General features: G+C 49.5%; 1 protein-coding gene across 4 annotated transcripts; it reads right to left on the bottom strand.

Moving 5' to 3' along the window:
• Positions 1–51,681: 51,681 nt before the first annotated feature.
• NRP2 (neuropilin 2) lies at positions 51,682–138,650 on the bottom strand. 4 transcript variants are annotated; one of them, XM_075710591.1, is made up of 17 exons: positions 138,578–138,650; positions 126,509–126,686; positions 109,394–109,575; positions 104,877–105,107; positions 104,152–104,307; positions 102,100–102,269; positions 100,900–101,055; positions 92,437–92,581; positions 91,837–92,186; positions 90,574–90,718; positions 86,705–86,821; positions 83,989–84,141; positions 73,903–74,165; positions 71,864–71,960; positions 69,344–69,382; positions 52,608–52,676; positions 51,682–51,986 (listed from the first exon to the last, which is right to left on the bottom strand). In XM_075710591.1, exons 1-17 carry the CDS (start codon positions 138,648–138,650, stop codon positions 51,682–51,684), a joined length of 2,829 nt encoding a protein of 942 aa, XP_075566706.1. The 4 variants fall into 4 exon arrangements, with proteins under 4 accessions (XP_075566706.1, XP_075566708.1, XP_075566709.1 ...); XM_075710593.1 differs by having other exon boundaries at positions 69,362–69,382; XM_075710594.1 differs by having other exon boundaries at positions 51,682–51,935; positions 69,362–69,382.
• Between the last annotated feature and the right edge of the window lie 2,055 nt (positions 138,651–140,705).

Genomic DNA, 140,705 nt, shown 5'->3' with positions numbered 1-140,705 from the left:
TAATTCATTGAACAGCAAGGGGATCAGTTGACTGGTTGCCCAGAATCTGAAGGCTGATATGAAGTTAGCCCAGGGAAAAAAAGACAGACAGAAGAATTGAAATAGATCATGGATTAGTGAAGATTCCTGTACAGAAATTCCCTCCCTTGCTGAATTACTGTGGCCTTGTAGCATTGATGATTTGCCTTTTCAAGTGTGGCGTTGTCCAGAACTCCTTGTCTGACAGGCTGACAGGTATTTCCCAGCTGAAACTGGAAGAATTTGGTTGGTATTCTGCCCATCCACACAAGTCTAGGTCAGACCCTTTGGTAAGTTTTAAATGGATGCATTTCTCCAAGTATGTCTAGCTACTGAGACTTTCTTGGATAGTTTTCCCCCCCTGGGAGCCATATAGTTTTTCTGACACTTGTAGGGTTTGATGCCCTGTATGAGAAGCTGAATGTATGTAAGGAACTAGCAGGTACCTATCAGCAGCCATGGCTAACCAAAAAAGAAATCGCTAAAGCAAAATAGAGAGATAAGAATTCCTTCTGTCTGCAGGACAGTTTTGCTTTTGCTGCCTACCTGCTAAAGATAGTATTCAGACTCTTTGGTCGTAATTTCAGTTCTTAAAGAAAGGAGTCTACTAGCTTTTAGATTTTTGGTTTTTTAATTTTATTTAATGTTTTTTAATCCAAGAGATAACAGCAGCAGAAATTCTGAGGTGTTTACTTGCATCTCTTTATCAGGAAGGGAAAAAGGGAATTTGTTGTTACTTTATAGGGCTCAAACTTGCTACTGTACTCTGACTTTGACTGTAAAAGTAGCTCCTACTCAATATAACAAGTCTCTACTCTTCTTGATTTGTTTTTGAGATGCGGATGAGAGAGAACAGAAAATCCCACATTTTAATCCCTTACTATAGAAAACGGATTTCATTCTACCTTACAGTAAAATGTCCTACCTGCACGTATTCCAGTCTAATTAAGAGATACCAAGCACATGTAATACGGAGGCCTAATAAATTGTTTGAGCAAGGGATCATTGAACGAAGTTTAGTTGCTATAAAAATTAATTTTGTTAGCAGTCAGGCCCACACCAAAATCTCTGACCCAAACCTCTCCTTCCATCTTGCTAAGGAACAGAATTTAAACGGGACAGGTCTTGTGTCTTCTTACTATGGTAGCAATCATACTATCCCTCTTTTCTTGAAAGATTTGTTCTCCTTAAATATAAAGGAGTATGGATGATGCATATGTCCTTTTCTGAAATTGCAAGTGTATGTGGGTGGAGGAAACAAAAATTATTTTCATGCTTCTGTTGTTATGAAGTCCTTATTTCATACTTGGTAAAATAGATCTTAATAATATAAGCCGAATATTTTTAAGTGGTGATTTAAATATGTTTGTAACATTTAAATGTTTTTAAATCATGTAAAAAGTTGAATTGAAGCCTATGAAATCCTGCTTGTGATTGTCCTGCTGATTGAGGAATGCCCAGTGGTGTTGTGAAATGAGGCAAATCTGACAAGGCATTTATTTATTTTTGTATTATGTTCCCCATACTTTGTTGAGGAGACAACTGTTTGATTTGCAAATGATTTTTGTTGTGTCCATATACCTTCTTCAATGTGTTTGGATGGCTGGCTGAAAAAGAGTGGAGAACTAGTATACCAAAAGGTTAATTCTTTAATCTGCTTGTGTATTCATGTCATTTTAGAGGATGTTAATTTCTATAAACTGGTTTCAGGACTTTGGTCTTGAAATCATTCTTGTGCCCGTCAGACTCTAATGAAGCTGCAGCTAGTGCAGAGTATATTTGCCCCACATCACATTTCTCTTTCTTAGCAAATGCTGGCGGGGAAGGGAGGAGAGGAACTGACAGCCAAGTTCTGCTTGCTCACGTTGGTATAAATTACAGAAGAGCTCTTTGGTCTAAGGTCACTGTGACTTTGTACTGGTCTAACTCGGAACAGAACCCAGCTCCTAATCTGAGCATTGATTTAGACAGGGAATTTCAAAAGCTGTCAAAGCTAAGCAGGTCCGTAATTCCCATCTGAAATCAATGGCCCTTATGTACCTGCTGCATTCCTTTAAGGCAGCCTAGGATATCAACTCTCTTCCCGCACTTAGACTTCAATTTTTGTATATCCCTTGATGACTCTTCCCTGAAAGGTGACTACATAACATTTTTCAATAAGCAAACCAAGTTTGCAATAAAGCTGCACTTTTAAAAATAACGTTTGGTTTGTATACATTTGAAATAGGAATCTTTCTGTCCTGTCTGACACAGAGTTCTGAAATGGGCCACCACTCTTGCCTTTTCCTGGTTCACCTCCCGTTTTTTCACTGCTGCCAATTTCATGGTTAGCCTACCAAGCAGTTACGGGTCTTGATCTTAGCTTTACAGGGTGGACCATTCCAGGTGGGCTTCTACACCCACACAACCTGTTGACTTCAGTGAATCAGTGTCTTACTGTTGAATATGATACATCCAGTCTGAGAGGTATGTGCAGCCAGAGATGTTTCGCATCTCTTCCTCTGTGAAATACTGCAGGTCTGGTTAAGGTAGTCCTCGAGGCTCTTATTTATGTGGTTCCTGAGTAGAATCCGTGCTCTCTTGCAAAGGTTTTTGAGTATCATCTCCTTGTATAGCAATTAGCACTCTAATCGCCCTTTCACCAAAGAGCCATTGTAGCAATTTCAGCCCATTGATTTGAGATGGTCGATACCTGTCGTGCCCTTTACGTGTTAACAAATGGAATAAAGCTAGTTGAACCTAAAAGTTAATTTCTTTACATAAGATTTGAGTTTTAAAGAATTGAAAAAAAATTAGACTTAGAATAAAATACCAGTAACATCGTTTTTGGTAATAATAGCACCTCAATTAGTCTTTGTACAAAAGTACTTAACACAAGATGAACTTTGACAGTGTACAGAGGGCTCATCAGGGGCAGCCTCATGCTGGCCTGGTGTGCAAGGCATTCTGTAAGACATGCTTCGACGTTTTCTTTCACTTAGGAAGACTTTACGCCAACTTTGAGGGGAGCTATATGCACTTAGATACTTCAGATTTGATTTATTCTTTGGCCTTGTAATTACTATGATACAAGAAGATGTATATATGATGCAAGAAGATGGAAAAGATGCATTATTTTGTCTCCTCCTGCCTTCCAGTTCCTCCAGGTTCTTGCTCGGTTCCCTTCTTAGTAGCATGCTTCTCTCTATCGTTGGGCATAAAGGCTTTAAATTGATAACCGTGGGAGGTATTGGAAGTACAAATGCAAGAGAAAAGATGTCCAAGGAGAGTCATCCATAATAGCAAAGAGAAGCCAAAGGAAGTGGCTTTTTTTTTTTTTTTTTTTTTTTTTTTTTTTTTTTTTTTTTTTTTAGAGGGAGATGAGTATTAGTTGAAAAATCGGGAAGTTCTGTTGTGAGCTGTTAGACACAGTGTGGTGCCACTGGCTTCAGGTGCATGGCCAAGGCAAAGGGCCTAGGATTGAATCTGCAAACCGGTAGCCAATATACACATCTAAATACAGTCTGGGATTGAATCTGCTTGCCAGGAAAGAAGAGTCTTATGAAGAAGTACAATAATCAGTGGACAGGTGTCTTCCCTGAGAAGCTGGCCCTGGTGGTTACATACACATGTTGTTGGTCTGCCTCTGAATTCCAGCTCCTCCCTGAGCTCCTGCAGCATTGTGGCTGCTGCGTTTCCCTGTAGGCATCAGCAAGGTGCCAGGGGTGTTTCTCCCCATCTTTGTGCTGCAACAAGCTGAATCCACTGTTGAATTCTCCAACAGTATGAGCCTTCGGGCAGGGAGGAGAGAAAAATTTTTAGAGGAGCCAGCTACCTGCAGTTGAATCTTTCAAGACTTGTAGGGTGCGGGGATGGTGGCAGGAGGTGCTTTCAGCAGGCAAACAATAGAAAAGTTACCTGCAGTGATACTCTGCAGTGAGGCATTTGTGTGGATGTTTCCTTTTGCTTTTGTATTTTTACCATTACTTGCCTGTTGCAATGTCCGGTAGTGGTGGAAATATTAACTGAAGGAATAGTTTCGCGCTAATGTGCTGACTAGGTCTTTCTGATCTTCTGGTCATGAGGTCTTTCTGATTTCTTGGGTTACATTTAATGATGGGGTGTGGTGTTGCGCACTGCTTCTTGTACCTCCTGTATTTCCTTTCTCTATATTCATCATTCTTTCTTTTATTCTCCCATTCTCAGATACTTCTCCAGTGTAAGTAATGCCAACCAGTAAGTCTTCCGTGGTCCTGAGCGAATCTGACTGTAAAACGAAAAGGAGGAGAGATTCCTGCAATTCATAACATATATTTTGGATGCTAGAATGACAGTACAATAGATCAAAGTATTTCTCAGATCAGTTAGTAAGATGACGTTTCACAGCACGGTAATATGTCATGAACTAGATGCGGAGGGTACAACATTGATTGTGGGAGTGCACACACTAGCAGTGAATGTGCAGGCGTTTTTAGCAAGGGTTTACCTTCTCACAGGTTCCTCTGCTTTTGAGAAGTGCATCAGTAGAAAGTCACAAAAATTTAAATTATTATTTTTTAATACCCACAAGCACAAATAAAAGTAAGGAGGGTTGGTGGAAAAAATCTACATTTGTGTTTACTAAACTTAAACTTGGACTTTAGGAGAGGTCTGGTCATGAGAGACCTTAGCTCAACCAGGTGAAGTTTTGGTTTTGTCTTTAAAACTAGACAAAACCACTGTTGTTGGGAGAGAAAAGCGTGGTGGAGGAGAAGGAGTTAGAAAAGAAGTGTCTTGGAACAATTTTCTCACTCATGTCTTCAGCCATTTTTAAAAAAAAAAACCAACAGTGACTGTTTTGAGACCTTGTCCCTTTGCTGTTCTGCTAATTCTCATGGTTGTTGGGTTCTTTGCTTTCCCCTGTTTTATTCTGCTTTCACATACTCCTCTGGTTACTATGGAATAAGGTAGTGGAAGCATGAAAGGAGAAAGTGGGCTTGGCTGTAGATTGACAGCAGTAGTTGGAGAAGGCTTTCTTTTTCTGTCTCCTTGAAGTAAGTGTTGGGCACCTTTTCAGTCTACTCGGGCTCATAGAATTCAGTTTGGAAGTGAACAGGATGAAACTTGGGCTTTTGACCTTAGAACTGTACTTACTCAATGTAGAAAAATGCATTCTTTCTACTCCTTCCCCTTGCTAGTCCCCCAAACACACACACACAGTGAGGTGTCCAGAATACCAGTGTATCGACCGCATACGCATGTTGAACTTGGTCCAGTAATGCTAATGTTTTACCTGCTTTCTGTTGTCGTCAGCCAGTGCCCACAGAGGTGAACTCTGGACAGGTAACATTCCCAGATATCCTCTGGAAAACTTTAACTTCGGTGCAGATTGCTCTGACGTAGCTAACTGCGATGGCGTTGGCTTCTACCTTGGAGTGGACTGATTTACCCTGAAATGACTCTCTCTAACCTGCGTCTTAAACAGTGTAGTTAGTTCCGGTGCAAATAGATTCATTCTGAAATGACAGTTTGATTCTCATGCAAAATAGCTACATCCTACCAGAAGGGGTTGAACCAGTTTCTCTGAACAGTGATGACCTTCACTGTACAGTTTTGGGTATGTCTCAGGGATTCCTTGTGGAAATAAGGGCAGTTAACAAAAAAAAAAAGTAAATAGTTTTAAAAGTAAATAATAATTTAAGATAGAGCGTCACCTAAGTGAGAGCGCAAGAAGGAGAAATCTTTGTTTGGTTTTATAGTCCACAGTGTCTGGCTTAGGGACTCTTTCTCTTCTCGGGGCTCTCATCTCAAGTTCAACATACAAAATCTTTTTCATCACGCTCAGCTTTAAACTTTTTATTTAAAGATACCCTTCCCCAATGAGCTTTCAGAATACTTATTGTAGATTTTAAGAGAAATGGTATATTAATTTATGCTATTAACATCACCTCATAAATTATAAGTTTTATACTAAAGCTGTATTGAGTGTAATGAATTATGTTGCATATGTGTTTTTAATAGCTATAAAATTATATACAAGCTTTTTTGGAAAAACAAACTAGTGAAGCACCTTTTTACACTGGATCTTTGCCGTGTCAAGGTGTACAGCTATTCTTTGCTACCTTGCAGATATCTATATCTATATATAGATATATATATATAAATAAAATAAAATGGTATCCTGTATCAACAAAGCATAGAACTCTTTTTAACCCTTATATTACTGTTCCTATAACTCTTTTTAAATTTTATGTTGAGTGTTACATTCTGCAATAATTTATCTGTGGTTTGTACCTATGATTAGAAATTTAGTTACAGGGTAAATAGATCAAATTAAAAAAAATCCAACTACTGTAGCTGGAAGTTGTGAACCAAGTTTGTAAGACCTTTTCTTTTTTTTAATGTATTTATTTCCAGTTAGCTCTGTGAGTTGGAATTTGAAAAGTCAGAACATTAGGAATCTACAGTGTCTTATTCAGGAATTTTTCCCCTCCTTTCCTCACAAAGGAATTCCCACTGTGACTTATAAATAGAATTAGACTGCTTGTGTGCATGTATGTATTATATATACACACAAAAAATATGCATTGGGGGGGGATGTATGTGCGATACGAATGTGTATATTGTATGTAGGTCATAGTTTTGTAAAGAGAAAAGTAGTTGAGAGGTGATGGAATGTATTGTAGAAATGTGATTATTTAGCAGGGGGTTGTTATGTCCTCACTGTTGTATAAATAACTGAAACTCTCTACTACATAATCTTCTGTTATAAGGCTAACTCTGATATCATGTCAATTTTACTGTTTTTTAAATGAGTTGCATTGAGCCCTGTTTAAAATGCCATGAAAATACCAAGCTCCCAAAGACAGCCTTTAAATAAAACAAACGGGGGCGGAGGGATGGGAGAAATGAGTGATGTTTTTCAGGAGAAATTGAAATGGGAAGGTCTGCATTCGGTGGGATGGGGAGGCATGGGAATTGCTGTATCTTTGCAAATTAATACCTGAATCTCCTATGGTCTGACTTGGAAAGTGTTGTCAATCAGTTCAAATTAGGTTGTAAGGGGCACTGTTTGTGGGGTGATCTCCATTCTGTAAAAGGATCTTGTCTTCAAAGTAGATTCTTTTCTCTCCTGAGGGTCTTGGCATGTATTAATTTTGCCCCAAAATTGCTGTTGTGGGATTGCAGCACAAAATACAGTTTCAATCCAGGGAGTTTCACTTGTGCTGTGAAATTCTGAATTTAATTATGGCCACTTAACTTTTTTTTTTTTTCATAATTGGAGAAGGAAGATTTCTTTATGGGAGTTCTCACTTGAAACTGTGAGAAGTCAGAAACATTCTTACAGATTGGCTTACCCTTCATACTGTTCTATTTAGGCTGGAGAAAGTAACCTAATTGTTATTTATTCATACAGTATCACTTTTAATGATGATGAACCTGGTGACTTTAAAAATCTGTTTAGAAAAATAGAGCTTCCAGTATTGCGCAGACATTTGAATTTTTGAAGGCTTTTTTTTAAGCAGTTGCAAATCAAATCTTAATTTTTTTTTTTTTTTTTTTTTTTAAATATCCCCCTCCCTATCAGTATGTTGATACTCCCCAGGCATCCGTCCCCCTCTCCCCCTCCCTGCAATTCGTTTCTAGCACATACACATACAAGTGAAAGGGCAGGGAGGTGGAAGTTGTCAGAGGCCTTTCCTTCTGCTTATTTGGTGGTTATGGGAGTTAGCAGCATAAATTTTTATGCCTTTATGGGGAAGAATAGACCCATTTTTTGTGTATACCTGTACAGAGAGATATATCTGTATATGAGATGTTGGTAGCACTTTGCTGAATGTGGACTTGCCCTCATGATGTACAATAAATACATATGAATGCAATCAATCTAAATCTATATATATACATGCATACAGATGTATAGATGGAATATATGTTGTATCACACACATGTACATTAGTTGTAACATGAGTAAGTGTGTGAGCTAAAGAGAGAGACTATCCACGTAACATATGTCTAACAGGTAAGCACTTGTGCCAAACAAGGTTGTTTTAATTATTCTGAGGGATTTGGATGACATCAGTGACTGATCTGAGCTTGGTCACCATTGGTTTGTGTTACCTCAGTCCTTACAGTGGAGTTTCCTTGGTACATTTCTGCTTTTGTTTATTCTATATTAATACTCATTGAGGCCTCTTGCAATGCCAACCTCTTCTGCTTCTCTGCTCCATTGCCTCCATTCCAGCTCCTCCTTGTCCCCACATTTCTACAATTTCTCTTGCTAGCAGCAATCAGCTTTAATGGCCCAATCCAGCTCTGCTTACGCTTTAGGGAAATTCTCTTGGTGACTGTAGTGGCAGCTGAATTGGGCCCTGAGCACTTGCTTGAACTTACGCAGAATTTCCCAGCTATTCAATTGTGCTTGACTATGACTGCGACTGATTTGCAGATGAACACAAACTTTTTGTAGAACCTGATGCAAAGCTTCCTAGCATATTAAAAGGTTAACCCAGCATCGTATTTTAGAGGTAAATGTTCAGAATGAGAAAAATGCACCCACTGAAAATGGTCGTCAGTTTTCAGCCCCAGGGAGAAAAAAGGAGTTTGGTTTGTGTTTCCTGTAATGGAGGCAGTAAGCAGAAGGCAGCCCTGTGCTCTGTTCTGAGCAGTGGGGTTGTCATCAAGCATAGCAAGAGAAACACAGCTCGTTACATTTTACCATTAAACAGATTTTAAAATGAGCTGCAGAGTTGACCACTAACATGCTAGCACTTTGCATCTAGTTGTGTATTGAATGATCTTCCTTATGCAAGTAAATTGTGGTTTTAAGTATTTTATTTTCTGTTTTCTGGCTAAATGGAGCTTCTATATCCTTTTAGCAGAAAGCAGCTGTCAGAAACCTGCTCAGTCACATTTAAGCACTGTTGAAAATCGTGGCTAACTTAGGCTTCGGTTTCAATGGAGAATGCCGCTCCATTTCTGTCATCGAGCTATACTGCATTCCACGTTTTCAGTATGGATATGGCACGATTTTTCTTGGCCACAATTCAGCCATGGAAATTTGTCTTCCTTGCATTTCTATTAGAAAAAGGTAACCGGTGTACTGTTCCATCTGAGCTTTCATGCAATCATACACGGCAATTTCTATAATACATATGTTCGGGCGTGTGTATGGGTATGTCTGTGTACTGTGTGTGTATAATACATATTTATACGCACACATATATTACGCTATTTCAGTTTATGTATGGGGAGAGCGTACCTGTTGGCTCTCTCCTGATATATACTCATGCATACGTATATTAAATATGTATATAGAGTGTAGATGTCCTGCATATACATGTGTATATGTTATGAATCTTGGTTGGCAATTTTTTTCCCACTTTTTGCAAATTGCTGTCCCTTACGACGTATTTTCACTGAAGCTGCATTATGTAGAAGAAATGGAGAAATGTGTTATCAAAGTTTTATTTTAAAAAGGAGACTCTTAATTATCTAAAGCCATTTGTAATTGTCTTTTGAATTTTTACTAGAAGGGTTGTTATTTTAAAAAAGAAAAAAAAAGAAAAAAAGAGAAAACAAAAAACTAAAAGCAAGCAGACAAGCCCTTATTCCCACTGTCAGTTAGATGGATATAAGAAAGAAATGGAAACACAAGTTTCTAAGTATTTATTTCCTTCAGGGGTTTCTGAGGCATACTGTAATCGCATTCTGCCCCATCCTCCCTTTTGTCCAATTAATGATTCATGGTTTCTTTTACACAGCTTTTTCCCTCATTACTTTACTTTCGTAAATCATTGTTCACCTCCTACATTCAATAGTACTGATATCACTAAGGAGATTTCATGTCCTTTTGTCCTTTTCAGGAGAAATACCAGTGCATCACTATTGTGTTACATTTAAACATACTTTGTGGAGGATGGATGTTTTTATTGAAGATGTCTGTAACAAGTCTTTAACTTATTTAATGTGAGAAGCCTTCATTGGAATCTATCGTTTGTGTGTTTCCCACAAGTTTCTGCAACTGTTTTTTCACCAACATATTAAGTAGTTCCTTTCTTGATGCCTGAGGTTTTACGGTTTGGGTTTATTGTTGTGGGTTTGTTTTTTGGGGGTTTTTCCCTCCAATTCCCCAAAACGTTTATCTGCAAGTGGAGCAAAACAGATGTCAGAATCTCAACCAATATCCTTTCTGCAGTTAAGGGTAAATATCTTTATCCTAGATTGAATAAAAGAGACATTGGCAAATGGACAATCCAAAGTGCTTAGAGAGAATACTCACTCTTTTAAGGCTGTCTCAGAGAAGTTTGTGTTTGGTGTCATTTTAAAGGTAGCTTGATCACGCTTTGATATCAGAAACAGCCTTGTAACAAAGAGCCTCGTACAGTTGTTTGGCCACTAGAGTTTAAAATGTAAACAAGTTGCAGTGGGAAAGCAAAGGTGAGGCAGTGTATTTTGAACCAGTGAATTGTAGCTTGCAAACGTACCTGATTTTGAAGTAACTGCATGGTAGCAAGGATTAGCAGTCTCTTACACCCCTTCCTTCTTCCCTCTCATCCCCGACACGTGTTCAGCATACCGTACATTGGGAAAAATAAACAATTTACTCCAGCAAAGCTAAATCCACTTAATGACTGCTTAAAGGGAACATACAAACTTGCATTGCCACATCCTGTCTGATGGTATTAGCTGGAAGACTAGCTAATACGCACAAAAAGCCCAGTCCAGATTGCTTCTGCGGATGTGTCGCTTTCGGAGAGTGTGGTGCGTGGGGATGCCCGAGAAGAAGGGTCCCTTCCTACAGGGTCCCTGGCAGCGATAACAACTCACACCACTGCTTCTAGTGCTGGAGGCTCATGGACAGCATTCCAGGGACAGGTAGGAAAGCTCGTGTTTGTACTTTCCCTTTAAATAGGAAAGGTTGGCTCACATGTTCCTCATACTTCTCAATGAATGTACTGTATTACCATTTAAAAAAAAAAAAATCAATGAAATGATAATAGATTGGTCTCCTTTTGTTATCTGGTCCTTGTTTAATTTGTTTAAGGGTTTTTGTATACAAAAGTTTACATTTTTATGTATATTTTTCTTGTGTAAAAACTGATGTAATATGTGTATAAAACACTGTATGTATTATCTGTATATAGTGTGACAAAATGATTTTCTTTCTTTCTTTTGGATGTATTAATAAATCTTGCTGTGAAGTAGCCGTGTTTACTATGATGAAACCCTCTTCTCCAAGCCATTTTGCTAAGTCTGAGAGGTATGAATATCGCCTGGGCTGAAATCTAATCCATAAAGTGATTTCTTTTTTCTTTTAAAACATATCCTAAGTACGGTTATTGAGCTGTCCTTTGCTTAGATAGCTGTAGAGTCTGATTCTGCTCTTGCTTATTCTCTATTGCTTTCTAATGACATTAGCTAATTAGTTTTGCAAACAAACTGGGGTCTTCAATCTCAGTCCTGATTCTAATTATAGTGCTTTCTAGCTCTGGATCACTGGCCTGGAGACCAGATCCTCTTCATCTTGTTTTCTGGTTTGAGCTTGCAGAACTGTACTTGAAATATAATTTAAGGGCTATAGAACAGAGTTTTGGCTTATATGTTGTTACGTTTTCTGAGATTTAAAAAATACATACCTGCTTCATCACCGAAACTGGTAAGCTGGAGTTTGGCATTATTTTGAGGATTAGCATGCGGATGAAAAATGGTGGTTGCTGAGGTGCTGTGGGGCCCTGCTCAGCTTTCGGGCAGGATTGCGGGGCCACGTGCCTGTGGCGACTGCCTGGATCGGTAAGACACTGGGAATCGCTACTGCCTTGTTCGGCCACAGACAGCTGCGCACTGGGGAAAAACGCCTTGGACACTCAGCTGTAAGTAGATGGTTGCTGCATCTTCCTCTCAGCATTTGTTTTGTGAAGTCTTCCCCTTTGCTTTCAAAGCAAACTGTGTTTGCTTTGCTAGTCTCCATCTCCAACGTGTTTGAGGTTGTGACTTGCAAGGGAAAAGCAGTCATGTCCTAGGCGAGGCCGTCTTCCAGGTTCTGTTTTTCATAAGCAGTCTCACTTAATGCTGCCCTGATCATGAGAATAACTATCAGCAGAGATTGATGAGAAGGGGATTTGGTAATTTGACTTTTTAATGAACAGTGGCCCAGCCATTCTAGACAGTGTAATTAGAGCTGCATTTCAGTGCCTGGTGGTACTTCAGGCCGAGGGATAAGCGGTGGCAGCGAATAATGAAGTCTTCCGTGCTAACACATGCTGCAAAGGTTTTGGGGAAAAGGATGGAACAAGTTTGTGCTTTAGTATCTTGCCTTCCTGGGAGATTGGAGTACACTGAAAGTGCCATATCCAGACATTTGTCAAGACAGAGCAATGGCGGAAAAGATCAGATGCTTAAACTAAACAAAAAGGGAGTCCAGCGGCGTAAGTTCGATCCAATGTGGCTGGAGAAAATATACCTTGATCTTCTCCATTCTAGGGAATTTTCAAGGTTATGGGCCTGAGGCATCTGGACACTATATGGGTAATAGCGACAAGGCAGTTCTGGGCTGTTACTGATGCAATTTGACTGTGTATGTGGATGTCATAAAGTTGATCCTAGAAAGTGCTTCTGTCTCAAGTAGCACTCAAAGTCAAAATGGTGAGAAGTGGAAGAATTGACTGTTATGGACAAACTAGTTGTTAAAAATCTGCTTTTAACAGAACAGCAAAAGTAAGTTGCTATTTGGTGTAAGATTTGAAGCCGTGATGAGGAGTAAGAGGTGCAAGTTAGGAAAATGTGGGCTCTTCCCTGGGGATAACTCCCTGGCAGAAGCAGAGTTGCCTGGTCTGGTCCCAGGCTGGGCTTGGTGAGAGATGGGCTGAGACTCCTCTGCTGACTAAGGCAGAGACCACCTGGGGTTTTTTTCCAGCATTTCCACGAGCAACAAAGAAGTACTGCTCTTAGAGAATGATTGCATGGCGCTCAGCCTGTAACTTTACAAAACAACCGGTCATTGTTCTAGTGCCACATTTCAAAACACAAACAGGTTTTGTTTGAAGTATCAATTCAGGAAGAATGTGGTACATCTTTCTTTGTATTTTGACAGTCCTCTCAAGCTCCAACAGTAGCCTTTTAATAGCTGGAAATTGTTTTCTCAGGAAAGCTCATTTAGTTTCTACTTGAAAAGGAGGTAAAATTTTGTTATAAGAGCAAGTGTGGCTCCCGTATTTGGTGAAGGAATTGGAAGGAGAAACCTGTATTAAATTTGGGAGCTGGTCTCCTGCAGAGGTGAAGACAACCTCTCTCTCTCTGCATAGTCATGGGCAATTGTCCATGGAGGGGCCATCTTCACACTCCCCCCTGGAGCCTACACACCAAGCGCAGGGCTGGTACTCTGCAGCTGTCAGGTCTGAATTGGACATACAAGATGCTTGTTTCAAGGGCCTCAGAGGTAGTTGTTGTGTTTACTGGCATGAGACTCAGCCCAGGAATGGCTGCCTTGGTTTGCTGCTATTGCTAATTTATGACTTGTGGAAGGTGCCAATGAAGAGTCTTGGTACTACTGAATCTAGTAAGAAAATTGAAGTGGTGTGCTAAAAATATCCCTGAAAGCAAGGTAGCTTTCATATTCAGATGTATTCTTGTGCTTCTGTAGGGGAACAGTGATACAAACTTTCTGTGCCCGCATCCAGGAACTCCTTTGACAGGTGTCCTTAGGACCAAGAGGCTTGCATGTCTGGTTCACCCCTCACATCTCCCCTGTGATAGCTGCCATAGCCACCAGTGTGGAGGGGAGTCCTGTAACGTGAACTCAGTCTGGCTCTGCTGCCTGTTTCTGCTCACCTTGTGCACCAGCTTCAGGTTCTTGATTGTTAAAATTGAAAATTTAAAGGCTTTGCTTTAATGCTGTGCAACTCTTGGTGGAACAAACCCCTTGTAACCAGCCTGCAGCTGTCCTAGGGGGGTCTTGCGAATCTGATCTGTGGGGCCCTCCGTACTGTGGTGCCAACTAGAAAGCTGACGTGGGTTAGGCTGCTGATACAGATGTAAATGCTTTCACGCTGGTCAATATTTTCTCACAGCTCCCTTGTGTTATGCAAGCCCACAGTTCCTGGGAGGGTGTCATGGACTCCAGCCACATCCAGCTTCCCCACTGTGGCCGTGTTGGATGCAATGGCCTTCACAGCAGGAGAGTGCGCTTTGGTGAGAGGGAGGGGAGAGGGTCTTCTGAGCTGCAGGCCGGTGCTGTGAGCCTGCACTGTGACCCTAGGGAGGGCAGTAAGGCTTGTGAGGAGCACAACTGGCATCTGACATGGCACCTTCTCTGTCTCTGTAGTCCTTCACCAGAGCATCTCTGTCGTACCTGGTAAAACAGGGTATGGCTCATGCTAAAAAGAAGTTCACAGATGAAAAAAAAATCTTGATTTCTCTTGGTTTCTAAGTGTGTTAGAGCATCTCTCTTCAGGCTGTGGCTTTCTTGCACTGAGGCTTTGCATGTGCCGAGAGCAGCAATGCTCATGAAGAAATGCATTGGGCCCAAACTCCAGCTGAAGGGGTAGCATCAACCTTGCCTCACCCAGCTGGTGCAAAAGCATCAGCAAGAATAAAGAGCCTGATTAATGCCAGATTTGGGCCAGTACTCTGCCAAAGTTTGATTTCGAGCTGTGAGTCTCTTGTTGCAACACTGCCACATTGGCAGAGTTGGTCCATGTTTGTGCCAGTGGAATTTGTGCAGAACTGGACCCTGGAAGTATTCACAAATATTTCCCAAAGTGACTATTGTCACCATTTCTACACTGGGCACATGGTACCCAGTTACAGCTTCCCTGTGTCTCTCCATGGCCAGCTTGGCGGTGGTGGTCCCTTCCAGCACTGGGAGAACTGGCTGAGTCCGAGGACCTTGAAGCTGTTACCAGTTTTAGGCAGGTCTTCAAAATAATGCCTTTGTCAGATTTTGTTTTCCATTTGCTAATGAAAAATGTTCTTTGCCATCACCCCATTAGGATGAACTCAACTGGGATGGGCAAAGATGTTTGAGGAGTGATTCTGTAAGTACCTAGAAGCATACAAATGGGTTAAATCATCCAAGACACATGAGGCATCTGGGGTTCTTCTCTGCACATTCCTGCTGCCTGTTGGTGCAGACATTTGAACTTGCTGCCTGAATTGAGAGACACGTATTAGCATCAGTAGAGGATATCTCCCTAAGTGTGTAGTCTTCTATAATTTGTGCTCTCAGCAATTTGCATGCATTTGCTACGGCTGCTTTAGTAAAGAGCTTTTCTAGTCCAGCTGAGTGTTCAAAGTCAGTAAGGCCACTTGACTTATATCTGAGAGCACTTGGTTGTTGGGGGCTTTTTTTGCCCCAACCAGTTTAATGCCTTGTTTAATCCTGCAGAATTTAATTTTTCTGTTAACCAGCATTTGCTCAGTGGAGCCAGCCAATTTCCTCTGTTATTAATCTCATTTTTTCTGCTCTCCCTTGGGTCCTACTGTTTAATATAGCTTTTGGGGTTTTTTTCCCTCTTCTTTTTTTTGCCCAGTGTTTTGCCCATTCCATACAATGTTTTTGTCTTGTCTTCTCCATCTCCTTTCCCCTCAGACTGCAACTAAAATTGTTGCTGAAGAGATTCTGGTAAGCAAAATTAGATTCCTAGAACGCACAATTGTTCCTTGTCAGACTTTATCCTCTTCACTTGGCTCCTTTATCTCTACCAGCTCTGCCCAGCTACAAGGCCTTGCTCAGCAGAGCTACTCCTAATTCCCCTAATTAAGAAATTAGAATCAGTCAAGGTCTCGTACAAATACATATGTCGTCTGAGGTAGGCCCTTTCAAAGATGATGGAGATGAGGCTCTTGACAAATAATCTCTCTCAGAAAGATTCAGCAAAGCTGCTGCGATATTTTGCATGCCTTGCAAAGCTGGCTGCCTGTAGCAAATTTCCTGTGATGACACGCCAAAAAGATGATGCCTTTATCAGACACTGTTTCCTATTAAAAATGCTTAAAAAGCTAGCGGTCCTGCTCGTATTGGTTCCCAGTTTGCTGTGATGTTGGCTGCTTTCACACAGCCCTGTGCTATGGGAGCAGAGTGTTTCACAAAGACCGTGCTGTGCCTCTTTGAGTATGTCCCTGCTTTTGGGCAGACTTTGCCCACAGGCAGCACTGCTGCCATCTGCCTTTGCCAGGTGACAGAGAGCAGGGCTGGTGGGTGGCAGCTTAACTCTTACTCAATTAATTGAATACTTGCAGGCACCCCTTTCCTTGATTTCCGCCCAGTAACACGGGATATTTATCCGCAAGCTTTCTACCTGTCTCTTCCTGCTTGTTCCTGGATTTTATGACTGGTGCTCTTAACCAATGCCAGAATCTGTATCTGGCTGCTCTAAGCGGAGTCTGTAATGCATGGATCTTCTAGTGGCTCTAACTGTAATCTAAACTGTACAGAAAATGATGGAGGATACCAGCAGAAAAGATCAAGTGACTCAATGTGACTGAATCTGTGCAGCATCAGTGGGTGACACAAAAAGGCACTGTCCTTCTCTTTCAGTTCTGGTGCCTGCATGCATTTTGGAAGCTCATCTCACAGGCTGTCCATTGTCCCATGCACCTCACCATCCCTGTGGCACCTGGCAGCACAGCTGGCTTCACCATCACCTTGCATACTCTTCACTCCACATCTTCCTCCTTGACTATGTGCTGCCCAGTGGCTGTCTCCTCCGGTGGACACCCTGCAGATGTTGCTGTCTTACACTGCAACCTACTCCAGTGGATCCAAGCTCTCACTAGCAGATCTCTCTGGTCTGCTTCCAACTCCTGTCCAAAGCTCCAGTTTGCAGTCTATGGAGCTATGACAGACAGTATTTTTTCATCCCCTTGCTGCCTTACCAGCCCCCTCAGCCCACATTGCTCACCCTGTCCTATATAGGCAGCCATCCAGGTGTGAGACCCCCTGGCTGGAAAACTGGTGGTTTTTAAATATCACGTCCCCTCCATGTTACTCTCTGGTCCTGTCATGGAAACGCAGCCTGTGGTGCATAATCCTTAAATAAATCAAAACTATAAAAGAAAATCCTTTTTTTACTTTGGTCATCTCCAATGCCATAAAAATAAATCCACTCATTCATATAATTCAGCCTTGTTTTCCCTCTGCCTCCTGTTTTTCCACCAACTGCTTGGGACTTGGTTTGCAGTGGAAGGTGGTGTTTGATGGGAGGGATACACTGATGAGAGCAAACAGCTTCAACATCTTGCACTTGGAGTATTGAGTTTTATGGCTTTCCCAGTGCTATAAACTCAGCACATCCTATTTTATTTTTCATTTTGGACATCATTCTGTTTATTTTTCTTGCAAGGTTTTATACCAAGATAAGCATGCTCAGAGGTTTTTGTTTACTCTGGGAAAATGGCTTGGCAAAGGAAACTATTACTGTACAAGGTTTGCATTATGAAATGGGTTTATGGCTGAAATTTTTACGTGAAAGATGCCAGACTCTTAACAATTGAGAATTAAGCTTCCTACTTCTATTTTCAAACAGGTAATTTGATAATTATTTATCTAGGGATTATTCCTTGCTATTGGCCTATCTGAGTCCGTGTCATACTTAAAATAATCCTGCTGTCATGACCTATGCAGGAGAGAAACGCTGTTCCCAGGGTAGAATTGGAGAAGAAAAGCAGCGGTGAGAGGAGGGCAGCAGTCCAAGAGCTGCCCTGTTCTCCCCTGCAGTCACCCCGGCTGCCTCGCTGGTGGATGCGTACAGCATGCGATGGTCAGCAGAGACCCATTTTTTCACGGGACGTAAGCTAGTGTTAACACTGTTAATTGCAAAGGTCTCTTTGCCCCAGCTGCAGAGCAGGACTGGGTGGATGCCTGCCGGGTTGCTGTCCGGCTGAAAGCAGCCTGCTTGTGCCCACACAAATGTGCAATGGTAGAAGAGCATCGTCATCACAGATTCAAGTATGGCTAAGGCGGGACTGTAGTATATTCTTGCTTGAGATTCAGGCTATTTTCTGCAACCCAAGAATGGGACCTGAAAGCCATGTTTTTGAATTGTTTTAACTTTATGGCTGTAGTCTGTGTTGAGTCTCAGACAGCACCACAACACAACAGCCGCCTGTCAAACTCACTCCCCCATGGTGAGACCTCTCTGTTGGATTGGAAAGCTTCAAATCAAAAGGTTTGAATTTTCTTTTTTCTTCACCGATGGGAACTTCCTGGCAGTGTGGCACAGCTCACTTTTGTAGTCCCCCCAGGTCTGAACTACACCCAAACAGAGCCATGTCCTCCAGACCAGCACTGGTGTTGACACTCCTCCCCACCTGTGCCAGGCTGGCAGGGCTGTTTGAAGGGACCTCGGTCAGAAGTGTGGTCCCCAGCAAGCGTGTGGGAACTGCTAAACACGGTGTCAGGCCCTGGGAAGGAGCAAGCCGTGAGAACCCAGGCAGACGGCCAAGGGCAGGGCAAAGATGCTGCAGCTTGCCGCACAGGGAGGCTTGACCTACCTGGTCCATCAGCTTTAGTTTTGCATTCCTGGTTTTATTTCATTGCTCAAACTCTGCAAGGAGCAGCAGGCCATTGTAAGAGGCTTTTGTAATATAAGTATTGCCTGAGTTTTTAATAATCAACCTAAAGTCGTTCCTGACCTGTGCTGGGTTTATTCCCGAGCAGCCGTGCTGGGGCTGCCGGCGAGCACCCGGCAGAAACAACAGCGACAACGTGTGAGCTGCGGGGCTGGGGCTGTGCAGGGGATGCTGAGGAGCAGGACGGGGCCCTCAGTTCCAATTGTTCTTTTCAAACTCAGAAATTACATCTTGCAATATGTGGTATAATCTGTGCAGAGGCTCACATGTGCAGAACCGATGCTCCCCAAGCTGCGTGAGATAAGGGAAAGCGTGGGGAAGTGGAATATCTTTATTACTTTTTTCAAGGGGAGATTCTCTTTCACTTTTCATTTCCTCTAGCGTTTCCTTTCTGTATTTGTGCTTTAACATTAGGTTTGATTCTGTCTTGATAGCATTCAAGTGAAGGCTTACATATTTCATCAGGATTGTCTCTTTTGTTTTCAGGGCTGAAAGTCCCAAACAATATGAAGCAGTCGCAGCCACATACACATCTGGAGTCCTTTCATCTGCTCCAAACAGGCACTTTCCTTTATTCCTATTCACCCTCATTACTTAATTTCCTAAAGAGGCTGCAGCTCTTTAATGCCTGAGTGACGTATGTCAAAATGTCTCGCTAGGCTCTTCCACTACGTGGTAATTCAGTATATCCTGTTTCCAGAGCTGAGGAAACACATTTCCTTCACTTTAGCTCATTACTCTTTAGGAAATTGCTTTTCTTCAATTATCCTGACAACCTGGATTTTGACAGCTCCAGACTTGCTGGGTGAAGCTCCTGCAGTCTCTGCAAACACTTTTTTTCCTTGAGACTTCTCTGTCTGTCATCTGCCCTTTCCTTCCTAGAGAAGACCTTTTATTTGGGACTTTTCTTACCTCTGCTGATGGAGGCTGGGTGTCAGGACACAATTTACAATGCTGATCCTGAAGGTTTACAAAAAAGCTGGTTTACCATCCCCTCTCCAACAAAGTAATGCATTGCTTTGCAGGCTCACAGAGATCTCCATAGGTGAACTTGTATTACCCATTCCTGTGCTAATGCAACTTTTATGGCCCAGTTTTATAAAAAAAGCCATCACTTGCATTGTCTGGAGCAGTATCTTAAAGAAAGCATTAGCAAAGATAAACTACAGGGAGCATTCCTCAGCACCTTCTAATCCAAAAGCCACTTAACCTATCCGGAGGAAAAACCACAGATTATCTTGTAGAGAGCTCTCTTGAGAACTTTCACTTATGACCAAATACAGACAAGCCCAAACTTCAGTGGTCTGAATGCTGCTCTCCTTCCTCCTCTGTGCTATTGCTTGTGCAGGTAGGAAGATGGCCTCGCCCTTTCCCACACCTTGTGGTCCCCAAGTGGCAGCCCTCGCTATGCTGGTTTGCTCAGTAACTCCAGCAACTTCTTGCTGGTCCTTTCCCAGCATTTTGTGGTGTGCTCTGATGTTGTCTTAGGAGGCTCAGAGGGAGGGTGGCCCCATGCTGAGACACCTGGTTATCTCATGGCTAAACCAGGAATGTCCTGTGCTCCTGCACATGCTTCTTGATCCTGTAGGCTGCTAATAGCACCCTTCTACCTCTCAGGGACATCTTGAAGAAAAAGTACGTGACTCTGAGAAGTTCCCATGCCATGCGAGGGAGGAGGCAGCACAGATGGAAATCTAGACCAGTTCGTAAGAAGAAAACACTACACGAACACGAGGAACTATTTATTCTTAATGGGAATCTTGCATTTGAATCCTAGACCTTAGTAAGCCCATTTTTTCTTCAAAACTGCTTCACTTCACCCACACGAGGGTCATGACTGCAAACTGCCCCATCTCTCCTGGGGGCTGTCCTGGCCCAGTCAGTCATCTGTCTGCTGCAGAAATCCCATTTGCAAGCAGAGTAATTCTCCTTGTTTTCAGTTTCCATCAGCTCTAGGTGACAAGTTGGGGAGCAGCAGTCCATGGCTCCCTGCCAACATCTCCTGGCTTTTTCACCATACTCCACCAAGAATTACATGTTTTATGGCAAAGTTTCCCCTTCTTTAACCAGTCCTCCTCCACTGGCAGCACTTGGGTAAGATGCATTTATTCGCTGGAGACCTGCAGACACATGTTGACGTTACTCCCTTCCTAACCGCTGCTCTGAACATGTATCTCATTTTCAGGTGTAATGAACCTCTCTAAGCTTCTCCTTGTCTCATCTTCGACTCTGAACATTTTTTGGCAGTTTCCTGTGACAGTCTGATGGGAAAGAAGCTTTGCTCGATGAGTGTACCGCTTGCTGATTGTTTTTTTCCTCTTTTGTGATGAAAAAGCTCCTGTTGGGTATTCATCACCTGGGCTCTTCTTCACAAGAGAAGACAGACTGGCCAGTGGCAGCTTCAGCATTAACAGGCTCTCAGGTAAGTGGATCTCATGGTCCTTTTAGGGACACAGCAACTGTGCCTGCCCAGCTCTGCAAGCGGTACCGACTGCTCTGTCCTGCTGGTGTGGCTCTTCTGCGGGCTTCACCAGCTTGCCTTAGTTTGGTCCTGGGTTTTGTAGCTGTTTTGTCACTGCTTTTAAGGCATCCTCAAACCCACAGGTGTGCTCTCCTGTTGACAACTCTTTCGCCTGCAGTTAAAACCAGACACCAAACTGTGGGGAAAATTAATGGCACCTGCAAATTACATGTGCTTAAATACTGAGCTGCTTCATTTGCAAGTACAATTAGGTATTTTGGTATCTGAGGCCTGTAGCCTCATGCATCTGCATATCTTAAGCATGTAAGCAGCTGGAATTTGCTCCACAGACCTGCTCACATTGGCAGGCAGGCGTGCTGGTGTGGCTGTGCACAGCACAGTGGAGACAGCTCCTCTGCACGCCCAGCGTTGTGCATGTGATGTTGGTGATCCCTGCCAAAAAAAGCAGTTCGTGCTCTTCCTCTCTTCTCCAGTGGCTTTGGGAACGGCTCTCTGTGGTTCGCTTCAGCGCACCTGATTGTTGCTGAGGACCCAAGGCTCACCTTGGATCTTGCACCAGGGTACCCTAGTCCAGCTGAGATCCTGCCCCACAGCCAGAAGGTGAGATTTAGGTCTGGGAGACCCACCAGGCCCTTGCTGAGCTCAGCATGGCCTTGGCCACTTACAGAGAGGACCCACATACCCTCAGCCAGGGGCGCAGTTTTCTGGAGCCCATCAGACTCTCTAGATTGCCTCAGCTCTGCAGAAGGGCAGCGTGTGCATGGTGTGCAAGCAGTTGAATTGAGCAGGGATGCATTGCTCTTCCTCTCTGTTGTTTCCCCCCAGCTAATCTCAAGTAATTTTGAAAGCTCCTATTTTGATCTTGCTGTATACAGCAAACATAACAGCTCTAAACCCTCATCCCGGCAGCACGTGGTAATGCCATTGCTGCACTTGCCATCAGTGTGCAAGGCTCTTTGCCATGCCCTGGGGCTTGAGGCAGTGGGCAGAGCTGGCTCGTGGTGCTCCCAGGCTGGTGAGGGGCTCAGACAACTCCAACACCCTTGCAGCCCATCCAGCAGGACCTTGCACTGGGGAATGCATGTGGAGGTTGCTCCCTGGCTCCATGCACCCCTCAGAGATGGGCAGTGACAACAGCTGCTTCCCTGAGGAGCGGAGAGACGGGAGCTTCAGCAGTGGGGCAGGGGAAGGGGGGTTGCATCACTGGCTGAGGCAGCAGCTTGGTGCAGGGGCGAGAGCCCACAGGGATTTCCTGGAGAAATGGAAACACTGTTCTTTGAATCCAAAATGAGGTTTTAGGCACTTAATTTGCTAGGTTGCTTTGTGGGTGGCTGGAAAGTCAAAGGCTCACAGCACCATTCTGTCCCCGGGTTCTCTGTTGCCCCGCCAGGAGCCCGAAGCCCCAGGGACACAGCTGTGCCCAGGGCTCGGTGCAGGGGCCAGCAGGGTGCAGGACCGACATTGCCTCTTCAGCGTTATGAACACGTAGAGCACAAAGCATGACAAATCCTAATTTTAATTCTAACATTTGGTTGCTAGAGCAGCTCAACCCCCGAGCCCCCCTGCCCTCCATCCCATAGGGGTATGGCTGAAGGGCTGCCTGTGTTTCCTCCTGCAGCTGAGGCTGGCAATGTTTCCCAGTCCCTGTGGGGCAGCTTTGATGCCCGGTGGTGAGCAGAGCAGCCCTGTGCTTGGCCAGGGGACAGCAGCTGCCCTCCTTCTCTTGCCCTGTCTTCCTCACATCTCAGAAAGGGCTGAGGCTGCTGTTTCCTCCATGGTCCAGTGTGGTCCGGCTGTGGGCAGCGCCGTGCAAGGCTGGCGTTCACAGCCTGGCCCTTGCACTGGATAAGAGGGAAACACGTTTCCGAAGCTGAATTGCTGAGAAAATGCTGCGCTGAGCATGCAGGTGGGACGGGCAGAGCAAGCTGCCATGGAGGCAGCTGCCCTGCAGGACAGATGGACGATGTGAAATCATTAGGCAGGAGAGCGAGCCATGATCAAACGGAGCAGAATTACCTGCAAATGCAAAAAATCAAAGCATGTCGGGGAAAGCGGGAACACAGAAGGGATAAAGAGCTCAGCATTAGCCTCCTCTTGGGAAGAGCGTCAGGGCAATAATAACTTGCCAGGGCTTTGATTTCTGGTGAATGCCTACGACGTGAGTGATTTGTTCACTGCTGGCGGAAGATTTTGTTGGGGGTGAGGAGACCAGGGGGAGCAGCCCACGCTCGCTGGCTCTCTCCAGATAAGGAACCGTTTGATGTTGCAGCACCTCTGCTGTCGGAGCGGGGAGAGCTGATGGGCTGCTCTGCACGGGCACTTCAGTCCAGCTGGCAGCACACAGCGTCCTTTATTACCGTTTCTTCTTATTATTGTAATTGTTGTTATTATTATTATTACTACTATTATTTGTTATTACAGACACCTGCCAAGACACACAGGCCATTTTTTCTGCCTTCCTAAATGCCAGCACCTCTTTTGTTAGCAGTGAATCTGTGGGCACGTATCTGGGCAAGCCACAGCCTACCCTGCCTGCGTGCCGATGTGGGGTATTCACAGGGGCTCCTTGGCGTGAACTGAGCCAGGCGTGTGGGGGGGTGTGTGCACATCCATAAGACTGACTGTCATTTCTTTACCTTCTTGCTCTTTCCTCCACACTGCCATGCTCAGACCAGGCAAAATCCAGTTGCAGTATGTGGAGAAATGTGTTTCTCTGTACCGTTTTGGATGCCCAAACCTTGGTGTCTCACAGGGCTGCAGGCTGGGTTTGTTTGTGTCAAGTTTCTGATGCATCTGAGGAAAGTCAGAGATAAAAGACTTTAAAGTGGTGATGTTTTCAGGTGCAGAAAAACTGACTAAGACCATTTGGCATCCTCTGCATGGGACTCCTGCTGGTGCAGCACCCTGCCAGCTCAGCCAATCAGCCCTCCTTTGGCCCTTTTGAGGTGCAGGCGCAGCACGTGGCACCAGTTCTGAAACACTCCACATGCAGCAGCAGGAGCACTGCGAGACCACGGGAAAGTCTGGGTTGCTGATGAGGCTGTTAGCACTCTTTCAGTCGTCTTAATGTACAAGTCCTTATGAGAAGACTCTGGCTTAATCTCAGCTCAACTGGAAAAATGCCGATGACTGGAAATGTCATCAGCTGCCTGTGGGCCAGGCTGGCCCTGAGCTGATAAGGAGCAATGCAGAATAAAAATGTCAACACAAAACTGGAGAAACACAGAGGCTGGTTGCATCTCTCCTCCATCCTGCAGGAAGCAGGGCCCCTCTGCTGCCAGTCCTTCCAGCAGCTAGACTGTCCCTCAAGTCTCAGCAAGAAACTCTGCTCTCTCTCAGAAAGGAGAAAAGTGGCTGATCTCATGGCTGCAGAGAAAAACTGAAGCTCTTGCCCCATAGGCTCGAACAAAGAGGGTAAGTAAACCCAGCTTTTGTTGCTTTAACTTTTTAAGGCGAATCTTGTGATGTTCTGGGTTAGAACCTTGTTTTCTGGAAGCTCTGGTTAGATGGTGGGGGAAGGAGACCCAACCAGAAAGAGAGCCGACCCACCTCCCTCATTGGCCACCTGGACTGCAGGCTTGGATCACCACCTCGGCAAGCGGTTTGAGCAGCAGCTCCTCTCGCCCGTTTGGGGTAAATGCAAAGCATGCACTCAGGACCCCGTAGGAACATCAGATATTGTGGCCCTTGGGCAAAGAGTAACGCCAGAAGTAACTATCTAATGTTCCCTCTCTGGAGGGAGGGACATGCTAATTTTCCATGAGGAACAGTGAATGGGGTGCAAAGCTCAAACCTTGCAATTTCCAGAGCAGAACAGTGTCTGAAAATGTCACCTAGGCCTTGAATCTGTCCGTGTCCCTTCTCCATGTTTACAGAGAAAATAAAATCTAAAGAAGTTTAGGGAACTATACTTGCACAGCCAGCAGATTATAAGTAACCTACGAACTCATGAAAGCGACCTGTGAACATTTCCATCTGTGTTTTAGTGAGGAATCTTTGAAAGAAAGATAGGAGCTGGGGAGAAGAGAGGCAGAGAGTGATTTACAAAGGCTGCAGTTGGCATCAATGCTGGCTTTCTGTCATGAGAGCACAGGAGTTTAGGATAAGCGCGTTCCTCACTCCCCCAGATTCCTTGGCCAAACTCTGACCCTGGCATTTGCCCACTCTGCCCAAGGCCTGAGAGCCACCCAGGTTGGTCTCTTGGCACCCTATCACACCAGCCCTGACGGCAGCTCTGCCCTGCGAGGCCCCGTGGGGTGCATTGTGCATCGCGCGTGTGTGTGCCCAGCGGGTAGCGTGATGTTTGTGGATGGTCTTTTAGAGGCTCTTGCTTCACTGGCCGGGTGTGTGGGGACAGTCCATTGCAGCTCAAACAAATCTGCCTGACAGAGTTCCCTCACCTCGCTTTTTGACAGCGTGGGCTCTCATGCCTGTATTTACAGGGTCATCTTCAAGATAGTGAGGTGGGTGTCGGTCTCTTCTCCCACGTAGTTAGCGATAGGATGACAGGAAATGGGCTTATGCTGCGCCAGGGGAGGTTTAGATTGGAAATTAGGAAAAATTTCTTTACAGAAAGGGTGGTCAAGCGTTGGAACAGGCTGCCCAGAGAGGTGGTGGAGTCACCGTCCCTGGAAGTGTTCAAAAAACGGGTAGATGTGGCACTTGGGGACATGGTTTAGTCTAGTCTACCCTTGATTGGTTTAGAGTGGACTTGGTAGTGTAGGTTAATGGTTGGACTGGATGCTCGTAAAGGTCTTTTCCAACCTAAACGATTCTATGATTCTATGAAACCCCCAACCTCTCTGCCTGGCTCCGGGCTCACCGTCACCGACACGGGCCCTGCGGGCGGCCGAGCGGCGGCCCCTGACTTACAGCGGTGTCGGGGAGACCCGGGTGAGGGCCGAGGGGCCCTGGCAGCAGGAAACCCCCATCGCCCCCGGGGCACTTTGCGGGGGGCGGCCCCCGCCCGCGCCGTGGGCTGGGCTGGGCTGGGCTGGGCTGGGCTGGGCTGGGCGCGGCGCGGCGCGCGGCCCGGCCCGGCCCCGCTAGGTGGAGCTCGGGGCTCGCGCAGCGGCCCGCCGCCAGCCGCCATCGCCCGGCGCCGCCTTCGCGCCCCGGCTCCCCCCGCCCCGCCGCCCCGGCCGTGCTGCGGCCCCCAGAGCGGGGCCGTGGGGGCGAGGGGGGCGAGGGGACCGTGGGGGCGAGGGGCCCGTGGGCAGCACCTGCCCCTCGCCCGCTGCGCGGCCCTGGGCGGGAGGACGGAGCCGGCGCGGGTGCTACCCCGGCCGGCGCGGCGGGGCTGCCGGGCGGGCGCTCGCCCCGGCGTCGGCCCGCTGACACCCCGGCTGCTGGCACCGGAGCCCGCGGGAGGCTGGGGATGGCGGTGGCCAGGCTGACCCCGTGGCCGGACGCGGCCGGGGCGGGCGGGCGCCTGCCAAGTTCAGGCTGCGACCCGAAATCTCCAGCGGAACTCAGATAAGCCCCGCTCTGAGGGGGCTAAAAATGGAAGTGCGGGGTTTGGGTGGCAGCCAGCGAGGAGCGGGCAGAAAACGGGTGTTGGGACAGCAGAGGGAAACGACGCGGTGGTGAAGGCTAGCGTGAAAAATGTCATCCTCGCCGTCAGCCGCTGCCGGGCGGATTTGAAGCGCTGTGGCGGAGACGAGTTTTACGGAGAGATGATAAGGTGCGCAGACAGGTGGCCTTGCAGGCACTGAACTCCCGATAGGTGGATGTAGGAGCCAAGAGAAAAGCTTTGCTAGAACTCTTGTTTTTTGAGTGGATAATTTAATCAGTGACATTAAGTCCTCCCGATTACTTCTTGCCACGGGTACTGCCTATTTATTAATTTACTTCACGTAAATCCGTCAAGCAGTTACCGCACAGCAAGTAAACAAAAGCACCCCAGAGTTTTGATGGGACCGCATAAAAGTAATCGAAGAGGTTAATTATCAGTGTTAATTACTTGCTTTGCAGACTCGGTTGCGCACAGCACCGGCTGGTGCCCTCGCTGCTTGGAAAGCGACGGGGCTGGGGTAATGGCAGGGGAAGCCCTGCCATTGACAGGACACCCATGGAGGGACCGGCGGTTGGGTGTCAGTATGTCCAGGCTGGGACAAGAAGGTTTTGTGGAGGCCTCTGGACACCAGTGGTGTGAGCAGAGTGTGTTTCCTTACCTACCGGCGTGATTTACTTAATCAGCCTTGACTTCCTGCTCAATCAGCCGGTGGCTGGAGGGGCTGCGAGGGGCTGCCAGGGGAAAGAAGAAGGTTCAGAGGCTGGAAAACTTTCCCTGGAGGGAGCCATGAAGGAAGTTTAAATCAATTTAGCATAACAAAGGAAAGGTTAAGAGGTGACTGGATCATCATCTCTAAGTACTTATTTAGGAATGAGACTTCTGGGAGCAGAGGCCTGTTTAATTTGGAGGACAAAGGCATAACAACATACAATGCCTGAAAGATGAAGGCAGGCAAAAAAAGGGGCGTATCCCCTGTTAATGCTTAAGGTTATCTACTAATGTACTCGGGGATGGTAGAGTTTCCATCCTTCAATATCTTTAAATCCAGATTGAAGATCTTTCTAAAAGACATGCCTGGGGGCAGACAGAAATTATGCACTTGTGATTCTGTGGCTTGTGTCTTGCAGGAGTTCATATTAAATGATTTTATCTGATCCTTTGGCCTTAAGATCTATACATCTCCTTGCAAGAGCTAACAGCTGCTGCAAACCTGCTAAATCCATCTGGTAGTTTGTAGATGACCATGATGTGATATGCTTTGTGTCTGCCTCGCCCCAAAACATGGTCCTGATGTACAGCCGGGACTGCTGTGCCATTGCAGACAGCAGGGCACCCCTTGAGCCCCCCCTTTTCCCTCAAATAGATTTCAGTGGTGCAGCATTTTCCCCACACTAGTTTTCTGTCCAGGGATGGCTGAAGACTTGCTGCTGCACGATTTGATGAAAGCATGTTTTGTGGTCTGGGCTCTGCTGTTTGCCGAGGACTACTGAGGTATATAACGTCGTCTGCAGAGGCCGTGTGGCTTTATTTCTGCTGAGCTCTGGCTACTCTGAACAGTGACTATCACTGAAATAGTGGGAACCAATACCTGCTTTGACAGAAAACTTTACAGTTTGGGAGAAGGAGTCCTCTCTTGCCCCCAGGAAATGTTCAGGTTTCTGTTGGCCAAGTCCAAATTTGCCTGATGGGGCCATGAACCTAAAGTTCTTGGCTGCCAAATCCTCCTGATGTAAGGCTGCTGCTTGGTTTGAATTTCTTCTCCTCAGAGTCCTTGAGCTGCTCAGCTGAGCGTTGTGTTAATGCTGGGCTTTGAATTTGCTATTCCTCCCTTGAATTGCTATGCTCTGTTGCCCAACCATGCGGTAGTTCCTCAGCTGATGTAAATCAGTTTAGCTCCGCTGCCTTCGCTCCTCTGTCACGTACCCTGGCTCACACCGTTTCCCCGCAGCCCGGCGCCCCGAGGCAGCCACTGCAGCAACCTCACTTGCCCCCACAGGCCCTGCGTTAGAAGGTGAGGTTTAGTTGGAGATGCCAATTAAAGCCCAGTCAGCTGGGGCAGAGCTACGGTGGAGCGGTGCTATTGTTATCTCAGTCCTGGGGCCGGGACTGGGCTCTTGTATCTCTTGCCCTTTAGATCAGGCAGGTGAAGTGTTGCTCTCTGTCAGCCCCCTCAGTGCTGGTGGCATGGAGGATTTGCCCTGGTGAACGTGGCCATGAGCAATATGTAAGAAGGCAGCATCCTTGTGCTCTAGGTCCTTGACTTCAGCAGGCTTCCTGGTGGATTCAGACTTCCAGCATGACTCAGGGTATTGCAGTGTATCCTTAAGATAACATCTTCTGCTTGCCAACATGTAGGCTGGCTGCCAACGGTGGGGGAGGAGATCTGTTGTGAGTCTTCTGTATGTGCTCATAGTAAATAGATACATGCCAAACTGATTGCACTTGCCTTTCTATTTCTCCACTAGGAATTGAAGGAAGGGAAGTAGTAGTCCCCTGTGGTCTGCCCCAAACCACTGCCCCACACTGTTTGGTTCCTTGGGTGCCTGCAGCTGCCCGCCACTGCTGCAGCCAGCACGCACCCCAGAAACAACGGCATCCAGTTTTTGCAGTGTGGTTTGAGATCCCTGACCCAGCAACCTGGATGCTCTCCCACTCTGCATCTGAACATACTGCTGGGTGAGAGACGTGCTGGTGTCCCTGGTTATGGGTGAGGGGAACCAGGGCACAGCCAGGAAAAGCGATGCGGGGCTTCTGCTGGCCGGGGTCAGAGCTGCCTGCAGCGGGGGCACCCTGCCCGGGGCAGCTCTCGTCCTGCAGAGCTGAGCAGTGTGCTTGGCCAGCTCAGTCCCATCTCATGCCCTTGGTCCTTGCCTACTCGCAGAACCCCAGGACAGCATCGTTTTTTGATCTACTGCCTCGTTGCCAAGCCATTACCTTTTCCAGTTTAAACACTTAATACAATGGCCTTATTTTGAAGACTGCCAGCTGAGCTGCCTCTGCTTAGGACTATCATTTCCAACTGTTCTCTGGCAACATGCTTTCTCAAATGATTTGAAAAAAAAATAATCAAAGTTGTAACCACATCTGTGGCTGCCTTTATCTCTGGGAGCAGGGAAAATTAGCTCGGAGGCCGTAGGTACTTTCTGAAATGGAAGTCTTCTCCTGCAGACGGCACAGCTCCTGGCAGTGGAAAGACCAGCCGCTAATGTGGCTCTCACTGCAATTTCTGGCACTGGTGTTCTGTGGCTGAGTGAAAAGAGCAGCCTAAAAGCCACCTGATTTAGGCTGTTATCCTAAATCAGCTGTGGGTTCTCTTTATGCACATCATCCAGCTGTGCTGATACATTGGCAGGCCGACCCGGTAAGGAGATCTATAGTGTTAGTGAGTGGTTTTACTTAAATGCTTCTCTTTTTCTATTAGTTCTTCCTAGGCTGCAATATTGGTCCTCCACCCTTTCCTAGCACAGCTGGCAGAGGAGGAAGCAACACAAATTTTTGCCTCAGTGGAAGAGAACGGCAAAGGTACAGAGCACATCTGGAGCCATCTCCTGTGTATTGCTCCTGAATTAGTGGGCCAAATTGTCTGCTGGTGCAAAAAACCCCACCTCAGTGGCATACGAATGAGGTTACGCTGGTTTACTGCAGCTGAGGCTCTGTCCCCGTCATCTCTAGGAAAAGTTGATTAGGTCCAGTGGATTGCTGACTTCTTTTATGAAGAAGCTGTAAAAAGTTCTTTTCTTCTGCTAGTGCTTCTCTCTGGGGAGTTGTTGGCAGAGAGAGGCGAGTCTCTCAGCAATAATACATTTCAAAGTTATTATGCCAGCAGAAAAGAAACACAAGGATTTGAACTTGGTAATATAAATTTTTTTATGACAGGCCAGAACACTAAAGGGACACCGCCCCCCACCATGCAGATCTCCCCAGGTCTGCAGGGCGCCTGGCTCGCTGCGCTGTGGGATGGTGGCGGCTGCGACTGGGACCCCATTTCAGGGCTAATCCCAGGGGGAGGTGATAAGTGTGGCTCTTGGTTTTGTCGGCTTGGTCCCACCACTGAACTGGCTCCTGCACTGGCTGGGAGGGACAGAAATTTGGACGGAGCCTGCCTGGCCTCTGGGCATGTCCCTTCTTCTGGCTGCGGACAGACGGGGTCATCTTTTCCCTCTACGCCACTGCTGTAATGAACCTATGGGTCATGGTGATGCATTCAGGTAGTGAATGGTGCAGCTGAGCCTGAATCTTTTGCTGCTCTGGTAATAATAGCGCTTTCACGTAGGAAATGAGTGAATTGTCAGCCAAGACCTCCTCTTTTTGTAATGATTAACCCTCCGCTAATGATTTGATATAATATTGGGCGACGTTGAGTGCTGCAATGTTGATGTTTAATGTGGTCCAAAGCAAGGGCTCAGGAAGCAATAAAGATTTACTCCAGCTAATGTGTGAGGGCTGCGTTGTCCCTGGGCCCCACGCTAGCCGATGGCCTGACGTGTTTGCTGTGGTGTGGCAGCCTCGCCTAACAGAAGCTGAATTTCTGGCTAATAATTTAATGAAGGCTTTGCTGTATTTCTAGTTACTGGAAAAAGCTATGATTCTTTTTTGCTACCTGTTATAAAATCAGCCCTTCCTACTCCATGGAGCCAGCGGAGAGCACCTCATCCCTCTCTTTGAGCTCCTAATCGGTCCTCCAGTAAAGCCTGCCCGCTCCGAAGCAACATGCCGGGGCTGTACACAGGTGCTGCCCACGGGGCCGGGAGCTGGCTGCCAAATGGAAGAGGGTAGCAGAGGCAGAGCACCGCACAGGGGCACCTTCCCAGCCCCAGCACCCTCCTTGCCCTGCACACAGCTGAGGTAGATGGAGCTGGCGCGCAGACTGGCACCACAAATAAGGTGGCATGGGAGGAAGAAGATTTGGAAGGACAAATTACCATGAGTATTGATTCCCCAGGCTGCTTGCAGAGGGATTTCATTTAGCGACTCTGCCAATGACATTATGTGCAGGATCTTGTCCATGGCCAGTTTGGTGGCATTAAGAGAATTACTTTGGCCTAATGAATAGGAATAAGAATATTTCAACCTCCTCCCTGGAAAGTAATGGTGGATCATCAAGTGTGCAGCCAAGTTCAGGTCTAGTCACTTGCCAAGTGAATGCAAGTGACAGGTTATTTTATTTAATGGAGACCATGGTGTGTTGGCCAAAACTGTTGTCTCTTTTCTGCGGATTTGTTCCCCCCTACTTCTAAATCAGACTTTGTCTCTGTTCCTGACTGGCTTTTTTTTTCAAAAAGAAGAGATTTTTGCTGACTCTTCAACTGAAATCTCTCTGTAGATTGCACCAAAACTCCTCCATCAGCTGTATTTTGTGCTGTGCTATGGGAGGAGGCAGGAGCTGGTGTGCTGGCGGCAGTCACCACCAGCCTGCAGTGGATCCGGAACTCCCTGTCTTCTTCCAGCTCAGAACCAGGGAGATGCTCCATCAATGTCACTGCTGCCCCATCCCACCAAGACAGAGGGGACATTGTGGAGCCCCACACCCTGGCATCGGGCCCTTTGCTGCTACGGTGGGGTGGGAGCACCTGGGCTGCGATGCACTTGGGTTTGGACAAACTGCTCACTCTTGCAGTGCACCAACACCTCTGCTGTTCAGCTGCCATGCAGCTGGGCGCCCGCCAGCTGCTCGCCTCCAAAGTCCATCCCTCCTCCGGCACAGCCCGTGGAAGTGCCGTTTCCCTGAGCCAATGCTGTTAACCAGAGGTTTGCAGGGCTAAAAGCCCCTGCGAGGGGCCAGCCCCTCGGCTGCTGTACACACACACAGCCCGAATGCCAGGCAGGTGCACTGGGCTGCAGGGTCTGGGCGGTGCAAAAGCAGGGCTGAACCCCCAGCCCAGCGCAGGGTCCAGCAAACCAGGGGTAGGGGGGTCCCATCTGATCAAAGCCTTAATTTGTGCTACATTTACACGGACTTATTAAACCCTTTGAACACAGGCCGTGCCTCACCACAGCTCACAAACTAGATCAGCATGAGACAAAATACTTACCGTCACGAACAAGCATTTTCAGATGGGCTGCAGCGTTTTGCTTCATATGACAGTGATGATTTGTAACAGTCATGGCTGAAGGTGGTATTTTTCCTCCTCTTCTTTTGTAAAAACCAGAAAGTGTTTACAAAGTAAACTCTGACATTTTGGCTACAGCCCAGTCACCTTTCAAATGAAACGTCTGTGACTGCTCACCGGCGGTTAATCCTTGCATGGAGATTTTTGCTTAAAGAGCTGGAGGGAGGTGGCAGTTTTGTTTATTTGTCAGAATGGGGGTTCTTTCCTAATTAATTTTTTAGATGACAGGGAGAACAGGTTTCTGCTTTGTTTCGCCAAGTGTTTTGATGTACGAGCAGAGATGTCATGCGGGATGTGTGTTTGCAAGAGGCTGATGAGAAAGATCAAAACTGATTTGTTACATTTGCAGAGGAAGAGCCTCCATATCCGCAAAACAGAGCAGGGAGTGACTGAAGGCCCCAGACACCAGCATTTTGGAGCGCAAATTGTGGCTGTAAGCTGGTGACCAAAGTCCTGTTGACCTTGCAGAAGCCATGATTTCATGCCAGGTGTCTATCACATCCCGGTCCCCACTCCCAGTCCCAATCTCTGACCTGCCCCAGACAACTTAACTCAGCACAGCTCTGGGCCCTTCTGCAGGATGAACCCAAGGTCTTCTCCTGCTCCAAGGCTGGGCAGAGCAGGGGCTGCGGGGCAGTTTGGGAATGAGCTGTGCTGGGAGAGATGATGCTAGACAGGTCTCCGACCATTTGCAAACAAGCTGCAAAATCAGGCTGACAATAGGCCTGCAAAGCCGCCTTTTGGCTGGAACCACGCCTGGAAAATGTATTTCCCAAGTGGGGACTTCAGCAGTTATGAATCCCTGACTGATGTGGTCAAAGGACATGGCAAACACATGACCCGTTACCATGATCCGCCAGGCTGGATCCTGCTAATGTGCTTGTTTAACCCTCTCTGACACCACCCAGAAGCTTCTGCCTTCGAGTGCTGCCAGCATCAGCCCTTCTTGGCGCAAAACCCCCCATCCCTGCAGACACGGGCAGATGGGAGCTCCCCGGAGGAGAGCTGGCTCATCTGCTGGGAAAGCAGCAGTGGAGAGCATGGGAACAGGCGAGGAGCTGGCTGTGCTGCTCCCATGGCGAGCCCGAGAGCGACTGCTCGGCGCGAAGGCTCACCAGGGTGGTGGCACCGATGCTCCTTGGGGTGGGGCAAGGGATTGTCACCTCTTTCTTGACACATGACTGCTTCTGAAGGCTGTCAGCCCCCCTGGCTCTTTTCTGCTGCCTAATCCTTCGCTTGCAGTCTTTGTCCTTTGTGGCAAACCACTGCCAGGGTGGGTGGGCTGTGGTGTGGGGTCTAAGCTGGGATGGATAGCAGTAGGATGGAGGTCCTGCTTGGGCTCCACAGCCAAAACCTGTGCTTTCTGGGCATGGCAGCATGCCTTTGGGGACCCTCAAGGGCATAAGCACCATGTGGGGAGCTCCCTGTCCCACCCCGCTGCTTGCTGAGGACGTTCACCTTCACGGGCAGGCAGCAGCAGTGAGCTGCTGTAGTCCTTCAGGAGGTGTCCTAAGTTGCCTCTAAAGGGTGTCTAGCAGCACAGCCCTCCTGGACTGATTGTCAGCCACAGCAACACCACGGCTGGGCCTGAGGTTGGTGCTGGCAGAGGCGCTTTGACTGAGGTGCACAGACATGGAGCTGGGTGCTCTTGCCTCTCCAAAGAGCCGTGGCACCGTGTCCTGGCATTGGCGTGAGCCGGCGCTGTGTGTGGTGAGTTCAGAGGATGTTTTTACACAATCAGGGCTGGGAAGGATTGAAGAGGTTTTCTTTTTCTTCCCCTTTTTAAACAATAAATAACGGCAAAATCCATCTCTTGCCTCTTTTAAAAACAGCTCCTTTTCTTGATGGATAGATAGATATAATGAGATTCTCAAAGTCGTAAATCTGCTGCGACTTTATTACCTGCATCTGTTGGAGATGATGTGAAGAGAACTTCATACAGAGAGGACTCTTGAAAGGTTACAAAGGGAACCAGCGGTCTTCAGAAAATCTTCATCTAGAGAAAACAGCCAAGAAAACCCACGTAGAAAAAAGCACTTGAGCTGGATGAATAGGTGTCAGGGCTGAATGCGAGTGACACCGGCAGCAGGGCACCTTGCTGTGCCAGCGAGCTGAAGCCAGTCCCCTGCGTGGGTAGCTCTGGTGCAGGAGCCGGCCTGTGGCTGCCGTGCACACCCCTCACCCCCAGCACTGGGTGTGCAAGGGGCTGGCCAGCACCCCTGCCCTCGCACACCCAAAGCCCCTGTGCTGGCGAGGGGGTGCCACAAACAGTGGCAGTGTTAAAGCAAAAAGCAGAGCTCAAATGCGCGGTCACTTTTTTATTTGCCCTCTAGTGAATGTGCCACCATTTCAGCCTGTGACTCGTGAGAGGCAGCTCTGGGGCTCAGACCCTGCTCCAGCCTGCGGGGTCCACCACTGTGGACAGCCCCATGGGTGGGATGATGGCGCATCATGGCCTCGCCACATCCCCACGCTGCCCTGCCTTCCCTCTCTCTCTCTCTCACGAGGTCACCAGTGGGTGTATGACACTGGAGTGGGGAGGGGTGCAGGAAATGGGCACAGAAAATAACTATTTTTTAAGCTGGTCAGTAGATGACTGGAGATCTGACCAGCTCTCAGGTGAGCTGGTGGCAGCTCTGTGCTTGGTGTGGAGTCCTGGGCCAGGGACTGGCAAAACCCTGGAAAGATCCCAGGGTGACTCCTGAGCAGGGTGGCCACTTCTCAGCTGGGGCAGCTACCTGCTTGATGCACTGTGGCCAAGAAAGCAGCAGGTAAATGAGGATGTCCAGCCCGTGCCTCACCCTGGGGCCAGTCCCAGTGCCATCAGGGGGCCATGATTGCCAGACGTGGTGAAAATGGGCTGGAGATGGTGCCAGAAAGTGCCGCCTCCTCCTGGAGCACAATGAGCTGTCATGCAAGGTCATGTCTGCAATGTGACCCAATGATGTCTTCATGATGTCATAATGCAAGCTGGCAGTTATTTTAGCGGCAGAGAGTGAGACTTAAACCTTCCTCTCTTCGTCGCAAGGGGGAAGATAAAATGAGAAACTTTGCTTACTGGCTTTCCTACCTGAAGTAGCCTCTGCTCTTGCTAACACCTCATCCTTGCTGAGCCAGGGAGGCAATCCAGAAAGCAAAGCTGCAAGCAGGGAGAGAGCAGATGACATCTTTAAGCTGTGATCATTAAAGAATATTAACCGATCTTGGGCTTTGTGACTGCCAGAAAGTGATGCTTGAGCAACGTGGCGCCAGGAATCCTGAAGTCACTTTTGTAGCCTTGGAAAATGCAGCTGCTTTGGGATTTCAGCCCAAGACGGCTGTTATTATCCACTGTGCAGAATGAAGCTTCTGTTGGGAGCTTTTACAAAGGCCATCAGTCTTCCCAAATAGTGGTTGTTTTTATCACCTGGCAGTAATGATACTCTCTGGTCCCTTTAATATCCGAGCGTGTTCCCAAAGTGAGACCGGGAAACTCATTTAGGGCTCGCACCCTCCGAGGGAAACAGCTTACAATTTTCTGCCAGGTAGCCCTTACCGTTGTGCGAATGGGCACGGCTCACCTAATAAAAACCTTGCTGACGGACACAACCTCCTGGAGGTTTATCTAAGTCGTTTGTTGCGGAGCAGAGCAACATATATCACAGCTGAAATACGTGCCAAGCAGCAATCCTAATGCACGCAGTGTCTCTGCTGTAATTGATTTGCAGGCAGGACAAATACGCAGCGGAGAGTGCGAAGGGCTCTGCGTACTCTCCCGGCTAAACTGATATAATGGTGTGTGAAATGGTATTGCTGAAGCCCGTGGCTAAAATCCAGCTTGTGGGCTGGCTGGCTGTAAAACCGCATCGCCCAAAATATGCCCGTCCCTGCATGCGTTGGCTGGGGCATCTGAGCTCCAGAAGGAAACGCATTAAAAACCAGATCAAAAAGCGATGACTTTTGCCAATAATGTGTGTGCAGCATCGCATGTGTATTGTCTTCCATTTTTTTAGTCAATGCTGAGATTTATTGTTCCTCCAGGTAAATGTTGAATGAGGAAAGGTCTTGTTCAGTTTCTTGTTTTGGTCAGTAAATGCAGTGGGTGGCCTGGGTGGGAGGCACTGCCGCCTGCCTTCTGGGACCCGCGTGTCCTGACCACCCCCTCCCAGAGATGGGGTGAGTGATGGGACCGACACCACTTAAAACCACAGGGAGTTGTGAATTTTAGGGATGGCTAAAGTCAACAGGGGCAGCTCAGTGTGGCACCATGGCTCCTCTCCCACCCTGGCTGTAAAACACTGGGTGGCTCTGGGCACACCCAAGTCCCCCGCACTAGGAAATAGCCTTAAATTTCATCGCTCATCTGGCATCTCGTACGCACAGGCAGGGACAGCTGTGGAACTGCCTCCCCGTCGCTCAGTGACTGGGGGACATGTGGCGCGGAGGTGCCTGGAGAGGTGTGAAACCTCGCTGGACATCCCTAAGCAGCCTCCCCAAAAATACGGGCTGGCTGGGGGAGCCAGGTGGGGAAAGGCTGCCGTCTCCCAATGAGCTGCTTAACTTCATCAGCTGCACAGGGCTGCTTTGTTATGTGTCCCCCCCGCACAGGATCAGGAGGTATTAGAGACTTGATCCTTGGGAGGTGCTGGGGGAAAAGTCTTATGGTGTGAAACTGGAGGAGCTCAGCCTGTTTAGCTTATTAAAAAGAAGATCAAGAGGTGACTTAATTGTGCTGTGTGAAGTACCTTCATGGGGAGAGAAAGGCAGGTATTAAAGGGCTGTTTAATCTAGAGGAGAAAGGCATCGCACGAGCCCACGCCTGGAAGCTGAAGCCAGACAAATTCAAATTGGGAATCAAACAGACCTTTTAGAAAGTGAGTGTTAATAAAGATTAAACTACCCAGGAGAGCGGCACATTCCCTCGCCTTTGATATATTTAGACCCAGACAGGATGCATTTCTGCGCCATACACTTTAGCCAAGCAGGAGCTATCTGGCTCGGTACAGGAGTAATTGGATGCCAGACTCGGCCCTGCCTCAGGGAGAGGTCAGGCGAGATGATCTAATGGTCTCTGCTGGCCGTCGGTCCTCCCGCGCCCAGCGGCTGTGATTTGTGTGCGCGTGGCCGGCCGGCCTGCCGACAGGGATGCAGCTCTACCAGGAAAAATCGGTGGGGAAATGCAAGGAATGTGGCACTGTGTCAGCAGGGACAAGAAGACGACAGGCGAAGACTGACAGGTGTATGGGGAAAGTAAAAATATTAGAAAAGAAAGGCTTTTAGCCAGAAAATGGCTTTTTATAAAAAACCCAGGTGAACTCTGTAGACACTAGCAGACATAAATTTTTTGTGCATAGCCACCCCTAATTTTTCTCATAATTGCTTAAAAATAAAACCATCTCTCAAGTTTTATATTGACCAGAAAAATCAAGGTTTTAATAGGAAAACCTCATTTGAGGAAAGAAAAAAATAAACCATATCCCAAGTTCATGTAAGAAGGGTATGGTGAAACGATACCTGAAAACCTCAGCGAGACCCAGGAGCGGCCCAGGACCCGCTGCTCGCTTGACAATGCTGAAGTACTTTGTGAACTTATTTTCCTCTTTATTTTTATGAGCCACTCCTGAGGGCTGGAGGGTGAGTATGGCTGCAGAGAGGAGCTGCCTTGGATTGCCCCTTGTAGTTTTTAACAACGCTGTGATTCAGCAGAACTCATCTCCCACTCGGTGCCCGGAGTCACTGCGCTGGCCCTGCGGGACGGTGTGCCGGGAGTGGGATTTCGAGATGCAGCACAAAAGCGTGGAGGGATGCACCAAGCCTTAGACGCCCCCGGGCTGAGCAGCAGGCTCCTTCAGCAAAGGACAGAGCCTGCAGAGTGCTGTTGCTGAGAAGTTGTTGTTCAAGGTGCTTTTCATAATATTTAAAAAATGTGTTTGCTTCCTCTTGCAAATGTTCAAACATCTTTAAAGTGTCTGTGGTGCCAAGCTGCTTCTCGCCCTGTTTTAAGAGAAAATAAGCTTTCTTTAAGGAAAAGGAGCCACAAAAAGCACAGCAAGCCCAAAGTTAACAGCGAGCAGACCGAAACTAAATTAACACCAGCAAGATTTCAGCTGCCCATCCAAAATATTGTGTCTCACGGCAAAGGGTCCAGGAAAAGATGGGAGAACAGATTGGTTTCGCACATCTTTGTGGTGTCTCTGTGGCACAGATGAAGCTCAGGCTGGGTCCCCTTCCCCTTGCCAAGCCTGCAGTGGGGACTCCCAGCCCCCAAAAATGGCCAGTTGGAGGCGCAGGCTTGGCAGTGCCATGAGCACCTGTGGGTCCAGTGCCGCGGGGGGATGTGACCTGGGATGCTGCAGCCAGACAGTTTGGAGAAGCAGCACCTGAAAAACCAGAGCACAAACCCAGAAAAGGATCCTAGTGGTGAGAAGGAGGGGAGGGTCAGGGAAGGAGAGCCTGGCCCTTCTCCACTGCCACGAAGGTGGAGGTGAGAGACTGGGAACGTTAGCCATCGGCCGTGGTGTCACAGCTCTGTGCGGATTACATTGGCTGGCTTCAGCAATGGAAATAGGCAGCTAACAGTGAGTTCCTCTTTGTAACAGATAATAGTCAAAACAGCTTGAAAACTATTCATAATGAGAGCTCTGAGAACAGCCAATGCTACACACACACACAGAGAATACTGTCATTAAGCGCTCTTTGGATGACAGTCTCAGCAGTTCATTATCCCCCATCACTGCTTGGGGAGGGTGGAGGAGGAGAGAGAGAGGGGTGAGGGTTTTTTTTAAATAATGCTTTTTTTTTTTTTTTTTCTAAATTAATCTCCACTGTAAAGCAGAGCAACAAAGGAGCAGTATAAAGACAGCACCCTGCCTCACCAGTGCCCTCCGAGGCTGGAGCATGGGGATATCTTGCAGGAACCAGTCAGGAAAATTGGGCACGGACTGGTAGGGAAAGGGGATGGCCTCATGGCGAGCAGGGCTGCAGCCTGCCTCACCGGGGCCGAGGGCCCTCTGCAGAGCGAGGTTACACGGGATTACACCCGGCACAGGGATCTGCTGTTGTGGATGTGAGCTAAAGGAAGGGCTGCAGGCTCTACAGTGGTGGTGTGTGGAGGGGAAAGGCCAGGTTTTGGGTTAGACATACGTGTGCGAGTCTGGCCCAGCTAACAGCAGCCCATGCACCTGTGTGGCAATTTGTCACACACGCTGCGTGGCTGCCGCGGCACGGCACGCGAGATGCTCTGGGCAGGCAGCCTGCTCGGCTCCGCTCCCATACCCCACGTCCACGTCCCAACCAGTTCAGCCTGTGTTGAGCTAGGTGTGCAGGAGTGCCAGCAGCATGTCAAAAAACCCACACAGGGGACCATGACGTTTCTGCTGCTGCCACACGTCCCCTTGGGGCGCGGAGCCGGCGGGGGGGCACCTGTCTGACCCATTTGCCAAATGCGCAGTCCATCGCGGAGTGCCCGCAGAGCCCCGCCGGCTGCGATGGCACCTGGCAGCTCCTGGGCTTTTATAGCACTGCAGGCTGTCCGCAGCCACTTGACACAGGGCACCTGGGGAGGGGCCAGGTCTCTGGCTCTTCCCTTCCCTTTTCTTGCACGGGTATTTTTTGTTCAGCCCGCAGCTGGCACTGCCATAGCTGATCACGCTCGTCCCTGCCAGCTGTGGAGGGAGAGCCCGTGCACATCCCTGGCAAAGGCTTTGCCTCTCAGTGCCACCAAAACACAATTCCAGCCTTGATTTTATTTGATTTATTTTGTTAATGAATTGTATTTCTCTCCATGTTTTCCTTCTTTTTTTTAAAGACATGGATTCTGGGTGCATTTTTTTCCTCTGGAAGTGCAAACAAAAGTTTACTTTTAAGGCCCTGGCTAACATTTCTGACCCACATTAGGCAGCAGCTCCAGCAGACATCAGCTCCAGCCCCACCACCCATTCACAGCAAATGATGCACCAAGTGCCAGGAGCCTCCTTTTCCGTGCGAGGACGCTCGCAGGCAGGTTGCGACTTCCTCACGTGGATGCAGGTGGGTGTCCTGGGCTGTGCCTCTGAAGCCCCTGCATGTGTTTTGGGTCCCCTCCACATGGGGACTGCGGGGCAGGGGTGCAGGCAGGAGGACCGGGGCTCCCAGCTCTTGTCCTGCAGTGGATCAAATCCCGTAGTTACCTGTGCTCAGGGAGGAGGCACAGGATGCTGAGCCTGGTGCGGGCATGGGGCTGGCAGCGCTGTCTGCATTTGTAGACCGAGCCAAAGTGTATCCTGTCTAGGCTCGATGTGGGCATCAAGAGATGGTGTTTTATAATTAGCCCCCTCGTTTGAAAAGGAAGCGTTTGTTTTTGTTAGGGACAGTGTTACAGTGCAGCTTGGGTGGCCTGACCAGAGGTTTTTAGGATGTGAAAATCCCCATATGCCCAGCTTGCCTGGTCAGAGGAGCCCGGCACCCTGCTGCTGCCATCCAAATTCATCAGGGCATCCCTTGGGCATCAGGAGGAACATGGCTGGGGCTTGTTAAAACCTGTGCAAATATTTTCCTAGCCTGCCAAGTCGCCTGGGCAGCTGCAGTGAGTCACTGTGGCTGCACTGTTGCTCTGTCCCTGCGCTTCATCAGCATTATCTCCCCTTCATCTCCAGTATCTGGGGGAATCATCGTCACTTATTCCCGAGTCAGGATGCTGAATCTCTTCAATTCCAGCAACATCACTGCGTTCGCAACCTTGTCATTATCCAGAGGCTGATAACCTCAGGCAGAGGGGTTCATTTTTTAAGTCATTGAGCAATGTCCTGTTTGTGACACTGCGGATATCCAGAAATACAAGATAGGGCAGCCCTTTCCATCCTCCCAAATCACCTGCTGAGCCCTCCATGGTTCTACCCAGCCTCACCGTCCTGCTTAGCCCTTGAAATAGATCCCGGTTTAGAGCAGCTCGGCTGCAGGTCACATTACAGCCCCCTCCTCACGTGCCGCGGTCTGGCATCGCGGCGCAGCAGGGCCTGCCAGGCACTGCCGATAGCTATTTTAATGGTTTTATCATGACACCCAAAACATTACACTGGCTTGTTCCCAAGCGTGGCACTGCTCCGTTTTAATGAGCTTTGGAGACTGCACTGGCGGCGCAGACCCGGCTGTTTGGTGGCGGTCAGCGGGGCTAATTAAAGTGGTGTGCGCCCAGAGCCCTGCACCTGCCTGCGGCCCCGGCGGGGGCAATGCCGATAGCACGGCTGGGCTGTGGCTGAGATGAAAACTCAGTGTGTGAAACTGAGTGTGAAACTGCCTTAGAAAGTGTGCTTAAAGGGGCCTGTTCTTACCCAGCTCTCCCCTTTAAGCTGAGGCAAACACTGTTTCTAATCTCAAAGTCTAACTTCTTTCCTTTGGGGAAAAAAAAAAAAAACAACCAACCAACCAATTTTTGCAACAGCGACGAAGTGGGACTCTGTGACTCGCTCCGTAACACCGCTGGGCCCAGATGAGGATGCCCCTTGCTGGCACCTGTGTCTGCCTCTGGCCTCCGCAGAGCTGGCAGGGCTGAGGTTGGGGCTCCCCATCCCAGGGAGATGGGCTAATGTGCTTTGCACCCCCCCGAACCCCTGAGGCACAAAGCCCCACGGGGGTGCCTGTGGGAAGGGTTAACAGCGCTGCTGCCTTTGGCCACTTCAGCATGGTTCGCTCCGTGTTTCCCCCAGCCCTTCGTTGCGCGCTGCTGCTGAAGCTGGAAGGAGCTGCTTGGACGGCGCTGAGGTGTTTGTGTATTTGAAGTTCAGAAAAGCGAGAGTTGCCGAGATGGCTTTTCCTCTCCAGGAGGAAAGCCAGAGCTGGGGCTGGGCTTTTCTTCCTCCTCCTTCCCCCTAAACCAAAACAAAACCAAGTTTTTAGCTGCTTCAGTTGACCACTGCCTGTGTGTCAGAAAGAGCCGTGGAAAACCCCCTTTTCTCCATAACACTGAGCAGACACATCCATCACCCTCCTCGACACAGCTGTCCTGCCGCGTGTTGGCAGGGAAGTGGCACCTTCCAGGCACTGGGATTTTCTTGCAGTGACAGCAATGGGCAGTGGTGACGGGGCAGCCCGCGGTGGGAGGCGGCAGGTCCCCATCCTCATCCCTGTCCGGGCCGTGAGGGGGGGGGTGGCCCCAGTGTGGTGCTTGGATCTGCCTCTGCAGAGGGCAGGAGGGGGTTGGGCAGGGCCCCCAGTACTTGGGGGAAGCCCCCCCAGCAGAGGGCCGGGCTCCCATCACCCCCCCTGTGTGGGTGCAGGACGGGTGCGTGCGAGCCTGCGGCTCTGGGTCACCCTGGTTGAAATGGCGTGTGTCTCCCATAGGACTGTTTTTCTGTGTGTTTGCAGGATCTGTCCCCATCCAGCAAAATAAATAAATCGATAAGTAAGAATTGCCAGGCGAGACGTGGTGGCAGGGTGCCAGTCCCAGCCCAGCCAATTCATTTGCAGTTCTCATTAATTTGGGCTGACCTTTGCTCACATTTCCACCACGAGCACATTCAAAACAAGGCAGACATCTAACTTTGTTTTGGGCAATGTTACCCTAATGTGGCTTATTTTCTGCATAGCTCTCTCTTTTATGGTAATCAAATGTACTGCCAACTTTTCTCTTGCTATGTACACCAGCGAAGGGAACCAGATGCTTCGTGTTTTCCTCCGAAATGTATCTGAATGTTGTTTTTTTGTTTAGTGTTTCAGAGGGAGGGCTGGCTTACAGACAGCATTTCGTAAATCCAGCCCTCGCTGCACCCTGTTTCCCAATTTACGGCGGGTCCTGGCTGTGGCTGCCGGCTGGATTTGCCGTCTCTGCTCAGCACAGTGTGCCAGCAGCCCCCGAAGTGCTGCGGGGCTGATCCCCGGCTGTCCCCGTCTCAGCGGGGCACTGCTGCCACTGAGGGAGACCCCACGGGAGGGGTCCCCAGTGATGTGGGGTGAAAGGTGTGGGGCTGGGCAGGTCCATCCCACTGACTTCTTGCACCACAGAGCGTCTGCAGCCTGGCCACGTCGTGCAACCGGCCCCGGCCCCGGGGGAAGCTCTGGGGTCAGCCCAGAGCCACGTCCCGGGGGAGCTGATACCCGGTTCAGGAGTGGGTTGTGCTGCTCATGGGGAGCAGCATGTGTGGCTTTGCCTGGCGAGTGCTGGTCTGCCTCTGGAAATGAAAGGGTTTTGCTCCAGCACGCCCGAAGACACTGCGGTTGTATGGGGCTCCCTGTGCCCACCCCTCCTTGCCCAGCAGTTTAAAGCTGGTGCTGTGCGTGGTAGGGGCTGCTCCATGCAGGGTCCAAGTTGTTGAAGCCCGCCCAACAAATTCTTGCTGCGCAAGACAAACAAGTAGTCTTGGGCAATATTGTCAAAAATACCTGTGCCACTGGGGCACTTCTGGCCATTTTTAATAATTTCTTTCCTCTTACCTGCATCTGTACTTCTGCTGCTATTTTTATAATCGCTTCTCGGCTTTCAACTCCTTATCTTCTTTAGCTTTCCCTCTCCTTTTCACTCTTTATGCCCTGAACTCTTTTCATCACCCTTTTTTTTTTTCCTTTTTGGGTCTGATTGGCCTTTATTTCTTCTCCTCTGCCAGATTTATGTCAGTTGTCAAGTCCAGCAGCCGTTTGTCTCTGTCTGATGACAGACTTGCCCCCCCACCCCAATCAGATTCATGGCTGTTCTTTAAGGCCCTTTAATATTTTAATGCTCCGACTATAAATTTCATTTTCTTTAAGCTTCAATCCTTCTGTGGGCCTTCCCGTGGCTGGGTTGGCGGCTGCCCCCCCCCCGTTCCCTGGCGTGATTTGCGGCGTGTCACAGGCGGCGTTTGGGGTGGCTTTGCTCCACGCACGGGAGCAGAGGGCAGGGGAGGGGAGCGTAGCAGGAATTCGCTTTTCCTTAAGCTCAGACAATTCTTCAAAAGTTGACGGGAATTGACATTTTTTTTGCTTCCAAGCCATGATTTGTTGTGGGCTTGTTGTGCTTTTTATTAAAATGCTCTCGTGGAGTGCTTAAAAAGGTTGGCTTTATGGAGCTCCAGCTTCCTTCTTTAATAAATGCAGCCTCGGCTTACAGTTTTTCCCTCTGATGTGTCAGCTGGGGGACTTGCTCTCCATCTCAAATGCACCCAGACTGCTTAAATCATCCTTATTTCTCTCAGAGGGAGAGAGACTTTTTGCTCTCTGAAACTTTTCACACCCTAAGTTAATAAAACTTCTCTGCTGAAAGGGATGGATGTGACACTGTGCTGAGGATTTCATGGCCGAGCGTTGGATTATTGCTGCAGTGTAAAGGGCTCCACAGCTCTGGTAAGCACATTGAATGTCTTCATAAAATATGAGGTTGACATTCATTTGGCAATGGCTGTCCCTGAAGGCTGCTGAAAGAGCTCCCCACCTTCGCCGGTGTGGCAGAGCAGGGCACCGCTGGGAAGCGCTTCCCAAGGGACAGCACAGCCTGGGGCTGCCTCTGGTCCGACACAGCCCATCGGTGAGGTGGTGGGGCAAGGCAAGAGCTGCCCTGTGCCTCTGCTGAAGGCCACTCCACTCAGAAGTGTGCTTCAAGGGCTGCAAAGCAGGCTGGGCTTGAGGCCAGGGCAGAGTTACTCTCTATAAACCCAAGAGACCAGGAGGGAAAAAATAGTGCTAGAAATTTTGACTGTGTTTGTAAACTCAGTCAACTCCATTATTAAGCATCAGATTGGCAGCTGATCTGAAGGGTGACAAAGCAGCCCTGCACCATGCCAGGAGGGACCTGATAGGAAATTATCAGCAACATCTGGGACAGCTATTTCCTCCAGGTTTGTAAACATTTAACTGAGGAAATGTTAGCAGTCTTTTGCAGCAAACAGTCCTGAGCCGCCAGCCCACGCTGGCTCATCCCACAGCCCTCCACCCACCGCAGCAGCACAAGGAAGCAGGGCTGTATTTCTTCCCTTGATTTTTGGCACCTGGGCCAAGGCGGGGGTAGAGCTGCTGAGTGTTTAATTCAGTGCTTTCCGTTTCGCTTATTAGTGGTGCAACTGAGTTATGATACAGGAGCGTAGAGAGGAGTCATTCCCTCTCAAAACATTAAGGGTTGGTTATTTTCCTATTAAACTGCTTTAGTCATGGTGAGTTTGTTGCCTTAAATGGGTCACTGTGTGTAACAGGCATTGATAGGAAAGCCTAATCCTACCTGATCGGTGCGAGTGACAATATGGACTATTGAATTCAATGCAAATTTTGCTATGAATGTGTATGGACCAAAACTCGGGGTCGCTACTGTATTTACAGCCACAGGGCTCTGCTGAGCACCCGCTGGAGCAGCCAAGGTAAGGCTGAGAGGACGTGGCGTGGGCACAGCAGCAGTGGCACCGGCTGCAGTGGGGTCCGCGGTTCTCAGCTCACCGGGAGCCAGGGCTTGGGGGTTCGTCATCGCCTCTCACATTCAGGCGGGTTTGGCCTATCTGGGGTGTAAAGTTGGGAGGTGTGAACTATGTCAGTGCAGCTACAGTGACGAGTGCAATCAAACTTCCCCAGGGAGGGGCAGCAGGGAGCTGCCCGGTGGAGAGAAGGTGCCTTTATGGGTGCCAGTCATCATGGTCTGAGCGTAGGGAGCTTGGCAGATACAGAGATGTAAAGGCAATGTGCTGCAACGGGCAGGCTCTCCATGGTCCCCGCAGGGAGGGGATGTGAGCACCAGCCTCCGTCCTGCCTGCCAAAGTCAGCATCCACGGCAAAGCCAGCCCCAGGTTTCACTCAATCCCCTTGGATGGCTGGAGATAGCGCCAGGCTCCAGGAGACAGAGGAGCTCTTCAGAGAGAGACAGAGGAGAGAGAGGCAGCGGGAGGCTCCACTTGCACCTGCCTGCAATTAATTAATTACGAATCCACTCATTAGCTCAGCCCCATGGCTCCCCCTCACTGCCAAGCCCCCAGCTGTCCAGAGAGCAAGTCATTATTTGAAAAGATTTCCCATTAAACCCAAAAGCAAAGGAATATTTCAAAGAAGAAGGGGTGAGAGAGACAGCGAGGGTGCGTGCACGATTGCAATCAGCGCTCGAGGACGTGCTGGAGCAGCTGGATCCCCATCTTGGAGCAGGTTGCGAATGGTGAAATCGATTTCATTAGCCCGCTCAGCCGCTGATTACTCTTGTGCCACACGAAGCACCCCTGCGGCCCCCCTGCCTCCAGCCTCCGCTGGTGGCAGGTACCCGCTTGTGTGTGGCAAATGCACACGGGCATCCCCCCTTGTTGCACCCCACCCTGCTGGCCGCAGAGCAGCCCACCCCAATGCAATCCCAGCTCATGCTAAAAACCCCTAAAGATTTCAATTTCCTGAAGTGGGTGCCTGCCTCCCCTTTGTGCCCAGGCGGCGGCTGCAGCCCAGCTATCAGGCTTTTAACCCAGGCGGTGCACACATCTGCTTCGCTGCCCATTTTCCTATTACCTGCTTTCTGCTCCTTGCTTTAGCGGAGGCGCCTCTTTAACCGCACTGATTTACAGGCGGTGTTACGGCAGGACAGGTCTGACACTGATTGAGTCGCTTATCTGCCGTCTCCGTCCTGCTCGCTGACAGCCTCTCCCCCAGGTATCAATCTGCACATCAGTTCTTTATTCTTGGGTGAGGCAAGAGCTGTCAAGGTTGCAGCTACACTGTCATCTTCATCTAAGCTGCCAGCTGCCCTTCATCACTTAAAGACCCTCTTTAACACACGCACGCTTTGGGAGGGGGGCCACCGTGTTGGTGGTAAGGAGACGGCAGCAAAATTTCATTTGCTCTGGAGGTGCCCAGGGCTTGATGGATTTGCTCTCGTTTGTCAGGGTACCCATAAATAAACAAGAGTTTCCACGCTGTAGGTTCAGCCAGCCCCACTGCTTCTCCAGCCGGCTCCCTGTAGCCCTGCACTGGCTCCCGGCTGGCCCGTGCAGGGAGAGCGGCAGGGTGCTGGGACCCCTGCGAGATACAAGGCTCACCCTGGGCCAGGGTGGTGGGACAAGGTGGAGAGAAGGGGACAGGCTTGGCTTTGGGGTTTGCCATGAGTCCCCGCTCCTGGATGCCTCTTGTGACACCCAAGGATGTGGCTGAAGCCAAACCACAGAGGACCTTCCTGGTCCGGTCACTGCTCTCCATCGCAGGGCCATGGGACCAGGACAGGGGTATGCTGCCACCCGGCACCTGCACTCCGGCGAGGTGGCAGAGCTGGGACAGTCCGGCCCCCTGCACGCCCCCGAGGCTGGCTGGAAGGAGGCAGAGAGGGTGCCGGTTGCTCCCTTTGTGGTGCCTGTGCTGCCGCCGCACTCGGAGTCACCCCCAGCCCCACGTGCAGGCAGGGTGTCCCCACAGTGTCCCCCCCAACCCTCACCCCCCTGGCTGGCCATTACCGCGCTAAGTGACTGCACTGCAAAGCCTTGACCGCACCTTTCTGCTCAGCACTGAGCTGTCTTAGTCCTAAATCATGTTTTTCTTAGCCTAAATCCACATGCCTCTCTGGGATTGCCGGCAGCGCGGGGTGGCAGCAAGGGACCTGTGTCCGCTTTTGGCTTTGTGCTCAGGTGCTGCTCTTGGGCCAGAGCAGCTTCCAGCCATCCCTGGCTCCGGGAGGAGAGGCCGTATCCGAGTGGGAGGACGTGTGTGTGCGTGTGTGTGTGTACGTGCAGGGTCTGCGTACAGCCCTGCGTCACCTCGGGGTGACAGGCAGCCCGGGGTAACCTCCCCAGGGGGACAGGCAGCACGCAGCGACGGAGGGCGGTGAGCACGGCCCCGCGCGCCTCCAGCCGTGCCTCGGTTTCCCTGGGGGTTTCTGGCTACCCAAAGCCCTCTCAGTTCGGTTTTCTTGTTGTTGCTCCTTCATAAATAAAAAAAGCCACTTAAAAATAATCTCTACCATAATGTTTATTAAATAGTAATTTTAAAAGGTTTTTATACAAATCATATAAACACAGTTTGATTTTTTTGTTGGTTTTTTTTGTGGGTTTTTTTTTAACACCGAAGAATCACAGTAAAAGCTCTTTAAGTCCATAAGTCCTGGCTCAGCCAGTGAACGGTCAAATACCTTGAACTGCAAACCCTGGAGAAGTTCCGTTTCTGCATATAATTTCTTAATGGTTTAATTCCCATGCTCACCCCGGCACCTTCCCACAAAATGAAATCACCCAGCACTACAGCCTGCCTGGTAGCAACATGTCCTCACCATGGGAAGGGTGTGGAGGCAACAGCCCATTTCAGCAATGGCATTAACACCAATTTCTTTTTTTTTTTTTTCTTCTTTTCTGAATTACACAGAGGGAATTGTGATCAGCAAACCTAATCTATTTGCAGAGGAGGATGCAATGAACTGAATGCACAGACGACTTTTTTTTTTTTTTTCCCTGTTGAAGTTACAATCAAACACAGTTTTCTGTAGAACAGTAAAGCACCCAGCAGAGGTAAGTGAGGTATCGGCTTTGCAGCATTATTGGCCTGCTCCCGCCCGGCAAACGCACGCGTGTGGGCCCTGCCCCGTCTGGAAGGGGCAAGTGGGACACGCAGGGCGGATGCTTTGCTGGGCCCGTGCGAAGTTAGTGCCAACATCAGCAGTACTCTCCTGCCCCAGATCAAGAGATATATTAACACGAGTCAGTCCCACGGAATAAGTCACATACACGATACATACAGAGAATTCACGTGCGTGTGCAAACACACTATTTCTGAATATATGTATATACGAACTCTTCTCTCTGTACGCCTACTAGACACCATAACGTCACCTTTTTAATTATATATTTTCACCTATTGTTTGCCTAAGTCGACTTTTCTACTGTATGGTCCTTTTCTATTCATCCTTCCCCTCACCTGTGATTTGAAGGGGATAAAATCATCGAGCAGCAGCAATCCAGCTTTGAAATGGTCTGGCACATTTCCTCTTACTGCCTCTGTTTCTTTTGTAAAGTAAAATAACACCCCTGGGGAATTTGTCCATGAAGAATGCCAAAAGAAATAAGGTGATTTGAAAGGAGAATCTGAGATACATTTACTGCCGTTTCTGTTGGGCGCACAGTGTGAATTAAAAAAAATGAAGGCCTTTGTGTGTGCGCGTCTCTGCATGTGCGTGTATGAACCGTGGATGTTTTGATGACACAGCTGCTGGTATCTGCTTCCCCAGTAACACATGCCTCTTTCTTACAGTGGAGAAGTTTTGGGGTTTTTTTTTTCCGAAAAACTTACTGTCTGATGGAGCTTTTCATGAAACACTAGACAAATGTTCCTATTCCCACCGCACCGAGGAGCAGCTGTGGCACTGTCCGTGCTCATCTACTCTCCAGATGTTGCTCGTCTCCCCAAACACCTGGCCTCCTGCAGGATGTATTTGCAGGGGCTGTGCAAACTGAGCTTCACAGCATGTCACACCTTTGGTGCTCTGCAGTTAGCGAGGGAAAAAAATCCATCCCCAACCCAAACTATTTGCTAGGCAAAATGTAAAATCAGGACATGTCAGGTATTTCCAAAGAGCCCCTGGAAAAGCAAACCCAATGTGTTGGAAAGGTTTCTCGCTTACATATGTGCAAGCTGATAGGGGAGATCTGTCTGTACTGGCTTGGAAATGAAGGCATTGGTTTGGGGCCCAGCATTTGAACTCTTTTTCTCCATTTAATTGTTTTCATAACACTCCTCTCCCACGGCACAGTGGTAAGTGGACAGGTATCGGCTGCCAAACAATGTAGCCAGACCACTTGAAAGTAGAAAGACCAGACTTCTTCAGCCAGGCTCTACCTGGTAGAGAACGGTGAAGAAGAACATTTTTCCGGGGAAGGATGAAGGCCTCACTTCTTGTTTGATACAGCACTGATCATCAGGTGGAGGAAAAATACTTCTTCTAAGGCACTTGTTCAAAGTAAAACAAAACACAGCTCATAAATAAAACTTCAGTTTTTTTTGCTGCTGGTCAGGAGCAGCGCAGCTTTGCTCCGAAGGGGATAGGACAGCAGCCGTTTGGTCCATCGGTGCTGACAGCGTCAGCTCACGCCCCCCAGCTCCAGGGAGAAGGGGAGCACCGCGAAAGCCAGGGGGGCCAGTGGGTGCCACGGCTGGGCTGCCAGGGCTGTGGGCACAGCTCCAACTTCCTTCCCTGTTCATTTTCCCTCCCTGGCACTTTGGAGAGGCCTTGGCACTGTGCCTCAAGTCAAACCCCGAGTGAAGCCCCCTTCCCAAAGCCGTTGCCTGAGCGCCGGGAGCTTGACAGGCTCTATCTTTTGTTTGCTGCAATTTTCTCATTATAGCAAAAAAAAGAAAAAAAGGAAAAAGGGCAGGATCAAGTCGTGTGGGAGATTCAAAGAAAGGCCTTCCTGATGAAGGCCTCAGCTGTTGCAATCCAAGATCTGGATTTAATAAATGGCTCTTATTCACAAATCACTTTAAGGCTCTTCAGCTTCTCTCAAAGAGGTGCTTCTACACATAGGGTTTCCTTTCTAGTTTATTTCTTAATGACTTCAGAAAGCACTGTTGTTACCATCGACAGTAAAGGTATCCCACCTTTCCCCACTACCAGGAGAAGGAAAGTTGAAGGTAACAACATGCTTCCATTTTCAGGACTGGAAACTGCAGCTTCCTGGACTTTGTGTGAAGTGCACAAGTCCCTACAGCCAAAAAGGTATCTGGACAGGGTCTAAAATGGACAGGGTCTCCGTGTGTGTTATTTCTAAATACAGGGTGGCTGAAGAAATCCCTCAGCCTTCTCAGCAACTCACCAGAGAAAGGAGGTGGGAAATAACGATCAACACTTAGTTTCTCACATCCAAAAGGTAAACCAGTCTCCCTCGCCACGTCCCAGCCACTCGCATCAGCAGAAAATGAAGATGAACCAACAAACAAGGGTCTTGGTCCCCCCTTGCCCGGCACAGTCCGGTTTGCAGGAACACCTCCTCGGTCCTGGCGGAGCGCAACCTGCCAGCGGGACCTGGTGGCAGGAGCAGCGCCTCCCCTCGCTCCTCCCGCACCCCTCATTCCCTGTTATGGCACTCAGTTCCCATAGAAAACAGCAAAAAAAGTAACGCCCTGCCAGCCCACCTCACTGGGTGCAACACCGAGGGTGATCCCCAGGGCACCCATCAGGCCTCTGAGCAGCACTTCTGGTGGTTCATCTTGACCTTGTGCTTGATGCCGTCATACAGCTCAAAGTTGTAGTTCTCCAGCGTGGTGGAGCTCCGTGAGGACAGCCCAGCATACGAGCACGTGCAGTAGAGGAGCAGACCAGCGCAGATGGCCCCGAGGAGGACACCGAGGGAGCTCATTGCTATGATGGTCACCAGGATGGGATCGAGGGTGTAGAGCCAGCTTTTTTCTTTGTCCAGCTTCGAGGTTCCTGGAGAGTTAGTAGAGAACAGTGTGTCGTTCCTATCCGATCCAAAGTAATCTGCAGTGGAATGGGCACTTATTATCCAGGTATCACTTTTTCCCCCACCATCTTTATGCATTTCTTACTTGGAGTTGTGACGGCCTTACAAGAGCATAAGCTCCCCCATAGGTATATCTCAGCAGTATTCTCTAACCCAGGTCTAGAAGTAATGTGAAGCACCAAACTACCAAGAAAGTTACGCACCCTAGTTCTTTTTTACATCTCAGGCTACGTAAATAGCATGCTAGCATTTTACACCCACTGAAACTCTGTCCCTTCAAGTGCCATCGGGTTCAAAACTATGGAAACAATCTGTCACAGTTCCCAGGCTTAATTTTCTCCATTTACAAGCCAAAATGCCATGCAAGCAGCAATTAATCCTTGAAAGATCAGTTCCACTTGTCCTAACACAAATACAATATATTGACTTTGCAAGGTTGCTTGCTGTTGAAAAAGGAAAACAAGAAAAGAAAACTAATGTCTTTGTCCAGGCACTGAGCCACCACTCGAGTGTATGTTCTCAAGTGTGTTCTAGCTCCTAACCCCCATTAAAGCTGAGGTTTGTGAGTAATTGTAGCATCTGATTCTGAAACACAAGCTCCCCTAGATAAATTGCCCATGTGGCATTTGGGTACCAACCTGGATCATCGTTGTCTTCAAAGTCTTGCTCAGAGATTGGAAAGTCATCCTCCATTCTTGGGAAGTTCACTAGAACAACAAAATGGGAAGCACTGTTTGTTTAAAGGGGCCTTTCGAGGGCATTATTGCCACTGGTCACTGGATTGCGAGACCGGCCACAAGAAAGCAATAGTTGAACTACTGCAAGGCTCTTTGTCATGGAAGGAGGAAGAACTCTTCCTCTTCTTCCTTTGGCCAAAGTCAATGAAGACACTTGCACACTCAAGAGAACAGGATCTGCCCACTACATCACATTTCATGACCACCAAATGACCAGCTTTTAAGAAGAGAGTGAGAGAAAAGCAGAGAAACCAGATAACTTGAATAGCACTAAAATATTGTCATTGGTGCCTGCATAATGGCCATAATTCACTATTAACATGCTCATGGGTATTATCCTTACAACTTTGAATAAGATCTTAGTGCCTATCATTACTTGCCACTAATGCTAGATCCATTTAGCACACTCTACTTTTCATCTTTTCCCATACATCTGACTGGACACAGAGCTTCAATGACCCAGTTTCTCTTTGGGTTTCAGATAAATTCACAGTAATTTGAGGAAGTCATGTATCATCATTATATATTTTAATGCAAAAACTGGTTGAAATGGGGAGAGCGGCAAATGGGTGTCCATATCTAGGCATTTATGTTAACATTTCTCTGATCCAAATTCCTTTTAGTGGTGACATTTCTTTTTATTGTTCAGCACAGATCAAGCACTAGTAACCAAATGCACATGCTGTAATCTGAGCAGAAGAAAGTTATTTTCCTGTGCAGTCTTCCTAGCATTATCTCTACATAGAGTTACCATGTTTTCAGATTTTCCAAAAGAAAATGCCCTTTCGTTTTGATCTGCTTAGATTTTTCAAAGCTGACTGTAACTTGGGGTGCTCAACTGAGAAGGCACCTCAAAATGATCAGGAATGCAGAAAATCAGGGACTATTAGAAAGCAGTAGAAGCCACACCTTTGAAATAGTTGTGGTTGAAACCAAGGCTACTTCACGTCTTGTGCAAAAATGGCAAGAAGAGTTTTAAGAGATTACTTAAAACTAACCAAAACCAAAGACTGTAACTTGTGCCTAAAAAACCACATGCAAACCTTATAAAAAAATATTTGTGCATATGAGCTGGAAAAGGCCTCCTGAGCTGCCAAGTCTACTTTTTTGCTATCCTACGCAATGGTATCAGGCAATCCCCGCCAACGACATTTCAAGGTTCACTTCCAGAGCAGGGGGCTCTGCCGAATGCCACACCACCCGAACACCACCTCACACCTGACTGCAGTGATCCTCTGTGCTGGTACTGGTGATACCTTTGCAAACACCCATTCTTTGGGCAGAGTTGTCTTTTGCCCTCTGCACTCAAAGGATTAAGGGATTTCTTTGAATTTTCAAGCAAACCTGGCAACAGGAAGACACAAAACCCAACACTTGCCCCTCCTAACAATGAGCTCTGCATCTAGTGACCCAGGTAATTAGGCTGAGTCGAGGCTGCTGGTAGCTTGTTGAAGAAACATAGGTGCACACCACCTTCTGTAAATCCTCACTTTAGCAGTGAGTTCACATGATTTCTCAACACTTCCAGAACTGACAGGCCCAGATGGCAACATCTTAGGGCTGGGAGAACTGCCTGAGGGCCTCTTGCAAACATTTAGAGCCAAACATGTGGAAAAATAACTTGCAAAGCAGTTCACACATGGAGATGTCTGCTTTGCTAGTCCTCCATCAGAAGACAAGCAGTGAAATTTGCCATCCATGTCACCCACACAACCCTACGGAAACTGTGGGTTGCTTGAACATGAGCAAAGGTGGAAATTGGACCATGGTCTGCCCAAGGAGCTCATGTGCGGGGAAAGGCCATTGGAAATCTTTTGCCTTTCCATATTGTAGCTCCTCTAAACTTTGTGTGAGAACAAGCTAGCAATTTGATGCTTTTTTATTTCCCAGGGTAGCCTTGAGGGAAAAGCCAGAAAAAACAAAGTATCGGTTAATCAACACTTTCAAAAGAACACCAGTTCTTTAGCCTGAAAGGAAGGAGCCCTGGGAAAACTTGAAAAGAGAGAACATTTATACAAAAAGCCCAGCCCAAAATCTATTTATTCTTCTAGCAATTTTCTCAGTTCCCCATGCTAATATGACTCCGAGTCCTGCTTAAATGATATCTTCCTCCTTGCCCATTCTCCTTCCTCCTCAGACCTGTGGTAGGCCCTTATTCTTCTGTTCCCTGCATGCCATTTCATTGCTATCAGATTGTATGTTGTCACGCAGGGCTCTATGCTGGCTTTGGGAAAATACAACTCGACGTTTCTTTTTCCATACTGGGGTTTCTTGAGTCATTAACAAAATCAGCTCTGGCTGTGTGGCTGTCTGTGGGAATTGAAGCTGGTGGTCTCAGTTCAGCTCCTAGTGGAGATGATTTCCCATCACAGAAACTAGCCTGCTATTTGTCATCAATTAGGCTCCTTTGTGACAAATCTGAGCAGTATTGTCACAAGTGGAGCAGGCCATGGAAAGTGACTCCCTTGGAAGGCAGTCCCCAGAAAAGCTCTGCAAGCTGCTGGGCAGAATGGGAGATATATGCATTGCCCTGTGCTGTGGAGAGCTGCTTCCTTAAAAGGCAGCTTTCAGGTGCAATTTCCTTTGCATTTTAAAAAGAAAAAATACATACTGGAGAAGGGTAGACAAGAAAGTTAGAGGGAATTGTACTTAAACAAGAGGAGCGCTTTTTCCTGACGGAAAGGCTCTTTTTAAAGCGCGTGTGCTGAATGATGGCTGTGAGCACCTAGCCGGTCACGCCCAAAAGATGATGTTAGTGATGCTGTTGGAAACGGCCGGATGCCGAGAAAAGGCTGTTATCTGTTGGATCTGAGAACACTGCCAGCTAAAAGGCTAATTTATGGGACCTGAAAAAAGAAAGATGAGATTCTAATCAAAGACAAGGAGCAACTTAAGTACCATGTTCATATGAACTCACCTGAAGGGAGAGCAGGAAAGAATTAGTATTTGCAGAGATTAAGGAGCTTTAATGTACATCTGGTTTAAAATAGTAGCAGGGGCAGGAAGGATTGGGACAGGGAGGGGGTTACTGGAAGGAGGGGGTGACGTGTGCTCGATATGCCTTGCCAGGGCGGACAGGGGAGGTACAAGAGCAGATGAGGTTCTCCAGTGTCCCACCACAGACATACATGTGTCTCCTGCAGGAAAGCTCTCCAGACCTGCCCAAGGCAGCTCACCCCGGCAAAGCTGAGGTCAGCGCACCATATGGGCTGGCATGTACCTCCCGCCACCGCACACGCTCGATGCCGGCCTGCCTGCACAGGCTTACCGGCAGCGCTCACCGCCTTAGGCAGAGACCTTTGCACCAAGCCAAGAGCTATTGCTTTGGAGACGACACCCAGTTCCAATTGCTGGAGCCTAGACACATTCCTCCAAAGCAAATGACCACCAAGAAAAGAATTTGCTGTTTCTTTCTAGACTGCCTTTGCCTGGTTTCAGTTTGGGCACCCAGCACTGCCTTCTGCCTGGTCCCTCCATCTCAGGCGGAGCTCTGTCTATCACCATGCATCTCTCTACATGCAGGCATTTGCAGATGGTGGCCATGGCGCCTCTTGGGCTCTTTCTAGATGAACAAAATGAGACTCTCAGCAGGAGGTGCCTTTCCCAAAGGACGTATCAAACTTGCAGCAATTTCCAGCCCTTTTTGTTGCCTGCTCGCAGCCTCTCTGGCGCAGGGGAGCCTGGCCTGGAGAGCCACCAGGATGCACTCCCACCATCCCAGTGCTCCTTCTCCCCACTTCCCGCAGGAGTCCGCAGGCTCTGGGGCTGTAGGGGATGCACCAGGTGATGGTGGCTTGTGGGGTCTGCTACCTACCGTCTTTCACTCCCCAGTAACGTCCATGGCTGTGCCTCCTGGTACAAAGGAGGGGTAGCCAACTGCCCTCTGGTCCTTTCCACAGTGGGGAAACAACTGTGTGCTGCTCACTTCCCCAAAACCAGCAAGTGCCCTCCTACGTGCTCACCCCTCTCTCCTGCTGCCACAACAGCCACCTCGGTTGGTGCTGTCCCGCCTGGCAAGGGGATCGTTGGAGGTGCACAGCTGCTCTGCTGCCAAACAGCACCCATGACGGCCTGAAACATTAAATCCAGCTAAGCCCAGGAAAATGGGGTCAGAAATTACCGCTCCCAAGCCTTGGCAGAGAGAGGCAGAGCTCCAGCTCCACTCTGATCCTCACTTTTCCCCCTTTGCTCTTTCCCAGCCTTTTTCTTTCTGCAGCAATAGCGTGACTCCAACACACATCATTTTGTTTTGACATAGCAGAGCAGCCGCTGCGGCCTCGCCTTGACACCGCTGCGTTTAGCGGTGGCGGCGCAGCACTTCTCCTCCGGCTGGGAGCCCCCGGGGCTGGGGGGGGAGGGGGTGTGACACCTCCCACCCTGGTGAACAGGGAAGTGCTTCTCAAAGCAGCAACACAGGCACCAGGCAGAAACACTCCCTCTGAATCCCCCAGTGCTCTATTTCCAGCTGAAAATCCACCTCACTTCTCTCTTCCCCACTCCTCCAGAAACACAGAACGATTTTTAGTTTACAAAAGGGCTAAATCCCTGCCAAATTTCAAATCAAAACAGTGCTTTGGCTACAGCTGAGCATTAAAGAAAGCAAACAAGCAGCCTCTCCCCTGGCCCAGCCGCCCTCCACATCACGGGAACGCCCGGACCTTAACCTCAGATTGCCTCAGGGCTGCCTTGGTGGCAGTGCACACTGCGGCACCATCTTCAAACCCGGTGGCACCAAGGAGCCTCTTGCATTCCTTGGGCTTCCCATATGCAGAGAAGATGAGGAAGCGTGGCTGGTCAGATGAAGACCCCCACCGAAAGCCCTCAGAGACGTGAAGCTGGGCTGGGTGCTTGGTGCGGAGGTGAACGCAAGCAGACAGCGATTTCCAGCCCCGGCACTGCCCTCTGATGCATGGCACCCTGCCCTCGCTGCACACATGGCAGACGGCCAAAGCGGCTGCCCAGATCAGGGACTCTGCCAAACCCTCCCCGCAGCAGCCACATCCCCTGTTGCAGGCTGACCCTTTCGCTGGCACCTCCCCGGCGCGTCCTGCTTTTGCACCTCTCATCAGGACCGGCACAAGGCCAGGGAAACAGTGGCAGCGGCGTGCATGTCTACAGCATACAGTGGCATGGTTTTCCTCTTCCTCTCTCTTAGCGCTGGACTACCCAGGTGAAGAGCTGCTGTTCAGGTTCGGTGCTCCATGCCAGAGCTCACCGGTCCCAAAGCAAGCAGCTCCTTGGTATGAGGGCAGCGCTGCCAGCCCACCGCCACCGCGCAAGGGCTCAGAGCCGGGGGAGAAGCCGGCAGCTCTGCGGCATCCTGATATGTTTATCACCCTCCCCGTTGTTGCTGTTTGTTTTTACAGAGGCAATGGCTAACAACGCTATTCTTCAAACTGGCAGTCACGCCTGCATTCGCTGCTAAGAGCCGCCAAAGCCACTGATGGAGGAGCTGTGGCAGAAAGCCAAGAGGCTGTCCAAGCTTGCCTCAGGGCCCTCGCCTGGTGTCTGCCTGCCAAGCTCTGCTGCCCTGACATGGGGTAAGCTGGGGCCGGCCCCGACAGTTAGCAGGTTTTCACAGGGTTTCTAGAGGGGCAAAAATCCCCACACAGCCCCATGCACGATCTGGTTTCTACCTCGTTCCCTTGCATTCCCAGCAGAGGCATTGCAACTTGTCCCTGCCCAGCAAAAAGCCAGCCTCACTCTTACAGCCCTGGGTTCCCTGCGCCAAGTGTCACCTTGCAGGCACGTGTCCCAGCCGGAGGCTAACCCGGCTGCATGTCGTCTCTGGGCTGGGTGAATGAGCACTGTGCTTTGCAGCCTGCTCCTGAGCCATCATCCATGTCGGGCACACTGACGTTGCCTGAGCAAGGCACAGCACAGCCCTTCCCAGGGCCCCCTTTGCTTTGCCAGGCCATCGCTCCCGCTCTCACACCCCTGTCTGTTTGCCACTGGCTTTGCCCCGTCGCTTACAGAGAGTGCCCTCTCCCACCAGACGCAAGGAGTTCTCTTTCCCTACAACACGGCAGCAACTGCAGAGATAAAAAGACCGACACCATCACCCCACATACAACTGGGGGACACACACTCAGACCCACCCATGGCACGCAGGAGACATCAGGCTTCCACCTCTAATGCCACTCCCTGAAATATGGAGCCCCTACTGCTACCCCAAAAAGTTTACCCCCTTTTTTTTAAGTAGACTCTTAAATGCCTTAAGTTACCTGCAGAGGAGGTTGTATCAAAAGTCACACTAAGATGTATTTATTTTCTTAAACAAAGCGTGCTAATTTTAGCTGCTTTCTTCCCTACGATGTGCTGCAGCCTGAGCAGCACCCAAGTCGCCGGTCAATCTGGCTGCGGCGCACATACAGAATAATTAAACCCTGAACGATTCCTCCCTTTTCATCTGTTTACTTAACAGAATTTTTTTCTTCCTCACTGGGAAGCCATCAGCCTGTCTCTCCCTCCCTGTTTTTCGCATGTGCATATTTGTTTTGAATTTTGCTTGGACAGTCACTGAAGTGTACAAAATGCAAATTACAAGTGTATGGGCTTTGCTGTACAATTACAGCAAAGAAAAAAAAAGAAAGAAAAAAAAAAAAAGGTGGCATGGGTCCTCAGCTTTGCTTGTGTTTGAACAGCCAAAGCAAGGGATCACATTTGAATTATTTTTTTGTTGATGGCCTGAATTCCTAGTAAAGCCAGGAAGTTTCATTGCAAAGCTGAGATGTATGCCAGGGTAAAGAGTATGATAGAAGGAAAATAAATGCAGGAGGGAAAGAAAAACCTCCTAAACTGGCAGCAATGAAATGCGATGCTGCTGACTCCTCTAAAGGGGTGAAAGGTGCACCTGAAGAAGATGGGAAAGACAAATGCTGCAGCAGAGGTCCCTGTAACATGCTGGGAGGACTCGAGTGGAGGAAAGGCAGGGGACACACACCTCTCCAAACCCTCGGTGCCGCGGCACCCGGGCTGCTCCCGCGCAGATCTCCTCCGCAGTCCTACATGCAGAGGCCCGGCAAGGATTTTACAGAATAGGAACGCATTGCCATTTTCATTATTAATTTTGGTAATGGCTTTCCTGGTTTTTGTTGTGCTTGGGGACAGAGCGCACGTCTCAGCTGAGCTGGCAGCCAAGCTGGCCCCCGGGGCCCCGGGAAGTCGGATGTCCTGTCTCCAGGGGCCCTGGCCGGAGAAATTCTGCATAATCACATCGAGCAATTTAGCACTTAAGCAACGTTAGCGAAATCCCCAAACAATCCTAAGTGTCAGTCCAGCCGCCCAAAACTCCCACTAAGGACTGGTACAAATGTAATGGATCTAAAAGCCGCTATTAATGGCCCGATCCTGAGTGCAGCGAGGCAGGGTGTGCACATCAGCTGCGCTGCCGGGAGCGGGGGGTTAGCTGCGGGTCTGTGTGCAGCAGGAACAGGAGCTTCACTTTCCTAAAGGATATAGCCCTGATGCTCCAAAAGGAAACATGGAGTTCTCAAACACCACTTTGCTTCAGCTGACAGCGTTCTTGTTAAAGAAAGAAGAAGGAAGAAAAACCCCAGATATTTGTATAAAAATATCATCATTTTATTACATTCCACACATTACATCTTCCAAGAGTTTCAAATTTCCACAAGATATTTTCACACACAGGCAACTGGGCAACGCTGGGGATGTCAGGGCTCAAGGAGCAGGGGAGAACTGGGAATAAAAATCTTGAAGTGACCTTCTGTTTTGTCTTTGGTGATTTTGGTTTGAAAGACAGGGTGCCACATTCTCCTCTCTGACACACCGATGCGCACTTGCTAAAGTCCATGGGGGTGAACCTGGTCAAAGGGGATCATCTGACCTAGGGAGATCTGACTCTGGAAACATGACGGTATCGTTTGCTGACATGGCTTGGGCTGACCCAAATATGCAGCAAGCGCATGCCGATATTTCACATCTGTTTTAATTTGCAGCTGGCTGAGGGGTGGGGGTGGGGATTTCACATCACAAACCATACGCGCTGCAACACCAGTGCTGCGTAATGAGGAGGCTCATGGAGAAAGCACCCCGGCCCTGGAAGCCTCTCTCCAGGGACCTCTGGGCAGCACCACCTGCAAAGTGACAGGAGCTGCTCCGGGTACCTTCCAGCTCTGCTGGGACAGGCACACCCCTGCAGCCCTCACAGTGGGGTGCTGCAAAGCTCGTGGGTGTCAGAGCCTGGGGGGATGCTGCCCCGAGCACCCACTACTCCTAACATGCTCGTGATGCCAAATCACTTTGGGTTTTTTCTGCACCCCCTGCGCATTTTAGACGCTTGCGGCTGCAGCTGAGGGGGTCCCGCTGAAATCTGCTAAAGAAAGGGCACAAGGGGCTGAAACAGGCTGCATGAATAAAGGCAGGGAGCGAGCGGAGTGCGACACCACCATCGACAGAGATCCCCTGGGGAGAGGGTTCCGCTGCAGTGGGGGCCAATACCACGTACGCACAGCACCATTTGTGTTTCCACCTTTTCCCCAGACCAAAAGGAAGCTCAAGACTGCAGGGAAGTTAACAGAGCTACTCGCCTTGATTCATTTTATGCAATATTCATGGGCAAAGGAGGGGTGGGGAGCACTAGCAAGTTTAGGAGGGGGCAGGGAATCTGATCACTCATCACAAATGAACACAAACAAGATGGAGAACCTTGCTCACTGGAGGTACTTTTTTTGCCTGCAAACAGATTAGAGTTAACGATTTAAACCACTTTTGCATGTCATCATTCAGTAATTTATATAAGGCATTTCCACTACAATATGCTGGGCCATTCAACAGTCGGAGGCGTGTTGGAGGCTCCATCTCGCCTCCCCGGTTAAAGCAGCAGCAATAGCTGGGGCCCCCAGGCGCGCCTGCTAGGCTTTGCTTGCTAGATGTTACTGACGCTTTAAGAAGCAGAACATTAGCAGACGCAAAACTAATTGACATTCTAGAAAGTCAACTGGCAGTTTCTATGATTCAGCAGCTATGAATTGGGCAGAGGAAAAAAAAAACAAACCCAAAACTCAGAAAGGGGAATTATACTTGTCCCTTGAACATTTCTAGCAGAAAGACAAGGAGGAGCCCTCTCCCCCTTCCCTGTGTAAAAGCAAAACCATCAGCACCCAGAGTGAGGATACTTACAAAATAAATAAACCTTCAATTCTCAAGAAACTACAGTATTTAGCATCCACCTTAGACCTGCTGAAGTCTATGTGTTACCCTAAGGCTGGCTTTAACAGATACAAACAAAACATTCATTATGGGCTTCTCTGATATAAGGCAACTTTAAATAGATTCACTTGCGGGGGGGGGGGGGAGAAGAGGAGGGTCCCCCCCCTTCCAAACAATGGCTGTGTTATCATGTTGGCTGCAGAAAGAATAAGATGGAGAGATCTTACTTTTTGGACGTCTATGAACCTCTCTGGATTCTTCTAGCCATCTGAGGTGGACATTCCTACTGTCCAGCCTGGCCTCTTCTTCTCATTTTGCACCCGAGACATTGACGTTATTAAACAAGAAACCCAGCCAAAGCTAGATAAGGCAACAAAAAAGCATTGCTCTCTTCCCCAAGTAAACAAATCAGGGTATTTACCATAAACGTGTCCCAGACCTTCCAGAGGGGAGGCGGGAAGGGGGGAAAACTAAAAAAAAAAAAAAAAAAAAAGCATTCCCTGTGCAAGTAGAAGCAACAACAAGCAAATTAAAAAGGGTCTGTTTCTAAATATACATTCAGTCAGACGCACGCGCTCCCATGCACGCTCGCATACACAGATTTATCACGCACACGCATGAGCCACACACACAAGCTTCCAGGCTCGCCATCAAGTTTCCTTGCAGGTTGCCTACGAGGAGGAGTAAAAAAACAAACCAAACAAGCCTACCAACAAAAAAATACTCCCCAAACTAACAAACACAACAAAACAAAACCCCCCACCCGACACCCCAAGAGTCCTCGAAAAGTAATCGAAAGGGAGCGTTCACTTCTGAAGTGAAGGGGCGGTGTGTCTCTTCTGGTGATCCAAGATGCAGCATTAGTTTAGAGTTTGTAAAAGATTCGGGGAGGGCTGGGGAGATGGAGAAGGGACGGAGATGTCTAAGAGTTCACACGTATGCTAGGTAAGGAAAAAAGTGCAAAACTGAGGCAACGTATTTGAAGTCTTAGTTTCTGTCTGTCTGTTTTGTGTTTTGTTTGCTCTCTCGTTCCTGTTCGGCTCTCAGCAGCGTGAGCTGGGGTCTTGCTCTAGTTTTATGGTTAGGGTGGGCTCCACGGCCACGGGGGCCCCGTTGGCATAGTGGGAGGTTTTGTAGGTGATGGAGTGATCGCTCTTCTTGGCCGCATAGCGGAACCGGTGGTAGTGGAGCACAAGGGCCAGCGCGACGGAGACCAGCACCACAACAGCACCTCCGGCGGCAATAACGTAATACCAGTAGGCTGGGATGGGCTGCACTGACACCGTGTCCACTGTGGGCTCGGTCCCTGGCAGGAGGGTTGCCCCTGGGGAGGAGACACAGAACAGGGTTGCTAGGTGGGAGGCATGCAGACGCACAAAAAGAAACACACATGCTTTCAAGAGTACAGCACGGAGTAACATGAGGTCCCGGGGCCGCCTCCGGATGTGGGGTGTGCTCCTGGCAGGGAAGCACAGCCTGGTGTTTGCTGAGCCCGCATATTCAAGTGCCTTTTTCTTCCCTTTTTATTAATCAGGCTGCCTGGATCGCAACACAAATTCCATATGCACACTATTATTACTGTTATTTCTGGCATCAACAAATGTTTTTTTCCCCTCTTTTTTTTGGCCTTCTCCAGATCAGCCGCCTGGTTTTGTCTCTACATGGCAGATGTTGTGAAGCAGTGACAAAACACATCACGTTCCTAATTGGAGGAAGAGCATAATCTCAGATGGCCAAGGAAGTTACCACAGGAGGCTGGGAAAGAAATTACAGGGAGAATTTGTCGTTCTTATGGAAAAGACAGAGAGAAGATCTCTGTCTGAAAGTGCTCTGCACACAGACCTGGTCTCACTAGGTGCCCCATTCACAGACTTACAGATTTCCTTATTATTTTTTAAAGCGAGAAAGGATGGTTACGATTATTTACATGGCACAGGCTGCGAAATTCAACCCAATGCTCACATAAGAAACTCATGCTCTCTGCAGCTTAAGCAAGCCAGGACTATGAATTCATGCCGGTAAAGCAAACACACTTAGGGAGGGCTGAAAAAGCACCTGCCTCCCTTGCATTCAAGGCCAGGCAGCGCCCAAGCTCAGCCCAGCGATGGTTAACCCTTCCTACTCTTGCAGCTGCAGCGTGTTGGGAGGCGGGGCACAGCTGCAAGGTGCTACTCCTGCTTCCCAGGTCATCCCAGGACAGCTCGGCGCACATCTGGTGATCAGACGCGTAGGACCTTACTGCCAGTCCACAGAAGCATGCACGCACACGCGCCTCCGGCAGGCACCGAGGAGAGGAGCGCCAGTGTCTGTGCTCACGCCCGCGGCCCAAGAGCGGGTCTGCACTGTTCCTCCTGCACACGCTGCTCCCACCCCCCCAGCTCCGCTCGTGGGGACGAGCTGTAAATAACTCGGGAGAGATGCGCTTTTGCACCACATTTATTTACTGGCTACTTCAAGGGGGACAAAGACCCTGGGGAAACTGTCCGAAGGGTTTGCTCTGCCGCTGGGCACATTGACTCCCCCCCACCACTCTGCTCGCCCTCTCCTCTTGCCCCCGGCCTGCTGGTGGGGGGCAGCCCACTGGGTGGGTGCCGGCAAGCAGAATTTTGGGGGCTCCTGCAGTTTGGTGTCAGCATATAACTCCAGCTTGCTTTCCTGAGCAGGCTTGGAGGATGCCAAGGGGAAAAACCAAAACAGTGCAGGATGCACCCGGCTTTGCTAGCAGCAAGGGCATCTCACAGCACAGCCTCTGCCCTCCCCTCCAAACACCGCCCTGCCAGCCGAGCCATCAGCTGGCAAAATTGGATGGCGATGGCTTTTCTGCTGCTGGTGGCACAGAATGTGTTAAAGTGATGGTTCCTCCACCAGTCACAAGGCTTTCCTGCCCTCCCCATCCCTCAAAACCCAGGTACAGGGAGTAAAAATAAGAATGAACACTGCACCCAGATGCATAGCTACAAAAAAACCCCCCTCAAAACCAAGAAAAAAACCCCACACAGGCAAGACAAATCCTGCTTTTACAGAGCAGGAGGCTGGGAACCACCCACATATTTGTCATTGTAGGCAAGAAATTTGGATGTCTCAGGAGAAGCCTACCTGCCACACAAGCTGCTCTTTCCCCATTTCACCCCAGCTGCCCCTTGCAGCCGGGAATGGGGGTGGCCCTGTCCCTCCTGCCCCCCGTCAGCGCCTGGGGAAGTGGGGGGTCCAGGCTGGTCTGTGTGTCGGGGGTGGCAAAGGCAGGGAGCAGGCAGCCTTCTGACCTCCCCTACCCCCACCGGCCACCCTGGCGCAGGGGAATGAAAGCAGTGCGTCCCTGTGCCTCCCCAAGCAGCTGCTGCCCCCCACCCAGCTGCATGGGGGGGTGGCAGTGTGGGACACCCCATGGGGGCCGCCACCAGCTCCCCACCGGGGTGAGCAAATTCAATACCTCCCTGAGCTCCACTGATAACCTGCCACTGTCTCCTACCACAGATCCATGGCCCCAGGCCCATACGCATCCCACCGCCATCCCCAAGGGATCAGCAACACCTCTCCTGTGCCTGACGGCATCGGGGCGCGGGGCCGACCCCCGGGAGGATCGTGGGGCTGCTCGCTATGCAGAGGCCACTCGTGTTTACACTCGGTGACAGTCTTTGCTTACATAGTGCCTTGCTCCAGCAAGAGGTTTACAGGCGAACAGCCTCTCACACCACCAGTATGCACTGGGCCCTGCTGGTGGAAACTGGGGTGGGGAAAGGGTGTCAGGGATGCTGACAGCTCCCAAGCCTGCAGGGGAGCAGCACTCCCCTCTGAAAAACAGAGGGGAGGAAGGTTTCCGTGGCCTCCTGATGGCTGTATGTTGCCCGGTGCCAGGCTGGGAGTACAAAGGGTGGGTCTGGCCATAGAGGAACACGTGCCATGGTGCCCAACCTGCACCCCTGCCCCTTCCCCACACATCTCTGCCTCTGCCTGCCTGGGGATGGAGGGAGGCAGCACGATGCGCCCCAGATGATCCCGCTTGTGGGAAGGATCCCTGAGGGATCTCGAGGTGGCTGTGGGTTCAGGACAACCTCTGCTTGGCTCTGACCCGCTCCAGATGTCTCCATGCAGCAGCCAGGGCTGCAAGAGTGAGGGGTGGTGCAGAGCCCTTCCTTGGCCCCTGTTTCCGCACCTTGTGGCCCTGCTGTGGAGATAGCAGAAGTCTGGAGAGTTCATTTAGCAACTGAAGTCATTAAGGAATCACACTCAGTTGTCTCTAAGCCCTAACGAAGCCAATTCCCAACATTAATGATTGTTCTTCCTTACACTGTCAGCCACTAAATATAGCTGCCCATCTACTCAGCACACAGTGCTGATGTTATCTGCTCTGTTTTTACTGGCTCTGATGCTCTCTGGAAGTTTTATATCAGTGGAAAAGTTCTCTGCTCAGGGAGATGGAAAAAAAAAATCCATCTTCTTAACTTAATAATTTTTCCACTCCCTTTTGCCTTCCACCACATACACACACTTGCCTTTCCTCATTTATTCATTAGCGTTCTCGTCTTAATAAAGAAATGCCTCCTGCTGTTGCTGTCAGTTTGTGGGTGCTGCGTTTATGCACTGCTTGGGACATTGGTCAGCAGAAACCCAGTTTAATCCCTACAGGGTCGATGATTTCATGTGGCTGTGCTGCTGTGCTCACACCTCCAACCTGGCCAGGTACAGCCCCCTCCTCTTCCCAACAGCGAAGACTCTACAGGGACCAGTTTTAGAGCTGTGTAGCAGAAATCGAAGCCCAAAAGAAGCACGAGCGAAAGTCATCTGGGGACAAAAAGGAGAAAATCCTTTCCAGAGAGCTTCCTAGAGGGTTGCCTGCCTTGCTCTGCCACTGCTGTGTCACAGCTTGTATTCCTCTCCAAAATCACTGACATTAACCACTGTGGACAAGCAACACAGCCGGATTTTTCACAGATGGCACAGATGAAAGCAAGTATTACACTCATCTAATCTGAATGCCACAAAAATCGGTGTCAGCCTCAACCCATTAATTGCTACCTGTCATTCCTCCAGGAAGATATCCCTGTCTTGATTTCAGGATACCCAGTGTGGGAGAATCCACCAGTCCCAAAGGCAAATTCTCCCTGTCGTTTGTCTACATGTTCTTTGGAATATACCTCTTATTTTTAGCCTGGTATTTATCTAACTACTTGCTTCCAGCCACTTGTTATACCTTTTCTTTATGGGTGAGATGCATCAACTCTCAAATGCAGCACAGTTTAAGCACACTTGACTGGTCTTGTAAGATCCCGACCCACTAGCTGAAAGATATTCCACCCACACAATTCTCTTCTTATTATTTGCCTTGTGATCCCGGAGCCTGTAAGGTGCATATTTTCAGCTTTGCTCCTAAGCCAGGAGAGGAAGGATTTGCTATTATTTTTAATGGCATCTGACTTTTTCAGCTCATCGTGTAATTGCAGGAGTGGGGGCTACAGAACATCTCAATACTCGCTGCACAGTCTTTCCTCTTGAACTCCCTTTTTTTCTCCAGCCAGGGACTTCTTCCCCTCCTTTTGCCCTTTCCTTCTGTTGGGCATCTCTGTCTTCCTCTCATTTTAATTGCTATCTTGCTTTCTCCAGTCTTCATCTTCCCTTCTTCATGTTTTCCCTTTGCATTTTGCTCCTCCCTTGGTCACTCCATCCCTCTGCCCCATCTATGCCTGCTGTCAGCCAGGGAAACCTTTTCAACCTTTTGCTGCAATTGCTCCCCTGTTGTGAGCAGTGCTAGGATGTCCTCCAGGGAGCTAGCGATGGGCAGGAGCCCACTGGCACAAGCTGGCGAGCTCCGGTGTGAAGGGGAAGTGTGCCTGCAACAGCATCTGCCTGTGGTGCTCAGGGACCTCACTGTGCTGGGCACAGCAAGTGCTGTCCCTACCCAGCCAGCGTGCCCTGGGGAATACGACAGGGAAATGGAGACATACAGGCAGCAGGGCATGGGGTGAAGGACAAAAGAAACAACATGACTTTCAGACAGACTCAATGTGAGAACCCAGAATGAAGTTCACACTGAATATGACATGCATGTTGTAAGACCCAAAAGACAAGGATGCTGTTTGCAAAATAGGTACCAGACCAGGCCCAGAAGAACATAGAGAGATGGTGTAAGTGAGGAAGGGTCATGAGGCTTCAACTATCAGCTGAGAATATTGCAGCAGCTTTTCCATAACACCACAAGCCTGAGTAGCAGATAAATAAGTAGTGTACAAACCAGCAAGCCCAAATTCCTAGTTGTTACACTATGGGTATGACTGTAAAATACGGCGTTACGCTCTGCGCATGTCCCTCCCGTTGGTAACGCTCCACAGCCTGCCTCACACCACAGGGACAGAGTCACACATGTGACTTCAGTCTCAATGTCTACTTTTCCTTTACTGCCACAGCTCCCACCACACATACCTGCCAGAGACAGCTTTGCCACCACACAGAAATGCAGCTGCTTCTAGGTCTACCCTAGAACAGCCCAGCCATATCTTACAGCCCACCAGCAGAGCAGACGATGGGAAGAGTACAGACATCATGTCCAAGTGAAAGCAAAGGGCGCATTGACTGAACTCGCAAAACAACTTTCAAAGTTAAGGGGAGCCCCGAGTTTGCTCTTCATCACAACACAACCCCCAGATGCATTCCTGAAGAGGCAGGCAGGAAAACAAAATCCAAAATCAAAACAGGGGAAAAAACCTCTCAAACAGACTAATCTGATCTTCCCCGCAAAAACAGATAGCTTTTCTCACCCCAGAGCAAAACAAACAGCATCCCTACTGACTGCTCAAAGAGCGAGGCAGTTTTTCTGAGTTCCTCACCTTTTGCCTTACTCTGTAGGTTTGATCAGAGAAATGTCGGGTTTTATCCTTCAGGCTAGTATTAAGCTATTAAATGCACCATTTCACCTTGTTTTCCTTTTATTGACTGTCACCTTCAGAGCTCCTCATGGCAGTTTGCTCTCCCACTTCTACCTCCTAACTTCCTTCCCCTTCCAAGCAGACCGGCCCCACACTCCTTCGCCAGCAGCTCAAACACCACCACTGCCAGAGCATCTATAAACTAAAGAACAACCTTCCCCCACACTAACATAAGTCACTGCCACTTCATTTCACCTTTAATTGGCTACTGGTTTTTCATTTAAGTCAGTTGATAACTACCCTTTACTCCTCAGACTTCCCATTTTGGGCTCACCTGCTCTTCAGGAGGCTGGGTGCCTCGTGATGGCAGGCTTCCTAGTGCTATTCAGCCCCAAGACAGTGCGACTTGTATGTTTGCTTGCTCCCTGTCACCTAGCAGGAGTCAGAGGGTGTCACCTCCTGCTGCTGCAGTGGGGGAGGTTTAGCACACGCTTGCCATTTCACTGCTCAGAACATTTGCTGTTTGTACAAGCACGCACATCGCTTTCCTTCAATGTAAAAGCCCATGCCAGCAGAAAGAAACCACAGAGAGAAGTGCAGTTTTACCTGGAAAGTAGTTCTCACCTGGGAATGCTGTGATGGGTTCTGCAAAGGAAAAAAAAAAAAACCCTAGTATTAGAGAGGGGAATATTACACACAAGGCCACAGTTCATGTTTTTGTTGATTTCCAGTTGCCAAGCGGAACAGGCTTGTGGCTGTGCCCCACAGAAGCCACTTGCTGGAAACAGCGCTGGGTGCTAACCAACCTCACCAGGATGGGGAGAAACCCTGTCTCAGCTGAGGAGTGACCAGATGCAGTAAGCTTCAACTCAGACACAGACTTCACAGAATAATATGTCTGAAGTTGAGGGTCACTTGGATTCAGCTGGCTGGCCTGAGTCATCCGAAGACAAAACCCCACCTGACCCAGTAATGAAACCCTGAAATCCCCTAAAATTTCTAAGAGCATTTTGGTTTCTGGCTCAACTCTGGCATCGTTATTCACATGGGAACTATGTTACTTCTGGGCATCGACGCCATACCCCTCTCCATCTCACAGTGCCAAGAAACAAAGGCAAGTGATTTTTTTCTTCTTTCAAGATACTTTGAAGTAATCTATTACAAATTACTGGATCTGAAAAGCAATAATCAGTACTTATTACTGATTACTTTCTCGCAGAAGGAATAGGCTTCTGATTATTTTTAGATTACTTCTGCATTATGCCTGTGAGTCACAGAAGCAGACTCTGGCTCTACTGAGTGCTATGAAATCATCACTCAAGTTCAGAATGTGAATGACACATCTGTCAAAGGAAAAAATTATTGTGACTTATTAGCATTCTTTCACGCTAAAAAGGAATCAGATTACCTCCCAGGATTACATCTGAAAAAATAGTATCCTGTGCTGGAGTCAGCTATTCTCGTGGCCCTGACAGAGAGAGAGCAGCACTGTATCTCTACCATTTCATTATTATTTCGGTGACATCGGAAATGACCCATGAGTTATGTTAAAGTTTGCAGTGGGAAGCCTTTGTTAGAAATTATCTGAAACAAACTATCCTTATTGGTTTTAAGATTCCCATTCAACTTCCTAGAATGGGACAAATAATTTTGTGTAGCAGTTTGGTGTTATTTTTAGGGCTGGCAACACTTGAAACTTCATAATTTATTAACACTTTTGTTTTGAAACATTAAGCTTTAGGTTCATGAAGCCTAAGATACAGTAACACTGGAGCTAGGTGAATTGCTGAGCTCAAAAGACGTTAGATAGGAAATGCTGTTAGTATTAATCATCAGTCTTGCTTCTCTTTAATGCCATAGAAGGCAAGAGATTATAACACCACCGCCAAGCCTTAAATACAGGGAATTTGACATATGGAGTATTAGCTCCTTTGGCAGATGGGAGACCAGCAGAGTTCAAAGCATCAAAGAAACTGGGACTGACGGTGCTCAAGAGCATCTCTGGGGCAGTCCCAGTACTCTGTTCTATTATTAACGCCAGTTCCTGCACCATCTTCACCATCGCGTGCCTGCACAGGGCAGCAAGTGACATGACCAGCCCTTCCCAGGCACAATTTGTCCCGTGCTTCCTCTGCTGACATACACCCCTCGGAAGAGAGCATCCGTCCCACGTGGGTTAGGAGGCACCGGGATCCTCATCCTCCCTTGGTGGGGGAGAGGAGAGCAGCTTCACTGAATGGGGCCTTGCAAAGCCCAAAGGGGAGAGAGACTCTGCTCCACCTGACTTCTTCCACTGACTTCAGGATGGGTCGGGCACTTTGCAGGTCTTTAACAGTGAAACATACCTCCCCCAGGTCACGCAGAAGAGCAGGGCCTTGCTAGTATGGGCAGCTCTCAGCACAGATCCCACTAATTGAACACTGCTGGTGCCATCCTCAGCTGGGATGGCTCTAAATCCACATCCAAGCTAGATGGTGACCACAGCCATCAGAGTGCGTGCATGGATACACCAGCTAGAGGAACAGGGCAGGGCAACAGCTCCACCAGCACAGTGCTAGAACACACTTTTTTCTCTCTCTTTTTTTTTTAAAGTCCTCTGTGTCTTTCACATTGAATGAATCCACCTGGCTTTTGGCCTGGTTTGGGAAACGGTGAATTCTAGGACAAAAATTTCTTTTGTTATTCTGTTAACATTGCCGTAAAACCCCTCTGCTATTTTATTTCTTATTAGAGAAGACTTCTTTTGAACTCATTGGCCCCTCTACGCATGTAATACTGACTGACAGCTGGTTTCTTTTGTCCAGCACTTTCCTTTTAAATTTGGTGTATGTCCTTATCACATAGAATACTCCTCGGTAACCCTCAGCTGCTCTTTCAGCCTTGCGCAGCAGAGACATGTGCTTCCTGCCTCTCACACCAACATGGTCAGGGCCCCCGTCCCTCAGAGACTGAGTCCACCTCATTTCTTTTGTGGCCAAGGAAAGTCCCAGCTGAGATCCAGAAAATCCCGGTAAGTCAAGCAGGGGAGAAGAAGTGGCCCACTGGCAGCCTGCAAGTGAAGGCCCTCCAGCTCTGGCTGTCCCCACCACCATCCCCGACCCCATGGCTGGACACAACAGCACGTACCCATGCAGCTCTCCAGTGGGATGTCGGTGCCTAGCCGGATGTCATCAAGGGCAAGCTCTCCTGAGTGGCCACTGCGTATAAATCCCTCAAACACAATCTGTAAGAAATTGGGACAGAAATGTCAATGCTAACCTGAGAGGCAGAGCACGGCTGCTACTCCTGAGGGAAAGGGCGGGAGATCTGCTCCTGGCATTCCCTGCACGCCTGCAGATGACCTGAGACTAGCCCTGCTTCCTTGCCCTGCCTCGGACATCCCTTCCCCAGGGAAAGTTGCTCTGCAGGGACAGGTTTGGCAGAAAGATTGTTACCTGGCCTGGCAGCACTCGGCTTGCAATTTGTTCTTGCAGATGTCTCTTGCATAGAATAAAGACTCAGTGAATCAATGTTCAGCATCGCAGGCCACCCTCTGGCTCCTTGCACAAATGATGCAAGTGGCATAACACTGGCTTAGAGCAGCAGCAGATTTGGGCCACAGTATTAACTAGGCTATGATCAGAAAAAGGAAGGGAAGGACACAAAATGCACAGCTACATTAACTGTAAAATGCTGTTCCCATCAACATTACATAAGAAGTATTGAAATGTTAGAGGAGAAGGGTCAATTTATTCCTACTTAATCACAGACAAAATATATTTACAAAAATAAATAGAGTCATTAGCTCTAAGAACTGCTGAGTGGAGAGACTGGCATTATTTACATAATGATGCTGTTATTTAGCTAATGCTGGTATATTCACATTTAATGCACGAAGCAGTCAGCCAGTGCCCATCATTCTTATCTGTAGGCATATTGTGTTTACTGGTATTTTATTAAAAAGCCAAAAACACACATGCAAACCAGTCACGCAGCTCTGGTGCAACACTTTTGCTTTCTATCTCCCTGACTACTTTTGAGGGTCCAAATAATTTCCTAGGGCTACGTATTTCACAAACCTCCTCTCCCCATTTTAGATGCCCCCTTTCTCTGGGGTGGCTGGGCAGCCCGATCCCATGCCTGCATGCAAGGAGACCTCCCTGAAGGGCCAGGCGTCTGTCTGCGCACAGGGCAGAGTGTCAGAGCTGCCGGTCCCAAGTACGAGCCATCGGTGCACGCAGGAGGCAGCAGTTTGGAGGGGTCAGTGGCCTGAGAGCAGCAGCTCCCCGGGTCAGGGTTGGGGCTGGGAGCCAGCCAGAGAAGGCTCCCTGCCAGGGTGGTCATCAAAGCACTGCCTTGGGCCTGCAAGTGACTGTTTCCTTCTGTTTCGGAGGGTGCTGGATGGCATGCTGATGCTCATTAACAAGTGACAACAGCAGCCCTGGCTCCCTGGCAAATGGCGCGCTGCCCAGAAGGGCTAACCATGCCAAAGGCACTCCTGGGAGCAGCAGCCTCTCCGCGGGGTGCTGGCATGGCCATGCCAGAGGGGCTCAGGCTGCTGTGGCTCCCTCCAGCTCATCCCTCCTCTTCCACTGATCTCCTGACAGTGGGACTGGGCCTTGATCCCACAGCGCTGCACCCAGCCCTCTGACCTGGTCTAAGGTATCCGAGAAACAGATTCACAAATGAACCCACATTCCCTCTTCCTCCTCCCACGCCAGCACTTGCAGCTAAGGCTGAAGAAGGGCTGTTTGCTGCCTACCCTTAAGAGCTGGCCGTACCCCCTCCCAGCTTCCCACTTCTCCTGGCTGCAGGGTTTGGGTTTGCTCCCTGGAGCTGCGCACCTGCCTCTGGTCAGACTATCTGATGACCATCAGGTGCGGGGAGGTGGGGGGGCGGGCAGGAAATGCGCAAAACAAAATGAAAAAAAACAGAAGGGAAAATATTTGCAAAGTGGGAGATTTGAGGAATATAAAAGGCAACAGGCTGAACAAAGGCCCGAGTCTGTGCAGAAGACAGGCACTCTCTGAATAACAAACAGTGTCATTTAGTTACTATAGTAACTCGAGAAACACAATGAAAACAGCCACATTCCCTAATGATGAATGGGCCCTGGCTCTTAAACACTGAAATAAAGATGCTGGAGATGCCTGCCTGGCCCAGCACACCTTTCCCAAGCATCTTACCCGGTACTCCATGTCATAGCTCGGCAAGATGATGCGGCCTTCCCTCCACTCCTCCCCTTGGTCCTCCTTGATGACCCACAGCGCCTTGTGCTCCTGGCTGGCTTCCCGCCAGACCCGCAGCATCACCCCGTTGCTGCCCCACACCTGGTACTGGAAGACCATGCAGACAGTGCTGCGGGGCAGATAGATGGCAGGGCTGATGAGCCGGGCTCGCTGGCCTTCCCTCCTTCTGCTGCTCTGCAGCTGCAGGTAGTTCTTGCCATCTGTTCAAAGAGGAAAACACCATTACATTATCTTCTGTGGCCATTTGCAACAAGTGTCTCACCTCCTGCCAGGTGGTTTTGACAGTGCTGGGCAGGCTCTCACACCCATGCCTGCAGGAGTGGGGTCTCACACCGGCGCCCTCTGTGCGTGCAGCAAGCCATGCCACTGCTGGCTGCTGTGCCCTGTGAAGTCTGGGCAGAGCATCGAGGAGCACACTTCCCTCACCAGCCACTACCGTCTGGTAGGAGACCGACAGCAAAACCAGAAAGCGGTAAGCCGCAGATCGATACAATTAGGAGAAGTTAAAGAGCAGTTATTGTCAGAAGAAGCGACGCCACAATAATGAATGTTGGCGGGGGGGTCGTGTTTATTCTGCTGGGAGCTTGCTCAGTGAACAAGCCTGAGGTAGGCTTTTCTAACCGCTGGCGCTGAAAACTCATCTTGGGATGGGGATCTCAAGCTGTGTTCATCCTGCCTCTTTTCATCCCCAATGGTAAATACTCCACAATCAGGGTCTAGCTGACAATTTTGTTTCGAGGATACGCAAGACAAAATGAAAGCCTGGCTCTCGGATTTTCTGTAATGCAGCAAAACAGCCTCTAAAGCACAGCACAGAGGAACGATGTGGTCCCAGTGAGTGAAGTATGCACAGGTGACAGCCGGGTAGCTGGAAACTTGAAGGTAGCTAAAATACATACAGCAGGGGATTCACTTGCTTTAATATTACATTTTAAATTGTGCCATGCTTTTTGTCAATCCTCAGGGAGGAGATTTGGTACATTTGATATCCCAGGAGAAGTTCAAGGCTGAGACTGGAATTGGAGATACTTGATCTGAATACCAATAGCAGCAAAAACCCATGGATACAAATCCCTGGGCACGGCTGATTTGGTCTGGAATCAGTGGTTTCCAGCCATGTCTGATGAGAAGCCTCCTCAAGGAGTTCCCCATTTGCAGCTTGGGTGCCTGAAGTCCCCTAGCACAGACTGAAAGCCAAGCGTGTAGCTGATCTCATCCTTACCTGCCCCCTCCCATCATGACCAATGGCAGGACAGAGTCCCCTGGCTTGCTCCAACCGCAGTGCCTGCAGTACAAGGTGACACAGACAGGCCAACAACAGACGTTGCTGTATTTCGCATTTCACTCAACAGAGGGATGAACATGCTTGCTCTTGCTACACAATGGGCAAGCATCACTGGTGCTTCATGCCAGCATGTGTGAGCCCTCCTGCAGCCCAGCGGGGTTATCTCTGCCCCAGGACCATATCTAAGGGTCTGTCGCTTCCTTTCCCTGCATCTTAGCCTGCTGCGCTTGACAGGCAAAGCTCTGAGCAGCAGCCTGTCTCCTGCTTGCCCTGCTCCCTCTGCGGTTTCAGTGCCCACAGCACTGCCAAAAGAGCAGTGTCTGCACTGAGAATGTTTGCAAAGTGCACCCAAAACACCTCCAAAACTTAAACCAGAGAGACTTGAACTTAGAGCCCAGTTCCCGAGCATTGAAAGACAGGTCCTACCCCGAGAACAGCAGCTGACCTTGCTGCCGCTCAGCAATCCAGTGACATCCCAGCCCAAGGGAGATGTATCAGTGGTTGCACAGCCACTGGCCCTGCTGCAAGTTTGGAACTGCCAGAGAGCTGGGCTGAAACCAACCACTGTGAGCTACACAGCTTTCTAAAATAAATTTAGGACAAGACAGCAGAAAGATTTGCCATCACTCTACTCCTGGGATGTATGATCAAAATATTGCAAAAGCGTATCCACTCCATATGAACTTTCACTGATTTTGCTGCGTGAAGGACAAATCTGTCCCTGACCAGTCATAAAGAAAAAGCAACATTTTCCAGCAATATTTTCCAGCACCTATGAAAGGTACTTGGGCCACTTGGCACTTTATGCCAACAAACAGTAGCAGAAAAAAAGATGAAAGTATGTTTGCCCACTCCTGCTTGAGTGAATCACTTGAAAAAGTACCATGCCGTTCTCTAATGGAGGAGTGTTCTTGTGATTTACCTTGGAGTGGTAGTGGTGGAGGAGGAGATGTGGGAGATAAACAAGTGGAGGAAGAAAAAAGAACAAGCCGTACTCCATGCCTAAGGAGCAATAAGGCATAATAAGCCATCAAGGTCTCCTGAATTAAAATCCTCTTTTTGTAATTCACTACAAGCCTCTTCAGAGAAAAAAGCAACAACAAGAAAAAAGCAGCAACAACAAACAAGGTGGAAGAGCAAATCAGACTACAATCATACAATTATCTCACAGCTGAAATGGTCTCACAGGCAAATCCTTAATAAAAGCACCAGCCAAGCTCAAAAAGGATCAAATCCAGATCCTCAAAGTTCAGGACCGACCTCTGGTGCCAGTATCTAGGCAGCCTGACTGAGTGCAGAGATGCGAGCCACCCTTGGATCCACCCAAAGCCCACAGCTGACCACAGGGGACTATGTTAATTGTGCAGCTGGACACCCCCCATGATCCGCACCCCTCACTGCCTCTGCCGCCTCAGCAAAAGAGCCTGTCTGCCTCTGAGTCACATCCCTCCCACCAGGGATGACACCAACCTCCAATTTGTTCCCATTCCTATCAGGCTGTGAAATCAAAGAAACTCCTGAACTGCAGCCAAAACCAATGCCCCCTGCAACCATGCAGACTCTTTCAGAGCTGCAGGAGCCCTCCCAAACCCTGCATCTTCTGTGCTCCCTGCCCAGCGCTTGCTGGGGCCCACAGAGCTCTCCAGGACCTGCTGGCAATCCCAGGGGCTGTGGGGAGGCTCAGTCTTTGGGTGATGAACCCAGCTGCTCCCCTGCAAGTGGCAGTGGGTCTGGGTACCACGCACTCCTGCTCCTGGTAACAGGAACTTCTGGAATGGAGAGCAGAGCTCAAGCAGATGCAACTTTCTGTGTCATTTGAAGATGTAAGGGCTGGATCACTCTAATGGCTAGTTGGACCTTCTGAAAAGCCTTGCAAATCTGCTGAGATTGACTGTACAAGGGCACTGTGGAGCTAATTGTTGGAACAGCATGTGGGAGCCCGGTGGTTCCAGTAGTTGCTCTGTTTGATACAGTAAATGGAAGCCTTTGGCACAGAAAGCACCTGAAAGGATGATTTCCCCTGCTAAAATACTTGAAGGGAGCCTTGCAACAATGAGCTGATCAATTCTTCCAGGATCAGAAATGCATTTTAAGCTCTTTCCCAGAACTTTGCTTTGCAGCCTCTATTCCAGCTAACACAGCAGCTACATCCCCCACCGAACTGGCACTGGAAGTTCAAAGCACCAGCACAAAAAAGGCAGGACAAACCTGCTCAGGCATTTTAACCTACCGCTGTTTTTGCAACCGATGTTACAGCATAAATCTCATGGAAGATTTATGGGATCATCTGGATGTAGGGGAGCCAGAGGAGCATGAACACGCAACCATCCCCAGCCAGACGATGGCAGAATCGCTTGTATGTGCACGGCAGTGAGTCCTGGATAAATCACCAGCCGGGCCCTGCAAACAAACCATCTGGCCAACGCGGTTTCCTCTTGGCGCGCCCATCCCCTCCTGCTAGCAAGCCATCTGAGAGGACATGAGGGGCAGCGGGGGATAAAGCCTTGCGGTTTGGGTCAGGCTGCAAGCGCGAGCCATGGCAGCCACCCCCTCTGCAAGGTCAGCCTGCCTGTGCTTGGGTCCTACACATCTCACCCCCTCTCCCAAGAAAAGCACCTTCCCTCATCGGTCTCAGCAGCACATCTGGAGGTTTTCCATCAAAACATGTCAGGCAGGATGTACATAAGCAATTACTGAGATTTCAGATTCCCTCCACATTTCCCCCTCGCTGGATATCGTTGAGTTACAGCTGCTGCTCCTACGGAGGACCCATGCTGAACTGCCTTCACTTACATCCCTCCAAAGGTCACTGCACTCTTCTTCATTGCAGGGCTTGTTTCACAGTGTGTTTTAGTGGCAGCGCCGCAGCCCACCGGTAGCCACCTCTTGTCTGCCAAATCCCATAGGTGACATCTCTGCTCTGGGCCCTGCCTGTTGCCTGCACAGCCCCAAATGCCATCCCTGACCGTGCTGTGTCAGTGCTGCGCAGACGTCCCAGTGGGCCACATTCTGCCGTCCTTCTGGGGTGTGTGAGCTGGAGGCTGCATCAGCCCTTGCCTTTCCCAGGGAGCAGATCAGCTCAGATCCCCTCACAACTGCAGGGTGCTCTGGTAGCAGGGGGATGACAGCTGCATGAATATGCAGATTGAAATTGGATAGTTATTATATTTTTAATTTTTTTGGCAAATCATGCAAATTCACCTCAAAAGGCTGCTGCCGCAATTTCAGTGACAAGCCTCTTCTCAATGACAGACTTTCATTTACGAAGGGAAATCAATCCTCCGTAAAACTAATATTTATATTAACTAGATCACTGCGTCTGCTGGAAAATCCCCTCAATTTTGATTATGTGTTAATTAGCCTGCCAAGTCCTTGCTATTTCAGTCTCTAAATCAGTCCGTGAAGACATAAAACCCCACACCTGCCCAGAACCAAGCCCTCCGCTTGCTCTCTGGAGCCTTTCTAATGGACGGGCCATTACATCTTCTCTCTTAATTAAGTCTCATGTCCTCAACAGTGTGGCACAATTGTGAGTCCCACTGCCCCCCCACCCTGGGAGCGCAGGGAGGGCACGATGTCCCTGACAAACCAAATGCCAATTAGAGCCTGACATTTATGCTAAGTGAGTTGCTTGCCATCGCGCCGCATCCACCGCCAGTCTGGCAGGCACCCTGCATGCCCCTACATGAAAGGATGTGTGCAGACCCACCCACGCCTGGCGTTTGTGCACGCACAATTAAAGGCATTAACCGAGCCATCGCTTCCACCGCACAGGCTGCACATTGCAGCTTGCTCGCGTGCGTGCATGCTTTCCTGAATCAGGTTCTGTGACTCACAGGCTGCTAAGTCACTGCTGCGAAGCGATGGAGGGATGCACGCACTAAGATTTGAGAGACGGTATCTTGCTTTCCAGAGAGCATTCCAGCCTGGTTTTATAGGCAGTCTGTGTCACTGGTGTTTGGGTCCAAAAAGTGACTAAGGACTCAGACAGGCGAGCAGCGAAGAAACGGTGAGCCCCAGAGGAATGGTTTCTTCTCCTCTGTCTCTAGCCCAGCCCAAGTGAGCGGGAGCTTTGCTGGCAATGCAGACACAGACCGTGGCCATGGCCCTTCTCTCATGAAAGACAGTATGGCCATGAGGGCAGCCACAACCTGGCCATAGCCTGGCTGTAGCCCATGGCCAGGGCACTCACACAGCCCAGCCGATGCTCAGCAAACCTCCCATGATCCGGGTGCTGGGGTATCTCAGCTCCACCATGCTGTAGGCAGCCAAGGCACGAATGACTTTTTAGGGTTTGCTGTCCTCACTGTGCAAATGAGGGTCAGGAGAGCCACGTACAACTTGGTTGAGATGCAATCTACACCACACATGGGGGGAGCAGGGAGAGACAGAGCCGGGTATGTGGTCTCCTTCCCACAGCGTGCAGCTGCTCACTCACTGCACAGAAGTGCTTGACTTTCACACCACCCCACATGCAAAACAACCTCCTACTTCAAAAGGGACAGGATTGACCCTAGAGGTCAAAATGTGTCCCCAAGGCACAAGCCCTAGAGTAAGTCTCATGAGAGTAAGTGCAGACCAGCCCTGCTCCATTAACACCATGAAAACCTTTCTGCTGGTTTGGACAGAGTAGGATCAAGGCCTTCAGGCAGAAGTTCTCATGGACTGCAGGACAAATATGAAACTTTCCCTTTTAAAGATCCCATGGGAAAAACACAGGAATGATAAAGAGTCACCATCAGCTTAAAAACAGCTCAACATTTGTTTTCCTTAAAAAATAAGCTCTTATAAAACTCCAGAGCGCTACAAACATTCCTCTGCTGGAAATGCTTTGAAACAAATAAACCTTTTCCTGCAGTGCCTGCAACCCCAATGAGCAGCATTCCTGACCCTCAAAGCTAGCGAGGCCATGGCCCACAACAGAAGCTCTCGGTGGGTTTTTGCAGCCGAGCCCAAGAGCTATGTGGTCAGAAGAGCTGCAAGGCTAAAATCACTTCCTTTTCTGCGTGCACGTACAGCTGCCAACATCCAAACGACATGGGGTTCACAACGCTGCCAGGGCTCTGACCCCAACACCATGCTCATCCAAATGAGAAGCAACATGTGGTAGAGGTGCAGACCCCACAGCGCTCTTCTAGGACCAGAAGGTATTTACTTAATGACTGCAAGAACAGGGGAGGGGAAAAAAAATGGGCAAAACACACCAATTCCAGCTTTTCAGTGCTGGCTTATTAGCATAGCATCACTGAGAGCAATGCAACTGCACCTACCAGCTAAGGATATGACCCAGGGTCTTTACATTCTTCAGGATCAAGATTCCAGTGAAATTAAAAGACGGTGAAGAGTTGAGGTGCCCAACTTACCAACCCAGATTTATTTTCAGGTCTTAAGACCTCTATCTTGACACCAATGGCTCATTGCCATTGCGTGCAGCAGGAGCGGGGATGAAACCTCATTGAAACCTGAACTTGTTGCTCCTTGAAGCTTGCTAGGTGCAGCTAAGGGGAATCTTTCTCTAGATGGGAAGCATCTGAAAATCCATAGAGGAAAAAGTCCTGGTAATCTCTTGTCGGGGCATGGAAAAGGGAGCAACAGTATTTTCTAGGCTTGCAAAGGGCAGGGTAACAGCTGGAACCATGCTGGGTTTCTGCTGAGTTGGCCACTTTGGGTCCACTTTCACCAATGGGGTTCCCAGACATGTAACAGGAGCCTGCAGGAGAGGACATGGAGCTAATCCATGGTGCAAAGAGCCCGAGGAACACAGGGCTAAAAAAAGAAATGCAGAGCTGCCTGAAAGAGTATCTTGGAAATAAAAATAGTGGAATGAGAGCAGTGGGTGTCTTGTCAGTCTCGAGAAGTTCTCTGCGCCAAGGACGAGGAGGAATTGCATGCAGCACATAAAATGAAATCGGGAGATATCTGAGGAATTCAGGCCTGTCTCCCAGCAGACTTTTCTAATCAAGTGCCTCACAGAGGATATTTCACCATGGTCATTTCCTTCCCCCTCTCTCTCATGCAGACTCAGCCAGGGCTCCTCCTTTCATTATTATTTTTTTCCCTTTTAATTTTAATTTTTGTTTTGCCATTTTCAGAAGAAATAGAAACACATCCCACATGGCTCTTAAAGGCACAGCACATTTCCTTGCTACTGTGGAGCAGCCACGGACTCTAGCCCAGGCCAGCACCTTTAAATCAGAGTAAATTGGGCTCCAGCGGCTTTGAGTTCCCGTTAGCTTTTGCCCTGCCCCTAAACCAAGCACAGCTGCTCTCCTTCACCCAACTGCTCCCCCCAGGGTGGGGAATTCACAAGAAAAGACCACCCCGAACAAGGGCTTTTCATTCCTTGCTCCCTGGAGTCTGAGGATGAATTTTCTAAGTAGAAACAAAGTGCTGGAGGGAGCGTGAGGGAAAGGCAGGGGAAGAATGGGGGACTGTGAACCAAACAATGCTTCGATTCTGTCCCCGCCGAAGGGCCAGCATCGCCTCTTTTTCATGTTTCTGGAGTTGCTTTTAAAAGCTGTGCAGGGAAGAAAAAAGCAAATAGTTGTTTCCTTTGGTGCCATGTCTTCTCAATTTCTAAGAGCAGGACCAAAGTGAGGCACAGCAACGACGCCTTTGCATGCCAGCCCCTCCGCAGCCCTGCACTGCGTGGGCAAGGCAGCGGCATAGCTGCTGGGAGGGCATATCCTTGCCTGACCCAGCCAGGAGGCTGATCCCATGCCACCACCAACAACCATGCCTCAGCCTGTGCCTGGTGTCTGCTGCTGACTTCCTCCACCACTGTGGACAAGTCACTTCAGCCCCCTGGGGCTGCTACCTCCTCCTCTTCCTCTGCCCGTACAGCCCGTGACGTGCCGGGCAGGGCCTGAGCGCCTGCCTGCACCTCGTCGGTGCTGTGGTGCCTGGCTCGGCACAGCACTGTAAGGGAGAGCTCTCCACATTGGCACAGAAACAGATGACTGAACTCAGTAGGAAAACGTTCCCCTGGCCACAGTGATGAGGTTTTGCAATTCATAACTAAGAAAGAGAAGAAAGGCTAGAGGAAGGGTAAAAACCAGAACTGCATGCTGAGCTGTCTGAGGCAGCATCAGCCTCTCCCAGGCTGTGCACACATGCACACGTGCGTGTGCACATACAACAGAGTCTCCTAAGAAACTATGGCCAACTAATTGTAGGGAGACTCGGGGGAGAGGAAATGAAATGAAAAATTGAGTCTGAGTTATAAAAATAAGTAATTTTTATCCTACTTGCAGGAGGCTTATATTAATTAAACATTATTACAGCGAATGAGATGGGGAGGGTTATTAAGTCTGGGGCTGGCTGTAAGTGTTCTCTCCTGTTGCCTGAGGCTCCACTGAGCTCCAGATATTAATCTTCTAAAGCACTCAAATGCTGAAGTGATAAACACTTGAAATATGAAAATGTTTTTCTCCATAGCAGACATTGTGACCCTATGTCATGCCAAAGAATTTGTCAGATGTCCATATAGGCTGCACTTACAGCATTACCATGTCTCTTAGAAAAATGCCGAGCACCTCAGGAGCTGAAGAGAGAAATGATGTGTGCATTTGTGTGGGGGTGATTTGTGTGTGGAGATGTAGCAGATTCTCCTCTTCCCATATGTTTCTGGAATACATATTTTCCTCTTTAGCACTGCCTACCAGGTGTTGGCTGCACGGCTTTCCAACTGACTGGCAGCACTGCCAATCTGGCCAGCGCCTCTGCCAGGTGGCTAACAGGTTCGCCTGCATGTTTGCATCCCGAGACTCAACCTTACCAGGGGGAGGGTAGGGAAGAGCCCACAGCATGCACAGCTCCTTGGGCGCATGGCATGCAGACACTGGAGTCACCGGGCATCAGGGCAGAGCTGAAGACAGGCAAGACCAGCCAGCTCTCCCTGGGGGAGCCCTGAGTTTCATAAGCCATGACTGATAGTGAAGAGAAGTGATGCTATGGTGACACAGTCTACTGTCATAAGGAAACTGGCAAATGTTCTTCATGCCACCCGTGCCACAAAGTCAATGAGGGTATGGAAAGGGCACTAGTCCCGGGGCGAGTTCCAAGATGTGAAGCTGAAGAACTTGATCTATCAACCACACTGCCAGAGGCAGGCTCCCTTCCAACCCATGCCAGCACATCTCAGTGAGGTCCTCCATAAATTAGGCTCTGCCACGCTCCTGCAAATCTTCTGCTTCCAAAGCACAAAAGAAAAAAAAGAGCAAAAGTCAAACAGCAAGAAGCTGGCATATTTCAGCATTCTTAGGGCTTAGCTCATCCTTCACTTGGAGGAGGCTGAAATCCAACCTATGCAAGCCCAGAATGCAGAATAGCTGAAGACTATAGGCAATCTGAGCAACATATGGGAGGAAGAAATGCATCTCTAACAAAAGAGGAAACGCATTCTGGGGGAAAAGCATTGGGTCCTACAGAGGACATTTGGATCAGGATGTGGAACAAAGCCCAGGCTAACCCTCACAGTCACAGGGGATTCAAAGCCCAGTGTCTGATTCAAGGCTATCTCAAGAGGATAGTATAATTCAGTGCCAGCGGTCACAGTCCTATAAATAAGTCATGAACCATGCAGCAAAGCATCTGAAAGCTTCCACAAAAGAAAACGTTCAGCTCTGCACAGCCTTCATAAGTCTTGATAGCCGTGTAATAATCAGTCATACTGTTCACACAGAGAAAGCCCCATCAGCTCCCTCTTCCCTGCTTTGGTATGATTTTAACCATCTTACCAGGCACAGTCTCAGGGCTTGGTTCAGAGTTGCCAATCCAGGGGCTTGTAGGCTGAAAAGACCACGTATAACCTGTTGCCAAGTCATGTGACCAACCACAGAGATCTTCAGGGAGATCAAAGTTGCAGTTGAAGTTTGCAGGGAGGTGGAAATCTTATAAAAAGAAATAACAGCAAAATAAACGTGGATTAAAAAATGACCTACCCATGAAGGGTTGCTATTAAAAACCAACCCAAAACTAAAACAGCTGGCGAGCCATAAATACTGAAGAAAGCATGAAATCTCACTCACGCTGATGCTTTTAACCTATCTCACATTTCGTCAGCTCCAGGGATCAGCCTTAAGTTCTGCATCATCAAAATGCTCACACCATGTCCTCCGGTTAATCCACCAAACTAAGCAAATATAAAAGCAAGTACCAAATGCTTCCAGACTCTAATCAGCACCTTCTCTTCATCCCCTAGAGCTGTCAAATACTAAATGCCTTCTTAAATGTCAGGCAAGAGAGCTTCCTGAGTGCCCTATGCTCATCAGTTCCTGCTCTGGCTCCAAAAGGAGAATCTCAAGTGCTCCAGAAAGCCAGCTCCTGAGTGACAGATCTAGCCACTTGCACCAGACGGGAGCTGTCTGTCAACGTGGCGAGCTGTCACTCACCACTTCCTACCTTCTCATGGAAATGCTACCAGGGGAAACATGGGGCCACCATGAGCTCAAGCTTTTGGATTCTGAGTGAAAGGAACCAGCCTCTATTTCTAGCTCTGCTATGGACTCACCACACGGTCTTTGGGCAAGTCATTTAACTTTTCATCTGTGAAACAGGAGCAGAGCTAATTCCCCTGTGTCAACAGCTTTAAAAGCTCTGGAGAGCCTTCCTGCAGAGACAGGTCTGTGGGCAGGAGGGCACATGCCAGGGGCTGCATGTAGCAGCAAGGCAGCTGCTGGCTCCTTCGGTCAGGGAAGCAGCCATAAGGCATGGAGGCTGCAGAAATGGTCTGAGACCATCCCAAGCACTCAGCGGACATGCATGTCAGAGCCCAATTATAGGCCGGGTTTTTCCTGAGCAAAGAGGAAGTTTTAAATCACAGTGCTTACAAACTGAGTGATAGCCAGAAGGAGGTGAGTGACTCAAGCAATAGGCATCAGCAGAACTTTGCTGGGAGGGGCAGAGGGCTTTCTTTCCATGCTCCCACTTAGAAATAAAACAATGCAGATCATGGATCCTTTTATTCCAATCTAATCTCATACCCTGGAGAGCAGCATTGTTTCTGTTTGGCTGTCATAAATCTGATTGTCCAGAGAAACACACTCATTGTTTATGGAGTATGAGAATGAAAATTGTTGCTAAATCTGAGGGAAGCTGACAGGGAGGCTGGTTCCATGCTCCATGGCATACTCCACTCACTCTCTTGCCCTGGACTGCACCCAGGAATCCTGTTGTTGCAGAGACTATTACTGGTCTAAATTTCCTCTCGGCAGCTTCCCAAATGCCTCAATGGTAGCAGGGCTGCACAGGCTTATCACTGAGGCAAAGCAATGAGAATTGGGCCCTTTGAGCTACTTCTGCAGCTTGCATTTCCAGAACTGAACTACAGCAGAATCCCAATGGGAGATGTGAAAAAGCCAATTAATGTTCCTTTTTTTAAATTTATTTATTTTAAAACCCATTAATTTTTTCTCTGGAACTGGAAGCTAAAGTGACAGAAGTCCTAGGAGCTATCTCAAAGGATAGCTTTTTCTCATGAGATTTCTCGTTGAAGTCCTTGTGTAAATGCCCCAGCCCCAGTGCTGAGGCCCAGGCTCTGCTGTTGTGCCCAGGGACGTGCACCTCCTGCACACTGCACTGTACAACTAACCCTGCACAGCTCTGCCATGCCCTCTCCCCTTAATCTGGACATGTCACAAGCTTTAGATGCTCACATCCCCCTTGCAAGGAGCAGAAGAATATGACAACTGCTTTTACAGGTAGGGATCTGAGGCAGAGAAGATTAGTCCCCCCCCAGTACTGGCTCTTAACAAGCACAGCATGCAGTCTAAACTAACGCTCAGCCTCTTCTATAGTCAGAAGAGGCAAGCAAGCACCACAGATGCCAAACCATTCCTTGTACATCTGACAGACATCTAAGACTGGGGGGGACAAACTCCTGCCTGGCATCAGTGTTTCCCTCTCTCTGCTGCCTGCACAGGGAGCCCTGACTGTCCTCAATTTTAAGCAGCTGATATTAGGGAAGATGATCCTTAACAGATAGGTGTTCAGGTCATCAGCATTCTCTACGTGTCTTGATTTACTCCCACAGTTCTGATCCCTGCAAAAGGAGCCCTGCCTACCAGGCAGTTTGAATCTTTCCCTTGAATCAGCTTCTGAATTTATGACACCCAACGAAAGGGATCTGGAACGGAGGTGGCTCTAAACAGGGCACTAAGTGAGTTTCTTCAGGTCATGTAAGGAAGCTGGGAGAGCAGCTCTTCAAGTCTGGTACTCTAGGGACTGAATTAGCTGCTATCTCTTGCTCTTGCATCCTTCCTTGATATAACTTATCAGATTTTGGCAGGTTTTGTTTGGTTTTATTTTTTTTAATCTTGGCCTATCATTAATAACATTACTTTAAGCTTTCCAGGAATCAGCCCCATATATAGGAGCTAACGGGAAGATAAGAGTATTTGCTTAGCTCTTAACCCATCATTTATTGAGATAAAGATGTGCTGCTCTGATACATACCCTCCTCTTCTCCACAGGTATCACCACACTCGGTTGCCTCTTCATCAGTTGGGTATGGGGTGGTGGTCTCTTCGCTCTTCAAAGTGGGCACCAGTGTCTCTGCAGTGGGCTTTACATCTAGAAAAAAATGGAGTAGAGACGCTATTTGCAATAGACAGTATAAAAAGCCCAGGTAGGAAGAAACAAAGCAAAAAATGTTTTTCTCATGTTCTTATAATGGCAGGAAGAGATAGAACAAGAATACCATGAAATTTCCACGTGCTACAAATGTCAGCACGGTTTGAACTTCAAGTGAACTGGCTGTTTCCATATGGGAGTTCCTTTGATTTAGAGTTCCCATTGGACGAGGCTCTCTTCTAGACATACATGCTACTTTTTCTCTTAATTTTTTAATCTACGCTGGTGTTGGCAATTCACTTAGCTGTCATTACTGGATAAGAGAGATCACAGGCAGAATGTCTTTTTCTTTCATAAAGGCATGAGACACGTTAAAAAAACACACACAACATTCCCACCAATTGTGCCAATTTATAAAATAAGTCGCTCAAACCCACAAATGACGTAACCGCAAACGGACCCAGAGGATCCCCTAGCACGCTCTGGCTCACTGCAGAAAGCATCTGGTTTCACACTCCAGGCTCCTGACTACGCTTTCAAAGGCTCTCTGTCCAATTTCCCTCTCTCCAACATGGCCTGTGTGAAACAACCTCCAAGCAGGTGTCAGGGGAAATTTAAGCAAGAAAGGGAAGGATATTAAGATCAACAGTAAACGACATTAGGTTCCAGCAGTCTCTCCTTTTATAGGTGCATTAACTGGAGTACAGCAGGCTTGATTCTTTCCATTTTTAAAAAGAGGCTGCTTTGCCCAGTTATGTGTGATTGTGTTTCTTTGTCGGCACCCTTCAGGATATCATTTAATAAAGCCAGAAGCAGGAGGAAATGGCTAAATACACTGAATATTTTCCATAGGCTCCTTTCTGCCCTTTTATTTTGCTGTTATTAAACATGTTGCACATAAACTCTCAGGCTTTTTTTACTTTTTTTTCCCCCAGTGGCTGTCTTTTGTTCAGGATAAAATACCAAATAACCTCAAAGTCTTTTAATTTGTAAGTTCAAATTTGTTACAACCCCATAAAACTCCAGACGCAACCAAGAAGCAAATTGCAAGCAGCCAGGCACAGAAAAATGTCATAAAAAAGAAAAGGAAAAAAAAAAAAAAGCAGCAGGTGAAGGCAACATATCAAAAGCTGCGAGTTATTTAGAGCTGGTACATTTTTTAAGGTTGTTGTTCTTGTATATTGAGATTTATAGCTGAAATGTGACAATGTGGAAGGACCTTGAAAGCCGAGTCCCATACGGGACACAGATGCTGAGCGGATGTAAATCAACAGTGTTGCATTGCCCTGGACAAGCCGCAGAAATGTATCTTGAAAAATCAGTTACCATGGTAGAGCTGCAACATGATGGTTACAAGAGATAATGAAAATAGCAGGGAGGACAACGTGATGTGTGAAATGGAAAGTGAAAAAGAGAGGTCTTGCTTGCTCGCTTTCTCTCTCCCTGGCCCAGCAAGTGTCTGTGCAACTGGTGGTAACTGTTGATCAAAATGCAAAGTCACTGAGCAATTGAAACCAGATGTTTGGAACTTCAAAAGAGAGAAAACCAGCTGCAAGTGAACATTCATCAATCTCCACTGTTCAGAAGAAAAAATTTGGCAGGTCTTTGAAAGAAGCCAATTGCTGACTGCCTGCTTCCCAATTTTTGAGTTAGTAGCCAACTAGTTTGTGAGCCCAGTTGCTGTTAAGTTACCTGTTTGACTCAGTAATTAAGATGTTTGTTGCTGATAAGAAATAGAAACAGCTCAGCAGGGTACACATGAGCTTAGGCCCTCACTTGAAGATATTTTCAATCAGCTTGTTTTAATCCATTTCTTAATCTTGTTCCCAAGCAAGTGCAGTTGCCTGGGTTTTCACAGCCAGTTCTGTAATGTGCCTGGGTCCTCCCAGCAAAGGAGGGCTGTATCTTGGCGTTGTCAAGGACTGCTGCATGTAGCCAGCCTGGATTTAGCATGCAGATAATGCCATGGGCTATCTCTGCTCCCCAGGCTGCATCAGGGATATAAATGGTTTTTATAACATGGTGAATCCACAAGATTACAAGCCCTGCTCTGATTACAAAGCTGAATGCCTGTAGATCAATAAAGCTACGAATATTTATGACTTGGCAGTTGAGTTTTAAACACTACAATGTGCAAATGATTAGACAGCCACACTGGGAAATGACCATAAAGCACCCTGCCTGGAAAAAACATGGGCTGTTGCTGCTGATATTGAAACTAAGCGTAGACATAGCTGTAAAAGAAACTTAGAACCAAAAATAGCACAAGAAGCTGAGGATGCCAAACCCCTCTTATTCTCTAATTTGGAGGAGTGCAATGGAGGGGCTGACATGTACATGGTTGGAGGTCTTGTGTGACTGCCTCCCTTTGCAGCAGTGATGCAGCGCTGTGATGCACCAGCCAGCAATGGGTCTGCAGAGATCTGGCAGCTGGAGACTCCTGGGAGCTGCAGGAAGCAACGATGTGGGAGCTGCCCAACCACTTCTGCACGGAGCCTCAGCTCCCGTTGCTCACATGAAAGCCACGGAGCCTGCTTCTCCTACAACATCCCAAAGATGTTGTAAGATTTAAATTAAGATCTAATCTTGATTTAAAGTTTAGATCATTTACAACAGATTCCCAGTCCAGAGGGAGATTTGCCATTGACTTCAAAGGTGACAAATGATCATTATTAATTGTGTGTACGTGTGTTGTGTGATTTGCTGTTTGTAATGCATCTCACAGCACATCACAGGAGGAAAGGGTAGTAAAGACTCCACAAAAGGCTGGAAAAAAGCTCTGTGTCTTTTAAGCTTCCTAGAATGGGAATTCTTACAAGAAAATGCCTTCTACAGATGTGTTTATAAAATGGAAATCATACCTCTTTATCACTGACATCTGGACACCAGATTCAGATTTAAGCAGATTATTAAAAAATGAAACAGTTTAAAAAAAGGGACAACTAGACCTTGGCACTGAAAAGCTAGCATCAGACCCAGTGAGCTGTTGGGTGCATTTCTGGCTTTTGGGGATAAAACGATGGAGCAATCAATCACCACTGAGCCTGAGGGTCAGAGGCACAACCTCTGCTGATCCCACTGAGTGTGTTAGACAGTTTTCACCTCTGCATTAAAAACAATGGTGGCTGCAAGGCATACCACTTGTGAAAAACAGGTGGGCAAAAGTGAACAAACTTCCTTGGTCTTAGGGATGTTGCAAAGATGTCGTAGAGTTAAATCCCCAACCTTGTCTGCAAAGGTATTTCCACATGGGGTTCAATGAGAGAGGAACAGTTGTTTTTACAGCAAAGCCTTATTGTGGCAGCTCAAGATACCCGTAGTGGTCACTGCACCCCTCTTCTGCATCTCTGCTTCTCTTCCTACTTTTTGTCTTATCCATTTGGAGTAAAAAGCCCAAATGTTACCTAACACAGAGACTGGGAAAGCCTGCACAACCGCCAGATAAAAGATCTGAAAGGAGAGAGAAGGGAGTTGAGGACAAATGCTGGATGGGGCTCTGTGTGAAAGCTTGGATTAGAGTCCAAACATTGCTGCTACATCCTGCATCAAGGCCAGTTCTTTTTAAGGTGGAAGTAAAAAGATGGGGTCAGGCCACGCTGCAGGTCCTGCCTTCGTGGCTGCAGTCTCCCTGCCACAGCATGGCCCTGAGGTGGGACAGCAGGGAGAGAAATAACCTCAGACTTGCACCCTGCTGGTTTAGTGCCTGCCATGGTCCTGATGGAGCCAGTGGGCAGAGGTGCAGGGGCTCCTACCTGTCCAGTTGCAGCCCAGCACCTCCAGGCGCATTCCTATTCCTGCTGGGGACCACCTCTCTGGGTGCACTCGGACGTACTGGGCAGGAACAGGGTCAAACCTCCGGACTTCAGGGATATCATAGTGGATGTTGCCTTCAAAAAGCTACACAGAGAGAGAGAGAGAGAAAAAAAGGCAAGTGATGTTTGCATCCCACATGCTCTCCACCAGACGTGATAATTTGGGTCTGGCAGGATGCAGCCACAGTTTGAAATAGTTTAGCTGTCCGACTCCAGGCCATAGAGTCCAGCTGAACAGAAACTGGGCTGTTCCTCCTCAGTTTCAAGAGGACCAAACAGGCTGTTTCCAAGAAACTTGCACAATCTCTCTTGGCCTCTGCTTTATATTCAGGGATCAGATTCTGATCCAAGCCACGCAGGGGAAGCCTGGGGAACATCCACTAGCTTCACATATAAATAAGATCAATTTGTCCTTTGGCAAATGAAGAAGCTACTGCATGTTCTAGGATACTGTAAATGCTCAGTTTTCCTCACAGTCCAAGTACCGCTGCTTTTCAGCTTAAGTGCATGAATTCAAGTCTGTGGGGAATAAACAGAGGGCTATAGATAGCATCAGGCCTTCTAAGACGCATTGGTAGGACCAGAAAAAATTAAAACTAACCCAAATTTTGAGAAGCAGATGAGTTTGCATAAAAACAGAACAGACAGTAGCAGAGAATTCATTTACTGCTCAAGCCCCCTGCCACTCCCATACTGCTAAGAAGAAAGATTATGGGGAACTCCAACAATATGGGAAAAATACGGGGAATTTCAGGGTCACAGCAGTGTGGCAAAGGGGACTTCAGATGTAGCAAATTTCCCAAAGAGAAGTTGTGATTCATCTTCCTCTTCCAGAGGCACAAGCCACAAGAGCAACACCTTTCCCTTTAAAACACGTAATTAGTTTGTGTCAAACATCATCAAACACACCATCTTGTGGGCTCTCACCTGCTGGAGCTGGGAGGACCAGAAGGTGATGTCCACACCCCCAGGCCTGGTCTGCAATAAGAAATGAAGGGAAATTGCCATCCCTGGGGGCAAGGTGGAACCTACAGCCCCTAGTACAGCTCAGGAGCAGGACCAGGGGACACAACCTGGGATTTTATGGTGACAACCCAAACTCCCAAGGTTGCTGTGGGGAGAAACAGCTAATTTCCCAAGACAGGCAGGCTGAAGATAGCCAGAAACATATCTCATTTTGCAGCTGCTCCAGGCAGTGCCTACCTTGGCTTGCATTGTTTTGGGGTCCTGGATGAAGTCCCAGTCCTTTCCATTCATGCTGTAGGCCACCTTAAACTTCTTCACAAAGGAGCGGGATTCAGTGGTGGTCACGCTGTCCCCTCCGCGAGCCCCCTGGATGATGACGCCTTTGATATTCTTCGGGACGCCAAGGTCCACCTGCAGCCACTCCTCCCCAGGCTGGGCTTGGGGGATGCGGGGAAACCAGCCAGAGCGGCTGCTCACCAGGCGGGCCATGCTGGGAGACCAGTCGTAGCCTCTGATGGAGGAGGCTGAGATCTGCGAGTCAGGGATGAGGCCAGAAAGCATTCCCAGCAAGTTGGAGCAGGGTGAATCTGCAGGGAAGGAAAGGGCATGAACAGCCAGGGTGGTTGAAGGGAGCGCTCGTGGTTTTCCCCACAGGTTTAAGCTCTGGGCACTGAACCAACACCAGCACTGGGCGCTTCCCCCTTGACTCCGGGGCCTGGGTGCCTGTCCCCCCAAGCACTTCCCTTGGGATGGGTGCCTCCATGCTGCTCACAGGGTCACTGTTCCTACCCCAAGCAGCCATGATAGCTGCGGCGGAGGGGAGGAGGAGACCCTCACCGGTGATGCGGCAGCCATACAGCTCCAGCCTCAGGGCGATGCCATTATGCCAGCTCTGGGGACGGATGCGCACGAAGCGTGTGAGCACCGGGCTGTGGATCTTGTTGAGAACCACCTCTGTGGCATCCTCGTTGGCCTGAAATGTCTGCAAGAGAGAGGGGGCACAAATACGGTTATGTCCTCTCCAGGCAGAAAGAAATAACCAGATTAGCAATCAAAATAATCTCAGCAGGGAAAACTGAGGAGAGGCTTTCTGGGCAGGGCTAGCCTCTGGCCAGGGCAAGCACCCAGGGGCAGGCAGGGAGGGCTGGGCTCTGGCAGGACAACATGGCGGATGGACTCGCCCATCAGGTAGGAGACCCAGGAGCTTGCTGCCCCACTGCCCCTCACGGCACCCCGAGGCACCTCGGACTATCAGGCCACAGCTGCTTCGAGCTCGCCGCCAAAACTAGAGCTGCTCTAATGCAAAAGGCCAGATGTCCCCAAATGCTGTGTGAGATCTTGCCTCCCCTCCGCGGGTAAACAGGCTGACATCCTGACACATCCTCGCACTGAGCTCCACCGGGAAACATCTTGTGCAAGCAGCGGTGTGCGAGCAGGCAGGATGCCGCCTCTGCCTGGGGTGACAAGCCGCCGTCCCAGCCAGCCCCTCGCCCCTGCCTCTCCGGCACACATGCAGCCCGCCACACAGAGACAGCTTTTCGGGAGAGTTTATGATCCGACATGATATGAAAAGCCTGCTGCCTTACCAGATGGCCATAATCAATAACTACCAGATGGACGTTAGATCCACCCCTCCTGCGCATTATTTTAAAAGGACGGACAAGGATTGGATACTTGTGTTCCTGTTTCAGGCTGCGGAGCCATAGCAGGGAAGAAAAGGCGGGGAAAGAGGAAATACCCAACCTGAGGGTAATTTCGAACCCTTTCTCTGCCCCCAGCATAAAGCACTAAAGCTCACAGACCAAGGCTTCAGGCATTGCCTGCTTTCCCTCCAAGCACGCAGGCTTCTCAGGACAGGGCTAGAGCATTCTCCAATCTCAGCCAGGAGCCGCATCCGTACTGAGGTGTTGGCTGGGCTCTTCTGCAGGCTCCTACCCTGCATATGCCGTGCTAAGCACAGGAGCTCCCACTAAGTTTATCTCAGAGCAAAGCAGGAGAGTGTAATCTCTGGCACCAATCTCCTGTCAGAGGCAAGAAACAATTCAACTGCAGATCCCCGTGATCCGGGACAGAAAAAGGGGTGAGGCTCTTGCTTTGAATAGCAGTTAAGAAGCATTTTATAAGCCTCCCACTGCTCTAGGCCTGCAGATAGCACATTACTGCTCTTCTCCCAGGATCCAGCATGCCAGGGTGTGCAGAGGGTGTTTGCAGAGAGGGACAGTGGCTGTTCACAGCACCACAACCAGCTCTGGACTGCCCCTGCACGTCACAGTCCAGCCCAGGATGGCGGCACTCCTGCCAGGGCAGGGAACAGCCATCCCACAGAAGGCTTTGGTTGCAAATCTGGCTGGTAATTGGGATTTGGGGTTGATGTGAACTTGAGCAGAAATGCTAATCTGGAGAATATATATCATGCTGCTACCGTTTAGCAACACAGCAGGGTTTATGTGTTTTTAATATCCTATTTTATCCTGTCTGACCCCACTTCCCATCCTTTTCCTTGCTCAGCAGACACCAAATACCCTTTTCTCCAGCAGGAGGGCTGTAAGAAGAGTGGTTACTTTGAAACACTCTCCGGGCACACGTGTGTGTGCGTGTGTGCATGCGCGCGTGTATGTCTTGTAAACCTGTGAGAACACACATGTGTGCGCGCGCACACACACACGCATGCGCTGAAAGGATACATTTCCACACCACAGCAAAGCCTCCAGCTTTATGTCAGCACAGAAGCTGACACACAACACCTTACCTCTGAACCTAACACCGGAGGACAGGAAATGTTTATCTGAGCCAGTGCAACTATTTTAGCACAAGGAGCAGCGTGTCAGGTCAGCCCAAAGGTCCCTCTGTCCCAGGGGGCGGCTCCTGGTGGTGGCCCCAGCAGATGCCCGAGGGTAGCAAGCCTCGGGGAATCTTCTCCTGGCAACCTCTCTTTGCTTCCCACAATCAGCAGTCTGAAGACTCCATGAGCCAAAGGTTGCATATGGACCAGCATGTTTAACAGTCACTGATGAGGTTTGCTGCTCTTTTTGGTTTAACATATTTCCAGTTTTGTTCTTTTTTAGCTCACTTCGCACATACGAGCATCAGGGGCCAGAAGCCAAATTTACACCAGCGTAATTTGTTGCTGACTTCTGCAAAGTCAAGCTTGACAGAAAGCAGAAGCACGACTGAGCCCCAAAAGTTTATCACTATCACATACATTGCTGAAAGCATCTCTTACACAACCTTAGTCCCAACCACCTGCTTCCAAGGGGAGCAACCTCAATTCTGTTTTAGATTTGGGGCCCAGTAATTTCCTCAGACTAGATCACATTCAACAAGCTACGTAACTCTGAATCAGGGCCTTGACACTCCAGACTGCCAGTTTATGAGGGCAGAAACAGCATCTGACTTCAAGGTCTAGTATCAGCCGCATTGGCAGGATCTGCCCCAGTGAACCTTGTTTCTGAAAAGCCCCAGCTGATCTTAGCAAGTCATTGCTTTGCACTCCATTCAGCATAACAGAAAGAGGCCATTTTCAGAGGGCAGGTGCTTAGTGCTGCTAGAGAAGGGGGGTCCTCCCGTGTGCCCGGCCTTTCAGCCTCCTTCCCAAGTGGAAATGCATCACAAGCCCGCAGGTCCCAACGCTGCTGACGAGGGTCTGACCCTTAGCATACGGTTTCTCTGCACTGAAAATGCTGACCCCAGAGCCTGAGCGCACTGTGGAGAGAGTCCCATTGACTTGAACAGGCTCTACATCCTGCCTCAATTTAGCACTCATGGCATGGGAAGAACTAGCAGGAAAATGTGTGAAGTTGGGAGTGCCAAGAAAGCAAAGATTTCTTCCCCTTTACCAAAATAGAACATTGCTATTCCTCCCATCCTATCTGCTTCCCATCCCACTCAGCACATATTTTGAGCCAAGTCTTCAAATGGTGTAAATCAACATATCGCCATCGAAGTATAAGAAGTCACAGTAATTTACACCAGCATAAAAAAAAAAAATCTGGCTGTGATCTAGGGAGATAGATAGATACACACTCATCAGAGAGCACACATGCGCATGTGCACGCACACGCGCTGAAGGGTGACGGAGCCAGAAGACAAATGGGAAAACCATTAACAAATTAAAAGCACCTTCCAAGAAGCAGTCAGAGGAACTAATTTTCACTGCTGCATCAAAAAGCTGCCCATCCCCTCCCCATATACTTTATGTTTACTTCTGTTTTAGTCCAGTCGGCGGGTCTACATGTAAAATTAAATTGATAATCAATGAGAGATGACTTAATTAATTTGCTGCAGAAACCAAGTGGTGGGAGATGATGTCTAGGCTAGAGGAGGACTGGGCAAGTTTTCCATGTGCACGCACACGCAGGCTCCACACCAACACTTAGAAGTCGTATTTCTGACACACTGGAATGCTGCGGGGTGATGGGGGGATTTCTGAAGCTGCAGTAGTTCCAGTGGGTATGGGAATTGTGCCAACAGCAGAGTTTGGAGTGAAGGGAGTGAAGGACAGGGAGACAAAAAGCACCATGAAGTTGAAGAGGCAGCGAGTCAGGGAGGGGGCAGGAGGTAACCCCTCTCCCACTTTCTTTATTGTGCTGCTTGGCCACTACGCAATTTCTTGGGGAGCTGAAGAAAGCTGCTGGGGGAGGCAGAGGAGAAGGCCAAGGATGGCAGCAGCCCTGCCTTCGTCCGTATGTATGTGTCTCTCTGGATACACTAGATTTACTGCAGGATTATGTTACTCCCGTGGAGACAGAGCCCTGGAACAGAGCATGCTAACAGGATTAAGGCTTCAGGATTGAGACAGAGAAGCATGAAGGAGAAAAGTAGGGGAGATTATTTTCCTTGTCAGATAGGGAAGGCATAAAACGGGGCATGTTTGATGGTGGGAGGATTCTGGCTCGAGTGGAGGGTGGATAGTTCTGGATTTATTAAATCCAGGAACAAGGAGGTAAAAGAAAAATGATACTTGGCAACACTCAACAAAGCACAGCCGTCTGGGCAAGGCACAGCATGCTGGGCTGGGCTTGCCAGCACCGTGTCTTTGAGAGGCTCCACTCAGATCCGGGAGTCACCAGGGACGCGAGGAGTGGCACTCTGTTAGCCTGCAAAGGAGATATCAGGCCCAGAAGTACAAAGCTGCAGCCTTGCTAGGAAAGCCAGGGCTGCAAATCTCCCCTGGTACTGCACCAAGGGTGAATGCACACAACTGCCTTTCCCAAAGCCCGATGTCTTTGTCCTGTCTGTGAAAGCAGCAGAAGCAGGCTGGGACCTGGGGATGCTTCTGGGCAAACCCTCTGCACCATGATGTCTCTGTGCAGAAGCACTTGTAGCCTTCTGGTTGATTATGCAAGCTTTTCCTGAGTTTTCCAGATAAAGAAGCCACAGGACTGAAAGCTTTTCTCTCCCTCCCCAGGTGAATGAACACAGGAGACCTCATTAAGAACTGAAAGGACAGAGAAATGCTCCTAAGGGAAGGCACAAGGGTCTCCAAAGAGTCATCTTCAATGTTCCCTGCCAGCCCCAAACACCTCTGAGATCCCCAGCTCCATGTACAGCTGAGATATTCGGCTCTTTGCAGCAATTCAACCTGCCTTCTTGCATCCACCTGAAATACCACCCAGGAAGGTTAGCTGATAACCAGCACGAAGCCGTCAAAATCAGTAGGAAATGGAAAATGCACACCAGCTGGATCTTGCTGCCATTTCTCATCCATTGACTTCTACAGGTTCTCAAAGCAAATGTTTCAGTTGCATCCTCCCATTTTACACACAGAGCAATGGAGGCAGCGAGAGCACCCATCACATTCCCAACCCACCCCAAATCCTAAAACCCATCCTGTCCCCAAGTCCCTCGTCACACTAGATGATCCTTGTGAGCTGATCTCTGCAGTTACTAAGATGGAGCAGCTCAGACCACACGGGAGCTGGAACCCAAGACCCTACAAAGAAGGAAGTGGATCAGAATGGATGAGCACTTTTGTTTTCCAATAAAATCCTCATAGTTGAATCTGTCTGAAGAAAATGACCAAAACCAAAAGGTCAAATACTGCCAGGTACTGCTTCCTTGGGTTCAAGAATGAGTTATTGTTTTCTAAGGACATTTGCAAACTGCTAGATAAGATCTCAGTGCACACAGCAGGGTCAGTGCCTGGAAGATAACCTCTGGGGCTATCGACCATGGATGACACAGAGTGGGATGCAACAGGGAGGGCAAGAGCCAGAGCAGCCTTTCTGGAGCAGGGCTGTTGGGCCCTGTCCCACGGGGATGCGCTGGTGGGTAGCAAGGGGCGAGTGTGGTGCAACATGTAGTGCTGGTCGCTCTCCTCCCCGTCTCCTCTTTTGGGGGACACACAGAAGACAGCTCTGCACCTTCGGCCAGGTCGCTGGGTTAGCCCCTCCCCCTGCTCCCACACCCCAGGCAAGGACAGAGCATCATGCCCTGGACAGGGGGACATCCAGGGTGTGCTGGGCTGGGCTTTGAGGGGAGTGGGATGCGAGGCAGGGGAAAAGCCTTTCCCATTTCCCTCGCTGTGAGTGCCAGCGGCTGGGGACTCAAAAGTGAGCCATCACGTTTCGCAGGGAAACACCCTGGCCCCAGTCTTCTCCGAAACACCGGAAGGAGGGGAAGCGGAGGGACAAAAGAGAGGAGGTCAGAGCTCCCCATCCTCTGCAGAGTGTGCCATCCCTTCCCCACCCCTCCTGCACTCACTGGTTTTCTCTTGCTTTAGTTCCCTGATGAAGATGTAAATGTTAGCTGACCTGCCTATAACATGGCAGAGCTGTGCTTTTGGCCCACACAGCTGGCAGAAATTCAGAGCAGTGTTTGATACACCCCATATGCCTATGTGTGCATGTGCATATATATATATGTGTGTGTGTGTGTATATATATGTATATATATACGTATATATCTGCATGTATGTAGAGGAATAGAAAGTCCCTGTCTGTCCACCCCCCTCCTCTCCCTCCCCATTCCTCATGGCACCAAATCAAGCTGCGGCAGACTTGACAAATCTATTTGGCATGGTTCACTCCACCGTTGCTGCCTGAACTGTGTGGAGCGCCACACTGACGCAGGGAGGAATCTGCACCCTGAATACAGACATCTGGGAGCTTGCCTAATGCAGGAACAGCAAGGATTCGTGCGCCAGAGCCCGCCGGCACCAGGCCTGTGAGCGAGGGGCTTCGCCCTGGCCCCACTGTGTCTCGGCGGCTGGCGGCTGGTTGTTTGGTGGGGAGGGAAAGCAGTCACCCAGATGCAAGGGGTAGGCGAGCCACCAAAAAGCAATTACTTATCCTCCAGCCTCAGGAGGTATCTGCTAAATCGAGGATGGAACACGGGAACAAAGTGAGACTGGAATAAAGGAGTAAAAAAGGAGAGGTTTGATTTTTCCTCTTTTTTATGAAGAGAGAAAACAGAGCAGAAAAAAAGCTGGTAGGACTCAAAGGCCAAATCCGGAAATGGTGGCAATTCTCGTGGCTACGGGACTGCTTTGGATTGACACCAGCTAGGCTTTAGGTCTTGCTGGAGCGATGTAAATTGGCCCAGCAGCACTGAAACCGGTTGTGCTGTCCTGCTCCACCCTGGCTGAGGATCCGGTGTCCAATGTCCGGGACTGCAAGGCCGGGACATCTACTCTCCCCTGTGACTAAAAACACCCTCCAGGCCAGATTCCTGCCCCAGTTAGACTCTGAAAGGTAAATTTATTGCCAGTGGCTATTTGAAACACTGAACTGTGTATTTAGCCCATCTCTCTGACCGGCGTGTTGCTAATCTCCCGTCTGCCTCAGCTTGCAGAAACAGTCCCAGCGAGACCTCAACTCACCCATTTCCGCAGGGCGCCTGGGGTGAGGAGAGATTGCCCCAGTTCACAGAAAGGTCTGCCACGGCCAGTGAGTCCTGGGAGAGCAGAGGGCCTCCACAGCAGTGCACGGCCACTGTATTAGGGTTACACGTGACCTCTGCCATTAGGTGTGGCCCCAGAGCCAGCCCACCCGAGGTCTGGGGGAGCCTGGTTGCTGAGTCTCCTATGCTGGGCTGCCCTATGCCTCCATTTCCCTACCTCTAAAATAGCACTAACACCACCTCACTGGCACATGAGGAGCTTAAATACTCCAAATATTGGAGGTATGAGACCCTGCTAGGGGCCTCTGCACAGAGAGGACTCATTCTGGGAAGCAGAGTGAATTTGAACCATGAGACAGTTGTAGGGAAGGGGAAATCACACGTCCCGGAAGGGGAGGAAATGTCTGTATGAATCCTGGACAAGGCAGCCTACTGCCTTTCATGCCAGCAGCGCCTGTGCCAGCAAAGGGAGGGGACAGCTAATTTAACAGAAGCGCTGAGCAAGCAGAAATTGCTGGGACGTGCATGCGGGGGGAGGTGTGTGGGACCCCAGCCACTGAGTTCACGCAGACAGATTATGGCACATCAATGGGGAGGACCTGAGCACAGCAGCAGTTCTGGTGGGCACCACAAAAGAGCAGGGAAGGGCTTCCCTGAGGTGCCCTTAACCCAGGGACAACCACACGACCAAGGAAAGTGACAGAACAGGACCAGCCCAGCACATGGCTGCCTTAACCCCCCTCCCCAAGGGGGTTTAAGGCAAAGCTCCCATGCAGACCACATCCCGCTTGCCTCGCCTGGCCATGCAGCAGCACCCGCAAAGCTTGGAAGGGCTGAACACCCATATTCACCCTCCCTCCCCCTCTCTCCCATCTCTGTGTGCCTCCCAGAAACACGGTGAGAGCATGCAGCAGCTCCCAGGGCTCAATGCATCCCTGCTGACCACGCCTGCTAGCGCAGATCCCACAGCTCTGGCAGCCTGAATTGCTCCTCGTTATTTATTGTTCATTTTGTTCTCTGGGATGGTGCGATCCCCTCTTAGGATTTGTGCCCTTTCATTTCCAGGCCTCAATAACTCCTGAACTACAGTTTCATGTGGTTTTGTGATTGTTAACCCAGCATGCAGACAGGGCTATGGCCATAAAAGCTCGATGAATCTCGTATGGCAAAACACAGGCTGTGAAAGCATTTTCTCCTTCATTTGCAGTCAAATAACATACTCTCGCCACCACGAAAGATGCAACAGCAGCCAGGTTTTCCAAGGAATAGTGTTTCCTCATTGCTGTGCAGAGGAGAAAGGACTATTTCTGCTCAGAGCATCATCAGTCTTTTAGCCCTCATCAGAAAAAGGGTCCCTCACAGATTAAACCTTCCGGACCTGTAAAATCTCTCTGTTCTATTCCCTCCCATTGGCTGCAAGACTCACCAAGGTGCATGCAAAAGAGACAAAAAGGCCTTTACCTTGTGGTTTTTCCCATGTCGGTACATCATCCAGTCCTCTCCATTGGTGCTGACCTCCAGCTTGTAGGTACGGACATAGTAGCCTTTCTGGGTTTCTCTGGAGATGGCACCCTGCGTGGCAATGGCTGTGAGCACAGTCAGGAAGTGGAGGTCCACCTTTCCAGGGGAAAAAGGGACAAGAGAGAGAATGGTGACCACCTGAGAGCCCAGGTTGGCTAGTTAGTTCCTCCCTCTGTCTCTGAAACATGAGAAGGTGAGAATTCAGTCTGTCTCACTCCATCTGTGGGCGCACATTTCAGCAGGCACAAACCCCCTGGGCTGACTTCAGCAGGATGCTTGTAGATAGGACCATGGGACAAGAGTAACTAACGATCTTGACGTCCGTCCATATGGGACCGTCACAAAGCCTTCTTCCTGCCCCAGACCAAGCAACAAGATCTGCACAGAAGCTCATGTCCATTAAAGCAGGACAGAGGCAGATTTTTCCATGTAAAATAAAAGCATGGTGTCCAGCTAGCAAGTGCTGCAGTTCCTGGTTTTCCCTTGCTCTTTTTTTTTTAACAATGTGGGTTGAGAAAAGTCAGCAGAGCTGGCTTGGTAGCACTGCCATGAATGAAGAATGAGACGTCTGCTAGAGACAATGACATTCACCACCTCCCGTTCCTAGTGCCCTTTAGCAAGCAGTGTCTCACGGCGATGTGACACAGCCAGAAGCCCTGTACGGACAGAGGCTGTGTATCTAACCAGCTCCCAGGCAAAGTCTTTGCTCTGTCAGCCCCCTACCTGATGTCAGCCTGCTCGCACTCCCTGCATCACTGATGAGATAAATATTATTCTAGTTGTTTTTCCACGTGCCTCCTGGAAACTTTGGTCCTCAGGCCAGTGGTGGAGTCAGTGGCCCTTGTAAGTGGCAGAGGTCCCTCAGTCTCTGTCAGTATGCTGGAAAGTTCATCAAGGTTTCGGGCAGGAAGGAGGGAGCGGGAGAGGGACAGTGGGTCAAGTCAGCCCTCGTGCAGGCATGTTAATGGGAGAGCCAGCCTGCCACATTTCACAGAGACACTGCAGCTCCCCTGCTGCTTGCTCCCCATGAGCCACAGAGGCAATAAAAAATTCAACAAGCCTTATGGTCAAGGGTCAGTTTAACAGTGTGACACTCCACTTGGTGGGGGAAGAGGTGAGGGGGCTGGAAAGCATGCGTACCTGGAGGTACTCTCTGTTGCTGTCTGCATTGGGGGTCCAGCCATTGTCATCACTGTTGAGCCGGCTCTGTTGAGGGGTCCATCGCCCATCTGAGTAGGTGGAGGAGGCAGTGATCTGCATGTTGGAGATCCTGCCAGACTCCATCCCCAGCGGCACGTTGCACTGGAAGTCTGGAGCAGACACACACATGCACACAGGCAGATCAGCTCACAGTCTCTGTGCTTCACTCCCAAGTGGAAGGCAGTACTGAACTATCGTTCCCAGCTAACTCCAAGTAAAGCTGCCTGCCCGGAAAGATGAACAGATCTGCACCATCTTGCAGGTTGTGTGTGCTCACAGATGGCACTGAAAAATTAAAGATGGGGCAGCTTTATGTTTGCATGGCCCTCTGAAAATTAATACAGTCCAGATCTTTCTCCCTTTCTCTATCTCCTTCACCTTTGCACAGTTTTGACACAATTCTGTCCCTTCCCTCCCTCCATCTCCACCAAGATGTCCCAAGTCCCTTTGCCACAAAGTTCCCCATCTTCTTGAATGCTGGAGGTGAAATCTAAGCACTGTCAAGGCAAGGAGTATGGGCAGGCACAATGGGAGGGTGCTTACCTTGACATTCCTTGCCAGCAGGAATGTCAAGGCCTGGAATGAGAAGGTCTAAAGGTGTGCATGTGAGAGTATGGATGCATGTATGTGTCTGTGTATATGTGCATGCCCTATATGTGATATCAGGCCCACAGGAATTAACCAGCCAAGAATATGAAAGGCTCTGGTATGCTTTCATTTGTGTTGCCTTACTTCTAAGACTTTAAAAGTCACAATCAGCTCAATCTTATTGCATATCTCATATATTTTATGGCAGCTGTCCTGAAAAAACAATAGCAAAGAAAACATTGATAGGAAATACTGCATGGGCCCAAGCGTGCCGCTGCTGTAAACCAATGGGGCTCCACCAGACTGCCTGTGTTTTTAATGTGGCCAAGTAAACCCCAGGTGGAAAAGATGGGCCAAGTTAAGATCTCAGTGGTATTATTAAAGTTTCAGTTTTGTACCAGCATAAATCAAAACAGGCCTGGTCCTTTACCAGCTCTTGTGCTTCATTTCTCAAGCTTTGTGTGTCATTAACATTTTATTTCCCAATCCTTTTAAAGAACTGAATAGAAAGGGGATTAAAGAACAGATCAACTGAGTGTGGATATAGGTAATAGTGAAGAGTGCATGCTTGTCTGTAACTCTCACAGCCTCAGCAGAACATCCCTAACTCTGTCACAGAGCAAGAGCCTGCAACCCAGCTGCCCTAGCACTGCACAACCCCTATTCTACCCTGCTCTCTTCATGGGCTTTCTGTGTTGGGTCAGGGACTCCCTCTCTTTCTCTGGGACTGAGGGTTGTCCTGAAGGCTTCTTCTGTTGTATCACAGGTTCACTGCTAACAGAGGTCGAGAACTGTAGCTCTGATGTAAAAATACCATGGGAAAACAAACTGAATCTTTCCTTGCCTGCAAGCATTATCACGAAGAATGAAATGCTCTTCATTCTCAAAACACACAACTTCCTCACTCCACATCAATTTACCTCCCTTAATAAGGGATCTAAACCAAATCTTGGTTTGAAACTCTTAGAGCATTAGGCATTTTTTTAATTGGACAGCCAAGAAATTCCAATGCGTAGTTCGGGGCTGTGAATTTTTGGAAAACCAGAGAGAGGGAGAGAGCATTTTCCCCCATGCTTTAATGAATCTGCTGCACCCGCTGGGCTGAAGTCTTCCCCTAAATCATTTGAGCTGAGCACATACATGAAGGATTCTATCCCAAAAGGTATTGAGAAGACTTCACAAGCAAGTGAAAAGTCAAAGAAAGGTCAGAAAGTGTGATTCCTACTGAAATCTCACTTCTACGAGAAACAGAGAACACACCTACTCTAACTGCTGTCTGCATTGCTGGTGGGGGACCAGCCCCTGGACACACTCCTGCCTGCCTCGCTCTTGCATGTGCCAAGTGAAAGACTTGGGAAAAACAGGTGACACGACTGCCTAAATTCATACACGTTTCCAACTTACTTTCTGGGACTTCCTGCTGGATCAAGTGGTACTGAGCAGAAAAACCATCTTTAGCCACTGCCAGGTCCGTGTGGAAGGTGAGTGAGAGGACGCCGGTGGTTGAGCGAATGTCCGACGGCATCTTAGTGCCACAGTACCTGCCTATCAAGGGGCCGACTGCAAAAGAAAGAGCAGCAAAAGTAATGCCTGCTTTTCCACCGGCCTCCTGGGTCACCAGCAGATTGGCATCACTCAGCAGGGATGCCACAGTGGGACCGATCGGGATAAAGAAAGGCTTTGGGGATAGGCTATTTTTTACAACTGCTGGCCCAGTGCCATGCAGTGCGCCGTGCAGAAATATCCACTGCAGCAGGCATTGCTCTGCAATTGCTGGGAAATGCTCCAATCTTCTCTGTTTCTCAGTGTTGGTACGCAGTAGGGAAGTCCTCCCAGCACTGCATGAACCCACTGCCCTTCCCTGAGGGAGGACCGGTGATATCTTGGAGTGACCCATGGGGCTTTTCAGATCAATGGCTACATCAGAGCAGTAGTTTGGGGTTTAATGCAGCCTTCTGCAAGCACACCGTCCCCACAGCTGGCCACAGAGTGCCCTGATGGCAGGCTGCATGCTACAGCCACGTCTGAGGTTAGGCACGTTTGGTGTTCAGACACAGACTGCCCAGTTTTGGAGCTTTGTGAGACACCAAGAGAGGCTGACGACAGAAGCGCAGCACCCCACAGCTTACCCTGAGGGATGCCGTCCCAGATGTCCAGCCAGTCGTACTTGCAGTCTCCTTCCCCTGCCTGCAGTGGGTCGTGCTCGAGGTCAAAGAGCACAAAGTGGAGGAGGATTTCTGTCTTTGGCTTGGCTATGATGGTGAAGATGCAATCCAGGTTGTGTGGATATTTGTCAGGGAAACCTGGAGACTCAATAGTGCCGCTGGAGGCAGTGAAGTTTCTGGAGCAGTCCTCAGAGCCTGTAGTGGCAGGGAAAAACCCGCAGCCTTAGCAACAAAGCAGCTTAATGCCAACAGCTTGACACGCTGTGGAAACCCCATTTGGGCTTAGAGGGGTTGTGTATTCACTTCTGGAAATGTCCTGTAACCCAAGAGCTGTGTGAATTCCTGCAAGGACCGAGAGGGTGATTTTCAAAGCTTTCCACAGGTGGAAAGACAAGGTCCGTGCATTCACTGGAGTGGACAACATGTCTAAACCCCTCAGACGGCTCTGCAATTGTAACCCATATGCCACTGCCGGCCCCCCTACCAATTACTCCAAAAACAGGTCTAGGAGAATGATCCCATCCAAAGCCACAGCTCCAATTTGGCAGGTCAGCACCCTCCTGTGTCCCCCACGCCAGTGGTGGTGGCCCAGGTGGGGAAGGGAGGCCATGCTGAGCTGGGCTGGGCTTCCCTTGCCAGCCCTACCCACTGTCTGCCGGGCTCCCCAAACAGCAACCTGCCTGGAGACCTGTGTACGCTGCCCCAAAGCCCCCTGAGGGGCCAGCCAGCGTGCAGGGGGCTGTCGATGTGGTCCTCACTGCTGTGGCTCCCACCCGCCGGCTGCGCTGGCAAAGGGCCACAGCAGCTCCAGGTCTGACGGAGGAGCCCCCATTCGGGGAGGGGGCAGCCTGGGAAGGGGCAGAGAGGTGTAACGGGGATGCCATCTCTTTGGAAAAAGCTGTCCCCAGGGGCTGATCTCCTGCAACCTCTCCCCCTCCAGCATGGACTTCTGTGCCTCAGTTTCCTCTTGAGAAAATCAGGAAGCACAAATATTTACACAGTGAAAGGGCCCAGGGGAGGGTGCCAATGTCTCCACTGTTAGCTGGAAACCCTCAGGAAGCATGCAGTTAGCCTGCAGACCCCTGCATCCCACGCCAAGGATGAGGGGGCAGCTCCAGCATACGTCCCCGTTCCACGGCTGTGGCAAGAGTTGGGGTAATGGGGGGCATCTCTGCTGAGGGGAGGAACAGAGCCCTCTTTCTTACAGACTGAGCTGTCCGCACCAGAAATGCAAGTTATTTCTATCCTTAAGGAAGACCTTTGCATGGCGAGGAGGTCAGACAATGTTGCCTTTTATTTATTGCTGACCTCAGCACTGGCCTCGGCTGCAGCCAGGCCAGCTCCATGCCCCCTCTCACACAGCCAAGGTGCCTCGGGGTGGCCAGGGAAAGGGGAATTTGTGTCATATTCATACCATGGTGACTTTGAAACCGCAGCGCTGTGGAGACAGGACAATAGGCAACAGAAATCAGCAGCCTGAAGCTATCAGAGGCGAAAGGGGATGTAAGAGGCTGCCGGCCGCTGCTGCAACCCGGCGTTAGCATTCGCAAAGGTCTCTGCTTCGGTTTTACTGGGACACCCTCCTTCTCCACAACCCCTTCTGCTCCAGCTCTTCCAGGCAGCACGAACCTTCCTGGGACTAACGGGAGACTTGTTATTCAATTCAGCATTAACCTACAGGAGTCAGGCCAGCAGCCTGCAGTAATAGCAGGATCCCAGCACTGCATTATGCAGCGCCTAGCTGGAGAGCTACTCAGGAGAGGCTCTTAATTGACTACCTAATGAAGCAGCCAGCTTTTCTGGTGTGAACCTGTGGGCCAAAACACAGAGGCAAAAAATAAGGCCAAACACAAATCACAGCATAACGCTGTGAACAGGGATAAGGGTGTACTTCATTCCAAAGAGCTTGAAAGACAAATAGATAAATAGGGAAAATAACACAAGCTCCGAGCTAGGGAGAAAATCAAAGACTAAACCCAGAGTCAGGGACTGTCCTCTAGAGACAGGAGAAAGACATAACTATGTCACTGCATTAGACAACAACAGTTTCCTCCTGTGGGGCTCTTATTGCATTTGGCATCTTTGTCTACAGTTTGGCTGATACCAGCAAACACAATGATCAGGTTTTTTTTATAAGGAAGCTGCAGATAATCAACGGGAGTCCTGCTGTCTTCGGCAGCAAGGACCAGCCTGAGAGGAGACTTTGATGCCCAGCGATGGAGAGCTCAGGCCAGCTTTGCCAAACTGACTCACAAAGTGAGCAGCAGGGAGGCTGGACCAGCCAGGGCAGGCGGCTCTTTTGTCAGCCCACAGACCACTGACTGATACCCATCAGGGGATTCAAAGACTGGTATGCAGTTGTTTGTATGCAGATTGCTCCTCTCTCACACCGTGATAAGGGAAATTTAGCACAAGGTGTGGAAATAAATGCTCAGTTGAAAAGAGTTGGCTTTTTAGGTCACCTTTAAGAAAGAAAGAAGCTGCAGCCACACTGCCTTTACTGATGTGGACAATGACAATCCGATGACCTTTAGAGCTGGTGACACCCTTGCTGGCTACACTGACAGCTCAGAAGGAAACTTCCTGTGCCTGCCTGCCTGCAAACAAAAGGCAGGGTTTGCTTGTACTGTGTGGTGGCCCTGCACAGCGCTGCTCACTGCCCTCCCTGGGAGCCTGGCAGGCGGGTGGGCTGGGGGTGCTCCCGGATCACAGGCTCATCCCCGCTCCTGTGCCAAATCCTGCCTTGCTGGGCTGGATTTCGTGGGCTGTGGCTGGAAGAAAGCATGGCTGGATCTGGAGAGGATGGCTGCCTGCAGCAGGGGTGGTGTGGCTAAAGGAGCCCAAACACCACTTCAGCCCTGAGGGCAGCTCTGCCTGGACCTACCTACAGGGACACAAACTCGGCTCCACCCTCCACCCAACATCCGCTCTGTCCCAGAGCAGCCCTTGCTTCCTCTCCCTCCCTACCAACAGTAACAAAGTCCCCTTTTCCCATGAGTTTGGCCCTTGCTGGCTCCCAGCCAGGCAGATGGGGTTCTTGCCCACTGTCTCTACCCACCAGCTGCGCTCAGCCTGGCCTGGCCGCTTCAGCCGGCTGTACCACTCCACGGTGCCCCATGCCCGACTCAGGGCATGGACCCGATGTGAGGACAAGAACAACCCAGCGCAGTCTGCTGGGCTCAGAGAGCAGGGAGGGAGAGGCAAGGGAGGATGAGGTGGGTCATTCTTTGCCATCCTCTGTGCTGGCAACTGGCCTCAGCAAACCCCAATAGGAAGGTGAACCACTAAACTCTTTCAGGACTAATCTGCATCCTAACCATTAACAGCCAGCAGCTGTGAGCTGGCTGTACCACAACGGCTCAATGGCGGGTTATACAGCTCAGGCAACCACCAGGAACAGCACCTTCCTCATCCACCTGAACCTCCAGACACATCTTGTCCTCACCATTTCACAATGAATTTGGGGAGTCCCATTCCCATCCTCTCACAGCAGAGCCTCCACGTTCACATCTACCTGTGACCGGGTTGCAGGCTGCCTGTGCACCTCTGCCTGCCACACAGCTGGGCCAGGGCCCCTGGGCACTGGTGCCTGTGCTCCCTGCCTTCCCTTTGAAGAGGCTGGGTAAGTGACCTGGCTGTGCTCCTTTCTGGTTCTTCACCAGGCATGGGCATTTCTTTTGTGCTGGATGCGATGACATGAAAGCCGCATGTGTGTTTTCTTCCAACGTACCACCAAAGGAATGTGGGTAGAGGGCGGGTGCCCGCACCCCTGTCCAAAACATGCTCTTTTTCCCTCAGCATGCAGGCACACCTCTCTCACCTGCACACTCAGACCACACACAGAGTGGGTTTTATTTTCTCAAGCCTCCTTCTTCCCAGACACACAATTTTGGCAAATATTTAGACAGAAACACTATTAAAAGGCCTTTGAGCAGCTTTTCCTTTCCTCAATAATAGTTTGGTATTAAACAGAATTATGAATAGTTCCTCTTATATCTGCCTGGAAAGGCACCATCTCAGCCCTTGACAGCACTGCTGACAGCAGTCCCTTGAAAACCAGAGCTCCCCAGTTACAAACCCCGCTTCCAGGGAGAGAAAACACAGCGTCATTGATCAGCCCTGAATCTCAGCTCCACAGGAGGGGGAGCTCCATGCGCTCCTAACCGAGGGACAATCCCCACTCAGCCCTAACAAGCTCCACACATGCCAATGCATTTCTAGTCCTTAAATACAAGAGAGCATTTAAGGAGGAAACCTGCTCTTGATGACTTACTGTGATGCAAAAATGCACTATCATGCACCACTACCATCTTTACCTTCTTGGAAATGTGATGCAACAAACTTGCTTAAATTTAAAAAAAGAAAAAAAAAAAGGGTCCTTTATCTCTGGAGAATATGGTAAAAATCATATTGAAAAGGTGGCCAAAGACATCTCTTTGTGAAGACCATCATGGCAAACAGCCTGGGAGACAGACACTCACCTGTCTTGTAGATCTCATAGCGCAGGGAGAAGCCAGCACCTTGCCGTGCATAGTCCGAGGTGAACTTGATATAGAGAGAGGGGCCAGAAGAGATGATGGTAGGAGGTGCTATGTTCCCACAGTGCTTGCCCAGCAGGTCTGCCGCTTCACTGTCCCCATCTCGGATCTCGATGTAGTCATACCTGTGGAGGCAGGTGAAATGGCAGTAAAACCATCTGTCAGAGAGAGGCTTCAGGATGCCAGGAACAAACACAAACCACTTCTTTATACCTGCATATTTCACAGAACATCTTCCAGAGTACCTGGGACTCTCACTCACACCGCACCACACATGCCCCAATACATGTTTTCCCTTTTATCTGTCTGGCTACATTTAAGTCCCTCCCCCTATTGCTCCTCACATCATTAATTTATTGCAGCCACATCCACTTCAACTTCAGAGCCAACATGCAAAATTTAGGACACAATTTGCCTCCATTTCCACAAGACTCCTTTGGCATGGGGAGAAGCTCAGATACAACTCTCCTGGGGCTGCTCTCCTTCCCTTCCTTCTCTCCTTAAGTGCCATCATGCTACTTAGCACAGCTCAGTTTTATTCCACTATCCAGGTGAGATCTGGCCAAGCACGCACTAAGCATTAAACAAACAGTCAATGTTCAATCCATGTAAGGAGGTAGCTGTTTTGTGCACTGTCTGACACCGCATTGGTCCTTTAACAAGTGTGGCTGGTACACTTACCTAGCACTTGGACAGTAATACTGATCCTCTTCTACTAAGTGCTATCAAAGATTTCTGTGGATGAGAAGTGCTGCATAAGAGCTGGGTGACCACATTCACTATTGCCTGATCCTTGTACACCCTGTAACTGCAACCTGCCTTTGCTAAACCCCACCTGGCGATGCCCCATCTGCCCACCAGCATGGCTGCTGGGCATCTGAACTGTCTGGGGGAGGAATCTGTAGGTTTGATAGAATTGCCTCCTGGTGCAGAGACAAAAGCTTGTTGCAAAGTCTTGCTGGAAGGTTAAACTCCCACAGATTCCTTCATATTTTCTAGGCCATGACTAATGGCAAGGTAGTATCAGGCTCTGTGTGCTGTGAAGAAACAAACAGCTTTTACGTGAACATCTTGTTCGTCAGCTGCCTTCTAACACCCGCGCTTTCCCGCCCCTCTTCTCCTCTCTGGCCAGCATGCTGCTATTTACAGAAACTGCCCATCTCTCTTCGACTGTTTTTTCACTTTGTATCAACCTGTTTGAACAACACGCTACAGCTCTTCTCACGGGGCCAGGGAGGGAAAAAGCATTTCCAGGCTGCCAGGAATCTGCCTTTCTTCTTTGTCACAAGATCTCCTGTTTGGGAACGGAGAGTTGAAAGCAGAAGTAGCTTGCTGGATAGAGAATGATCCTCATGTGACTCATTCCTGTTCTGCAAAGCACACATCAGCAGGCAACAACCTCAAAACAGACTTACAGGGACTCAGTGTGCTCCTCCACAAAGAAAGATGGCCCGGACAGCTTCGGTTTCACTCCTTTCTGGGACTAAATCAGGCTGAGAGCCAGAAGTAAAATGCCTGCAGATAGAGTCCTGTCTACGCTGGACCAAGAACTCAACTAGCTGCAAACACCCAGCCTTTAATTTTGTTACAGACTCAACTGGCTTGGCCAAGGTTAAATCCAAGCGGTCTTGAGAAGAGGCACTCGCACAGGAAGAGCATTTGGCTTAGCTGGTGGGTGGACACACAGCGATGTAAATGAAGATCTGGTCCCTCTGCTCTCTCCTCAGCTCTGGGTGGCTCCTTATCACCTCGTGACCCCTTATTGCCCTGACACCATCCAGCAGCACCCTGCGTGACCCCACTAATGTCCATCATGTGTGGCTTGATCCCACCATCTCCCCAGGGAGAAGGAACATAGAGGGCAGTGTTACTGCTTCTTTTAAGTAGAATTTTCTCCTCCTTGTTTGTCTATTTGTTTGAAGTAGCACTGAGCAAACAGTGGGGACATTTTGTTCTCTAAATAACTACTTGCTTCCAGTGTGCTTGCAGTCCTTCCACATCCGAAGCACACATCTGTGCCGCAGGACTACTGGCTACTAGTGAAATCGTGAATATGTGGCAAAAAATTAATTTGGCAAAAACATGAATGTTGGCAAAACACAGTTAATGGAGCGGACTGTAAAAGCTGCTGTTTGCATGGCACAGGCAGAGGTTAGCAGCATCCCAGGGAATCACATCTGGTTGTGTCCTTGTGGGGTTATAACCCGCCAACACAATACACGGCTTCAACTACTTGACTGTAACGATCACAGCTTCTGCTGTAGCCAACACACCAAACATCCTAGAGAAGTCCACATGGCTCCTCAAACCACTCAGTGCTGTAGGAGCCCTGGCAATTTCAGAAGCAAATTCTGGACCAAGAAATATTTGCTTATTGAATGGGTGAATAACTTCCAATAATACATACAATTTGGGAATATTGCAATCTGCTCATGGGCAATCTGCAAATGGAAAATTAAAAGAATGAATCTAGTAAGTAAGTCATCAAGAAATATTTGCCTCTCTGAATTAAACCCTGTTTGGCTTCATCCAAGCATTTAACTGAGCTTTCTCCTACTGGAGCTAATCCTTAATAAAGCAAATGTTACAAACAACTAAAAAAGCCCCTAGGAGAAGGTCAGGGAATCTTTTTTTCCAAATGTAAAATGAATATAAAGGCATAAGAGTTTTCTTCCCTAGTTAAAATATCTTGGCCCAAGTCCTCTGCTCCTCATGAGGCAAAACTCTCTTCAGGTCATATAAACAGAGTGTGAATTGGGAGAGTATTACGCTCAGGAAGTAACTCCTGCCCAGTTGAGCAGGAGCACTTACTTCCTCTCCAACATAGCAATTAAGCTTTAGGCTTTCAAAATGAAACACCAAAGACTGAACATCCAAAACGTGAAACTTTCAAACTTCAGCAAGAACACCAGCGAATCCCCACCACAGACTCTTTTGGCGTCATGTGTTTCAGTCGTGTCCATGCCTTAGCCCACAATCAAACAAGCTGATAAACCCTGTTCTCCTCATGTTGGGTCACTGGCCATGTTAAAATCTAGTTTGGCTGACCTTTGCTTCTGTTAAGCTTAGAGCATGGCTTCCAGACTTGCTTCTTCCCATGTGAAAAACAAGAAGAAAAATTGGAAGGAAGAACCCAACCCTGGGGATGCTTTCTACTCTAACCATTTAATTTCCAGATAATTACAGACTAGGGCACAGCTGGGTGGGACATATTTATGCAGCGATGGCATCCAAACTGTCTTGACTGGTGCCCGGCAATTTGCATTTCACTCATATAACCAAATCCATTGTTTCAGTCAGCGTGCACCAACATCTTTGTGGGCTGACCTCTCTGGCATTACTTCCACTGGGCAAGCTGCCATCTCCAAGCACATTTCATGGCCACTTCTCACCATCCAGGCCCTGCTCCAATGAGCCAACCATAAATATGTGAGGGCAGGGTGCAGCATCCATAACCCACAAGTATAGTCACTGGATTAACCAAGTCTTCCTGCAGGGAAGGTGACTGCAGTTGGCTGCTCCTCCAGCAGCAGGGAATTTCCAGCTGTTGCTTGAGTGGGAAGGCCAGCCAGTTGGTTTGAAACTGCCTCAAATGGAGGTTTCCACCAGGGAGTTTTAAGGCAGGGAAGCAAAGCTGAAGTGCTTTTAACTGCCCAGACAATGGGGGGGTTGAGAAAGGAGGGAAATACATTGCTTAGATGCTCTTCTTGGAGCTGTTTAACAGAATTAAATGGAAAATGTACAATGCTTACAAATATCGCTGCGTTTTTATTAAAGATTTTTAGCAGAAAGTGCTTTGCTGATGTTAAGAGAGCTTTTATAAACTAATTATAAAGCACTTCTAACGCCTGTATTACTCATGCTTGCTTGCTTGCTTTTTCATTCAGTCAACCCTCTCTGCTTTCCAGTCTTTCCTTTCTCTCTATTTTCCCTAAGTCACTTTGCTGCTCACTCTCCAAACAAGGCTGCGAGGCACAATAAAGGCAAACAAGCCCAAATTGCAGTGATTATGAGAAGACCTCCACCTTTTCAGTCCTTTTCTGTTGTGAAATAGCTAATCTGCTCCCTAGGAATTGAGCTGTGCTCCACCGTCCCCTGAGGCCAGCACAGACCTCCCAGGTGCCCACCCAGGCACTGGTGAGCTCCAGAAATGCTGCTACCCACCTGGGGAGCAGCACCAGGGAGCCTGCGCCATTCCTCTGGGTGCTCCTCTCCCGAGGCGCACTACTCAGCACAAAGCACAGTTTTGGGACTCATACTGCTCCATGCATAATCAACAAACCTATTGCCCGTCAGCCCTGAATCCTAACAGATGCCAAGACCTTCCCCACTCAAACATGCTCCAAGGACATTAGCTTAGGATGGAGATAAACACGAACAATAAATCATGTATATGTTCACAGCCACAATGTAAGTCCTCCTTATACATAAACTTGTGGAAGCCTTGCTTCAAAGCCTGAGGAGGGCTGGCTCCCCAGACCAAGCTCTGACCTAGCTGGCAGCTTTCTCAGTCTCTTCCCAGAGCTATGATTTGGAGTAGGTGAGGGCTTGCATGCAGCTAAGCCCGGTTTCCACTGCTTGCCAGGGCCAGAGAGAGTCGCAAGGCTCTAACCTGAACTTCCCCAATGTTTAAAATTAAACTGTTTAAGTGGAACTGTTATTTATAGGCACTTCCATGGGGCTCATGACTGCACCTGGCAAACAGTAATGATGGGATACTCATGAGACCCTCAGAGGTGGGAAGGCAGAGAGGAGCAGTGGCTAGCCCGAAGTCACACAGGAAGTTTGCACCACAGCCAAGAATAGAAGCCAGCCTTGATTAGACAGATTATATTATATTGGAGGAGTCTGGGCTAGACAGACAGAGAGACAAATAGGTACTGACTGCATGCCAACAGCCCCAAATTTAGGAATGCCCAGTGTTGACTTGAGCCTTCGAGACCTCTGGTCTGCTTGAACCATATGTCATGGTGTCTCAAATGCATCTGCTGAAAGTAGGAGGAGAAGCTGCAATTCCAGTGAAATTCAGCAGGTGTTAACACTCTGCAAGTAGCTGGGGGACGGCATGGAGAACCTGCTTAGCCATAACATCAGCTGGTAAATGCAATTGTTCCCTTTGAAAAGGTGGTGGGTGGTTTTTTTCTCAGAAATTGTTATAAAAAGCATAAGGTTTTTTAAACATCCTCTAAGAAAAGGCTGTTTCTTAGAAAAGAAATAACAGGTGCAGTACAGAGATGGTTAAGAAATGGTGAACCAGAAGCTCTGTGCTTGTTTTGCCGTCAAGGGGGACAGCTAGAATTAATGTCCATTACATGCTAGCTGGCTTAGTTGATTTTTGTGTCACCACCCATCTTCATGCTCTTTCATACGCCACCTTCAAACCAAATCCTTATTTCATGGGTGGTTATGTTGTGAAAGACAAGAAGACTTTTCTGTGATGTTTAGACAATCTTGAGCAACTGCAGGACATACCCTTCAAAGGTTAAATTGCTGCAGAAACTACTGGGGACTTTTAAACGGTATTTCTTTAATAGCCATGATAGCAGAGTCAAGCACCTCTGCTGTCTGATGAAACAAGAGCAATGAAGTTTGATCTTAGCTGCCAGCTCTTAATCAGTGTAATTAATTATAAATACAGCAGATGAATAGGATTCTCCTTTGACTTGAACTGGTTTTACACATGTGTAACTCATCATTTTAAGGGTAATCACTCCTAATTTATCCTGGGGTGAGAAAAGAATCAGTCCTCATAGACACAGATCCTGATACAGATCTGTACACAGACCTAAAAAGCTTGTATCATATCTAGCTTTAGCCAACTAAAACTCCTCTGCTCTCAGTGGAAGCAGACTCCTCACACATAGCTTGGGATGGAATTAATTGTTCTTCTGCACTGACACACTGACAACAGAGGTAGTTTAAATCACTCTCACTGACTGGACCTGGAATTTAGGTAGCTGAACGTAGGAGAGATGAGTCTGGTCTCAGTCCGCAGCTTGTGGGGCTGGTTTTGTCCATGCTGAGGCAAAAGATGCACACAGAGCAGGCAGAGCTTGCCCTTTTCTTGCCCTGATGGAAATAAAAGCCCCTGGCAACAGCAGAGAGAAATAGGGTATCATTGCTCTGAATCTGAAGGGATTTCACTGGATTTCAGTAACTAAAAAGACCAAAATCCAGTGGCAGCAGGGGGAAAGCCAGATGGGGGGGGGGGGGTGGGGGGGGGGGTGGGAATAATTGGTTAGGATTTCTCGGAAGTTTGTTTTGAATTTGTTGCATCCAATTCCATCTTGTGTAATCACAGTATTGTGGGGTTTTGTAATCATTCCACTGTGCTTTGGATTATTTTCTTATCTCCTCAAAAATCTGACCAGAATTTCTGAGAAATGAGAAAAATCCAGTCATCCAGTCAAAAAAAAAAAAAACAAACCAAAAAAAAAACCCAAAAAGAAAAAAGAGAGACAGAGGGAGAGAGGAAATAACCCTAACAGATTGGAAAACTTCTTCAAAAATGCCTTGAAGACAAAAAATAGAAACTACAAATAGCCTCTATTTATACTCCTTGGGTTGTTTTCACCCCCGTACAAGCACCACCGATGGGAAGAGTCTTTCAGCAGTTACTGTTAACTTATGTGGAAAAAAAAAAAAAGGTAGCCAAAATACATCTTGCAAAGGGAAGAATAAAACATAGCTGCAAACTGCTCCTGTGGCAAGTTCTGATTCAGGAGGGAATTTCAGCTCCTAGCATGCTGCATGCTGCTGCCCCCCCTGAGACAGGAGAGCAAAGGCTCCCCCACACTTTGCCGTTCATCCTCGGGCTGCCTTCTTCAAGCTGTGTTGCCAGATCGCTGCAGAAAGGCGCGTTGGAGTAGAGAAGTGCTCTCATCTGGGGCATGTCTGGAAAACCGTTCATTATATAAGAAAACAAGATGTGCTAATGTGCACTTTAGGGGTTTTCTGCAGGCTGTTGTTCAGGAGTTACACATGGCTGTTTAATTTTATTTCTGTCTCCAAAACCGTCTCTAGAAATTCCTCACCCTTCTATCTTTAGCTGCAGGGGTCTTTTGTTGCAAGATGTCTTTGATATTCTTTGGGGGGAAAAAATCATGGTGAAACCAGGAATAAAATATATAAAGCATGTTAAGAATAGCCCCCCTTTCCATGGCATTCTGCCTTCTATTGCTGCTCTAAGGGAACTGAAGCAACTCACAACCTTTTCATACCCCAAAATGCAGGACACTTGAGAAACTGCATTTGCACTTTCCTCCTTCTGCTACAATCCATCTGTGGAAAAAATTAGACTTTGGTTTCTATGTCATTTTACTGTCACCACTCACAGGCACTTGATCACTACGAGAAAGAAAAAAATGTATATAATAAAAGATAACAAGAGGAAAATTTACTGCTGAAAAGCAGCAGAGCAGGCAGAAGGCAGAGGGCAAATGCTCACTTTGCTTGCTTTGCAGTGCAGGGGGGGACAGGTGAATGGGCTCCCATCTCCTGATGGGATCCAGTGCCCGACAGCCCAGGCAAGAGATGGAGACCAGTTTGGGCCAGGCTGGCCCTGGTGGCTGAAGGTCTGGGGACTGGCTGGCAGGTGCTGATGAGGATTAGGGGACGTTCACATGCTCTGCTGTGCCAGCCCTGTTCCCAGAGGAGAACACCCTCCACGGAGACGTAGTGAGGGATGTCCCATTGCACCTCGCTGGCACGGTATCAGTCATGGCCTTAGACACAACATGCAGTGAAAACGTAAGAGCTGGTAATAACTGGGATCACATGGGAGCTTTGCAGCTCGGCTTTCCATATATCACTCATTTGCACTGTTTTTTTTCAGCACAAAACCGAAACAAACACTCATTAAGCACCAATTGTGTAAAGGAGGTTGCAAGAACAGAGCTGACCAGCCCACCCTCGCGCTCCTGGCTGCCTACAACCCTCATTAATGATGGATGGTCACCCCGTGACCAGCCCACTACGGGATGGCTTTCTGACCCCGCAGTTTCTCAGACACAGCCTGTTCACAGCCCAGCTCCTGCCTTAGCTGATGCACAGCCCAATAGCCTCCGCTATTTGGGCACTTCCACAACAACCCGACCATGCCAGCTTGTAGTAAGAGCAGTTTCTGGGGCAAACCAAACCTGCCTGATCCCTCCTTGCATGCTGTGTAGGTAGCACAGCATCTCCTATCCCCTTCTCCCCCCAAAATATGAGCACTTGCAGCTCAACAGCCATCTGAACCAAGCCTTGCTGAGGGTCTGAGCACACTCGATGCCTGCACGAGGGTGACCACCGTGCCATGCACACATCATGCCTTGCTGCACGTTCCCAGCAGCGGTGGCCTCCCACCTGGGTCACTGTCTGGTGGAGGGTGGGAGGAATTAACTGCTTGCAGGGGGTGGTCGGGACCCCTGAGGTGAGCTCAGCCCTGCCTGGGACAGCAGGTCAGAGAGGCAGCCACGCCAAGAGGAGAGAGGGAGACAGAGACAAGGGAGTGGGGTGCTATATGAAGCTGGTTGGTACCTTTTCTCCTTGATGTGCTCTGAGAACAGGGGGATGGGAGTGTCCCGGTTTCTCCCATAAACAAGGGCCCTGCCACTGCTTTGTTCAGGAAAATTTTCTTTGAAGCAACCCTTTGTGTCACCCTCTCACTCAGCCACGGTGGTACATCTGCTTTGTCCTGCCAGCTCAGCCATGGAGTGTTTACAATCCTCCCTCACCCTTCCAGGCTGTGGTTCAGCTCCATTGACACTGAAGGCAACAGACTCCTCTCTCGGCGTGTGATGAATCAATTACTTCCTCTGACACTCTATTACTATAGCCCTTACATCTCCAGATTGCAGATGAAAAGACAGGCTGAGAAGGGGGACAGGGAAGGGGAGAGGTCTCCTGAGGTCTCCTTCAATTGAGTTGTTGGACATCTGAAGAAATCCCCATCTGCCATATTTAAAGACACAGAGAGATGTTTTGCTACTGAACTGCAGAAAAATCAGAGGGTTTTCACAAAAGAAAACCTAAGAAATCAGATGGGTCAAAAAACTTCAACAAGATGCAGTGAACATAGATCAATGGTGAGTCAGCCCCCTCTGCTGATGAAGATCCCAGACCTTGTTCCTGCTCATGATTATCAGCCAAACATCATGGGAGAGCCAGGCGTTACACCTTCCCTTTTCACTGCAAAATAACAATGTAAATGAAACCTCATACCAACACTCGCAAAAGAGGAAGGAAGCTGAGCACATGCCTTAAACTCTCGTGCTGCTGGCAGCAGGGGATGTGTCCTACTGCTTGTTGGACATCCGTCAACAACCTCAGCCCCGAGGGTTCCCTGGAGGTTTCTAATACGTTGAGCACTTCCCATGCAAACACCCTGCATGCGGCACAGCCTCGGCAAGCACGGGGCTGAGCGCGGGGTCTCTCCCACCACCAGCGGGCGAGTGCTGCCTGTCTCAGCAAAGGGGGACCACACCTCAAAAAACAGGGGCTTGCCCTTCCTCACACTGACCGCAATGTCTTCTGTTCCTCGGCAAGAAGTGACATTTGCGGCAGCCACAGCACACACACAGAGCAGACACCCTGCCAGTTTCTGTGCCATTTGTAACAGGACTAAGTCTTTGGCAGAGGATTTCTGCTGTCAGATCCCACTGCTTCAGGCTCTACTTCTAGCAATATAGTAAACACTAATATCTCCATGTCTGACTCAGTGCTACTTTAAAACCACCATCACCACTACTGGACTGTGATTGCTCAGCAGCGCTGTACATAGATCCCAAGAATTCCTTGAGATTCGGGGGGGGGGGGGGGGAACCCCAACAAAAACACCCAGGTTATTCACTCTTTCTAATGATCTACTGATCTACTTGCTAAGCCAGCATAAGGAAGGCTTTCTATGGTGTGTTTGAACTGATATATCAAAGACAGTTGCTTAAAACATCCTAGCTGTGATTAGTGGACCCTGACTGCTATTAACGTATAAGGAATTCCAGGATCACCAGACTGTGGTTTGCAACATATTATTACATTGCCATTCAACTGTGGGGTGCAGCCGCTTGATTTAAAGAAAACGGAGGACTAGTCTCAGACTAAAAACTAACCTCCCCCAATTCTTTCGAATAAGCTCTGTGCTGAGCTCTGGCCAAAAGCAACCAGAAATTTCTTCTGTTTTCAGTCTGCTCTTTGCAGTCTGTTCTTTTTATTTTGCATTCATATTTAATTGCAAAATTCACACTCGTCCAGAAAAGGCTGGGGATGAACCAATTGTTGTCTGCAGCGCTCTGACCTGCTCCAGTGTGATGCTGCTATGCAGCAGCCTTTTGAGGGGAGTGTGCAACGCACTGTTGCTATCTAGACTGGGTTTTATGCCTGCAGATGCCCAGGTTTTCGCTTCTTTATAGGGTGGGGAATTTAAAGTGATTTGCCAAAGCAGAAACAGTAAATCAATAGCAGGGAGGGGGAAGAACCCAAATCTCACCACTCCCAGCCCTGATATTGCTGGTGAGTCTGCCACTCCCCTGTTACAGCCTGACAATAGGGATGATATCCATTAAAAAGGCTGCATGTAGCTAAGGCAAACAGTTGCTCATTAAAAGCCTAAACCAGTTCCTATGGAAATCAAGGTAAAACCTCCTGCTGCCTTTACTGGGCTTTGCATCTGGTCCTTAACAAAAAAAGGGTAATTTTTTAAATATCATTCTGGCACTCTCCTTACATTCTCTAAACCTTCTAACTCCCGCATCCAGACAGCAAACCAGCAACATAGAAGAGCACTGCTAACCCTGCTGTGTGATGCAAAAAAACCAAGTGATCGAGATTCATACTCCACAGACATTTAGGCTCCTGAGGCCCACCTGTTTGGGATGAGCCTCTGTGAAGGGTGTCACCCAGTGAGCTGAAGCACTGCTGCAAAGACAGCCAAGGGTCTCGGGCTCTTTGCTGAAAGCACAAGCTTCTCAACGCTGTGGTTACCATCAGGCTGTTTCAGTGGGCTTGCTCTCCTACTGTCCTACAGCATCGGTGCTAAGTGGGGTCAGCAAAGATGCAAGGGAGCTGGAGCGTTGCTGGCACTGTGTGCTCACAAAAGGCACAGGTTTCTGACACTTTTAGCTGGGTCCTGAACCCAGTTAGTGAGGAGTCACCACAGCCATCCCTGTGCTCGCTCCCTCCCCAGACGCTGTGGGGGACCTGCTCCCTCCCTTGCTGGCCAGAGAGGCTGAGTAAGAAGCGAGTACACCACCACCTCCTTCTCCTCCTCGCCAGCAGGAAGGAGGGGGAGAGGTCTCTGTCTCTAATGCTATTGTTCCCAGTGTCACCAGCTGGCCCTCAGTTTGTCATCATGCCAGCAGGAAACAAGGTGCAAAACCAGATCTGACTCCTACGCACCGGATGTTGGCGAGCCGGCGGGACGTAGGAGACCCCAGGAGAGTGCCTTTGGGGCCATCACCTTCTGCAGAGCCTGGACTTGGCCCGTCCCACCAGGGATAGGCTCCAGGGCACGGGGAAGAACAGCCGCAGAGGGAGCTAAGCTCTCACAGCTCTGCAGATGGGCAGCAGAGAAGAGTGAGGTGAACAACCTTGAGCTGTTAATTCATGTGCTGGTCTCACCCCGCCACAGCTAACCCATTCATTGATGTTTCATTTCAGAAAATGACCTAGGCTTGATGGAAATTATGAACCATACAGCGGATGCTGGACAGAGTTAAAAATCAGTATAAGTTAATTTGAAGACAAGTTGAGCTGTAGTGTCATGTTACCCAGACTGAATTATTTCCTGTACGTTAGAAATGTTGCTTCTGGCTACCCATGCCACAGATGTATGAGCAAGCAAATGCCTTCCTTAACATCTCATCTTCGACTTCCCCTCTCTGCAAAGTTAAAGCGTGACTCTCCCAGTGTTGCGGGAGATGCAGTCACTTCCCCTTCCATCCCAGTGAAGAACCCCCCCAAAGCCCTGGCATTCTGTAGTGCTCCAAATGTGTTTCTCTTCTCTAAGCATTGTCCCAATCTCAAGATGAACTGCATTGTTTCTAAAATGTTTACTAATAAGCTAATTATGCATACTTTTCAAAGTATTTACTAATTAGCTGTCCATAATTGCTGCCTTGTCTCATCTTAACCTTTGCTGATGGAAGGACAGCTTCTTGCAATATTATGCTCTTGTTTAAAGGAGGTGGTCAAGAGAGCCAGGCTAAAGACTGCAGTCACCAGCTGCCTGCCTGCGGGCACTGAGCCTGGCTGCTGCTCCCCCCGCCGCCTGAGCAAGGGACTCAGTCCAGTGTCTCTGCTGCTCTCTCAGAAGGATGCAGAGCTGGTTTGTCCCAGTGCCCAGCTTCCTGGAAGCACAGGAGGTGGCTGTGCTGCCATAAGAGGCCTTCGCTGACTAGCCGAGCCCACATGCCTCACCCTTTGTACTGCGTCCCGGGAACACCAGCATGTTACTGCCAGCGTCCCCGGGTAGGCAGCGCTCTGCAAGACGGGCACTGGGAGCGTGGTGTCTTCCCTTGACAAACCTTGGTCCCCTCTGCCCTTCAGGCCGGGAGCAGGGGCATCTCCTGCCATCCAGCACACACCAGGATCCTGAACTTCGTTTGACTCTCTTGGCACCACCATGGCACTTACAAGGTCACAGTGACAGCCACATAAATTTCCTCATTATGATGGCCCCAGTTCCTGTTTCTGGAAACCCCCAGGGCTTGACATAGGAGCCAAAGTCAGGAGGAAGAGCTTGACTGGAACTCCAGGCTGTCTCCCATTTGCCGGCTCCTGCCTGTTTTTGGAGCCCCAGGCCCCTGCCTCCAGAGACCTTCGCCAGCACTTGGCACATGCCACCAGAGGGGGCTGCAAGCCACAGCAGCGGTCCCCCAAATCCCCCCCAGGCAGTGATCCCACCGATCACAACGCAGTTACGGCATGTGTCAGAAAGAGCTACAGAGCAACCCGCTAGCACGGTCTGATTGTCAGTTGGGCTTTTTTTTTTTATAAAAAAACGTTCCTCTGGTGCAGATGTTATGACTCAGCTGAAAGATCTTCTGTTTGCAAAGGGAGGGAGCACATGTGTGTGTACGGCAATGTCCCAGCACTCAACAGCAGCTCTGCCCAGCCTAATCTTCCGGCAGAGTCAGCGAGTGTGGTCAGGGATGTCAGAGTCAGTAGCCAGTCTCAGGAAGGAGCTTTTAATGGTCCAAAGAGAAGCCCAGCAGTGGGAGGGAGGCACGAATGGAAAAGGTGGTTATAAATGCAGTGATTCACACAGAGCTGAGGTTTCTGACTTGGATTTTCCAAGCAAGCAGCGCAGACAGAAGAGCGAAATGGCAATTAGGAAGAAGCGGGCAGCTCGACTACGTGACTGTGCAAGCCAGGGGACAGCCACCTCTATTGCACACCTATTGCCAACAGTTCAGGTCACTCCTGGGATCACAAATAAACCCTGGCATGCACAAGGCTACCCAGCTACCACCATGCCATGCTGGGAGTGGCAACATTTCGTCATAGCAGCAGCAGTGCGCTGCTTTCCACTGGATGCCACTTGCCTGTTCAGAGAGCAGATACCGATGGCATGGGGCTGCAGTGCCTGAGCAACAGCTGTGCTTGCAGCATGGAGGAAGAAACAGCAAGCAGACAGGCTATTACAATTATTTCCGAATAGTTTGGCAGGTCTTTTATCAGAGCATCGAACTTCCCTTTTGGCTTTGCCTTTACTGCTGTGTCCCTGTGGCTGCAAGACAGCGCAAACAATGGCCAGGGTCCCATACTCCCTATCACAGCGTGCCCACCCTCCTGCAACAGGGATCCCTGCTGTGCTGGTGCACAAGAGCCACAACAGCAGGAGAAGGCCAATTTTCTTAACCTGAAGTGCCTTCCCAAAGTAAGGCGCTTCCTTGGGGCATGGAAGAGAGGTAGAGCGAGCGGCGGGGCGGGTGGTGAGGAATATGTTCTGGTGCTTCAATTACACCAAATTCCTCCTTTCGGGGGGCGGGGGGGCAGCTGCAGTTACTTCTTAATGCAGCTGGACACAGCCGAAAAATAACAGCCCAGATAGCAGCGATCAGCACGGAGCAGCTGCCTCTGGCTGCCACCTCTGGGTGTCCATCCCCGGCTGATGCTCCCACCTCCAGGCAGGGAGGGCCAGCTGCCAAAGCCACTCTCCACAGCCAGCTCTCACTCCAGCGTCCGGGCAGCACCAGGTACACAGGCCCTTTCCGGACAGCTGCCCAGCGAGGGGAAATCACTGACCTTTCCACAGAGGTCCCCAGGGTGCCAGGCACTGTACAAAACACAGGAGGAAACGCCTCCCCTCCCAAAGGGAAATCTGAAGCAGATACAAGGAAGGCCAGAAAGGACGCAGTAGGACTAAAAAGACTCTTGCAGATATTTTTGTAGGCCTTGGAATGGGTTTTAGGAATGTAAATGTTATGCTTTATGAGGGAGAAACTTTAGCCTAATAAGGTAAAATGAAATGTCAAAGGAAGAAGCAATAGAGGAAGGGGTTGTGGTGTTTTCCACTGGCAGCTAGAAGCACAGACCAGCCCCACTCCCGCTCTGACAGCTGCCAGGTAGCAATACCAGAGTAGGGGGAACCTTGTCTGCCCAGAGACAGAGTGCCACAACAGGGTTCATCAGCCTGTCACCTTTGTGTGAATGTGCTCTATATTAATGATCAGATGTCAAAAGAAGGGCTCTGCCCTGAGACTATATTTCTTTGATGCTGAACTCCTGTTCCTGTTAAGGATCCCACCTGCAGCTGCAATAAGGGCTTTGCTTCTTCATAAAATACCCTCTGACATTTGGATGAGATTTATTACTAGGTGGTCACCTATTAGCACTGCTTAATGCCCAAGCATTACACAGTGTTAATACTTGTCTCCTTCTTGCAGGTCACTTAAAAGAAAATCTCCCTCCTATCAATTCCTTTCAGGCAGTGTTTATCGTGCACTGTTTTCAATTGTTTGGTTATGCTTCCTATGAAGCACTGTCCATGAAGTTCTTTCAAACCCACCCTTTGCACTGCTGGCTCTGAGGAGCAGGCACCCAAAGTCAGCTTGACTCCCAGCTCATATCTGTGGCCAGCAGAAGCCCCAGGTGCACTGTGGATGAACCCTGTTTCACTTGCACACAGGTGGCAGCTGAGGGGATAGAACTGCAGGCAAAACTTCACTTTCAGGAGAGGTTTGATGTTAATACCTGATTTCTAGACAGCAATGTTGCCGCAGGAGTTGAACTGAATCAGAGACCCTGATAAACCCTCCACCATTCACGTACCACATGAGGCACAAAACCCCTCCAACTCAAACCCTTCTGCTTTAACTAAAGGCTCCCTTGTGCACATACATGCACGAAGGGAAAGGGTGAGACCACGTAGCAGCCACTCAGACGATCTGCCGCAGTAGAGTAGAAAGCAGCACTGGGACAACATCTCTAGCCCTCAGGCACCCCCTCCATCACACACCACCTGCAGCTCGGGACCAGGCCCTGCTCTCTCATAGGCAGCAAAACATGGCAAAAGCTGTCCAAGGTGCTCAGAGCTAAAACTGACAGCTTCCTACACATGGAGGAAAAGCCAGGTGCTCGTGGGGGTCTCTGGCTCTCTGACCAACCTGGCTTTTGTTGCCCAAGACCTTGGAGAGGCAGAAGCTGGAGTCCCTCCTGCCCAGCTCAACCCATGCCCTGCATGATACATATTGTATACTTTTCATATCATACATACCATCATACTGTGAATATACGCCTATAAAGCTTGTATTACTGTGAATTTGGGGCAACTGCATTAGCTATGAGTAGGCTATACAGCTCAGCCTGTACAAGCCATAATAAAATCCAATAGCAACCATCATTCTCACATGCACTGCCAAGGCCTTGGTGTGTTTATCTATGCCCTTAGATTAAGCTTAAGAGAAGGCAGAGACCTTCTCCCCTCTCTAAACTCAGGCCTGATCCTGCAAAGTGCTAAACACCTTGCACACACAATGACTTCAGGAAGAGTTCGTGGTGCTCGAAGCCTTATTAGCCCCAGGCTTTATCTGTAGGGGGTGAAGAGATCCCCAATGATATCGATCGACACACCTTCATTAGAGTTAGAGGAGCTATGCTGATTTATGGTAGCTGAGAATCCAGCTCTACACTTCATAACCTTCAGTACATCACCAAACCCATGCTGAATTCTTTGTTCTCCACAGGATTGATTCTACAGTCCCATAAATGCTTCCCCTGTCCCTCTGTCCTTTTTGCAAACAGTTCCCCTCTCCATATATAACCCCCTTTTTAATCAACAGGACCAGCATGTCTGGAAGACTGCTGTGTCAGGCCCATTTTAGGAGACCCCAAGCTCCTTCACAGCTCAGACATCCCTGCAGCTGGCTGTGGATTCCAGATTAAACACACAGGTTTATACGTCTGCTGAGACCATGTTATTAACTCAGCCTTTTATGGTGCCCTTTGATGCCGTTAATTATTCTTTACTAGCTGTTAATTGTTTTTCCCAGACATATAGTTTCCAAGTCCTTTCTTAGAAGAAAAGAGAAAGAAAAGCAAATAAAACCAAAGCCCAGTTTACCAAACACAGCAGAATAAGCACTGTGGAGAGTCAGATCTAGCCCAAACAGCTCGGACCCCCAAGCCCCCAGCCTCACATAGCCTGAGCCTGGGTCTCCAGCCCTAGCCATACCTCTATGCCATACTTCTGCCTAGTTACACGCCAGGAAATTGCTCTGCTCTCCCAGCACAGTTTAAAAGGACAGTGAGGCCACTTCAACACTGAGAAAAACAAGCTGCCTTTTAGTCAAACTCAGGTTGAAAGCCTGTTAGCTCTTGCTTTCAGGTGATATCAGGCTGAGTTAAGAACCACCAGTTCAATGCAGAGTAGGCTCATCCTATGTGTCCAAAGCAGCACCTTACAACCACCCAGTCAGTAGAGGCACACTTGCCCCTGAAAAGGCAATGAGACGCAGTGCTATGGGGGCCCAGGACGATGCTTGTTTTCACGCGCAAGGAAGCATGACACCCATACCATTAGGCAAAAGCAGGAAGGAGAGGTGACTATGTACTAGAGAGGAAGAGGAAGGCTCTTACTTGCAGTCGTGCTTTTCAATTTCAAAGTGAGGGTTGAAGTTGAGGATAATCTTCTGGTTGGATTCAGGGGCGTAGATGACCCACTCGCAGTTCTGGTGGGACGGGTAGTCATTGGGGTACCCTGGGGAGGTGATGTACCCAGCATCCTTGGAATTCAGGCGGCCCCCACACGGCTGAGCTGCAGAGACACAGAAGGGAACAAGGCATTGAAATGGGTTCTGGGCATCGGCAGTGCATGGCAGGTCCCTCCGGGCCACTGCTAGGGGTGGTCTGATAAAGGCCATTCTCCAGGCCGTTGACATCTGTTTGATACTCTAGTATTTCATATTAATCTCTGGGCAAGAGCAATTATTCTACACAACAAACCTACTCCTTTTCCCCTCCACCTCCTGCCACACTTACATACCACATTTCACATAGACCAGAAAAGAGAAATAAATGCTCTTGCTGAGGCAATTACAGAGCCATAAAGTAAGAGACAGATTGATATCAGATCATCTGGAGTAGTCTCATTTTATCCCTTCTTTTGCCTCCTCTGCAAGCTGCTCTGTGGCAGTCTCCCACAGCTGCCTTGAGAGACACCAAAATTTGGACACGTACGACCCTCGGTACAGCTGCAGGAGCACAGAAAGTTTTACTGGTACCAAGGAAGGAAACTGAGGCATGGCAGGGCTGATGGCGAGCCCAGGCCCACCTGCATGACCGGTGGCAGAGCTGAGGACAGCCCTTCTCTGCTTACCGCGCTCTCCCTCTCCAACCCTGCCTGCCCCCACCATCCCATCTTGGAAGAGTGGCCTCCCGCCTCCTGAAACTTTTCAAGCTAACCCAGCCATTGGAATTGCAGATGCGGATAATCGGCAGTGGTGGTTTTGTGGGGCTAGCCCACAAATGACTGGCAACGGCTGCGTGGTGAGCAGAGGAAGCACTCTCAGCTTTGGGTTAGAACAGGCCCTGGAGGGTGATTTCATCTTCAAAAAAACATTTAATCTCATGAACGCTGCAAATCAAATTTATTATTGCATTACTTGCTGGGAGGAAAATCTGCATCACAGGGTCAATTGATAACGCACTACAAATCCCAACAAAGTCCCTTTCTCCACAGGGCCCCTATTGCGTGCCCCCCTTGCCTGCCACCGCCCCGTCCCGGCACCACAGCCCCATGGGCTGCCACAGCTGCCCCTGGAGGACAGCATTGCCTCCTCACATGCAGCAAAATGGGCAAAACCTTAAGCCCCTCCACAGGGCAGGCCAGCAGGAATACAGGGTGACCCCGGTCCCATGTTGCAGAAAGGCTTTCCTCTCCCTGACAATAAGCAACAGGGTACAACAAGGGACACAAACGCTCGCAGGCTGTCCCCACTGTGGGGCTGTCCCTACAGCCTCCCCTCAGTCCCGGAGGGCTCCGGTCCTGCAGGAGGGTGTGGGTGGGCTTTCCAGGGGCCCAGATGCACACAACTTGCATCCCATGCCCCCAAGGGAGCTGAGGCACGGGAGAGTAACCACACATCCCACAGCCCATCGGCTCTGCGGGCTGAGGGTCTCTGTGGTGCTCCTCACTGCCCTGGCCCCAAGGGCTGTTCCTGTCTCTCCTGCAGCAGCACTTGCTGCAAAGCCCCAGGACTGCTGGGGAGAAGCAAAGCAGTGCAGACTTGTGCGGGCTCAACCCCACTCTGCGGGTCTGGCTCTGACCCTCTGCCATGGGGTCCGCCAGGCCCCAAGGGTGTCCCCTGCCAGGCTGTCACAAGTCTGCCTGCTCTTGGTGGTGACACCCCAGCCCGCCCTCAAACTGCCCTCTTGCCGGAGCCAACATGAGCAGCAGGAGCGAGGCAGGACGCCTTGGCAGCAATGCTTCCTGGAAAAAAGCACTTTAAATAAACAACCTGCTGCCTGCACACTGCCTGCATGCTGCCTGCAGAAAATACACGTGCCCTGTGTGGGAACAAGGGCAACATGAGGACCCTTCATGGGGGAGTGAGGCTTCCTTCACTATGAGGAAGCACTATCTCAGCTTCCCCCATATTTTTCATGCCCTCTAACACACTCATTCTTCAAAATAACTTTCTTCTCACGCACCCAAAGGCATTTCTGCAGCCTTCCTTTTCTTCTTAAAATAATCCTGTAACTATCCCGAAAAATATGAGGGGAAAAATCGCAACACTGCCACAGAAGAGCTGAGAATACAAAAAAACATCTGGTTTTGTTCCACAGGAGAGCTTGCTCAACAGACAAACATTTACAAACCTACGTTCTTGCACAAATCTCTTCTCTCAGCAAGGCATATTTGCCCACACACGTGTCTACGTGGGTTTGGGGAGAGAGAGAAAGAGAGACACTCACGTGGAAGAAGAAATTCACGGACTTGTTGACATCAATGTACAAATAGACGTGTAATTCACACTTCACTCATGTACGCACTTTCACACCTTCTCATAAAAATTCACACCTCGTTTGCACACATGTCCACCCCCTCCAGCAAAGAGAAATATTCAAGCTGCAGATTATTTTTCTTGGAAAGGGCAAAGTCTCGAAGCAATGAAAATACAGTCAATCCTTCCACACCTCATCATCCCCTCCCCGTCTCTCCAGCTTTCACACACATGCTACCCGCTAGGCTGATACCACCACCATCACCCACCACTCAGAAGTTGCTAGCCCCTTACTCACGCCAGATACTATGAATACCCTGTGAGCTGTTGCAGCTCAACCAGTTGAGGGGAACTGCAATGTGAACAGGGATATCAGGCTCCAGCTTGCTCCGGCTCTTCCCTGACAAATGAACTCAAGAGCAGAAACCCAGGTTTACCCTGATCTCAAAACCTCTCCCTTGCCCTGCGAGGCCATTGCAGGTCAGTGGGACTGAGCTAAGGAAATCCATGGGCTTGATCCTGATTTCAAGCCAGCTTAGTGCCAAGTTAAACTGCTGGTGCTGGTAAGGACAGCCTGAGTGAGAGAGGCTGGAGCCCAGCTCTCTGCAGCTGTGGTCTCTGCAGCAAAATGGGACAAGGAGGCGAAACCACTGAGCAGACAGGAGCACCAGGCACATCCCTCAGGTGTTCAGATACCACCAGGAAAATGTCACCATCTTTCTGCAGCAGGGAAAGCTTTCCACCTACAGGAAAGCTTATCTGTGTCTCTCAGAGGAACGGGTTTTTTTGTCCTCTCACTCATCCCTCCCCAAGAAGGTCCTTCAGTATAGCATTGCCTTGCCCACGCGCAGCACCAGGCCATGTGGTGGGCAGTAGTGTACCAGGGAAACCAGGGCTTCTTAGAGTTATCTGAAGAGGTAAAATGACTTTAATATCTTTGTAATTGTTCTGTTGGGCTTTTTCTCTTTTGATTCACTGGTATCTAGGAGATGAACAGCTGCAACCAAAAAGAAAAAATATCACTGTGCCCACTGACGGGCAAAGGGTTTGCCTCAGCAGACATGCCAACCACTGGCTTTCTATATACAATCAGGCCTGTTTTGTACACAGTAGAGGGTCAAGCTTCTACATAAATGTGTCCTTTCAAACTGATGCATTGAATTCACGCAAAAATAAAAAGAGAAAAAAGGTGAGCGGCATGGTACTGCCCTGGCTGTATGCTTTGGAAGCAAGACATGCTCCACAGCTAATGGGCTCTGGCAGTTTTTGCCAGCCCTGAATTCACTTAATAAAATTAAAATTAAATTCTGAAGTATATGCCAAGTCTGCCAGGTGCGTGGGACATCCCGTTGCTCAGTAAGCAAAATGCAGGCGTTGAAAGCAAACTGCTGGGGCCCCTGCCAGCCTGCATGGCGGAGGGGCCAGTGAAACGCTGTGCCAATGGTGAGGCCAGGCTCTGTTGAGCAGCCGGGCTCCTCAGTGGAGGCTATGGAGGTCAGCACTCCCCAGCAGTGTCGGAGCAGGCCGTGTTCAGGATGGGAAGTCCCCAGATCCCCTCCTTCGTTAAGGCCCACCACATGATTTATTATCCCAGCAAGCCTCCCCTTCCAGGACCGCCCCAACACGGGAACTACACCAGAGGATGACCGAGCCATAGGGATGGGAAAGGAAGACCTGGAGAAGCTCACAAGGGCAGACTCCTGCAAACACTGCAGTGTGTGGCGGGCAACTCCAAAGTTTCCCGTGGAGATGGGTATCAGCAGCTGAGCTCCTCACCCTTTGCAAGGGGTAGACCCTTCTTTCCCTGCCCTGACCTGCTGGAGACATCCAGGCTGATGAAGTCTCCCCCTGACTCTCCTGGGCTGGAACGAGCAATCGTCAGTCAGAGGACCCAAAAATAACAGTCAGGCCCCATCAACCTCCACCCACACTTGGGGTTTTTCAGCTCTGCAGCTCATCAGCACACACTGAAGCCTTAGGCTGGGAGCAGAGTGTTCTACTTGAATTTCCTGCTGCTTAAACCCCTCTGGATTTCCCTCACCCCAGGAGAGCAGGGCTCACTGTTATTGTTGGACCTTCAACAGAGAAACTAAAGCCAACTCTGCCTGTAACAAAAATGATCATCACCAGAGAGGCCCATTTCACAACAAACACACATACTACAGCCTCTCAGAGCTTGTAGCATCCAGCAGAAGACTATCACGTTTTGATCTGCTGGGTTCAGTTTACTTTGGGAATGTAATTCAGGGCTGCACACTTTAAATTTAAGGTGTTCTTGTTGCTTCAGAGGCAAGCAGCAGCATCAGTGTCAGTGCTGCTCAGAAAGAGCAGCCTCTGAGGGCAGCAGAGGAGCAAGGGAGAGACCCTGGGAGTCCCATGGCAGAGGGATGCACCACCTGGCCTCATCACTTATTTTCTCTTCCTAACCTGAGGCCCTCACAGCCCAGGTCTGTGCCCTCATCCCACCACCACAGAGGATTTCTACATTGTGGGATTCAGCACTGGGTAGAGGACATTTGCCCTTCCAACACTCCAACAGTGCAGCAAGATATGGGTTCTGGCTCGCATAACCTACTGCTCTCAAAGCTGCTGAACTTGGCGCGAGCCCTTGTGCAGAAAACCCTGCATTTCAGTCCCGTTAGAGTCAAACAGCTCTTCAAGAAGAGAAGTTTTTCAAGGTCCACGTGCATCCAAGCACTTTGCCAAACCCTGGCATGGAGGGGAGAAACAGATCTCTTCTGCCAAGGATTCATCACTATTAATGTTCATCCTGCCTCATTCCCCAAGCTGTGGCCCTGGGGGAGAGTCTGGGCATGACTAACGTGGCAGGGGCTCTCACCCCAAACCATACGGCACAACTTTCGCATCAGGCAGGAACATGAATGCGAACTCTCAGATTTAAATGATACAGCTTAGCCATTGGCCAAGGAGAGAGACATAGTACAGAGGAAGCTAATAAGATTAGGTATTTTATCCCCAGTAGCACAGATCATTTTAGCAGAAGCGTGTTTGCTTTGGATTGCGAGATAAAGCTTCAAAGGCTTCCTGAACAAATTAATGGACAAACACACCCAAACAACACAAAGCACTTACATGCACATTTCATCCCAGAGCTGTACCCACACCCACGTCTTGGGGTATCACACAACCAGGGAAAGTCCCCTGAACATTTCATTGAGGGCCTTTATCAGTTTAACTAAAATTTCACCTAAAAGTAGAGGGACAGCAAAGCAGAATTTAAAGACTGCTTTGTGATCTGAACTAGGATTTTGTTTGATTCAAAGCGTCTCAAGCCTGTCACGAGACAGGCTCGTAAAAACACTGTCTGGGCTTAAGCAAGAAAGGAACGCGCCAATCCATCAGTTGAGGAATGCAGCCGTTTGACCACTTCCTAAGGCAACTGGGGAGGGATGCAATATATTCACTTTATAGCGCTGGACAGCAGTGAGAGGGGAACGCCGGAAAGCTCAGCAAATGGAACATTTTAGCTGTGAGCCTTTGCAAAAAGAGATCATTTAAAATTATTTTTAAATAAAAAGGGAGTGTTGGAGGGAGGAAGAGAGAGAAGGAGATTTGGAGATTTCCGATACCTGCACTTTCTTTGCCATGTTAATCCACAGAAGAATTAAATGGAAACCTGAAACAGAGACTTCAAGATTCACCGTGGTAAATGAGAGGCCAAATCCTGCAAGCAAATCCAGGTAATCTGCTTTGAAATCACTGGAGTTCAGCTGATTTCCACTGCTGTGGTTCTGGATAGCCACTTTCCAGGGGCTGGCATTGCACCACTTGAGTCAGTGGCAACCCTGACCTTTAAATGTTGCCGCTTTAGCGTTTTGGTGTTCTTCCCCCCAAACCTTGTATCTTTGATGAGATTTTAGATCCTGGTTTTACATGGTGCCACCTCCACTAACTTTGTTATTTGTCATCTTATATCACAGGCACATGCAGTTCTAATAGGGCAACTGGCTTAATAGTGTTAGTTTGTATATAGATATGTGTGCACACAATTCTCTCGGCTTGCCTGCGAATGTAATCGGTGGGTTTGGAATTACAACTCCTGGCTACTCCGGTAATCATTCGAGAGAGCATGTGAGTGCGGGCATGTGCAAAGGAGGGGGATAATTGCATATTGAACTCGCAGGAATCATGCCTGTTTCTCCTGCCTCTGTGTTAGGCTCCCAAGGGTTTGAAGTCTCGTGGAAACACACTGCCATCTCCCAGGAATAGCTGGCAGCTTCAGGAGACCTTCAAGCTCCAGATGAGGCAGTTTTGGAGGAAACCTCACCAGTACTGCAGGCAGGGAAACAGAGACTCAAGGAAGCTTGAAGGCTCAGAGCAAAGGCAGAAATAAAGCAGAGGCTTCCTGCATGGCAGCCTGCCACCTTACCGACAGGCTACACTAGGAAATAATATGAGGATGAAACAATTTGCTGAGCCACCCCCATGAATGCTATCAATAACAGGCTGGTTAGAGGGCCATGGAGGAAAAGCAAGATACATTTCTAATTCCACACATTAAAGAAAGAGCCATAGATTCACCTAGGATTCCTCTGTAAAGAGCTTCAGGCTTGATGAAAGGTGTTCAATGCCTCTGAAATACTAATTACTATTGTTATTACAACAATTCCAAGAAGAAGAAAAAGCCTGTCTCGTCTCTCATTTCCCCCTGTGACCTTCCCAGCTCTCTCACACCTTTTGAGCCCATCTGTCAGGGTCCGTTCTTCACAAAAACTGAATCCTGGCTTTCCCCACCAGGCGATGGCAGTTTATTCCTGCCTCTTCCCAAAGCAGCTGGCAGAGCCTCTCTGAATCCTGCACCACCCCTGGCTCAGCCCTCCCTCCCAAGGGCCCTGTTGGAGCCACAGAACAAGACCCTGTGCCTTGGCGGCAGGCAGCCCCACGGATGGGATGGGACGGGAGGGGAAGCAGCCCCTCTGGAGCCACCCAGGGACAACCCCCACCACAGCTCCCTCTGTGCATGCTGCCGAGAAGCAGTGGCTTCAGCCTTTATGATGGCTTGCTCAAATCCAGCTACTGCTGAGCCTCACTACTAGCGCCGAAGTTATTACACATTCTGGCGAGTGTCTTAAACACATTGTTTCCTGCTGAGCACATATTCAGCAGTCAAACAGAGAAGAAAGCAGGAGCGAGCCTGGGGGTGTGCATGAGGAAGAAAGTTGCTGAGGGGCTCTGGGTGCTAGAGGGAGAGCATGGAGAAGAGAAGGATGCAGGACAGTCTGTGTGGCCAGCAGTGAGGCCGGGGGTGGGGAGCAGAGGGGCTCTGCGCCTAGAGAAAAGGTAGATTTGTGTGCTTGTGAAGCGAGAGGAGGAACCAGGGAGATCGTGTGTGCATATGTGTCTACATATGCAAGGGGTTGGGGTTTTCCTTGCTCCTCTCCCCACAGGCATCCCCTAAAAAACAGTCCAAAGGAGCCTTTCAACAAAACGTAAGCAGAGTGAAAGGAGAGTGTCCTTTTGGCTTCACCATCTTCCTAGGAGGGACGTAGAGAAAGACAGGCATTCAAGCCCCACACAGACAGCACTTCACAGCTAGGGGTGACCCACCAGAACAGCTGGGGCAGATGTCTTCCCTTTGTCTCAAATGCATAGGGAGAAATCAGGGCAGGTTTCAAAGACCCGGAGCCCAGTACTTCATCTCTGGGGCCCATTTTCTTTGACTCATCAAGTATGAAGAAAGGAGGAGAAGCATTCAGACAGAAAGTCTCTGCAGCGATCCATCTCTGCAAGTAATACTTTGGGCTGTTCTGCATGCCGAGTCACTGCTGGCACCCCTTTCCCCAACCTGTTTGGGAAAAGGCTGCCTCACCAAGGCTGCGGTCAGGGCCCCGGCCCCCCAGCGATACCCTAGCTGTTCTCCCCCATACGATCCACAGGCACCGCTTGCACATAGAAAGGGTTACAGATCTGAGTTGTGATTTCGAGTGCTTGGCCCTGTGCCTGCCGACCTCGTGCTGACAAACCTCTCCTCCGTGTCTGCGCTTGTGTCTTTTCACTGCACAGGCATCAAGCCTGGCTCAGGATTTGGCCTTCTGAGATTGCGATTTGGCTCAGGCAGGGAGAAGGCTGACCCTTTGATTCCGAGTATGATTAAAACCATGCTACTGTAGCGCTAAGCCGTGTGCAACACTGCTAGCAACAGCCCTGATTTATGTTGTTGCTAGTATTGCGGTTTCCACCAGGGTGTAGACAGGGATTTCGAAAATAGCCCAGCTACCTCTTTGTCTGTGTGTGTATTATAATTAGAAATGTGTCAAAAGGCTGTTACAAAGTGAGGGCAGAGCTGGAAACGTTCACACCCCGCTTCTGCCCCCACCTCCGTGCCGACACCATCAGCCCCAGCTTGGGTGTGTGCAGGCACATCAGCTCTCCACACTTCCCGGATTAGACAACTGTATTCCCAAGACCCCATGGGGACGCAGTGACGGTGACTTCACTGCACAATGGAGAGCAAGTTTAGCAGCTTCCAGTTTGCTCTCAGGCTGCTGCAATGTGCCCCCACCATCGTGGCTAAATGCCGACTTTTTCAATTTTGATTTCAGATAGGATCACAGGTCTCAGATATAGACGATTTATTTTCCTAGCACAGCTGGTCTGTCAGAGGTCATATAATTTGGCAGCAATCCCAGTGCTTAAAAATTAATTTTTCCTTATTAATACAACTGGGGGTCCCACAGGATAGGATCCCAGCCTTATCTGAACCTGACAGCTTCCTAAACCCCATGAAGGATGCTTTCTCCTCTCAGGCTATCTGTGATACAAGGCCACCGTGCACTGGAGGTTTCTGCTAGGAAACCAACCCACCCGCCTGCCCAGAGCGGCATGCTGCTGGGCTGGGGAGCACTGCCTTCTCCGGCCCAGCGAAGCAGGTTGCTTTCTCATTTTAACCTTCTAAGCCATGCAAGAGGTACCAAACATAGAGTAAATACTAGGAAGAGGGCTGAGGGGTAGAAGGAGCCGGTCAGGGAGATGGGAAGCACCTCCATAGAGCACCCTGGGACCAGTATGCCTGCCTGTCACTCCAGACACCACATGCCGCGATTTTTCTGCAGCAGGAAAGTTAGGAAAACAAAATGCAGCATCCTAACCTGGGTCAGAGCCCCCCACTGAGCTTGTATCAGTTGTTTGCAGTGATGCTCCTGACAACTGTCTGATTCCTAGGCTAAAAAAGCTTTTGTTCCCAGTAAGAGCCGAGTTAACAGCACAACGGGCAAAAGGCATTACACTCAACGCTTGCGTGGGTGTATGTGCATGTTTGTATGCATGCGGCCGTGTGCCTGCTTGGCAGCAATTTGTTTTGGTCCCCCTCCCCACCTTGCTACATCTCCTAAGTCATTACTAAAAATACTAGCTTTTACGCAAACTATTTGGAAGGCTTCAAGAGTGAGCTTTGCTCGGATCGTCTGAACAGCTCAGTACTTGGGTCACTCAAATCTGTTACTTTCTTACTTGATTGCTTTTTACGGGAAGATGAAAAACATGCAGTCATCCAGCTTTCAGATTTATCTTCCTGGGTCTCCCACCCACTCCCCTCCATGGTTATCTCAGGGTTTACTTGGCTACATACAAATTGGCAGCTGCACTGTTTATCTCTTACTGTAGAAATATTGCATGAGGGTTTTTTCCATGTGGATTATCATATTATTGTCTATTAAAAACATCTCCCCTTTCTACTACTCTCCCTTAGGGAACCTTAAGAGGGACTTTCATAATGGGGGAAGGCTTTCAGATATACCAGACTGAAACATAAATCCATCTACCCCGGCATGTTTTTCTTACTAGGCTGACTAATTTACTGGAGCTGAGCATAGCCTGACAGAGGTTCACGTCCTGTTATCCCATACCTTTGCTCACTGAGCTAGCAATAAAGTCATTTGACTGGGTGTGCAGCACCACAACATCTCAGCAAACAGCCGCTGGTGTCAGCTGCAGGGAGACAACTTCCTTGCTGGCTCCAACACCATGTGATGCTCTGCTTAGCCGGGAAAACCCCGCATTCAAATAAACATTTCTTACAGCAACTGAATGGCCTCAGAGACATGGTTCGCTCATAAAACCCTTCCCAGCTAGAAGTCCCGAGCCCAAGCCCACTCAAGGCTAGGCACAGGCACACACTCGGGCTCAGCAGCCACAGGGATCGCAGCCAGGCTGGCCAGTGCACCCTCAGGAGCGAGCCTCCGCTTGCAGCCCGATCTGCCTCAGCACAATACCCACTCCAGGAGACCAGACACTGCCTCTGCAACAGGGACCATCTGAAAAGACTGTTGCACTCAGCAGGGGCCTCCCAGGACTTCACCCTTTCTCTTCAACCCATCGAGGGCCTATTCATTTGTTTTCCTATTTGAACAAAAGATGGGATTTTCTTCTTTCCTTTAGAACCATAAGGAAGGAGATGATGCCAACCGGTAGCTGAATGTACGCGCAGCATGTTTGCCGGGAAGGTCTAGTGCTTCGCTGCTGCAAAAAAGAGGGACTTTCTCAGGCAGCTGACTCTCCCACTTCCCTTTCCAAGGGGGAGCCGGTGGCCACGCCGCTTCGGGGCCGGGGCGGGCAGAGGGGCAGGAGGACCGGCAGGGACCGAGGCACGCACATCGCGCCCTGCCATCCGCCGCTGCCTGGGTCAGACCGCGGCTCAGGACCCCGCGTCCCGTCTCAGGCATGTCCCGGGGCCCCGGCTAACGGGAAGGGAAACCCACAGCTCAGCAGCTGCTGGCTTGGCACCGCCGTCCTGCCACAGGCAGCTCCTGGGCTGCTGACCGCAGAAGGAGCCCCACGAGAGCGGTGGACGGCTGGGTGAGGCATATTCTTTTCTTCCCGTGACTGCTCCAGGTGGGGACCCCGCTAACCCCGTTAGCCAGACCTAAAGCCAGTGGCCGGCGAGCACGGGGCCCAGCCTCAGCCCGCCCCTGCCCCTCTCCTGTCCCCAAGCCGAAGCAACGCAGGCACCGGGGCTTCATCCCAGCGCCTCCTGACAGCCCAGCCTAGCTCTTAAGCGAAGACCAGAAAAACCACGCTGGCGCCCCAAAACCTGCCACGAACCCGCCAGGTCCCGGGACACCCCGGACGTCTGCAAAGTAAGCGCGGGTCCCGCACGTAGGGCGGGCGGGCTTTCCCGGGGGGCTTCCCGCAGGGTGCCTCCGACGGGCGGCTGCCGCCACCGCCGTGAAAGCCTCGCCGGCTGCCAGCACCGCCCGGCGCGGCTCCCGGCTGCCTGCTCCCCGCCAGATGATTTTCTCACCTAAAGTTTCCCGAGGTTGCAACCGGGCGCGGGACGGTGGGCATCCGGATGCGGGTGTCCGGGATGCGGCGGGTCCCTACCGCTTCCCCTCCCCTTCCCCGTGCCCCCCTCCCAAAAGCAGAACGCAACTTTCCAATGCGGCTCCGTCCCCTCGCTCCTTCACGCCGGGCGACGGGAGCCGCGCGTATAGACCCGCTGCGCGCCTTGCCGGGGGGGCTGCGCCATCCCCGCCCCACGCACGACCCCCCCCCCAACCCCGTACTGCGAAAGCTGCGCGGCGCCGCCGATCCCTCGCTTATTCCCTATGCGATGCCCGAGGCCGGGCAAAGCCTCTCCGTGCGTGCGTCCGGGACCGCGCACGGGCACCCGAAAGTTGGGCGGGCGGAGAGGGCTCCCTCGCCCACGCGCGGCCGGGGGCACCCCCCGCCCCGGGGGGCGCCTTACCTGTCTCCGCCGTGCCTCCGGAGCCGGGCAAGCACAGCCCTAGAAATCCCCACGCGAGAAGAAACGTATCCATCCTTCGGAAGAAAATAAAAATAAAAAAAAACCCCAACCAAACCCAAAGCAACACCCGAGGCTGCGGGGCCGGGCGTCGCCTCCCTGCCCCGCGTGGGCGCCCCACTAGCGAGCGGCTCCGGCGGGGCTCAGCGGGGGTCGGTGGCGGCGGCCTCCCCCGGGCCGGGGCTGCGGGGCGGGCGGTGCCGGCGCAGCGCCTCTCCCCTAGGGCGACCCGCGGGGCCGGCGCCTCGGCATCCCCCGGGGCGCGGCGGCGGCTGCGGTGCGGGCAGGGGCGCCGTCTGCGCCTCCTCTCCCTCCCCGCCGGCGCCTCGCAGCCTTTTCAGGCAGGGCGGCATGTGGCTGTCAGCGCCCCGCGCCGGCGCCGCCCCCGCGCCCCCCGCCCGCCCCGCCCCGCCCACTCGCCCCGCCCCGCCCCGCCCCGCCCCGCCCCGCCCGCGGCCGCGGGGAAGCGCGGAGGCTCCCGCAGCGCCGGGCGGCGGGGGACGGACGGGACGGACACACGGCCGCGGAGCGGTGCGCGGCGCCGGGCGCATCCCCGCGGGGCCGCGGCCCGGCTGCCGGCCCGGCCCCGGCCGCGGCCGCTCGCGGCCTCGCAGCGCAGGCAGGGCTGGAAAAAACCCGGTTGAAATAACTGCGAAAGAGCAGGGCTGTGCGAAGGGAGACACCCAGAAATTGTCAGATGGGGGAGCATCAGGACAAGGATTGTCCCTGCTCGCGGGCTTCCGCCGCTGCCGGCCGCGGCCCAGAAGCGCCGTGCCTCGGCCAGAGCCGCCCTGCCACAGCGGGAAGCGGGAGCGGGGAGCGCAGGCTCCCTCGCTTCTGACACTCGTGTCGCGGCGGAAAGCCTGCTACGAGGGACAAATGCAAAACCTCGCCGGGACTGCCCCACGGCTGGCTTCCACGCTCCCTACCAGTTTTCTCCAAGACCCTCTTTAAAAACACAAGCCGAGAGCAGCGTTCACGTAGTCACCTTAAGAGCACTCAGAAAGTTTGTTCGCCTTTGCCCCCGAGAAGGTGAGGAGTCCCTGCCTGGGCTGGGCCACCGGGACCTTGCATTTACTTGCCACTTACATGCACAGACCGCGGCAGGCTTAAAAGCCGGTACCCGGCAAACGGGGGCTAACTCACACCTCCATTCTGTCCGAGAGGTGAAATTTCACAGCACACAAGTGAAATGAGCCCTAAAACCCCCACCAAAAAGCTTCTTAAAAACAAATTCTTTATGTTGTCCATCAAGTTATAGATTCCGACTTCCAAATTTACAGTAGACAAAGGGATTAAAACTACGTTACCTCAGTTACCTCAGTTTTTTGAAGTTGGTAATTAGTGAAGAGATACTGGCATGTGGCAGAAGTGAGATACATCATTGTGTGGGTGAGAGGGAAAGTACGAATGTTTCACTGGTATTCGTTTAGGGTGATGAGACTAATTATTTTGTACTCTGCTGTCTATCAGTTATGGGTAGCATCACCAGCTCACGTCAATGAAATCATGATGCCAACCTGTTTGAGCACATTCACACAACACGAATGCACCGAGTTCCTCCGAGGCCAGTGGAAGTTCACTGACAGCAACAGATTTGGCCTGACAGATAGATCTGGTATTTCAGCCGTTACCCTGAGGGCTGTAGCATCCCTCTTCCTTCTGTGTGTTTTGATACCTGATTTTGCATCTTCTGTGGCTCAAATGTGCTCCAACACCTGTTGAAGTCAAGGCAAAGCCAGTGGCAACTGAATCTACTGCCTTATTTATTGTATTTTGATGTGGAATTATGCAACTATTATTTACTACTTGCTTATAGTTAGACTACTATCAAGCTAGCAAAGTGTGATTTTTGTGTGTGTGTAAACAGCCCTCGCAAACCATAACACAGATATCGGAGCGCAATATAAACCCACAGCATGAATCATTCCTCTTTTGAGATGTGCGTGGAAAAGGAAGAGGTTACCAAGCCCTAATCGGAGATGGCCCCATCCCACACACCATACAGCACAGGGGCAATTTTCCTCCCATTACATTCAGTCAGAGTTTCCCCTGGTTAAGGTCAATAGAA

The sequence above is a fragment of the Pelecanus crispus genome, chromosome 5 (genome assembly GCF_030463565.1).
Source record: "Pelecanus crispus isolate bPelCri1 chromosome 5, bPelCri1.pri, whole genome shotgun sequence".
In the NCBI taxonomy this organism is placed as follows: Eukaryota; Metazoa; Chordata; class Aves; order Pelecaniformes; family Pelecanidae; genus Pelecanus; species Pelecanus crispus.
Note: the sequence above shows the minus strand (reverse complement) of the source record. Positions and strands in the feature narration are given on the sequence as shown.

Coding starts and splice junctions, on each gene's coding strand:
- NRP2 (XM_075710591.1), bottom strand. CDS start 138,650: ATGGATACGTTTCTTCTCGCGTGGGGATTTCTAGGGCTGTGCTTGCCC. Junction 92,582..100,899: donor GACATGGGAAAAACCACAAG/GTAAAGGCCTTT, acceptor TCTCTCTTGCAG/ACATTTCAGGCCAACGAGGA. Junction 74,166..83,988: donor AAGCCCTGAGACTGTGCCTG/GTAAGATGGTTA, acceptor CTCTTTGAACAG/ATGGCAAGAACTACCTGCAG.